The sequence below is a fragment of the Staurois parvus genome, unplaced genomic scaffold, assembly GCF_062004578.1.
Source record: "Staurois parvus isolate SC_StPar_1 unplaced genomic scaffold, SC_StPar_1.0 ptg000086l, whole genome shotgun sequence".
In the NCBI taxonomy this organism is placed as follows: domain Eukaryota; kingdom Metazoa; phylum Chordata; class Amphibia; order Anura; family Ranidae; genus Staurois; species Staurois parvus.
The window spans coordinates 2,142,594-2,286,772 of NW_028317882.1; the positions used below are offsets into that span (position 1 = coordinate 2,142,594).

The 144,179-nt window shown below is 41.1% G+C and overlaps 1 protein-coding gene across 1 annotated transcript; it reads right to left on the reverse strand.

Annotated features, from left to right (window-relative positions):
* Positions 1–31,578: 31,578 nt before the first annotated feature.
* Positions 31,579–95,867, reverse strand: PRAG1 (PEAK1 related, kinase-activating pseudokinase 1). The gene is made up of 6 exons (XM_089669981.1): positions 95,730–95,867; positions 61,062–61,472; positions 58,240–59,759; positions 47,782–47,957; positions 38,446–39,185; positions 31,579–37,147 (listed from the first exon to the last, which is right to left on the reverse strand). Exons 2-6 carry the CDS (start codon positions 61,398–61,400, stop codon positions 36,122–36,124), a joined length of 3,801 nt encoding a protein of 1,266 aa, XP_089526107.1. The 5' UTR covers positions 61,401–61,472; positions 95,730–95,867; the 3' UTR covers positions 31,579–36,121.
* Positions 95,868–144,179: the final 48,312 nt, after the last annotated feature.

Sequence of the window (144,179 nt, forward strand, 5' to 3'; positions counted from 1 at the left end):
CCGGACCTCCTTGAATTTTAATTCAATACTCCTGGTCTATAGGAATGTTTGACCATTCTTCCAGAAGTGCATTTGTGAGTTCAGGCAGTGATATCGGACTAGAAGGCCTGGCTCACAGTCTCCACCCCAAACTTGCTCATCCATGTCTTTATGGATCTTGCTTTGTACACTGATGCGCAGTCATGTTGGAACAGGAAGAGACCATCTCCAAACTGTTCCCACAAAGTTGGGAACATGAAATTGTCCAAAATGTCTTGGTATGCTGACACCTTAAGAGTTCCCTTCACTGGAAATAAGGTGCCAAGCCCAACCCCTGAAAAACAATCCCACACCAAACTTTACACTTGCCACAATGCAGTCAGGCAAGTACCATTCTCCTGGCAACAGCCAAACCCAGACACATCCATCAGATTGCCAGACAGAGAAGCGTGATTCCTCAATCCAGAGAACACATCTCCACTGCTCTAGAGTCCAGTGGCGGCATGCTTTACACCACTGAATCCGACGCTTTGCATTGTACTTGGTGATGTAAAGCTTGGATGCAGCTGTTTGCCCATGAAAACCCATTCCGCAAAGCTCTCTACGCACTGTTGTTGTGTTAATCTGAAGGACACACAAAGTTTGGAGGTCTTTAGCTATTGACTCTGCAGACAGTTGGCAACTTTTGTTCACTGTGAGTTGCTGTTGTTCCCAGTTGCTTCCACTTTGTTGTAAATATGTTGTTGTGGAATATTTAGTAGCAAGGAAATTTCACAGATGGACTTATTGCACAGGTGGCAACCTATCACGGTACCACGCTTGAATTCACTGAGCTCCTGAGTGCGACCCATTCTTTCACAAATGTTTGTAGAAGTAGTCTGCATGCCTATGTGCTTGACTTTTATACGCCTGTGGCCACAGAGGTGATTGGAACACCTGAATCCAATGATAAGTATTGGGTGTCCCAATACTTTTGGCAATATAATGTATATTGCACAGAGGGACTATGAATGAATTTGATATGACAAGTTGATGGGACTGTCATTCCTGGACTATTAATGTGACTTTATAATGCTCCAATTTTTTATTTATAGTACTTACCAATGCCATCTTCACTTTGTCGCTGTGTGGAGGTGGCCAATTTGGTAGAAGAAAGGGTTTGGTTCAACATTTTAGAGCCTCCAGCAAGCAAAACAGTATGCAGAACAGTAGTGATATCACTAAATTGCTCCACATCTTATGAAACTAGCATGCAGAGGCAACAGTACCTTAGATCTCACGCTGCAGATATACAGCTATGAGTCTATAGGCAAACAAAACCTAGGCACACTCACATGTATTTTTTTATTTATTATAGGTACTTATATAGCACCGTCAATTCACACAGCTCTTTACATACATATTGTACATTCACATCAGTCCCTAACCCTGAAGGGGTGTACAATCTTAGGTCCCTAACTTACATTCCTACACATACTAGGGCCAATTTAGACAGGATCCAATTGACCTACCAGCATGTCTTTGGAGTGTGGGAGGAAACTTGCACAGGGAGAACATGCAGGTTTCAGGCAGGTGGTGCTGTGGTTGGGATTTGAGTCAACGACCTTGGTACTGCCAGGCAGAAGTGCTAACCATGTAGCCACTGTGCTACCCTTAGGAGATAGGAGAAAGCGCACTGCTCATTTTCAGCGGAATGACAGTCAAAAAAGTAAATTTTCAGGGCATTGCTTGCTTATTGCACATTAACCACTTCTAGGTGTTCCCTTTCAAATAACAAATCTTTGCTTTTTTAGTTCACATCCCCTTTAAATTAGTCTTGTTCTAATAAAACTGCACAGTTCACTGCAATCTGTGTACACGTCTCACACTTGGTCCCAGTTCTTTACAGAGTCAGCAGTGGCGCCAGTACATTTTTGCTTCACTGAGTTTAACAAAGTTTGGTTGTGTATGTAAATATTCGTTAAGGTGGTTTATTTATAATGGGATGGTTTTTAGGCACAGTACTGACTCATACTAGTCAGTTTATTCTCAGTTATGTTTGTAGACTTACCACTGTCATAAGGACCAATCTTTGACAACAAAACAAAACAAAGCAAAACATATAAAGATAGAGAGATAGAAAGAGACATAAAAAACAGAGAGAGAGCAGAGGATGAGGTGATAAACATAGAATGTTTGCTAATATTGTGAGATGGGTATAAGTCATAATTGTCAAGTGTCCCAGGTCCTGTGGGACAGTCCCGGGACTTTGCAAACTGTTTTGTGGGCTCACAAGACCTAGGAGGCTGAGTACTCTTCTGCATAGCTATGATCTTCCTGCTTCTGATAGCTGTCACTCATAAGATGTCCTTTGGACAGCTCTACCCCAGTACACACCATCTCCATCGAATGCAAGTGAGAGTAATGCAGGCCATAGATGGGTCGAAAACCGGCCGTTTTTTTAACAAAAAAAAATGAAAAATTGGTAGTTCAATAGGCCGATGTTACCACCAACGATAAAAAAAAATCAGCCGATTTTCATCCGGTCTGAGACCGGCATTTAATTACTTCTGTCCCTGCAGAGAGCTCCGCTATTATATTTGACATTAAAAAGTATAGCGGTTGCAACATTGTATCTAGTTGCATCCATTTCGGATACAGATGGTTTTTTTTGGATACAAATAGATACACTGTTGCAACTGCAATACTTTTTCATGTCAAATATAATAGCGGACTGGAATTCTTCTTCTTCTCTCATGCACAGATTTTTTTTTATCGATAAAAAGATCAGCCGATTTGCCCATCATTGCCGCGAAAATCGGCCGATCGGCAAAATCGGCCAATTTTTTTCAAACTTTACCGACTAAAAAAATTTGCCAAAATCCAGAAAAAACGGCCGACCAATTAACCCATTAGCGGTGCGAAAATCGCCTGATTTATTTTTCGGCCGAAAAATCAGCCGATTTTCGACCCATCTAAGGCCTGCATAAGTCCTCTTTCACACTGGTGGCAGTGTTCGCTGCCCACTGCCGAAAAGCAATCTGCGGAGGATTACATTTCAAAGGTGGCTGTGAAGAGGTCTGTAGGCTTCCAGGAGATCACACTGCAGCCTCCTAAATGCCTGTTATTTTGCCTTTTTTTAAGCTGAACAGGGACTTTGCATGGAAATACTGCACCACAACATTAAGCCAAGCATGTGGCTTGCAGGTACAGTCCAGTCCAATACACTAGAATTTATTTATTACAGGTACTTATATAGCACCGTCAATTTACGCAGCACTTTACATATATATTGTAAATTCACATCAGTCCCTAACCCTCAAGGGGTGTACAATCTAAGGTCCCTAACTCACATTCATACACATACTAGGGCCAATTTAGACAGGATCCAGTTAACCTACCAGCATGTCTTTGGACAAGAATGAGCACGTTTGAGAGGTGGTGCCGAGCTAAATTGCTGCAGCATATGTAGGAAACCCTCCAGCCACTGTGTTTGTTGAGTGGTAAAAACATTGATCAACTGCAATATTTTTACTGCCCCCTGCGTGAAAGGGGACTAAGTATGTTTCTTGTGCAGCCACACCAAGGTGTAAAGAAAGATGCTGTTGGCTGGTGAGTAATTGTTACAGACAGTCCTGCGTATCGCATGACCCCTGTCTTCTACACCTGAGAAGAATGGGAAAAATGAGATCTGTTGTAATTTCACAGAGATCCTTTGTAATATGTGGTAACAAGCAGCAGATTTCAGACTTTTTCCTGTTTTTTTTTTTTTTGCATCTGGGGTCTACTGACCTTTCACTTGCCTGCAGTATATTATTCTGTTTGTCACAGGAACTGACTGAGGAACTCTCTGGACAATGTCCTACATGTAAAAATAAGTTGTTTAAGCTACTGTGGAACTATTAGGGCTCAGTCAAAAGAAGCGTTTTATTAACCATTTGCCGCCTGGCCAATGGCCTTTTGGCGGCCGCAAAAATGCACTAGCTTTCCGGGTGGATGCCTTTTGTCGTCCTCCCGCACATGCGCAGTTTTTGCGCTTGCAGAGCCACGCAGCGGCGCGATCTGTCACCGGCCGTGTACCTCGGACACGGCCGATGACAGATCTGAGTACCGGCCCCCGTTGCCGGTACCATGTGACCTGCTGTGACCAATCACAGCAGGTCACATGACAGTTGTATACAATGGATGGCTTCATTCATGCCATCCATTGTATACTAGTGTCTAGCTGTGAATGGTCACAGCGATCACATGCACATGTCATGTGATTAGCTGTGGCCAAATCACAGCTAAGCAAAAAAAAAAAAAAAAACCCTGAATGAATCGATGTCATTCAGGTAAATGCTTGTTTATAGCAAAGTAATTCTTTGCTATAAGCAAATTGTGTAAAAAAAAAAAAAAATACTGATCACTTCCCCAAAGTAGTACAATGTTACTATGGTAACATTGTACTACTTTGGTCATAGTAAAATATGAAAAAAAAATCATAAAAAAATATATATATATTTTTTTTCATACTGTCACCAGTCAGTGTCTCTGATCACCGCCATGCCAGTTATATGATGACGGTGTACTGCACTGGTGACAGTATGTAAAAAAAAAAAATAGTGAAAATCATTTTTTTTATTTCTTCATTTCCGAAAAATTATGACAAAAAAATTACAACTTCAAAAAATTCGACATGCCTGTTATGAAATACGTTGGACTGTCTACTTTGCAAAAAGGGGTCATTTGGGGATATCTGTACTGTTCTGACATTCTTGGACCTCAAGAAATTAGATTGGCTGCCAGTACTTCAGGACTGATCAATTTTCAGATATATCCCATAGTTTGTGAACTCTATAACTTTTCTACAAACTAAATAATACATCCTATATACCAAAGACATGTAGCAGAATACATTTTGGCCTAAATTTATGAAGAACAATTATTTATTTGCAAAATTTTATAACAGAAACACAGAAAAACTTGTTATTTTTTCAAAATTTTTGGTCTTTTTTTGTTAATTTAGCAAGAAATAAAAACCCCAGCGGTGACTAAATACCACCAAAAGAAAGCTCTGGTTGTGTGAAGAAAATGATAAAATTTTAGTTTGGGTACAATGTTGTATGACCGCGCAATTGTCATTCAAAGTGTGAGAGCGCTGAAACCTGAAAATTGACCTGGGCAGGAAGGGGGTAAAAGTGCCTGGTATTGAATTGGTTAAGCTACTGTGGAACTATTAGGGCTCAGTCAAAAGAAGCGTTATATTAACATACCTGTCATTTTGCAAGTTCATTACCGCGTGCATTGTGCTGAGGAATTCATTTTGAATGAACTGACAGTGCACCGCACTGCTGCCCAAACGCCCTATGCGCGTTTTTGAGGTGTTTGATAAGCTTTGCCAAGCATTAAAACCGCACCACAAATGCCTATAATGAAGTTTAATGGTATTAATGCTCCACAAACGCCTCAGAAACACCTCGCAAAGTTCTGCCAGGCGTTTGAGGAGTGTCATCATAGGCTTGAATGGGAGGCTTCAACTCCTCCTGACTGGACATGAGGTGTCAATTTTGCTGTGACACGACGCTAATGCTTCAGTGTGAACAGCACTGTATGCTGCCATGTGTAGAATTTTCATAGGCCTTTAAGGAGCGTTAAAAACGCTTCCCAAACGCCTAACGCCTGCTAACAAAGCTAGTGTGAACTTAGCCTCAGACACACAGAGCCCTCATCCTTCCTCACTGGCTCTGATTAACAGCAGCCAATGGCTCCCGCTGCTGTATCTGTGCCAATGAGATTGAGAGAGCCTTGACTCTTGCACATCCTGAAAGTGATGAGCTTCAGTAATCTGTTATTACTGGCATAAGATAAGAAAACTGCAAGGTGTTTTGGCATAGAGTTCTTAGATATATACAAACTTGCACAATCCAAACCATCCTGGTGGAAGTGCATATGATTCTCAGCATTAAGTATGAACTATTACAGTAGTGGTTTTCAGAAAATCAGTGCCAGGGAATGTGGATCAACAGCATTAGGAAAGTTTATTTGGTCTTCACTTTGTTGGTGTTGCTCCAGAAAGAAAAAAACAACAATTCAAGCAAATTCAACAGTCAATGTACAAACTGAGAAGAAGGGATCTCAAGAGGGTTCTAGGATTCAAAGCAAACAGTTTATGTAACGCCAGTGGAAGCACTCTCTAGGGGTTTGGCCAGTGTCCACAAAGGTGCTTAGGATACAATAGGATCCGAAAGCTGAAAAATTAATCGCTTCTAGAAAAGAGATTTAAATCATTCAGGCATGAATGCTGCCCCATGAAGCAATGTCAGTTGAATCACTTTGTCTGTCCCTATATTGAACTGAAAAACTTTTCTTCAGATCAGCATTAGCCCTAAGATGGCCTTACACCTTGCAATATGTACAATCTCCTTTATATTTACCAACTCAAACTTTTAGTTGAGCTGCACTGCCTTGTCAAGGTCCCTTTGTGAAGTGTGGTCCTAACTCCAATCTATATAAGCCTCCATCTTGGAGCATATATCGCAATGATTAAATTTCAGGGCAAGTATGCCTGGAGGCAGCCCATTTCTCCTTGAAGCTGTATTAAACCCCAAACCAAAAATGTAATGCGAGGGGTCTTCAAAAGGTTTCCACACTTTTATCCATATATTTATGAAGTTTAATGGCATCCCAGTCTTAGTCCATAGGGTTCAATATTGAATGGGCCCACCCTTTGCATCTATAACAGCTTCAACTCTTCTGGGAAGGCTGTTCACAAGGTTTAGGAGTGTGTCTATGGGAATGTTTGACCATTCTTCTAGAAGCACATTTGTGAGGTCAGGTTCTGATGTGGAACGAGAAGTTCTGGCTCGCAGTCTCCGCTCTAATTCATCCCAAAGCTGTTCTGTTGGGTTGAGGTCAGGACTCTGCATGCCAGTCAAATTCCTCCACCCCAAACTCACTCATCCATGTCTTTATGGACCTTTCTTTGTGCACTGGTGCACAGTCATGTTAAAAAACAGGAAGGGACCATCCCCAAACTGTCCCCACAAAGTTGGGAGCATGAAATTGTCCGAAATGTCTTGGTATGCTGACAGTTTAAGAGTTCCCTTCACTGGAACTAAGTTGCCAAGCCCATCCCCTGAAAAACAACCCCACACCATAATCCCCCCTCCACCAAACTTTACACTTGGCACAATGCAGTCAGGCAAGTATCGTTCTGCTGGCAACTGCCAAACCCAGACACGTCCATCAGATTGCCAGACAGAGAAGCGTGATTCATCACTCCAGAGAAAACTTCTCCACTGTTCTAGAGTCCAGTGGTGGAGTGTTTTACACCACTACATCTGACGCTCTGCATTGCATTTGGTAATGAAAGGATTGGATGCAGCTGCTCGGCCATGGAAACCCATTCTATGAAGCTCTCTAGGCATTGTTGTTGTGCTAATCTGAAGGCCACACACAAGGTGACACACACAGGTTAAAATGGCAAATAAAGGTTAATTTCCCACATCTGTGACTTTTTAAATTGCTATTAGTGTGTGTGTATATAGATTGTCAGTGAGTTTGTTAGCGCCCATGTAGATGCACTGAGCAGGCTAGAGACTGAGCCATGAGGAGCAGAAAAGAACTGCTAAAAGACCTGTGTAACGAGGTATTAGAACTTTATAAAGATGGAAAAGGATATAAAAAGATATCCAAAGCCTGTATATACAGAATCTCTAACAATATTAAATGCACATTTCTGCTTTTTTGCAATTTGAGTGTATTTCTTTTTTATGGGTATATTCTCTTTTTAACATGATAACACTTGGAAGGCCTCTTTTTATTGTAATAGCTAGATTTAATTAAAATAATAGCTAGGTCTTTGCTTGGGCACTTTGTGTTATGCATTCACAGTGTAATGCCAATGTCTCCTGTAATCTCGGGCCTGTAAATCACTCACTTGCCCTCAAGAGCAAAAAAAAATAAACTTCTGTTCCAGGCATACTGCCCAGGTATATTTCACTATTGTCACAATTTAAAAAAAAAAGTGTTGTGAAAAAAAATTGCAGTCAGCAACTAAAATATGCCCTGTGAAAAAGCATACGCAGTCTGTTATCACTGTAGTGCGTGTGGACAGGGACAGGCTATAAATAAGCCACATGACATGAGCAGCTATAAGATGTAACAAAGAATGGAAAAAATTTAAAAACCCTTCCTTCCTCCACCCCCAAACAATCCAAAATACACAGCATTTTTTACCTACATGACATTCAGTAAAGACTTGCATCTAATTACCAGACCTACCAGTGACTACAAGCCCTACACAAATTCCTCCCTGTGCACTTTATCAGCAGCACTTCCTATGCTGATATGGCTGCTGTGACCTCATGCACACTGGGCATTTTTACAGCTGCTATTTTTGGCTTTTGAAGTTTTTTTCTACAGCTAGTAACCCCCTCCCAGCATGTTATCCTATGTGTCCATGCACACATAGACTGTAATCAAGGTTTTTGGGCTGGGACATTTTTTGGCTGGAAAAAAAACCCAGGACTAGTGGGTTTCTAGAGGAGCTTTTTAGCTGTAAAAATGCTCTAACACTGAAAAACATGGTAAAACGCAGCAAACCGGTGTTTTTGGACTTTTTTTGACCCCCCAAAAATTTTTTTTGCTAAAGAAAAAACGCAAAAAAACGCAAATGCAGAAAATGTGTGAAAACATGGCTACACGCTAATACAAAAACGCTAAAAAAAGCTGAAAAACATTTTTAACGTGAATCTACACAGCTAACGTTACCAGCATTATCAAAATGTCTAGTGTGCATGAGGATGTACTCTTGTATAGTGAGGGAAGCTGGCTTAGCCAAAAGCCCAATTACACTGTTCAACAAATTTTTATTTTTTGCCAGTTTTGGAAACAAAAGGATCCATTTCTTAATGAATTTCACATTCTGAGTTCAAATATAACAATGAAATTTGTCAATTGGCTCTAGTTTTTCTGTAAACGGAAAGTTTTCTACTATAGGCGTAATGACTACATAATGCACAATAATTATATAGATAGATGTCTTTCCACAAATATAAAGCAAGTGATATTGACTACATAACAAAGCCTAAATGGCATAATATATTGCATAGGATTACCAAGAAAAATTATAGCCATAAGCTAAGTTGAATCATTTTAATACTTAGGATTCTCACTAGTTTTGTCTTCAGTTTGTGTCGGTTTTGCTTCTCTTGGCTTTTCTCTTGTATTCGAGGAAAGGGCTATCTCTTACAACTGCACGTGACTACACGCTTCAGGTTCTTCCTCACTTGACTCAACCACGAAGGATTCTGGTGCTTTAGGAATTGGTAGCCCCTCTCCATGAGGAACTGGACGTATTGCCGATGGAATATTTGGATAGTGCACAGATAACTTTTTCTTCTTATTTAGCCCTTTTACAATTGGAGGCACCATACAAAAGTAACAATTACTAACATGATCTGTTGGCTCTCTCCAAATCATTGGCACAGCGAAAGGCATAGATGCCTTTTTTCCATTCAACCATTGCTCCAGTGCCGTCCCACAAGAATTGCAGCATATATGTGGTGCCCAGCTCTTGTCCTGGTCTCCTATCTTGCAGCCAAAATACAAGTTGTAGGCTTTCTTAATCATTCCTGTTATCCTCCTTTTTTGTGAGATAAAAGTTATTTCACCGCAGATATAGCAGAAATTATCTGCTTTATTCACACAAGTTCGAGGCATTACTGAGTAGCCTATATAAGCATAAAACGAAATGTAAAGATGCTGTCGAACTACAATCAGCTACAGATACTGCAGCTTTTATGCAGTGAAGTGATGCAATTAAAGGCTAATATTGCATCATCTCAGTATACATGCAATTTTCTATTGGTCACCAGTATCAATTGCGCAATATGCAGCTGAAGTTGCATCATAATTTTGAATGGCTTACGTCATTAGATGGGTGAATATATCATGGAAACTAGAGCCAATCAACATTTTTTAGGGTCATTTTCGTTTTCAGCACCCCAAAATTATGTAAGATTAGCTAATTTTATGCCCAAAACTTTTTACCTGTTGAACAGTGTTATTGGTCCTTCTAAGTCCTCATGCACATTGGCTGTTATTACAGCTGCTGTTTTTGGCTTTCGGCAATTTTTTCTACAGCCAGTAAACTCCCCAACATGTTATCCTATGTGTTCATGCACACATAAGCTTTAATCAGCATTTTTTGGCAGGGGCGTTTTTTGGCTGGAAAAAGAACAGAACTAGTGGGTTTCTAGAGGAGTTTTTTAGCTGTAAAAATGCTCTAACACTGAAAAAATGGTAAAATGCAGCAAACCGGCGTTTTGGGGCTTTTTTTGAGCAAAAACTTTTTTTTGTGTGTAAATAAAAAGCTAAAAAACGCTAAAAAATGCAAACATGGAAAAACGCGGCTAAACGCTAATGAAAAAATGCTAAAACCGCTGGAAAAACTTGCATTTTTAATGTTATGTACACAGCTAATGCTACCAGCATTATTAAATGCCCAGTGTGCGTGGAGCCTTAGGCTCCATGTACACGGGACGTTTGGAAAACACTTCTGAACGGTGGAAACTGACTGCTGGAAAACCTAGGTTAAAAAACGTCTGTTTAGCTGAGTTTACATACTGCGTTTATGCAAGTTTATGTGCGTTTGCATTTAGAAGCATTTTTTAAAGATAACCTCAGGAGACCTTTCAAAATGCCCAGAATGCACTGAAAAACAGCAAAAATTAACTATTTCAGACATTTTGAGAGAAATAGAGAGAGCAGAAGCAGAGAGAGCAGTATTTGTTGAGATTACCTGTCTTTTTTTTGTGGTGTTTGGATGTGTTCCAGCTCATTTCTGTGCAGAAATTATTGCATCAGTGTCTAAAATATTTACTTTCATGTGAAACCTCAAAATATGGTGTACCAGGTCCATTTGAGAACCGGGAAAATGCTTTTCATGCATTTTTCATGATGAAAAAAAGGTCTGGACAGCATCTGTAAATGGAAGAGTTAAAAAAAATTTCCAAATGCATACACTTATAAACGCGGTTAGCCGTGTTTACACACGTTTACAAACATTTGGTGCATTAAAAAAAACGACTGTAAACTCAATTGCCTGTAAACGACTGTAAACGACTATGTGTACATGGACACATAGGAAAACATTAGGGAGAGTTCAGGGGCTGCTGAAAAAAACGCTGAACATCTCCTAAACGTACGTTTATCAGCTGCAGTGTACATGGAGCCTAAGGCTTTATGTACATGAGCAGCTGCTAAACTCGAGCTTAGGAGCTTTTGGCATTTTTTTGCCACAGCTCCTAAACTCAACTCCCTAAAATCCTATGTGTCCATGTACACGTAGGCCTTTAGCAGAGTTTAGGAGCTGCCACATTTAGGTGAGGTTAAACCTCCCTCTCCTCCTGAACATGGAAGAATCGAGTTCAGGATAGGAACGTTTTTACTGTGAGAAAACGCAAAACGTGGTAAAAACGCAGCAAAATGCTGCAACCTCAGTCCCGCGTTTTTACCACAATATGCGTTTCCCGGTGGTGACGGTCAAAGTAGGCTCACATACATGAAGCCTAAGCCAGCTGACCTAGATGTAAAGGCCAGGCAGTCCATTATGGTTACAAAGAGTTTGCTTGGGACAATGAACCTCGAACAACAGGACCTCATTGCTTTAAGAGTTACCGCAGCAGTTTAAGATTTACTTAGGTAAATACTCTCCACCTGCATGCTTGCTTCATGTTGATGACTTATATAGAAGTAATCAGATCAGTATAAGAATCAAGCAACTAGCAGTTTTAAAAAAAGACATGTCCTATAAATGGCAGCAGGGGCGGACTGACAACTCCTAGGGCCCCCGGGCAATAGGGGATCATGGGGCCCCTGTGTCCTTGCCCAAACTCAAAAAAGCCTATGAAAAAGGTACCAGGGGCATCTCATGGGGCCCCCTACTGACCCCAGGCCCTCGGGCAGTGCCCGAGTTTCCAAATGGCCAGTCCGCCCCTGAATGGCAGGTTCAATAATCTTCCAATTCCTGTAAAAGCTTTGTTTTTTAGATGTTTTGTAGATGTATTTTGTCCATCTGAGTACATTGAAAATGCTTTGCATGCAGTTTTCATGATGAAAAAAGGCTCTGGACAAAAACATTTTCAGACACAAACGCTTACAAACACGATTTGTCACGTTTAGCCGCGTTTACAAGCCTTTTGCATTTGAAACGTTGATAAAATCGACTGCTGAATGCAAGTTTGGTGCATTCAAAAAAAACGACTGTAAACTCAAATGCCTGTAAACAACTGTAAACGATGATGTGTACATGGACACATAGGAAAACATTAGGGAGAGTTCAGGGGCTGCTGAAAAAAACGCTGAACAGCTCCTGAACGTCAGTTTATCAGCTGCAGTCTACATGAGCCCTTAGATTTTTCAGCTCAGCATGGGGAAGGAACACTACAATCTTAAATCAAGAAAACTGCTGCATCTTAGCTAAGGTTGCCACCTCATCCCTTTAAAACTGAAGACATTTTATTATTATACAGTATTTATAAAGCGCCAATGGTTCGCTCAGCGCTGTACATTACAAGTATTAATTACACTGGTTCTGAGGCTAATTCAGTGAAGGTAAGGCACTACATGGGTTGAATTCCGAACAAATTTTCTTCAGAAAATCGGACATTTCGTGCATTTTGTAATGCAATGGTGCCACCATTGATTTGAAAATCAACCAACCAAGCCTTCAATTTCTCCTCATGTTGCTACAGTAGAGAATTTTTGTGGCCAAGAATTTTCTTTTTTGTCCAGGTCACAGATTTATATTTCGAAATTCATTAGTTTTTAAAGAGGTGATTGTAGCCGTATTAGTGCATTTGCGACAGAAACAATTGAGTACTGTCCGTGATACTTTTTTTATTTGCACTAACATACAATTTTGAGGACAAGCTTTCGGGGTATGTCCCCTTCTTCAAAGTCCAAACAGTATAGAGTACTGTTTGGACTTTGAAGGAGGGGACATACCCCGAAAGCTTGTCCTCAAAATTGTATGTTAGTGCAAATAAAAAAAGTATCACGGACAGTACTCAATTGTTTTAGTTTTTAATAAAATTTCCAACATGCCCGATCACTCAGATTCGATGGTCACACGAAAATCGGCCGTTTCTGTGACCCACTAATGGTGCGAAAGTAGAACAAAAATTCTTAGAAAAGATTTTCGAAAGATACTTCTTTCGGAATTCGTCTCGTGTATGGCTGGCTTAAATGAGTTTAATTACCACCTTAATCAGCCCCAGAACCTGTGTAGTTAATGTGTTTGGTTTTAAAGGGATGAGGTGGCAACCCTCATCTTAGCTCGAGTCGACTGACCTTGTCTATAAATGGCTGTTTCAAGGAATGATATGACAAGCCATCTGAACGTAGTTGTGATAAACGTTATAGCAAACAAAGCCTATCCCACTTTTACTAAATATAATTTAAGCCTGTTGGACAACCCGCTTTCTATATGCGTAATTTATACTGTGACTCATACTGTATATCAGTTAATCAGACCTAATCTGAAAAGCTCATAAATCATGGTGCAATAAATGTTTCTGCTTTATTCACTGTTTTATGCATTTCAGTTATCACTTTATATCATTGAATTTATTTTATTGAGCTTTGCAGCAAAATCAAGAAGTTTAACCACTTGCCAACCGCACTAAAGCCAAATAACGGCTACAGCACGTTTGTCCAGTTCTGGGACGGCGCCCCCAGTGGCACGCACCTGGCGATCTCCATGATCGCTGTGTCCTACGGACACAGCTGATCATGTGATGTGGTAAACGGCCAATCACAGCAGACTTTTACCATGTGATCAGCTGTATCCAATGACATAGCAGATCTCCGGGTAAATACAGTTGCCGGTTATTGGCTGCACTTTCCTCATGCAAAGCACTGCCGATAACCAGCAATTGTCAGAGAACAGATCAGCACTCAGTGTCCCGATGATCAGTGCCCAGCAGTGCCACCCACCAGTGCCCAGCAGTGCCTCCCACCAGTGGACTCAACACTCCTCTCAGCAAATTCCTTGGGATGTCTACTTTCCAAAAAAGGGGTCATTTGTGGGGGGAGAGGGGTTGTACTGCCTTGGCATTTTAGCACCTCAAAAAATGTGATAGGCAGTCAGGAAATAAAAGTTGCGTAACTTCCAATATATGATTTGTAGATGCTATAACTTTCACACTAACCATTTATTATACATGTATTGAGATTTTTTTTTTTACCAGAAACATGAAGCTGAATACATTTTGGTCTAAATTTTATGACTAAATTTGAGTTTATTGGATATTTTTTATAACAAAAAGTAGTAAAAAAAGTTTTTTTTTTCAAAACGTTGTCTTTTTTTTGTTAATATCACAAAATATAAAGAACCCAGTGATGATCAAATACCACCAAATGAAAGCTCTATATGTGTAAAAAAAAAAACCATATACATTTTGTTTGGGTACAGCGTTGCATGAGCACGCAATTACCAGTTAGCAATAGCACAAAATGGCCTGATCAGGAAGGGGGGAAAACTTTCCCTGGCTGAAGTGGTTGGAAAAAGAAAAAGTGGTGATCTCTTCCATGCTGTTCCCATTGATCTCCACCTACCCCTGCCCTAGATCAACTGTCTTGTGCAATCCTCCTGGCTATCCAAGTTGACTGCTAGCCTTAGCATCTAAATACCAAGGCCAGATATAAGATCCACACAAATGATGATGAGGTTAGGGGTTGGAGAGACTGTAAGAGAATTTTTGCCCATTTTTTCTCTTTATACCAATTATTAACAATTAGGAAATAACTGCCCTATTTTGCTAACAAATCAGTTCTGGGTGTAAAGTGAGTTACAGTGGATCTAAAAAGTCTACACACCCCTGTTAAAATGTCAGGTTTCTGTGATGTAAAACAATTAGACAAAGATAAATAATTTCAGAACTTTTTCCACCTTTAATGTAACCTATAAACTGTACAACTCAGATGAACGATAAACTGAAATCTTTTAGGTGGAGGGAAGTAAAAATAAAAAACTAAAATAATACGGTTGCATAAGTGTGCACACCCTTTAACTAATACTTTGTTGAAGCACCTTCTGATTTTATTCCAGCACTCAGTCTTTTTGGGTATGCAAGATGGTGGCAGAGATCCCCCTGCGCTAATATGGAACCTAATTTCTATATGCTGCTAACACCCTATCCTCTACCTATAAGTGGACAAATATAAGTGATAAAATATAATAATGGTGTAGCGCTGATAACTAAATGTGCAAACTCCACATTAATAAGATAAAAAACATAAATCACATAAATGAATGAATATAAATATATAAGTGATAGATCTTTCAAGATCTAGAAAAACAGTGTCTCAAACTGTGATATTATCAGCACACAATGTGCATATGATGAAGCTGGTCCTATGCCTGGACCCTCATACAGTGACAATACCCAGTCCCACTTGGGACCAAACCCCAAAAGACTAGGTGCTATATACAGTGGACCCCAAAATAAGGGATATGATCACAAATAAGGTGAATAATATATAAAGTGTATCCCAAAATTGGGATATAAACCAAATAAAGTGACTAGTGAATAATATTAAACACAATGTATAAACATAACCTTCATAAACGCATAAAACGATAAAAGTGTCCAACAAATTGCCAAGAATAGCAAAGATGGCAATGACTGCCAAAATGTGCCTATATCTTCAAACCACGTGCAATAGTGCTGGTACAGATGGTGAGCATATATCCTTAGATGGCAGGCATGCCCCCTCACCTCCTTGTTGCGACCCAAAAGGGTCAACATGCCTCTTGGATCACTCTGGATCCTACAGGTACTAACTCTCCAGGTCGCTCTGATTCCACTGAACCTCACTGGTAACATCCTTCCAATATAAATCACTCTATCATTCAGGGATAAATGCAGTGCAGGCCAATAAATGAGTATCACATTACAGCCATGAAAGGACAAAAAAACAAGTCTCCCATAGTGCAACACTATTTAATATGTTAAAAGCATGTTAAATCGCCAAATATTGCACTCACATTAACGCAGATCAAACACGGCTTGTCACACCACTCAGTGTGGGTGTAATGTGTAAACCTGGTGTAGCATGATGGCGCTCTGCTGGAAGTGCGTCACCACGTCGCATCTACGCGTTGTGTCACGTACACATGACTTCCTCAGGATGGCATCATGGTGACAAGAGCTCATTCTTATAGGAGAGCCGAATGCCAATCAGTCCACTGAGGGAGGATTTACCGCGGCCATTTTACTGTAGCTCCATATTATGTATAAAGGCCAGAATCACAGCCATTTTTATGGAGACCCAGTGTCATTACAAACAAACTCTCCGTTCATATATGGCTAGAACAGCTGAACTTTATTTGGGGTTAATCAGAGGTACTTTAAATGATAGCAGGTGTGTACTGACTCCTTAACATGATTTTGAATGTGATTGCTTAGTTCTGAACACAGCTACATCCCCAGTTATAAGAGGGTGTGCACACTTATGTAACCACATTATTTTAGTTTTTTATGTTTACTTCCCCCCCTAAAAGATTTCAGTTTGTTTTTCAACTGAGTTGTACAGTTTATAGGTCACATTAAAGGAGGAAAAAAGTCCTGAAATTATTTATCTTTGTCTCATTTTTTTACATCACAGAAACCTGACATTTTAACAGGGGTGTGTAGATTTTTTTTTATATCCACTGTTACTGTAAGTACACAGAACACTATACCACCATCAACAAATGAGCACTGGAACCTTCTATCATATAAGGAGTAACTGACTGTTAGCTATGTGGTGCCTCTGGCAGCCCTACTGCCCTAGGCCACAGCCTATGGTGGCCTTGCAGCCAAATTTTTCCCTGGTTCTAAACAGTTAAAATTAAATTCAAAATGTTGGAAAAGCTTTTATGTTAAAGCAAAACTAATATGCATAAAATTTTGGGTCCCCCAAGAGTTTTTGTCACAATGTGCAGGTATTCTCAGCATATTTGCAGATTATGGCATGCTAACCAGTGACACCATAACTGTGCTACACCTTGTCATTTCCATCTTCTCCAGGTTTGCAGTCTCCTGCTCACCATGAATAATGCCAAGACTGTACACTGTACTGTCCAAGTGCAGCTCAGTATACAATTAGAGCAAAAAAATGCTAACAGCCCGGGGAGAAGCATTTTTGGAGATGACATCTGGAGACTCTTCGGCCATAAAACTCCACCTTGTCTGCATTTTTTTAGACCTTACTTTAGGCTAAGTTCATACCGATGCAGTCTGCATTTGATCTGTTTCTGCAGTGCTTTTTGAGGTGCGTTTTTGCCACGTTTCTGATGCATTTTGCATTCTTTTCTTGTTACTAGGTAGATTAAAACACGTCAAAAACGCAACAAAAACACACTACATGCTTTTCTCCAGTGTCTCTATTTAAGTCTATAGAACTAAAAACGTAACTTTTTGCATTTAAAAAAGTCTCTGAACCTTTCCAAAAAATACACCGGGTCAAAATGCGGAGATGTCAACTTGTCCCATAGGAAATCATGTTAAATGGACTATCGTGCGTTTCTGCAAAACACCGCGGAAAACGCATAGGTGTGTATTTGCATGAATGTCTTATTTACATCAGCCTCTCGTCAATTCAGCCTTTATTGATTACATGCCAAATGCAAATAAATATGTATGTCATACTAGATTTCAGGAAATGAAAGTGTACAGTTTGTTCTCTCAGCTCCATAATTAGTGGGGGTTCTGTAGTCTAGCAAGGAGTGGCTTAGGCTGGGATGATAAAACTACTTGTAATTTCCATGAAGCAGAGGCAGCCTTGTCAGATCACTATAGAAAGTTAGAAGATCCCTAGATTCTGGCAGATCAATAAGTATTTTTCCATACTAGCAGTGATTTAAAGGAAAAACTATGGGGAAATGTATTGCAAAGATGTGTTGATTATTTTTTTGCTCAGACATACATTTTAAAGTAAATTAGAAAAATTGCTGGCTTCTCCTAAAGCTTTAATAACTCGAGCCACTGACCCAAATAAAGTATGTACATGAAGAGCTCAGACTTCAATGGCTGCATGCTTGTTCCAGGTCTGAGGACTGAGAAAGCAATAAAGCCATGGAGGGCCAGGCAGCTACCATTTTCAGTGTGCATCAGCAATGGCAGCCGACATATTTCTTTGTGTAAAGGTTTCCTTTAAGGTGCTCAGATATCAAGTATGAAAATTTGCCATACACGGTTCAAATTTCAGCTAATATATGCTGAATCAGCCCAAATTTGAACCCTTGGATGCCCTTAGCTGATCATCAACAGTTAGTTTTTCAAACCACTTTTGTTGTTGGAGCTGGGTGGAAAATTGTCAGATCTACAGCGCCTGTAGTCAATCAGATGCAGACACCGTTCAAGTATTCTGACAGCTGTGGGTGCTGGATGTCAACATACAATAGCAGTCAGGGGAGATTCCTTCATTCACATTGTTTATAGTACATGGTCAGTTTAGGCTCCATTCACATCAAATCCAATTTTGAAATCGTGCGACTTACAGTGAAGTCGCATGATTTCAAAATCAGATGAGATGCCGATTTCCTTGCGATTTGCAAGACATCTGGCACAGATGTCTATGCAAATCACAACAAAAGTACTGCATGTACTACTGTTGAAATTGGGGCTCGGGATCGAGCACACATGGGTGCTCCCATTGGAAGTGGCACCCTATGGGGGCAATCGATGAAGAGGAGAAGCCAGGAGCTCTGGCAGGGGACCCGATAAGAGGAGAATTGGGGCTGCTCTATGCAAAACCATTACACAGAACAGTTACAGTATGTACTGTATAACATGTTTTTTATTTTAATAAAAATAAACAAAGCTTTACAATCACTTTAAGACTGGGAAGGTATTCCTGATATTTAATTGCTTTGAACTTCATTGTAATGGTGGCCATACATGCTTCCATAAATGATCGACTTCTTTTCCAATCAATTTATCGTAATAGGAATAATCAATCAATAGTTGACAACACAATCAAACAATATGCCACACATTGGAAAGTGGAATTTGATGGATATTTAGAAAATAGGATTGTAGGTTATTGATCGAATCACTTCTGTTTCCACCAGGCAACCTCATAACCTAATTGATCAAATTTAGGACCAAAGCATCTCTAGCTGCTGACTGATACCAAGCAATCAATAATTTTCAGCCCTGGCCAATTAACTTAGTTGATAGAATCTGATTTAAGCTTAGATAAAATTGATTGGAAGTGAAGTTATGGCTTTTTTGTTTTTTGATCTGATCAGATAATAAAATTGAAGCGAGTCTGGTTATCATTATGCTAAGCAAAGAAGATGCTAAAGGAGGAACCTTAGCTCCAAGTCTGTTCAACCCAGTCCACCACCAAAAAAGCCTTGAAAAAGTATTAATACCTCTTGAAATTTTCCACACTTTGTCACGTTTCAACCAAAAGTGTAAATGTATTTTATTGGGATTTTATGTGATAGACCAACACAAAGTAGCACATAATTGTGAAGTGGAGGGAAAATGATAAATGGTTTTCAAAATGTTTTACAAATAAATATCTGAAAGGTGTGGTGTGCATTTGTATTCAGTCCCTTTTAAACCCCTAACTAAAATCTAGTGGAACCAAATGCCTTCAGATGTCACCTAATTAGTAAATAGAGTCTACCTGTGTGTAATTTAATCTCAGTATAAATATAGCTGTTCTGTGAAGCCCTCAGAGGTTTGTTAGAGAATATTAGTGAACAAACAGCATCATGAAGGCCAAGAAACACACCAGACAGGTCAGGGATACAGTGTTGAGACGTATAAAGCAGGGTTAGGTTATAAAAAAAATCCCAAGCTTTGAACTTCTTACGGAGCACTGTTCAATCCATCATCCCAAAATAGAAAGAGTATGGCACAACTACAAACCTACCAATACATGGCCATCCACCTAAACTGACAGGCTGGGCATGGAGAACATTCATCAGAGAAGCAGCCAAAAGGCCCATGGTAACTCTGGAGGAGCTGCAGAGATCCACAGCTCAGGTGGGAGAATCTGTCCACAGGACAACTATTAGGCATGCACTCCACAAATCTAGCCTTTATGGAAGAGTGGCAAGAAGAAAGCCATTGTTGAAAGAAAGCCATTAGAAGTCCGTTTGCAGTTTTGGGATAAGCCATGTGGGGGACACAGCAAACATGTGGAAGAAGGTGCTCTGGTTAGATGAGACAAAAATTGAACTTTTTGGCCTAAAAGCAAAATGCTATGTGTGGCGGAAAACTAACACTGCACATCACCCTGAACACACCATCCACACCGTGAAACATGGTGGTTGACTGATGAATTACACTCTTTCTGTCCATGAATAGTAACTGGGAATCATGTGTAGCATGAAAAACCACAGATAACATTTAATTGTGAATCATATTCATGAACAGAACTAGGCACTACAATGACCCTCGGTCATGCTATTATGTTTTACATTTTGCAGCACACCTTATATACAGAGTGAGTTTATAGCTCCGCAGGGGAAAATAGTCTGCAGAGTTTTGTATACATTTCACTAATAGCCTGCAAAGCCTGCTCTACTTTGATGGCAAACATTTATTGAGAGTATATTACTAGACGTTATATAAAAACAGTCTGCAAAAGTTTCTTTAAAAAAAGTGGTGTCTTCTGGTTCTTCAAATACATGTTTCAAATATTCTGTGGATATTTGAAGCACATATTCTTTGGCTTCCGTTTATACAAGCTATCCCCCATAAATCTATCGTGACTGCTGCATACTTACAGAGCTGTTCACAAGTCTGCCACAAGCTACATCACAAATCTTCTCTAAAATATCATCACATCCTCTCTTCTACTCACAAGACCTGCTACTCTCTAACTCCTTTGTCACCTCTTCTCATGCTCCCCTCCAGAACTTCTCCAGAGCCTCTCCCTTCCTCTGGAACTCCTTATCCGAATCTATCTCCTACTCTGTCTGCATTGCAATCCTTGAAAATTGATCTCTTCAGGAAAATCTATCCCACCTCTACCTAAAAACTGAACTTTTACTTACTCTACAAATGTATCCCTCACAGAAACAACCAAAGGGATGCTGCACATGGAATACACAGCCTAGGTATGGAAAGATGAGATGCGGCTTCAACGCAGCTAATCCCAGGCCACACCCTTTGACGTGTTTTCTAGCTCATCAGAGGGGCTTAGCTTGAGTGGAGAAACGCTGAAGTCGCATCTCATCTTTCCGTACCTGGACTGTGTGTTCATTGTGCTACACCCCATCAGTTGTTTCTGTGCAGCTCCTCTGGAGCTGAGATGATCTCTTTGGATGCTGGCACCTGCCAACCATGTGAGACACTGGGAGATTTTGTAGTGGCTCTTTGAGCGGCGCTCTAAGTATTATCACTTATCCCTCACAGTTATTACCTTTTGTATTACTTGTTCCTTTCTTTTTAGATTGTAAGCTCTCATAGGAAGAACCCTCCTAACCCTTCTGCCTTGAACTGTATTGTAACAGTACTGACTCCCTTTATTTTGTAAAGTACGCTATACAAATATAATAAGAATAGTAATGTATTCTTCATAAATGGTTAGAATAGGTGATGCAGTCCACCTTACTGGCCCAAGTGCTGCCCATCCTAGCCTATGTGCTTTTGTACAGCAGATTATAAGGGAACGAATCAAATAACATTCAGGTATTTAAACTAGTTCTGATGAAGTCCGCGATGATTGGCGGCCAAAACGCGTCAAACGTAGTGACATAATCACGCTCTGTGTCCTTCCATACTGCGTTGTCCATGATGGGAAAGAAGCAAACCATGCGTCTCCATCTTGGATAAACATTTGGCAAGACAGAAAACCACTAATACACACAAATCCCGGGAGTTTTTTGCAAATATAAGTGGCTTAGTTCACTTCCTCCGGTGGCAAGTGGCGGTCATACCTTGCTAATATCAGTGATACGGGGTTGTTATACCTCATGCCGCAATTGGGAATTCAAGCGCTCTTATAGAGAGACATTTTTGGGCCTTTTATAGGTGAATACTGAGTATTATCTCATTAGTATTTTTATGTAAAATAGGACATATGTCCTATTCATCCCTGTAAAGAAACTTGCTCTCATTCAAAGAGAAATTTTTGGAGCCCATTTTTAAGCTAATCACATGAAGGCTTTAGTGCGATTATGCAAAATTAAGACTTTCCTATCACATTCAACCAACTTTTTGACTTAAAGAAGATTATACTCCTAGATTGTAAGCTCCAAGGAGCAGGGCCCTCGAACCCCTCATGTATTGTTTTGTTACTGTATTGTCTCATGTACTGTCCCCCACAGGGGTGGACTGACAACTAATGGGGCCCCCCCGGGAAATAGGGGATCATGGGGCCCCTGTGTCCTTGCCCAAACTCAAAAAAGCCTATGAAAAAGGTACCAGGGGCATCTCATGGGGCCCCCTACTGACCCCCCGGGCAATAGGGGATCATGGGGCCCCTGTGTCCTTGTCTAAAGTCAAAAAAGCCTATGAAAAAGGTACCAGGGGCATCTCATGGGGCCCTCTACTGACCCCAGGCCCTCGGGCAGTGCCCGAGTTTCCAAATGGTCAGTCCGCCCCTGGTCCCCCACTATAATGTACAGCGCTGAGCATACTTTTTGGCGCTATATAAATACTGTATATTAATAATAATAATAATAATACCTCTCTTCAACCTCAGAATATATATTGATGCTAATTTCTTCAGTGGAAACGTTATGGTTTCTATTATGGTAACGATATATTCCAGCTATCCATCTTCATGATGTTTTTTAAATAATTTCATTAACATACATTTGTTCATTTTAGAAGCCAAACCACTGTAATTTTTTGAATATTGGGCGATCAGCAATGGCCATACATTGGGAATCTACAATTATTCACCCATATGATGTTGATGATCTACTTAGAAGTTAATAGTCAAGTACTTTATATAATGTCTTTTTGAAAGCCACTTGGTTGTTATTTAGGAATTATCTTGAAGCAGCAGGCTCATGACAGAACCTTAGTCATTTCAGGGACTTCATGCACTCATTGTCCATTTATTAATTTATTCTCCAGGAGTTTTTGCTACACAAGCTTTCACTACCTTATTAGAGGAATTGAAAAGGATATAGATTCAAATATGGAAGATTTACGTACACCTGGATTTTCTACATGGACTTTCCATTAATGAATACAGAAGTAGTCTTTGCCTACTATATCTGGCTTATTAGTCATTCACGCAGCTAAGTGGAAAACGCAGAACTTTTTTTGTTTTTATATTTTTTTTAATTTTATTTTTATGATTGAAAACTGTTCACCATGATACAATGTCTACCTTTTCATGATCCTTGTGATCTTAATAAATACAATTTGCACTCACTAATTCAGTGACCATTACTCCGCGTAGGATTTGTAGTATACCACTTTATGGCAGGTCTGCTCTTGTCAGATGCTAATTTCTATTCATAGGTATTTAAACTAACTGTTTTAAAAATGAACAATAATAATAAATATATAACCACATTCATTGGTTGTTTTTTTTATATCTGCCTGGAATTCAGCTTTGTATGTCTAGCTAAAGTCAACATGGAAACCAATTTAATCCCAAGCCGTGTACAATCACTTTTGGCCTAAAAGCAAAACTCTATGTGTGGCGGAAAATTAACACTGCACAGCACCCTGAACACACCATCCCCACCATGAAACATGGTGGTGGCAGCATCATGTTGTGGGGATGCTTTTCTTCAGCAGGGACAGGGAAGCTGGTCAGAGTTGATGGGAAGATGTATGGAGCAAAATACAGGGCAATCTTAGAAGAAAACTTGTTAGAGTCTGCAAAAGGCTTGAGACTGGGGCGGAGGTTCACCTTCCAGCAGGACAACGACCCTAAACATAAAGCGAGAACTACAATGGAATGGTTTAGATCAAAGCATATTCATGTGTTAGAATGGCCTAGTCAAAGTTCAGACCTAAATCCAATTGAGAATCTGTGGGAAGACTTGAAAATTGCAAGACACTCTCCATCCAATCTGACAGAGCTTGAGCTATTTTGCAAAGAAGAATGGGCAAAACTTTCACTCTCTAGATGTGCAAAGCTGGTAGAGACATACCCAAAATGACTTGCAGCTGTAATTGCAGCAAAAGGTGGTTCTACAAAGTATTGACTCGGGGGCTGAATACAAATGCACGCCACACTTTTCATATATTTATTTGTAAAAAATATTGAAAACCATTTCTCATTTTCCTTCCACTTCACAATTATGTGCCACTTTGTGTTGGTCTGTCACATAAAATCCCAATAAAACACATTTATGTTTTTGGTTGTAACATGACAAAATGTAGAAGATTTCATGGGGTATGAATACTTTATCAAGGCACTGTATATGCATTATCAAGCCTGCCAGAGGCATAGGACACACATCCCAGTCTCCAACAATGTCTGTTTCTGGGCAGACACCAACTTTCAGAAAGTCTGTTTATGCATACTGGGTGTTCTTCAGGAAAGCATGTTATTTTGTTTAAAAGCACTTTACTTGGCATTATTGGCACTTTGTAATAGATGCACTTTTTTTTAACATCCAGGATTATTGTTTATTGAAACAATGGTATAGTACAATAACAGCAACACACAAGCAGTACAAAGCAGTACAGTGAGACAACAATATCTGAAGACATGAATACAAGTTAAGTCAGTGCAATCTATCAAGCGTAGAGGAGCTGGGCACACAGCAATGTCAGTGGCAATGCAAAGAGTTAACAAGCAAGACATCAACAGCGAAGCATGCTCATTGTTCTGTCCAGGGTTGCCAAACCCTATGGAACTTCCCAGGACAGCCTCTGTTAATGTATGTCAATTTGTATATAGATAATAATGCATTAATGGACAAAGCGTAACATGAGGCCACTGAGGTGAGGCGGGGGAGGTCCAATTATGAAGTATCTCCTTCTTGGCATAGTATAATAGGTAGGAAAGGAGCAATTTGGTGTGGCGAGGCCTCTATTCATCATCTTGTATATCCAACAATGCAAGATCAGGGGAGAGTGAAAGGGACAGCCGTAGCCGGGCGTTAACACAGGTAAACACCTCCGTCCAAAACTGCTCCACTTTAGGACAGACCCAAAACATATAAAAGTGCCCTCACAGGAATGACAATGGGGACAGTCAACGGACCTCTGAGGATAGATTCTGTGCAGTCTCTGAGGCTGTGCAAATATTTTGTCTGCAGCAATTTGTCTCTAGAGGAAATAACCAATTTAGAACTATCTTCAAAACATTCCTTCCATGCTTCCCCATCCAAGGTTAGAATGTCCTCCTGCCATTTCACCCATAACCTATCCATCTTGGGGGAGTCCATACTGAGAAGAGCCGAATAAAGAGAAGACAAAGGTTTAGCAATAAATGCACTTTAATAATGAGCTTGTAATATTTTCTCCTCCCCGATCCCCCACTCATAACTTTACCATTAAGATCAACAGACAACCATTAGGCCTTCCCCTCATGCCAGGGTGCTAGGTGTAATTCTAGACTCTGACCTCTCCTTTGGGCCCCACATTCAATTACTGGTAAATCCTGCCGCCTCAACCTTCGGAACATTTCCAAAATCCTCCCCTTTCTGACCAATGACACCACAAAACAACTTATCCACACCTTGGTTTTATCCCGCCTTGACTACTGCAACTCCCTCCTCACTGGTCTACCGTTACACAGGCTATCCCCCTTCAGTCTATTATGAATGCTGCTGCTAGACTCATACACCTTACCAACCGATCAGCGACTGTTGCCCCTCTCTGCCAACCCCTTCTTTGGCTTTCACTAACCCAACTTATAAAATTCTAAATACTAACCACAGCTTACAAAGCCATCCACAACACTGCTCCTAGCTACATCATCAACCTCATCCGCAGATGTCATACAAAATTGTCTGCTCCTTCCAAGACATCTTGCTCTCTAGCTCCCTCGTCACCTCCTCCCACACTCGCCTCCAGGACTTCTCCAGAGCCTCTCCCATCCTCTGGAACTCCCTACCACAGTATGTCAAGTCAGCCCCCACCCTGTCTGCCTTTAGACGATCTTTGAAAACTCACTTATTCAGGGAAGCCTATCCCACCTCCACCTAAGAACTGTACTTGAGTTACCTCCATCAGAAAATCGCCTACAGCTATCACCTTTTGTACCACCTCTCCCTTCCTTTAAATCAGGGGTCTCCAAACTTTCTAAACAAAGGGCCGGTTTACTGTCCTTCAGACTTTAGGAGGGCCGGAGTGGACAGTGGGAGTAAAAAATGTCCCAGTGTCAGTAGAAGTAAAAAAAATGACAGTGCTTGTAGTCAGTGGAAGGAGGAATAGTGTTCAGTCATTGGTATTAGTTGAAGGAATATTGACCCATCATTGGTATTAGTGGGAGGAATAGTGTCCCATCATTGGTGTTAGTAGGATGAAGAGTGCCCCATCATTGGTGACAGTGGGAGGAATAGTACTCCATAATTGGTGTCAGGGGGAGGAATAGTGCCCCATCGTTGGTATTAGTGGGAGGAATAGTGCTCCATAATTGGTGTCAGTGGAAGGAATCGTATCCAATCATTGGTGTCAGTGGGATCAATAGTGCTCCATCACTGGTGTCTGTTGGATGAAGAGTGTCCCATCATTGGTATCAGAGGAAGGAATAGTGCCCCATTATTGGTGGTATTGGGAGGAATAGTGTCCCATCATTGGTGTCAGTGGGATGAATAGTGCCCCATCATTAGTGTTAGTGGGATGAAGAGTGCCCCATCATTGGTGACAGTTGGAGGAATAGTACTCCATAATTGGTGTCAGTGGAAGGAATCGTGTCCAATCATTGGTGTCAGTGGGATCAATAGTGCTCCATCATTGGTGTCAGTTGGATGAAGAGTGTCCCATCATTGGTATCAGAGGAAGGAATAGTGCCCCATCATTGGTATTACTGGGAGGAATAGTGTCCCATCATTGGTGTCAGTCAGATGAATAGTGCACCATCATTGGTGTCAGTCAGATGAATAGTGCACCATCATTGGTGTTAGTGGGATGAAAAGTGCACCATCATTGGTGACAGTGGGAGGAATAGTGCTCCATAATTGGTGTCAGGGGGAGGAATAGTGCCCCATCATTGGTGTTAGTGGGAGGAATAGTGCTCCATAATTGGTGTCAGTGGGAGGAATAGTGCCCCAACATTGGTGTCAGTGGAAGGAATAGTGTTCCATCATCAAGATTAGTTGGATGAAGAGTATCCCAACATTGGTATCATAAGAAGGAATAGTGCCCCATCCTTGGTATTAGTTGGAGGAATAGTACCCAATTGTTTATATCAGTGGGAAGAATTGTGCCCCATAGTTGGTGCCAGTGGAAGGAATGGCGCTTCCTTGTTGGTATCAGTGGGAGGAATAGTTCCTCGAGGGCCGGATAGAGGCAAGCAAAGGGCCACATTCAGCCCACGGGCCGCAGTTTGTAGACCACTGCTTTAGCTTGTAAGCTCCACGAACAGGGCCCTCCTATTCCTTCTGTACTGAAATGTATTGTACTGTCTCCCTTATATTGTAAAGCGCTGCGCAAACTGTTGGCGCTATATAAATCCTGTATAATAATAATGCATATAAGGTTTTGTGCACTTTTTCTGCATAATTGGAGTTGATTTGCGCTTTGGTGCATATATACATTTTAACACTGTACCTATCTATTAGATTTATTTATTTATTTCAGGTACTTAAATAGTGCCATCCATTTACGCATCCGTTTACATATATATGGTACATTCACATCAGTCCCTAACCCTCAAGGGTTGTACAATCTTAGGTGCCTAACTTACATTCATACAAACACATACTAGGGCCAATTTAGACAGGATCCAATTAACCTACCAGCATGTCTTTGGAGTGCGGAAAGAAACCGGAGTACCCGGAGGAAACCCACACAGGCACAGGGAGAACATGCAAACTCCAGGCAGGAGATACCGTGGCTGAGATTTGAACCAACTACCCTAGTACTGCCAGGTGGAAGTGCTAACCATTTAGCCAGATGCACATATTGGATATGTAGGGAGACATTTATGGGTTTTTTTTTTTTTTTGAATCTTTATGTAGCATGTATTATTTTACATAATTATTTTAATTTCATTTTTCATATTTTATAACTGTTCATCATTAGTGGTTGTTACAGGATATAAGTAAATGGAGCCCCTTTCTTCTATTTCTGCTAATCAATGCCATCTCATCACACCAGACTGATGTCCACCTCTGAAGACTGTAAAATACCTTGTGTACATGGTGTTTGTTCTGAGCCATGACTCATTCAGGAATTTGTGGAGGAGGCTTTAGGAAAAGGAAGACACAGAAAGGTTAACAGTTGTGCTATGTGTCCCATGGAAACCCATAGGTAACATGCAGCATAAGACATGGGAGAGAGAAAAAAAAAACAGTTTTCAGAGAATGTCACTGAGGTTCTGACTCGTCTTTCTGCACTTTCAATGAATTTGCACATGTACAATGAACTGGAAGGAAATGTATTCAGCTGTGACTGGAAGGCTATAACACCCACAGGAACCTCCTTTCCAGAACTTTCTATCTCAGCATCCTGCCGTGTTATTCACAGGCCGTAATTCCCACAGGATGGGGACAAATAATTTGTCACAAGCCAAAATTCTTCCACAATAGCGGATTATAACTGACAAGAAAGCTCTGGAAGAGTCTGTAATGGAATAAATAAAGCTCAGGAGTGCCTGACAACAGGGACTTTTACGTCAGTGCTTGTGTCACAGTCTGGGGATGACTGAGTGATTAACTACATTATCCCCCCCCCATATGTAATATGGTGAGCCTGTTCTGGCATATGTGCTCTTACTGCAGTGGTATGTAAATAACTAAATGGTTTGCATATGTTGGCCATACCAACTTGGCAAATTTGGAGTTTACCAACGTTCAACCACCACAAACTGTTAACCATTCCCAAGGGCAGCCATAGACATGAAAATGCTGCAAGATGAGACCACTAAGATAAAATTTTGAAAGCAGAACTGCATCCAAAATGGGCAAGCTCCACTTTAAGTCCTTCTCCCCCCTGCCCATAGTTGGAACATCATTGGGATGGGAGTGGGTACCTAGTTTTGACCAACTCCCACTTCCACCTAGGTGATCCCCATGCCTTCCCACAGCCTTCTGGGACACATCACAGGTCCCAGAAAACTGAGGGACCGTTTACAAAGTATAGCATGGCTCATGCGTGTGCAGCTGGCTGTGAAGCATGTGTGTTGATTGAAGGAGGAGCAAATCATTATGTCCAAACGTGTATGATTATTTCTTGATCCAGTCATTATCTCAGCCAGATCTGATAACGGCATCATATCTATGGTTCGCCTGTAGTCTGCAGCTTTTAGATCAGGGGTGTCAAACGGGTGGTCCTCAAGCTGTTGCCAAACTACAAGTCCCATGAGGCATTGCAAGATTGACAGTTACAAGCGTGACTCCCAAGGATAGGGGCATGATGGGACTTCGCAACAGCTGGAGGGCTGCCAGTTTGACACCCCTGTTTTAGATAATACATTATTTTAAATGGGTGCATTTAAAAGCAGTCATTTGGCAGCCTGACATATTTGTACATTTTCTTAAAGTTCATGTAAACCTTAAGAATTACCTTAAAGCGTAAATTTCACATCCGGATGAGAGAATCAGTGAAATCATCTAATGCGGGGAAAAAAAAAAAGTTTTTTCTGTACACCTCCTTGTCCCCCTGAAGGTACTAGTGAGGTAGTCCCGGCTACACAGATGTCTCCTAGGAAGGCAACATTGCTAGTGCCTTCAGGGAGATCTTGTACCCAATACATGCACTGTATTAAATTAAAACTTAATTAAAAAAAAAAAAAATTAAATAAGGTCCCCAGAGATCTCAGTGGAACACTTTTTTTTTTTTAAACCGTCGAGTGTAATGTTGTATAGGGCATTCTCAAGAAGAGGTGTATGATGTCATGCTGTCCATCTTGTGTGACAACAGAGCTCTTCCATTGATACAGTACAGTGAGTGTTGTCAACCAAAGACAGGAAATGTGGCAGGATCACAAAGTAAAATTCAGACACCCCTTGGAAGAACTGTTATGCTGGAATTTATGACCTTTTCTTATTTTTAGAGTAACCATTTCCTGCATTGTGATTTAGGGGTCAGTTCACTAAAGGTTTCCACATGCGATATGAGGGTCAGGTGACTCATTTTCAGATATATAGCATGAGATAATAAAAAAGTCAATTCATCGAAGTACAATATTGAATATGAGGTAAATACCACACGTTTGTTAAAATAGTAAAGTTAATACCGCAAAAAACCATGAGATAAATCAGTAGTCAATTCATTAACCTCTTCCCTACCGTGCTATAGCCGAAAGACGGCTACAGCGTGATTGCCTAGTTCTGGGAGGACATCCATGGATGTCCAACTACTTTGTAGACACTATAACTTTCACACAAACTAAGGTATATATACACTGGAATTTACACTATACTGGTAACGGCAGTGATCAGCAACTTATAGTGGGATTGTTATAGTGTGGTAGGAAATCTGGTGCTTGGCTGGGAGGCACACTGACTGACATCAAAAGTGACACTAATACAGTGATCAGTGCTAATGCTGTACACTCTCACTGTACTAGTGACACTGGCTGGGAAGGGAATAACATCTAGGGGCAATCAAAGTGTTAACTGTGTGCCTAACAATGTATAATATGTATTGTTTTTTTCTTCTACCTGCTCAATGGACAGGAAGTGAAGGTAAATTTCCCCAATGGGACACAGATGGCAAAAAAAAAAAAAAAAAAAAAAAAAAAACCTGACAAAAGATTATAAACTCTCTCTTACTCACCTTATTGCAGGCCATAGACGGTTCGTTTATCGGCCGAAAAAACGAAACATCGGTCGTTCTGTTGCCACCAATGATTACGAAAATCGGCTTCTTTTTTTTTCGTACATTTTCCAGCATGACCGATAAAAGAAATGAGGAACTGTGTAAACTGGCCGATGACATTGCCCCACTAACAGTGTGAATATCGGCCGATTATTCTCTCGGACGAAAATTCAGCCGATAAACGAACCATCTATGGCCTGCATTAGGCTGGGTTCACATTTGTGTGGTGCGGTACATCGCATGTGATTTGCACAGGAACCGCACCGCATTCCTGTGCAAATCACATGCAAATTGTGTGCGGTGCCATACATTTTGAATAGCTCAAATCGCACTGCATCTGCACCGAAAAGGTGCAGGACCCTTTTTTGGTCCACACTAGAATCAGATCGCATGGGTATTTACACCCATGCGATCTGATTCTGCACAATCACACTGCATTTTGTGGACCGATTTTATGGGGTTGTTAACATACACACCCGCAGCGATTCACATGAACGGGGTGCAATTAGGATGCGGTGAGGAATTCGCACAGAAACTGCTGCGAATTCCGCACCACATCAGTGTGAACCCAGGCTTAGTTCTACTTTAAATTAAAATGAGTTTGCCATTGTTCTTTGTCCAGCTACTCATCTTCATTTTCACAAAATGTCCTGGCCCAGTATAAACAAGTGAATGATGAAAATTGTAAACCCAAATCAAGCAGCACAAAACTCAAAGCTCCGGATTTCAAAAACATGTTTATTTTCAGTTCTATTTTTGAACAATTGGCACATGAAAAAGTACAAAACACAAACCGTGCCAGAAAATGTCATTTTTAAACATCCTTCTCAAGTATGAAAAAAAGGTGTGTAAGTATAAGTGATTTGTAAACAATAGTTTTAATTGCCTTTGAAGCTATCAACCCATTGCACTGCAACTTGATTAGGCTCCCATGACAAAAACTTGACATAATTGTATTTACAAAGCGTGTTGTACAAATATAATACACGAAATCTGCATAAGTACATAAGTGAGTTAGATCACTACTTTTAGCAACAGACATATTGGGTAAAAGTAAAATGAAGCAGCTACCCTGGCTACTTTAGGTCTTTGAATATATACATATTTACTATCGCTAGTATGGAACCACCTTGATAACAGCAACTAAAGGGAATCTGTTGGGATGCTGGTTTGTCGCAGCTGAGACTTTCAGCCAGTTCTGCTGCCAACCAAAGCCTGGAAAGCAGATGTTGTACCAAATCAGCAGCAGAGCAGATCTCACAACCACCGTGACATGCATGCTCTGGAACTAGCACTGCTTAAACAATACTGGCAGTCTCCAGGACTGAATGGGAAAAGTTGTCCTGACAGGTTGCCTCTAAATCTAATTTCACACGGACATTTGTGCAGCTGGTGGCAAATGTGTCAAGTGTTCATAGAGATAGGAAATATAGCTGCTGAAACGTGCTCAACACCAGTATAAGGAGTAGGGGTGAAAGTTGAAATGGCAACCCACTTCAAATGCAAGTCTACAAACATTTAAGGAATATGGGGAAAAAGATATCCACAGCAATCTGGGTATTATACTAAGGTGAGCACCATTCACATTTTGCCATTCTTCTGCATTGTAGTGATGCACCTTGTCTCACACATTATTGTGTGTGGTGTTAAAGTAAAATTCAAAAGTTACCAAAGTGTGCTGCGTGGCCATTCCAAAACACTGATATGCATTAAGCCGAATCGGCTGGTTCAATAGAAACCGGCCGACATTTGGCCAGTGTGTATGGCAGCCGGTCCAGCCTCTGTCAAAGGGGCAAGACCAGAAAAAGGTATGCTGATTGGCATCCGATTAGCACTCTCAGCCAATGGCTGAGCGCCCTGACCAGTGTATTCTGATAGGCCCCCCCAAAATACAATAGCTCAGCGGAGTGATCAATGTACAAACATATGAATGTTCATACAGGATCTTCTCCCAAGCTCCTCCGTTTTTTTTGTTCAGCCCACTGTGTGGAACGAAAAAAAAAACGGATAGTGTGAACTCGGCTAGAGTATTCACTACCGTAAAGCACAATTTGACGAAACACAAAATGTAAATGGGCCTTAAAGCAATTCACATTTGAGGATAGACAGATAAGGACCGAGTTAATTTAGTTGTTTATAATTTAAAGAGTAATTGTGGGCAACAAATGAAACAATTGGCGACCTGCTATTGCTATGCACCAAATGCTGCTTCTGTGCTAAGGTAATAAAGTCCATTTAATGTACACTAGAAATGAAATATAGGGATGGTATTGCTGACTTTTAAGTTTTTAAGTCTTTATAAACACTTTTAGGTCACCAGTATAAGAAGTATTTTTTTTTATACTTATCTTTCCATTGCTTAATGTATTGCAAAGTCACCTCATCTTCACTCCCCAGCCGCTGCAAGTATTCGACCACTGGAGGAGTCAAATATTGGCTTCACCTGAGAGCCACCACCGATTGTGACTTCAGCCAGTGGAAGGAACAACAGTGGCTGCAGGAGGGGCAAGTATTCTGCACAGCCAGAAATGCAAAATACTTGCAACGGCGGGAGTGCAAACATAGGTCGGCTTTTAAATGCATGAGTTGTTGGAAATGAAAACTATTTTTACATGTGACCTCTTGGCTAAAAGTGACAGGGTCATTTTAACCTGCAGGGATTATCTTAACCCGATCTGATCATGTAAAAATGGAATTTCAACCAAATTTCACTTTATTGGATAGAGTGGAAAGAACAAAAAGAAGGTGAGGCAGTGTTACAGGACTGGATCTTCCAATATGGAATAACAAATGTCAAAGGTGGTAATTCCCCAACAATCAAAAACCTGACAGATTCTAAAGCTTACCATAGACAGATCGAATTTCAGCTGATTTAGCGGGGACCAGCTGAATATTAATCAGAGTTTGGCCATTGCGGTTTGTCAGAAATTGATCCTTGAATGGACATGTTGGAAAATGTTTGCCGATCAGCAACTATAGCTGCTGATTATTGTATTCTGACAGCACCAGGTGCAGCTGTTAGAATACATTGTCCCAGCTGAAAGAATTCCTCCATCCAACTCGTTTGTGTTGGTGAAGGAATCTGTCACCTATGGCCAGCTTCCCTGCTCTTCAAGGAAAAAAAAAAGGTTGGTTGAAGTTCCATTTTAAAGGGTAGAGATGAACTAGGAAGAAATCATCAACCTGCAACAAATATGCAGGTATGAAGTTCTGATATTACTGTACTGTTCAATTGTTTTTGGGTCCGACATGCAAGTTATGAAGATATAATTCATGGAGTTTGAATGCCTAAATACAAATTGGCAATAACTGCTCTGGCGACACAGAGCATCTATTCCCATGATCCCTCTCTATGTGAGGGCCATTAGTAGGCAGGACTGAATGCCTGATCTGCATTTACACATGGATAAGCAATTGTCATTCCCATAACAGATTATTATAGTGGGGAATTGCAGGTAGTTGGGTGGTTAAGTGCAATAGACAATTCCTGGATAAAAATGGAACACCAAGTAAGGAAGGTTCAGATCTCTATATGCATTTCAAAGGTTTTAAGATGGATTCCACACCAAATTATTATAAACATACCTGTGCAATGATAACACAGATGTCAAAGCACAGTCACAGCACAGTAAAACTATGTACAATATATGCTCCATTAATTACCCATACTTCACATTTTCGAGTTTTTGTCCAATTATCTGAATACAAATTATGAGTCATTCACAGGGATCAACCTGAACATTTTAGAGGTATCTCCCTCTTTTTTCAACATGACCACCCAGTGAATAAAGAAATACAAGGTGACAAATGCTCAAATGAAATCTACAATGTTAGCTTTAAAAAAAAGGTACAGGTTATATCCTCAATTTTAATATGGACATTTTGGCGGAGAAGTCTTTCAAAGACCGTCAAAGCCTATACAGTAGATTAACAACTTCTTGCACTGAAATAAGGATAAAGCTCATAGTACAAACTGCTAAAATATTTGGCTGGTAATTAAATACGTCAGTGCTTATTAATCCAGTGTCTTTTGTGTCTTTATTCAAAAATAATGTTGCATAGGCAAGGTGTTGTTCAGAAAGCAGAGAAAACAGTACTAAATGTATAAGAGGGTTCCCTTAGACTCCAATGGATATTGGATAAATATATACGTGCATACTTTTTCCACATCTAACAAATGGCTATTCTAAATTACTAATTCAAGAATTGGGCACACATCAGTTTTAGAAAGTAAAGACATGAAAAATGTAAAACATGGTTAAAATTTAAACTTTGGAGTATCATTTGCATAAATTTAAAAAGTTTGGACGTTAAATCATAGACCAATATGTTAAACTTCTAAGGTTTTTTTTTTTTTTTTTTAATATTTTTGAAACTTGGAACTGAAAGCATAGCTAGGCTAAAAACAATAGAAATACCATAAGCAGCAGACACTGACCTGTAGACTCTAAAACGATCTTTCAAAGTCCCTATTTGCATAAACATATGACTTCTCAGTCTTGGAGGCACTGGTCATTCTATTGTGGGGTGGAGGTGGGGTGTGTGCCTAATTGCTATTACCACGGCAAATGTAGGTGCCCTAGGTGGTGCTACAGTAGGCATTTCTGCTACCAAGAGGTATGCGATGACAGCTTATGTGGCTAGCCACCTGCCACAGATGTTTATTTCAAGACTGTTAATGTGTGTGAACTGTAAAGGATAACTGCACCTAAGCACAAGCTAATTTACACTAAACAGTAGGTAGAAATGTTTCCACACTTTCAAAGAACAAAGCAGTTATTTAAAACAGTGTTATGACTAGGTGTAAGTACAGCCTATTGCCTACATCCTTCCAAATGTATGAATAAGGGGAGTGGTGACAGACAAACTTATTGAAATTAGGTCAGGTTTATGTAGAACCCCCACCAAACCTCCCAGTTATCCTAAGTTCTAATAACTTCCCGGAAATTCACTATATCATCTAGAAATGTCACCAATAAACTTTAGGTAAGCAGACTTGTTTTATTAACCTGTTATTTTTTCCCATTTTACTCCAGCAGACACAACAGTCATTCATCACAAACAAAATACTGTATGGAACATTCCCAGCATGTTTCTCATGATAAACAGTAAGAGACCCTACAGCTTTGTAATCTATGGCATCATACCCAATATAAAGTAGAGAAACAGATTCTGCTCCAAGGCCCAAAATGAATTGTTCTACAACAACTGCCAGCCTTGCTGTAAGCAAATTGCAGAGCAATTCCAGTATCTGGTTTCCATTATGTAACAAGTTTAATGAGTTTCAGTGTTTTGTAAAGATAGCATGGATCAGCAGATGCCAAGTACTGGCAACAGAGCCAATCCTCCAGTGAAATGTTATGCTCCGGTTCCAAAGCCCGCTCTGCAAATTTCATCATCAGGAGAGCCCTCTTCATATCAATCCAGTTCTGAAGGGCACAGTGTAAAGCCTCCTCATGGCTAAATGGCTGATCAGTCAAGTCTTTCCTTGGTCCCCACAACAGACATTGAAGGACACGTTTGGCTTCTGAAATGCGTATACGTTTGATTGGGTCGGCTTCTAGCAACAAATGTGCAAGATGCTGAAGCCCACGAGAATAAACGGATAGGTTTTTAAGAGGTGGCAAGTCCTTCTGGCTATATTCATGCTCATGAAGACTAGTGCGGACCTCAAATGGGTTGGACTGGTGTAGAAGTTCATAAATAAGAATCCCTGTCTGGAACTCATCAAACTTTTTGTACTGGGAGGCAGCCATGATTTCAGGTGCCAGCCTGGTTTTATCCTTTTTGATTTTCGAGTCTTCAGACCCAGGTCTCTGCTTAGCTTTGGAAAAGTTGCTGACAATAAGTCTTGGAATATACTTGCCATCTTTATTCTTATCAGGTGTGGTTTGACAGTGGACAAGCAGCAGGTTATCTAAGCAGAGGTCACGGTGAATAATGGCATGTTCCTTTAAGTGCTCCAAACCATTGCAGAGTTGTAGTAACAAAAGGCAAACCTGACGTTCATAAATTTCTGGCTGAGCATTATGACTGGACACAGATTCCCGAACAAAGTCTGCAGCTGTGCAATAAGGCACTTCTCGAGTAATGACCACCACACAGTCTTCCTCAGTTGAGGTGGCGACAGCCTGAGAGGTCTCACAGCCCTTGGGTGCATCTGGTGGACGTAATAAACTTGAAGGAACGGTGGCAAGAAAATGTCCACAGTCTTGCTGTATATTGTAGTTTACAGGTAGCGATAGGTTGCTGTTTAAAGGAGTATTTGTGTCTTCTGCTCTACACATCTGCAAGTTAAAACACAGGAGAAATACTGAATAAAATATTTTGGCAGAAGGATTAGCAGATGGGATGTACAAATGTATACATAATTCAGAAGCCAGTGAAAAAGTCTTTCAATATACCTGGTCTTATCTAATTTACCCATGCAAGAATAATGAGAACGGATACAATTTACCAGTGCAAATTCAGCTGCCAGTTTTAAACCATATTTCAACAGTCCTGGCTAGAGAATGCAGTTGATTGGGCACTATGGGTCACTGCACAACTTCTACCCTCTTTACACTATTTTAATAACTAATGCCAATAATCTCATGATTCAAATGCAGCTAAAGCAAGTACATGTGTAAAGGGCAATTTTCATTTAAAAATAATGCATTTTACAGACTCAGTTGAGCTATTTGTGAATAATCCCCTAGGCTGTGGCCAGATAATGTTTCCTTGTGCTTTAGAGCAGAATTATCACTATCGTGGCAAAAGTAATGCTAGTAAACCCTAGAATTTATCAAAAAAGCTGCAAATGTTTTGCATGCTACAGATCATTTCTTATAGCATTTTACAGTTTTTCCTTAACCACATGTAAACCTTTTGTTATACAGAATGCAAAGTATAATCATTCTCTGTTAGAATCCTAAGATCTTGGATAGGTTCATGCCTTTTTAGTGCAATGTCAAAAGGATGGGGCAATTTATTATTAGTACAAGATATGGATTAAACTGATGTTTGTAATAAAAAAGATTGATTAAAAATCAAGGACTTCCCTATAGTGAAGGATCAGACATATTTAGCTACTTCTGCATGTTGGACCCATTTGTATAACTTGGGCCAAGGGGAGAGGCCAAGCTGATCACCAGAAAACCTAATCCATTTTAAATTCCCTATAGAGCTCTGCTGGGAAGTTCCCCTGCCAGTGTTTTCCTCTTGCTACTCATATTGTGTGCACCTCTCAGAATATGTGCGGGGGTTTTAAAGCTCAGGTAGGGTGACAGGCAAAGATAGACAGGAAGAAATCCTCCAGGAGAACTTTATAGCAATATGCAGATTCACTTAACACATTCTAGGACTAAGGCCCCATTCACACCTGCAGCTCCAAAATGCTCAACCCCAAAAATCCCATGGTTTTCAAATGTGCCTCTTCACACCTGAACATAGTGTTGCTTGAAAATGTACATGTTTTTGGCCACAACAGACTTCAAAAGCCTGTAAAAATGACCAAAAACATTCAGCATAAGTGTGAATAAAGCCTGATGCTGAAAATGGTACAGGAAAAGTGAAGGTCTGCTATTTCTAAACATGTCACATTTACCTTGACTGCATAGTTATTTGATGGGTCCTTGGCACATGTCGCACAATAATAAATAGCATCTCTAGCACTGCAGCATGGTTTGTTGCTTGCCAACTTGAAGAGTGACCAACTGGTCTCGTTGAAGTGCAGTTCCTTCTTTTGGTCTCGCATGAAGTAATCCTCACATTTGTTCATTAAACGCCTTGTAGACTGGGCATAAAGGCCACTAAGCTTAGCGTACATGCCTTCTTTGCTGTCTATATTGCTAAGCAGATGATGGAGCTGCAGACTTGATGCAGATGATGTATGGCTGGAGACGCTCAGTTGAGAGGTAGAGAGGGCTGGGGATCCTCGGCTCTGAAGACAGTTCCGATTTCGAACCTCATTTCTGTGTCCACTCCCTCTGCAGCATTGTTCTAAGGATTCGGAGGAAGAAAACATAACATGCCTGTCAACAGGACTTAATGGATAGCTATGTGATGCAGACTCTTCACCACAAACATTGTTTTCAGATTGGCTCTGATTGAGCCTTGGACTTTTGGGGCCAGCTCCATTTTTTGATGGAAAAGCCCGCCCCCAGGCAGAGTTATCGGGAGCTGAAATAGCCCTGTTCATGGACTTCTTTATGGGCAATGGTGGTGGCTGGACAGATCCATGTTGAGCTTCCATGCCAGAGTCCACAGAGAAAGAAACTTGGGCAAAATGTTTTTTCTCACTGCTTGAGGAAACGGATGGTGAATTAACAATTTCACAAGACTGGCCTACGAAAAAAAAAAAAAAAAAATGCAAAGATTAGATTTACCATGACTTCATTGTAACGTCCAAATGCAGAACTCATAAAACAAGTATCTGAATAATTGTTTTCCAAAAGACCCACAAACAGTTGTTACACATTATTTTACTAATTAGTTCCTGCCTTCATTTTTGTTTATTTAAATTTGTGACCAAGTAATATACTTGAAGAATCAGTCAACTCATATGCAAACCCTAACAATATACTTTTTATTTGGTTACCTTTTTGTCTGTTAAATATACCACTGGACGTCTGTTGTTGTACCAGTTTAATAAGTAAAAAAAAAAAAAATACTTGTTGATCTTGCCAGAGACCTTGTGAACTGATAACTTCCTATGCCAACGTATCAGTTACATTGTTCTCGGAGGACCACACGCCCCTCCATGATATGGAGAATAGGAAAAACGCAAAATTCCATGTTCTGACACAGCAGGATGAGTGAGCATTGTCATATGAGGACTGGAAATGTGTCACCAGGTGGAAAAAAAAAGCTTTAAAGATTAAAACTAATTCAGCTGCCATATCCAAGGACCAGTAAGCTGAGCTATATTAGTCTTTTGTTTTTGTGCTTCTATATGCTTTCATTTTTTACCCCTACATCACATACTTGCGACTTCTACTAAAGTGAGAGGTGTTTCAAAATAACCCCAATTTTCTTATCTTGGGGGTTGCTCTCCTTGAGGCATTCTCCACCATGTTAAATCAGTAAAACATACATTAGTAATAGCTGTGCTATGTAGAACTATGGCGCAGAGACTAACAAAATCAAAGTTATTAGCTCAAATGACTTCTGGCAGAATCAATGGCCATTTTTGTACTTATTCAATAGATGAAAATATAGTTGGAAGAGGTTTCTTATAATAGACCAAACTGGAGTAAATAGGATCATTGACAGGGTTTACATATATTCTAACAAATGTATAAACTAAACTGTATGTCTTTCTAATCAGCATTACTATAATGTAACCATCTGAATTTCACTATAGCAGCACAGTTTTAGTAATCTTATCAGTGGATGATAACCGGTAGACCTGCTAGCAAACACTTCTTTGTGCCAGTACAGCAATCCATTTGTTTGCGTTGCTCAGGTAAGGAGAGCAAAACACATTCCATGGCTGCTTTGTGACAAGAGGTTCATTGGAATCAGATTTTGAACACAGACAGGGAGTGGCAGCTTGTTGAACACTGATCTTGCAGCTTATTTTATTTTAAGCACATATTCCGAGCAGAGGGCAGATGTTGCAATAGAATTAACAGAGGCTTAGAGGATCTTCGACTCTAAATGCAACCCCCCTTGCATAACCTTACAAAGTAAGATTTTCACCTTGTTCGTTATCAGGAGACCAGAGAAAAGTAGCTTACAAATCCGACTGACAGGTGCCAAAGCCCAAGCCGGCTAACACAAAATACAGTATCCTATGGGAAGATGGCACCTGGTACTCACCTGAGTAAAAGATGACAGAGACCCATTCAAATGGCCAACACTCCAGGATAGTTTCCCCTTCATCAAAATGATGCTTGCAATATGTATCAACCCCATTAAAATATTACTGCTAAATGCATTTTAAAGTACACAGAGGGTTGCAATGTTGCACAATTCTGCATAGTAACACTCCTTTCACGCAAGCCCTGTCATATTTGCATTGTGACTTGCACCAGTCATTCATGTACACTCAAGGCAGCAAAGACTAGATGGACTTTGGTCATTTCGCAACAGATAGGCAGGTATGTTAGACAATGTTTATATACGCCCTAAAAAGTGTTAGATTACCTATCCTGATTTCATTTTTAAAAGGCAACAAGTCGGCAATAGGACACACTTTTGCAAGGTCATTTGCTCAAGTTATAAAGCACAATTGCATTATAAGAAAAAGTGTTCTAGTTGTAATGTTTATATTACCGGTAGATCTGTTTTTATTTTAATTTTTATACATTTAGAATTTTTTAAAAAGGCAGCACATTGAACACTAAGACAATCCTACTCATAACTGGGTATAACTGGGATGCTAGTTGCAACACAGAACTGAGCTTGGAAATTGCTTCTGTACCCAGCCCCAAGCAGACTTGCAAGCTAATAAGGAACCACTAATTGGTTGCATGGGTGACAGGGGCTTATTAGAGTACCAAATGAAGGACACAAATATACATGACATATATACAGTATTCTTGATTTGTAAAGTGCTAACAACATTTCCATCAGATTTGATCCATTTTACATCTCTAAAAACATATTTACAACAGTGGTGTGCATAACCCCCATCACAGGGTGTGTCTGCCCCCAACCCAAGGGGTAAATCTGAAACTGTTAACAACCCAGAATCACATGAGCCCAAAGTGTTTCCAAACTTGCTGTTCCTCAGGAGATTTTTCTTGGACCTTTAAGAACAACATACCACAAAAAGCTATCATGTGATTTTGGGTTGTCAACAGATTCAAAAATCTGCATTGGGGAAAACACAACCCATGATGAGGGTTCTGCACACCACTGGTATAAATATGTTTTTAGAGATGTAATATGGATAAAATCAGAAGGCTTGATGGACATGTTTTTAGCACTTTACGAATAAAGAATATATATTTTATGTATATTTGTGCGGTTAATTTGGTACTCTATTAAGCCCCTGCCACCCACACAACCAATTGATGGTTCCTTTTTTGCTTGTGGGATACTAGGTGTAGTATGGTTTTTATGAATGGAGGCTGAAAGAGCAGGCATAGTTGGGCACTATGGAGGATTATGGTGGCGTATTGTGTGTATTCTTTATTGTTTTTGATTTTTGTCAACTTAGTCTTTTATTAACAGATTGGGCTTCTGGCGTCCTGGCTTTACAATGTATAGCTTACTCTGTTATAGGAAGTGGTGAAAAAAAAAAAAAAAAAAAAAAATGGACCGTTGCAAATTTTTGAATCTAAGGTAATTAAAAGCCCAATTTCAGCCAAACCTTTTGCTAAACTTGGACAGAATGGGGTTTATTTACTAAAGCTGGAGAGTCCAAAATCAGACTCTCTTCAGCATAGAAACCAATCAGCTTCTAACCACAGCTTGTTCAATGAAGCTTTGGCAATGAAACCTGGAAGCTGATTGGTTTCTATGCAGAAGGGAGTCTGATTTTGGACTCTCCAGCTTTAGTAAATAAACCCCAATGGGTCACGATTTTGGATTAGGACATTTAACCTAATTTAGTCACAGGACAAAATATCTCTGGAAGCTAAACAGTGCCCTATTCCAAAAATTGGATGATATCCCTAATATAAGAAAATGACTGATCTCCTATATGAGACTAGTGGCCAGGATCTACGTACCTTGGCAAAAAAAGTTATGTTATTCCTTTTTTGACGAGTACGACACTAAACCCAACACCGTTGAGCCCCCCAATTGTAATATGGAGGTTATCAATGACTATCTGAATTAGTACATAACATTTCTGGTCACTAGGTCATGGATATTATCTGAAATTGTTTGCATTACTACTTGCAGCTTTGTATGTCATCCTTCTAATGTTGGGAGGTCCCATGTTCTATTTTGTTTTTGTAATTTAGATTTCTGAAAAAACTAAAACATTTGAAATCTAAATTTGAACAAAATGGATCCATTTTAGAACCCCTGTCTTTCTGTCTACACCCCTCATTGGGGAGATTTTCCTTCATTGCTGATAAAAGATAAATATTGGTGATAAATCTAAAAAAAACAACACAACAACAACAACACTTTTACTACTAAAATGTGGAAAGGTAAGCGTTTTTATTGCTGTCTATGTTAATATGTCTTCTCAATTCCTGTCCTCATGCCACAGGAACAAAATGTAGGAGGCATTCTCCTTAAAGGGGACCTAGGAATGAATAAAATCTGATGGAAGTCTTTCTCCATGCTATCCAAAAAAGGTTTCGGCTGGAGATCAGCTTTACTACTTGCATGTAACATATATTAAAATGCTAAAGTAAAATATTTTATCTCAACTACAAGTGTGAACTATGACAATATAATGCACATCCATTAAGAGCAGAAAACATGCATGACCTGATAAGACCTAAATGTTGGGCAACATCTAAAAAGACCAATACAGATGATGTCATGAACTTCTTATTTCAATGCTTGTTTAAAAAACTTTTGTGGAGATTACTTTTCAGGAAAGTTGCATGCTCAGACACTGCAAAACATGGGTCATGTACAATTGTGTTATAAAACTCAGAGTCAAAATTTACTAAGATTCCAGCTGGTTTTGTAAATGACTGACAATGGTAAGTAGTATTCCAGTGTTACCAATAAGCATCTTATATACAGGTGAAACTCGAAAAATGAGAATATCGTGCAAAAGTTGATTTATTTCAGTAATGCAACTTAAAAGGTGAAACTAATATATGAGATAGACTCAGTACATGCAAAGCAAGATAGTTCAAGCCGTGATTTGTCATAACTGTGATGATTATGGCTTACAGATCCACAATCTCAGAAAATTAGAATATTGTGAAAAGGTGCAATATTCTAGGCTCAAAGCGTCCCACTCTAATCAGCTAATTAAGCTATAACACCTGCAAAGGGTTCCTGAGCCTTTAAATGGTCTCTCAGTCTGGTTCAGTAGGAATCACAATCATGGGAAAGACTGCTGACCTGACAGTTGTGCAGAAAATCATCATTGACATCCTCCATAAGGAGGGAAAGCTTCAAAACGTAATTTCAAAAGAAGTTGGATGTTCCCAAAGTGCTGTATCAAAGCACATTAATAGAAAGTTATGTGGAAGGGAAAAGTGTGGAAGAAAAAGGTGCACAAGCAGCAGGGATGGCCGCAGCCTGGAGATGATTGTCAGGAAAAGGCCATTCAAAAGTGTTGGGGACTTTCACAAGGAGTGGACTGAGGCTGGAGTCAGTGCATCAACAGCCACCACACACAGACGGATCCTGGACATTGGCTTCAAATGTCGTATTCCTCTTGTCAAGCCGCTCCTGAACAACAAACAATGTCAGAAGCGTCTTACCTGGGCTAAAGAAAAACAGACCTGGTCTGTTGCTCAGTGGTCCAAAGTCCTCTTTTCTGATGAGAGCAACTTTTGCATCTCATTTGGAAACCAAGGACCCAGAGTATGGAGGAAGAATGGAGAGGCACACACTGCAAGATGCTTGAAGTCCAGTGGGAAGTTTCCACAGTCTGTGTTGATTTGGGGAGCCATGTCATCTGCTGGTGTTGGTCCACTGTGCTTCATTAAGTCCAGGGTCAACGCAGCAGTCTACCAGGAGATTTTGGAACGCTTCACGCTTCCTTCCGCAGACGAGCTTTATGGGGATGCGGAATTCATTTTCCAGCAGGACTTGGCACCTGCCCACACTGCCAAAAGCACCAAAACCTGGTTCAATGACCATGGGATTACTGTGCTTGATTGGCCAGCACACTCACCTGACCCCCATAGAGAATCTATGGGGCATTGCCAAGAGAAAGATGAGAGACATGAGACCGAACAATGCAGAAGAGCTGAAGGCCGCTATTGAAGCATCCTGGTCTTCCATAACACCTCAGCAGTGCCACAGGCTGATAGCTTCCATGCCACGCTGCATTGAGGCAATAATTGCTGCAAAAGGGGCCCAAACCAAGTACGGAGTACATATGCATGCTTATACTTTTCAGAGGTCCGATATTGTTCTATGTACAATCCTTGTTTTATTGATTGCATGTAATATTCTAATTTTCAGAGATTGTGGATTTGGGGTTTTCATGAGCTGTAAGCCATAATCATCACAATTATGACAAATCACGGCTTGAACTATCTTGCTTTGCATGTAATGAGTCTCTCTCATATATTAGTTTCACCTTTTAAGTTGCATTACTGAAATAAAATGAACTTTTGCACGATATTCTAATTTTTCGAGTTTCACCTGTATTCCAATTCTAACCACTTGCCCTCCAGAGGATTTACCCCACTTACTGACCAGGCCATTTTTTGCGATACGGCGCTGCGTAATTTTAACTGACAATTGTGCGGTCATGCAACGCTGCACCCAAATGAAATTTATGTCCTTTTTTACCACAAATAGAGCTTTCTTTCTGTAGTATTTGATCACCTCTATGTTTTTTTATTTTTTTGCACTATAAACAAAAATGACTGACAATTTTGAAAAAAAACCCCCCAAAAACCATATTTTTGACTTTTTGCTATTAAACATGTCCAGAAAAAAAAATAAAAATGTAGGCCAAAAATGTATTCTGCTACATGTCTCTGCTACAAAACAAATCCCAATACATATAAATGAATTGGTTTACGTGAAAGTTATAGGGTCTACAAATGCCGGTATATACAGTATACTGGAATTTTATTATTTCTTTTTATACCAGTAATGGCGGCAATCCGCTACTTATTGTGGGACTGCGGCAGGCATTCTGACACTGGGTGGGAATTGACTAATTGCTAATGACATCTCAATGACACTAATATAATGATCAGTGCTAAGAAAAAGCACTGACACTGTACTAATGACACTGGACAGGAAGGGGTTAACATCTGGTGCAATCAAAGGGTTAACTGTGTGCTGTGTTTTACAACATGTGCTGTGTGTGTGTTTTACTTGGGAAACATGCTGCTGACATGAGAGAGACCTGTGTTGTTTACACACAGGTCTCTCCCCTGTCACTATTACTCAGCGATCCCCGGGTGACGGCGGAGAATCTCCAGCCGGGACCAGGTAATTGACATCCAAAGCCGCCAATGGCCTACCCAGAAATGCAAATCACGTATATATACGCGAGTTTGCACAGCCCTGCAGCAGTATTTCTGCTATAGGGCAGCAGGTAACTGGTTAAAGAAACCTGTACTGAGGGGAATATGTATGTTGCCATTGCTTCTGAAAATATTAGTTGCTTGGCTGTGTTTGTTTTAATACCTTCTGATCATTAACCCGCAACAAGCATGCAGACAGTGAAGTTAAAACACTTGAACTGCAGTGACTTAAAGTACTGAAATCTTTGGACCGGTATGGAATCCAGGGAACTAGCATTTTCAGAAATTAAGTCAGCAACAGCAATCTACACAAGTCTCTCGGTACAGTTGTTAGATTTTGAACACATGAATGCAAAAATGTATCAGAAAGCTTGCCACGCCTACAACTGGTGCAAGTGTTGCGGGTTTGTCAAAATAAAAAAAAAAAAAAAAGGATGGGATTCCCTACCAGATAGTCTACACTATTTTGAATAGATCCCTCTGGAAAATAAAATGTCATATGTACTAAGCAGACAACAGATTTACATGGTGTGCACCTTGATCCTCCTACAATTGAAAGCTACGATGAGCAGTAACTGAGCATGGTGTCACTAAAGAAGTAGAAAAAAAAATGTATATGGTGCAGTAACTCACTGTGATCAATTTGGATTCATCTTTCAGCAAATTACTGCAGTTGCTACAGTTACTGCCCTTGGTATGCTGCCCACTCAAGGCAAAGTGACAGATTTTCAGATTTTCTTGAAATCCCATCTCCCCTCTCCTACCCACGATACTTTGCTTTGCTACACCGCCACTGCTGGGGCCTGAGCAGTCCAATAACCAGGCCGCAACACTGTCACATGGTAGAGGGGAGTAGGTCATTGACCTTTAGTAAGCTAGGAACTTATGATTACATAGGATGTATACTGATGGCTTCAATGGATGACTGAAGCAGTGTTCATTTTTCAAACTGAAATACATATGGCAGTGACAGATGTACAACTTAATCTAGTGGTGCACCGCAATGCAAATTCTGGTGCCGAAACAGAAAATTCAGGATGCACTTGGCCTAAAACTAAAATGGACAGGGATGGGAATGACTCCTCTGCTCTGGATGCCAGGATAGGGATGACTGGTCTCGGGGCTCAGTGTGTGTGAAGCACAGGGACAACACAGCACACATACCCCAGATGGGGTTCTGGCTCCGCTCCGCTCCCCCTCCCTCACTCACTCACCAGTCAGTGTCCTTGCTGATCATCACACTCAGCCCTGGCACAGCGCAGCCTCCTACATCCTCAGTTCCCCTTTCCCTACTCACACCACAGGCAATCCCTAGGCCCGGCCAAAGCCAGAGGCTACCACCAGTGAGCACTATGACACTATGGAAACTGCACAGCATCCCCAGCCTGACCACAATGGAAAAAAATGAAGAGGACTAGACAGCCCTGACTGACAGCGACCAGCGTCCAATCGCCAGTTTGAATGGCCCAGCCAATCAGACAGCGTGGTTCAGACTGCCTAGAAAGTCCAAGCAGCGGACTACTGCCTGCCAACCATGCGCAATGAGGGCAGGCCCAAACGCTAAGTTTGGAGGAGAGGCAGGGCTAGCCTGGTAGCATTAGCTTTTCTATTTTTGGTGGCCATTATCGGCACCTTTTTTTCTATCGGCAAAATGCAGATAACCCTATTTTCGGCCAAAACATTTCAGCAACTAATATATCAGTGCATCCCTAGTTTATTCCTACACATTTATTTTTAAAAAGGGGGCTCAAAAGCGTACACCTAAATTATTGAAAGGGATGGAAAAATGTGATGTCATAATTATGTCTGTATTTTAAACCTGTCAAGCATTATATTGATTGCTAACACCACAAGCTTACCTCCTTCACTGCATGTCCTGGAATCCAAGCTGTCCAAAGAACCCGTACTGAAGCTGGCATTGATGTTCACATTTGAGTTGCTCACATTCGTGCCCTTAAAAGATTCCCCCAAGCTCTCCACTGAACCAAGACTCATATTTTCCAGTTCGGAGTTACTCTTTTTCAATTTCATTTGCCTTGAGAAATAATATAATGTATATAAAATTAATTAGGTCAAAAGGTGGTAACAATGGTTAAATCAAGGTAATAATGAAGCAAAGGCTTAACGTGAACTTGTGCTTTCCTAGGCAACCTTAATGCCCCCCTCCACAGCAGCACATACTCCTCTACCTTTCACTCCCTGTGGCTCTATACACCCACCAGGAGCATGGAAGGGAAGACCTGTCGTTACTCCATGCCGAGACAATCACCAAGCAGCAACACAGGGGTGGATGAGGAGTGACTGTTGTGTGTTCCTTCATACCTAAAAGCATGGGTATGTCCTTTGCTACAGGAAGCGGACCAAGGTAGTGAGGGAGTAAAGGGAAGGCATAAATGTCAGCTGGAGAAGGGGACATTAAAATGCTCCTGTTGCTTTACCTTGCACGGGAAAATCACAGGTTTGCCATAATAATAGATTGTATAAATCCAAGGTTAATCACTGCTCCAATTAATATTTGCGGCATACAACACCATGCACAAAATAAACACATACTTTCACTGTAATGGGTCGAATTTATAGCAAACAGCAACAGTATTTTATACATCCCTTTCCAATGCTCTCTGCTGTTCTGATCCTCTGCCAAGCCCTGAGAAACTCCTATGCATGCTTCCGAGATATCGAAGCTAACCCAGGAGGAGGCAAATTCTCTCCCACCCTTGCATCATTGTATTCAGAACTGGCCACTTAGTGTGTAACTTTCCCCTATAGCTAAAAGTACAGAGGTTTTTTTTTTTACCATGTGTCAATGGAGCACTGAAAGGTAACTACAGGATACCTACTCTGCCTGCTATAAATAAAACATGGTCCTTTGCTGGATCTGAAAAATACAGGTTTACGCTCAGGAGAAAAGGGACTTAAAGTGTTACTAAACCCACAACAGTAAAATCAGTCTGTATATGCAGTAAAGCATGCTTGTTATACTCACTGTGGAACCTAAGGGGTTAATCCTCTGCATTGTGTATAAAGGATGTTTGATCCTGTCTTCTTTCTCTGATCCTCCCCTTCTTCTACTGTCCCCCATCCATCTGCTGATAGAACAGTGCCTTGGGGGCAAGATGCACATGCCCAGTTTTGTGTGTATTGCTAAAGGAGGTTTTTTTTTTTTAATTTGGGAGAGTGCATGCTGTCAGCATAGGGCCAATCAGTACTGGACAATGAAAACTCCTCCTACAAGCTGTAACCAGTGCTCTGCTGGACACTGCTAAAATTCACAAGTCTGCTCTGACTACTGATGAGAAAAGGTATTTAGCAGTTTTTTTTACTAAAATAATTGCATTTCATGCTCTGTGTACTGTAGGAGACCGGATAGTCAATGCAGGATCCTGGGGTTAGTAACACTTTAACTTGGATTACTATAGTTGCTTCACTGGAACACAGGATTCCCTTGTAATCTAATTTTCTAGGAAAAAGGACTTCAGCTAGAAGAAAGTCACGTATGACTACAACACAAATTCCTAAACTGAAGAGAACAGGATGTGTAAATGGGCAGAACCTGCTCTCTATCCTAGAACTGCAAAGTCAAAGAAGAAAAACTGGTTTTTCTTTTCTCAAAAATGCACTTTTCAAGTGAAGCTGAAAGAAAGAGTATCCATGCTGCCATGTTGAAGACAATATAATGCATATCTGCAATAAATAGGTTTACACCAAAATGATACGGATTACTTTATATACAGTTGTGCTCAAACGTTTTCATACCCTGGTAGAAATGGTGAAATTTTGTCATTGATATTGAAACTATGACTGATCATGCCAAAAAATATTTAAGGAAAGTGATTATATGAAGCCATTTATTATCACATAATTTGGCTACTTTTTAAATCATAGAGATAACGGAAGTCACCCAAATGGCCCTGATCAAAAGTTTACATATCCTGGAATGTTTAGCTTTAGTACAGACGCACAACCCACATGGGGTAAATGGCAATTAAAAGGTTAAAATCCCACATCTGAGGCTTTTGAAATTGCAGTTAGTATCTATGTAAAAACAGGGAGTTTTTTTAGCTCTCGCATGGATGCATGGCGCCATGGGGAGCAGAAAACTGTATAAAGACCTGAGTAACAAGGTAATGGAACTTTTTTAAAGATGGAAAAGGATACAAAAAGATATTCAAAGCCTCGAATATGCCAGTCAGTACTGTTCAATCACTTTTTAAGAAGTAGAAAGTTCAGGGATATCTTGATACCAAGCCAAGGTCAGGTAGATCAAGAAAGATTGCAGCCACAACTGCCAGAAGAGTTGTTCGTGATACAAAGAAAAACTCACCGGTAACCTCAGGAGAAATACAGATAGCTCTGGAAAAAGATGGCTTGGTATTAAGGAATCCCCAAACTTTCCACCTCTTAATAAGTGATTGAACAGTACTGACTGGCATATTCAAAGGTTTGAATATCTTTTTAGATCCTCTTCCATCTTCATAAAGTTTCATTACCTTGTTAGGCAGGTCTCTTGACAGTTCTTTTCTGCTCTCCATTACTCAGTATCTAGCCTGCTCAGTGCATCCACGTGATCTAAAACTCATTGACTATTTATACACAGACACTAAGTTTCTTCAGGGATGCCTTGGCAAAATACTTAAAAATTGCCTAAAAAAAAATTGTATACAAGCTAGTGGGTGGATCAAGCCCACCTTTTAGTTACACAAAGCCACAGGTTTTCATTGTACACTATTTCAACCTTCCAACCGAAGGTGTCATCGGTTGGCAAGGAGGTCAACGGGTGCCTGCACAGCATCTTCATTTGTCTTTCTCTTGCCCCTCTCCATCAGCATTGGGGTCACATTAGATGAGTGAAAAAAAGAAACATTGCAATGCTAGTCAATACCAATCTGTAAATATGCATTTGCTTTGGAAGAATAAATCACCTTGGGTGTCCAACATGTGTGGATGCTGCTGCGCTGTGTAAAACTACTACCTTAACTTTTACATTTTAGAATGGGATGCCTCTAGATGGTGTATAATTTTAAATGGCGACTGAAAAAAAAGGTAGAGAAACACTGGCCTAAGCCTGATAACCAGGAGGTAACTGAAGAAATGTATTAAAAAGTAAAAATGTTATACTTTCCTATCTATTAACTAATGCTAGGGGCGTAAGGATTAAAAATAGTCAAAGTTGATTAAGAGAGAGTGACGTTCTGCTTTGGGAAGAAGGACTCTGAATGCAGACATTGTCATGAAGGGTGTGTGTTCTCTCTATCATTAACCCTCCTCATATTTCCATGTTCTTCAATAATATGCACAGAAATGATCAATGCACGGGTCAGAAGTGAAGTATTTTTTTCCGCAGACTGTGCCTCATGGTCTACATACTGATGAAGCCTTTGGGAGCTATTGTTGAACAAAGGCCATGCTACTTGAAGGCTGAGGGCTACAAAATGGAATGTGACTAGGCCTCCTTCCAGGACCTTGCCATGGAGGCTGTGGGAAAAGGTGGAAGAGACAGTCCACACAGAAGGTAGTAGGTCATTGTATGACTCTGGATTCAAGGACACAAGACATTCTTTGCATAGCTCACATCCCCCTCTTACGCAGCTCTGCTACTGAGAATTATAAAACAAATGCCATGTAAGGCTTTGAAGTTGCCTGACACAAAAAGCACAGCCTGGACCCTGTAACTGGAAGACGTTTTGTCTCCGAGAAGCGCGGCTCATTCGGTGCCAGGAAAAGTGTGTAGAAAGGGAATGCCATCTCCATAGCAGCTACTGAAGTCTAAAAATGACTCATATGATGGATCACTTTACACACAGCAAAAAGTACAAAAAGCAAGCCAACACATCTTAACAAACTCATTAGCTGATGCACTAAAAAATAAACAGCTAGCTTAGATGCCACTAAACAAAGATGTCAATGTAGTTTTAGTAGCATGGGAATGCAATAAGAATGCTTGGGAACAGGATATTTTTACAAGAACGTAAGAGAGCAAAAATGTGACAGAATGGAGAAGGGTGCGTTACTACCCACCCGCTACCTTCTTTGTGCTGAAATTGCCATGGACATATTACAAAAGACATGTATATCTTATTTCCTGTGCAGGTATGACATTTCTAACCCAAATCTACCCTATAAATCTAATAAATATAAAACTGTCCATCACATTTTATTGGTTTGAGTTTACGCAATAGATAAAAAATTTTATTTTAGCACTTCCCTAAAAAATTTGAAAGATGTGAATTTTAATTATACTTAAAAAAAGATATTTAAGGTACGTCCATTGTGACTCCTGGAAGAGATGTGAGAAATTTAGATAGTGTTCACAGTCTTCTGTTGATTTAACCAAAACAGACAACCTTTTGTGCATTGGGAGTCAATGATCCCATTCATCTTATGACACAGGTCAGTGACAGGAGCTATCAAGCCACACACTTGTATAGGGTGTGTAGATATACAGCCACCCTGCTGCACAATGCCTCCAAGGAATGTTGTGATGACTGTTGGGAAGAGGGTGATGAGAACTCCAATCAGACACCAAGTTGCACACATCATTAAGGTGAAAGGACCTTTTACATAATTACACCACATTAGAGACTTAGACTTATAAGCTCCTAGTGGAAAGGAAAAGTGGAAGTGAGATTATAAATACCATCTCTGTTATATAACTTAAGTACAGGCTAGCTTGGTATAGCCTAGGTCATCAGGAGTAAAGCCTGTGCTTGAGATGTAGAAATACCGGCTACATACCTATGGCTTTATTTATAGAATGACTGAGATTAAATGGTCTTTTCTTTTTAATCACCAACTAAATAGTTTAGATCCAGATGTACTGGTTTTGCCGGTATGACATACCATAAGATATAACCTTGCTGCTCAAGTTGGTAACTATATTTATTTATTTATTTCCTAGATTGTAAGCTCGAAAGAGCAGGGCCCTCAATCCCCTCATGTTTTGCATTGTATTGTTATTGTTCTGTCACATGTTCTGTCCCCCTTTGGAATGTACAGCGCTGAGCGAACTATTGGTGCTTTATAAATACTGTATAATAATAATAATTTCAGGTAATTTACGTCAATTTATGCAGCGCTTTACATACTGTATATATTGTACATTCAAATCAGTCCCTAACCCTCAAAGGGCGTACAATCCCTAATTCACATTCATACATACACATATATATATTAGGGCCAATTTAGACAGGAGCCAATTAACCTACCAGCATGTCTTTGGAGTGTGAGAGGAAACCGAAGTATCCGGAGGAGACCCACGCAAGCACAGGGAGAACATGCAAACTCCATGCAGGAGGCGCCATGATCGGGAATCAAACCCATGACCCATTTACTGCAAGGCAGATGTGCTAACCACTAAGCTACTGTGCCGCCCAAGATATATGTACAGTATATCTTGGTTTCAAATGTATACTAGCAAAAGCTGTGCCTGTTTGTTGGACACATGTTGCATTTAAGCAGCCATTTCATCAAAAATGCGCTCCCAATGCATGAAAAAAAAAAAAAAAAGTAGATCTGTAACTTTTAATTTTTATTTTATTGTAGCACACTGCAATGCAAGCCAAGCACTACATGGATGGGCTGTTGGCACCAAATTGAACGGTACCACAATGCACTGCACAGAGTGCCTATTGTTACCGTTGTGGTAAAGCACACCTCACCGCAACACATAAGTTAACTATACTTTTCAAATCACAAAATCCTAGGGATCCCCCCCATGTTAATGAATCCACCTGCACTTTCCTTAGATCCTTGGATGCGATCCAGAAGTCTATACCATATTAGGTGGTGCGGACATCCCTGCAAGCTTGCACATAGACAGCTTTTGTATTTGGGTCTATGAAGAACCCAGCACCAGACCACTGCACTGACTCAAAGGCTCCATGCACACTAGCTTTTTTATAAGCTCCAAAAACGCCAGATGAAAAATGAAAATAGCGTTTTTGTGGCGGCTTGTAGCAGTATATAAATAAATGGAAATACCATAAACCGTGCTCTCAAAACTAAATATGACCTTAAATATTATATAAATAAATATAAACAAAATAAAAAAATAAATTTATAAATATATAAAAAACTGCCACCAAAATAATTAATATGTGCAAAAAATGTGAGACATCAAAAATAAGTCCATAATAAAGTGTAGCCCATATATAATTTTCTTACAAAAAATATATTCGCCACAACCGTGAATTCCTTTGTGCTCAACACCCCATCAAAGTACTAGTGTTTAAGGAGTGTTAGCATTTTATTAGCGTTTTTACAGTACATGAAGAAAAAAAAAAAAAGAAAGCGTTTTTTTAATAGCGTTTAAAAGTGTTCAGCGTTTTCTGAGCAGAAAACCAAAAACTCTATAAAATATTTTTTTTTCTGCTCCTAAATGTTGAAGCTTGAAAAACACTTTGACCATAAAATAGTGTGCATGGACACATAGGATAACACTATTAGCTTCTAGGAGCAGAAAAAATATATACTCATAATAGCTTCTAGGAGCTTAAAAAATGCTAGTGTGCATGGAGCCTGAAAATCCCTGCCTCCAAGAACCTTTGTCACTGCACCATAACACCCCAGACACTGCAATTTTCTGCCAGCTTAAAACCCCTGTCACTGCATACTCCACCACTGTCCTCCTTCTTGATCCCCTTCTTTTCACCTTTGCAGGAACATCCAAAGAGGAGGAAAAGCTGAGCCTGGAGTTTCTGGGCTCTCTGCCCATTTCCTGCTTCCTCTAATCAGTCCACATCCTTCCAAGGGCAGCCTGTGAAGGTCAGACTATCCTATGGCCTCTATGCAAATTGGAGTCATTGAAAAAAAAAATACATGGGGCATTCAGCTTATGGCAACACTGGACCCAGAAGATCACTGCTATCCCTCTAGTAGCTGCTACTATTACAGTGATTTGCAGATTCCACAGAGAACGCTCAGGTATGCATACTTGCATATCTACAAGATGGACCTGTGCAAAAAACATCATGCCTAAACATCAGCTTTAAACATTTCAAGAGAGTTTACTCAAGCTAAATGCACCAGTGAAAATTCTATTCCTGTAGGTTTTACCACACAAAACTGACTGACTATCTCCTAGTAAAACACAGTGGCTAAATGGTTGGCACGTCCACCTGGAAGTTCTAGGGTCATTGGTTTGAATCCCAACCACGGCAACACCTGCGTGGAGTTTGCATGTTCTCCCTGTGCGGGTTTCCCCCAGTACTCCGGTTTCCTCCCACACTCCAAAGACATGCTGGTAGGTAATTAGATCCTGTCTAAATTGGCCCTAGTATGAATTGTGAGACCTTCGATTGTACGCCCCTTGAGGGTTAGGGACTGCGCAAATTGACAGCACTATAGAAGTACCTTTAATAATAAAATAAATAAATAAATCGGCCAATAACAATAGTGTGCACTCAGCATCCCAACAAAGGGTAAACACTGTGGGGGATCAGTCTGTCAAGTTGCCCACAGAATCAGGCGCCTATCTAGTAAAAATCAGGCCTCCGTTTTAATAGGTCCTCTATGCCTACATTCCTGGTCAAACTGCTGCAGTAGTATTACAAACATCTGAGACACATTTTTTTTTAGCACTTGTTACTGATGTCCAAACAGGCTCACAATTAAGACTAGGTGCACACTTGTGCTGTTACATAATCAAAGGTCTTCTGTGTCACATTTTTGGTGCGTTTTTCTGGTTTTTGTTTGGCCAAAGAATAGCAATATGAAAGAAAATTGATTTTAAACACAAAAAACTGATCAACTTCTGTTCCACCACCCTGTTGGTATATTCTAACTCAATTAGCTCTGCAGACTATAGACTGCAGCACTGATCTGTGTATTCTGACAGCAGGTTTCCAATGCCACAGTGTTAGGATTCCCTTCTTAATATTAAAAACTGTGTGGAGGGTGGAATCAAGTCAGTGATTTTCATTCAACCTGCTTTAGACCTGATCAGGGACATGCTTTACTACTTATTAACCTCCCTAGCGGTATTCCCGAGTGTGGCTTGGGGTTAATTTACAGTACCAAAAGTGGTAAATCCAAGCCACACTCGGGATTAAACTGTAGTGCTTCTCCTGCGATCCTCCGATCCGTGTCCTGTGATCCCATCCCGATGCCGGCATCCGTCTTACAAGTTCCATTCTCTGAGAGCGCCGGTACGCAGAGGGGCGGAACCGGCGGAAGATTAAAAAAAGTAAAAACATGACATACACACAATACATTGTAATCTGTTAGGATTACATTACTGTATCAAACCATTTCACCGAAATTTTGTCTCTAGTGCCTTTGTCCTGTATCCTGCCTGCACTGTTACTGTTCCTTCTGCCTGGAAACCTGAGACTGTCCATGCCATCCAAAAAGCGTCCCTTTAGGTCAAAAGTGGTTTTAGACCAGCTAGAAAACAGAGATAATGAATAGAATCACTTGCAGAATTGAGCGATGGTGATTCGTGGGGAAATTCGTCATCAGACACAAAGTGACGACACCAACGATACTGCGACTGAGCTCGGTGATGTGTAAACTTGGTGCTCTATTTCAAATTTCAGTGTTTTTGGGTTGATTACATTATTGAACTAAATTTATTATATTATTTTTGATAATTATTTATTATATTATAATTTATGATTTTGTGTTTCAAACTTTATCATACCCGGGATGTTTACTAGACTCTTTTTTGGACAGATTTAAGTGAGTTATTCCTAAGTAAAATTGTCGTGCGGAACTAAAGGCAAAACTTTTTTGGGGGTTTTTTTTTTCGTTTTGGATAGTGTGCAGAGAGATTAGAACACCTGTCATGTAATATTGCGGTCTGTGCCCCCATTAAGGAAATTCACTTTCTCTGTTTGCCCTGTTTACCATTATCATCAAAAGAGAAAGTAAAAGATAATCCTACATTTTGGGTTGACATCAGCAAACTAACTCTCCCTTACTCTATCCAAAAATGAAAAATTTTGCCTTACACTTTAATCTATGTGCAATATTTGCAAAGAGGATATACTGTATATCCGTGTTTCTCAACTTTCTTTCAGTCAACTTTAATCTTGAGGCATCCTATTCTAAAATGTAAAAAAAAAATAACCAAAATAGTTTTACATATAATGGCAGCATCTAGACACATAGGACACCAAACATGAAAGGCGATTCATTTTTACAAAGCAAAATATCTTTGTAATTTGGAACTGACTGGTATTCCAGTGCCTCTACTCTCCCTAAGTTTCTCACCTTCATTCAGCTAACGTGACCCCAATGCTAATGGATAGGGACAGGGAAAGGGGCAAAACAAGGATGCTTTCAGGCTCCCAACGTCCTCCTTATCAGCATATGGGGGGTATTTACTAAAACTGCATGGTGCAGCTCTGCATAGAAACCGTTCAGCTTCCAGGTTTTATTGTAAAGGCTTGATTGAACAAGGTGAAGTTAAAAGCCGATTGACTACCATGCACAGCTGCACCAGATTCTGAGTGTACCAGTTTTAGTACAACTCCCCCCCCCCCCCCATGGTGTCATTGATTGTACGGACTTCATCAGTTGGCTTACACTTGGCCCAAGGCTGTATTGCTGCACAATAAAAACTTGTAGCGTTATCTGCTGGCAGGCTTGATCTCTCCACCTGCTTGTTGACAATTTCTGGACAATTTTTGGGCATTTCACCAAGGCATCCCTAAAAAAGGTCAAAAGGCACCCCAGAGTGTAATGGCACCCTGGCTGAAAAAGGCTGCTGTAGATTACCCAGTGTGAATATATCGTCTAGATATGGCAACATTTAAACAATGTACATAGGATCAGCTAGTACTTCATTTTCTCATTCATAACTTTAACATGTGGTAACACCAAAATAACTAGATGGATGGAGTTGGTTTCTGTGAAGTACAAAAAAGTATACAAATACGTTTCTTCAGGCATAAAAATTTTCTAGATGCCGGTTTCAGCTTTCATTAGACCAGTATGCTCTGGTAATGAGGACAGAAAAAACAACCTATAACCTGGGGCTACAAGCAGTGAACACATTAATATAGTCCACATTCCTGTAGTTCTAAGGCTAACAAGTAGCTATTTACTGCTGCACTCAACTTTCTTTGGCCCCATGACTATCAATGTATCCTTACCAGCGACATAGGTATAAATTACAATGAGCAATACACAGAGATGTGCTAAAAAGACCTTGCATTCCTGAAATCTATCCAGAAAATTTTCATATTTAAAAGTAAACGTTTCATTTGAAAAGACTAATGGAAACCTAAATCATACAGCTACAATAAATTTAAACTAAGATTTTCTTATATATTAAAAAAGAAAAAAAAGAGACCCAACAAGTTAGTATCACTTACCTCGGCTGTTTTTTGGGTGGAGGGGGTGGGGGCTGATTGGAGCCTTCAGCTTCACCATTTACTTTTGAAAGTTCTACAGGACAGGAAGCAGATTTACTCATGCCTTTTTGACCCTTCAGGTCATGCAAGGTCTCACGTTCATCATTATTAACAGCACTGGCTGCAACAAGCTGTGCACTGCTTAAAGCACTTGTCCTTGACTGTAGCATACCAGTTGATGTCTCCTCCTCCTCTTCCTCATCAATCCTGCACTGTTGGCTCCATGTTGTCGGGAGGTACCTTTGCCTGCGTTCTCCACTCACTAAGCACCTGTCATTCATCTCCAAAGATTCCTTTTTATGAGAAACAGAAGATAAGATCCCAGGCATGTGTGTTGGGGAGGACCCTCTGGGAAAATTAAGTTCATCAGGTTTGTTGGATTTGGATGGTACAGTGAAGCTGGTGCTGACCTGGTATTTCTGAGATAAGGAAGAGTGGTATTTTCTGGTCTCGTCAGATTTTGCCTGGCTTCTTTCACCCCAAACAAATGTAGGTGACAGACTCAGGTTCTCGACAGATGATGGACTACTGCATGCCCATTCAACTCCAACCGCAGAGTCTGGACTGCTCAAATAGATTGTTCGGTTGTCTTCTTCTGTGTGGGCAGCCATGACCGTTATCCTGGCAGCCACATGTGTCACCGACTCTTGAAGCACTCGGTCATTGCTTACTAAGCGCTGATCCTTGTTGGCATGCTCCTCTTGTTTGTAACCAGTTTTCTCTGTCTGTCCTACAATTTTTGTTACAGCTTTATCTGAAACAGCTTTTCTTTTAGTGCTCTCAGCATATATTGGTTCATTGTCTTTGTCATCTGCAGGTACTGTAGGTGAGTGAAACTCAGAAGTCTGGGAATCAGCAAATGTTGGTGATGTAAGGGGACTGATGCATGACAGTGTCTCTGGCTGCTTGTCTGACTCAGATTGCAATGATACTTTCATTCTGCTAAAATACGTGCTCTTACTAGATCCCAGATCTGAGGTATGGTAGTTTCTGCCATCGTTCCCAGGCCTTGTTTGGTTGCACAATCCTGCAGCAACTCTGACAGAAGTTTCACAAGCTGCATTGCCTCTGGAAATAATTCCATTTGTTGATGGCCTGTCCATTCCACAACTGTAACCACTGGCAGTTTTTGAAGAAAGCATAGCCGATTCTTCTTGAAAGCACTTCAGTTTTCCAATATTTCCATTACTGCTTTCTCTCGAAATCTGGGCGAGTTCCTGTTGAGAAGGTGGTGCCTTTTCCTTCAGAAATACAGCTTTATCAACTTGACCACCAAAGTGGCTCACGTATGTCAAATTGTGCACAGCATTTATTTCTATCTTTTTATCAGGACTTGTCAGTCCATTGAAAACATATTTTGATGGATCACTGGGAGAACCATAATTGTGGTTAAAAGGCTTGCCAAAGTTATCCAAAATAACTTTTGAGATATCCCCCGATTTCAAAATTGAATTGCCTGTTGAAGACACTTTCCAACTCACCTAGGGTAAAAAAAAAAAAAAAAAAAAAGCACACATCAATACATATTTTTGATATATGATACTGAATAATATGTCAAAATTTGTGAATTTATGTAACAGGTATTAATATTTAAAATTTCACAGATTTAATATTTTTATTTCATGAGCCTAATGTTTTTGCCTTTATCTACCCTCTTCCGTAACATGTGCATTAAACATGATTATCAATTTAGTAAAATTTGCCATTCACTATTAACCATCTAGTCTATTTGTCCTATTCTGTCAAAATCCCCAAAATAAATTTCAGATTTTAGGATAATGAGCAGAACCATGCAAATTATTCCTTTTTGACTCCGTGACCAACTGTACATTAAAGAACCGGTAATTACTGTACAGAGCCTAATATTATAAAGACATTTATTCATAATTGCATACAGCAGTTTACGTCTTTTTGGCCTTCATCAGTGCAGTGTATAAAAACAATGGCTTCTATAGAGTAGGGCTTGGGACCCAATGAAACTTTATAGCAACACAGGTTATACTGAGAAGGGATAAAATAAACCAATAAGCCTGAAGTGTGTTTTGGGATATGTGATTGAATGAAGCATGAATACCTTCTGCTTTAAGAAGGCTTTACTGTGCTACGTACTGGTTCAGTGAAGACTTTTGATTCCTTTTATTTCTTCACACTATACAGGCAGTTTCCGAGTTACGAACATTCGAGTTATGAATGACGTGTACTTATGAACGGAGGGAGAAACAAGAAGTGAGAGGAAATATATCCCTGGGAAGGGAAATTCACTCCTGTAAGAATTGCCATGGGGAAAAGGTATCGCCACTGAAGGTTTATCACCAATCTTCGTTTCCAGGACAACCCAAAATTTTCAAAAATCCAATTGTCACAGGGACAGAAAGTGAGGTAAAATCTTCTAAACGGGCACAGACAGCAACATAAACATCACAGTGATGTTAACCCTTCCCTATGCTAACCAAATAACTTATTTTTATTTTTTTTTTTTTTTTTTAGGAGATACACTTAAAAAAAAAAATGTACCTGTTCCACCTTACATACAAATTCAACTTAAGAACAAACCTATTGACCCTATTGCGTTCGTAACCCGGAGACTGCTGGCAACCTTCATGGTAACACTTTCTCAATATAGTCAATGTAGCTCATATACATTCATATGGATTCAAGCACACAGCAAGGATCATTAACATTATTCACCAATTCTAGTGGACACCACTATGTGCAGTTACAAGATAAAGAAACATGAGAAGTAAAATGCCAAGGGCACCCTCCTCCATCACATGAATGTATACCTGAGTTAGAGTCTCTGTGCTGTTCATTTGGGCCCACTCCTCTGCAGTATCTGAAGTAATCATAGTAGGTTTTACTGCTATGGTGGGTTTTGAATAAAGAGCAGCAGTTATAATGTCATCATCTTGGTTGTTGTTCTCCGACTTGGTCCTAATTCCATTAAGACTTGGCAAGGCTGGCAAATTGCTGGTCTTTCCATCTGAGGATGCCTGAGGCTTTCGATGGTCACTTTTTGGATGAAAGCAGTTCTTGCATGATCCAGGTTTCCAGATGTGTTCCACAAACTCGTTGCACACAGACATTTTCAGGCCCTGATCGATCAGTGCGACGGATCCGCGCATACTAAGGCCAGGATTACTTGTCTCATCTTGTGCACAGCAATGATCAGGAAATATAAAGGCTTTGTCACGAGCCTAAAAGAAAACAAAATCAGTTTTTATTCACATCTACATAACTTTTGCCATAGGTGTTAATTGTGCAACTAATGTGCTAACTGACATCTGAACTCCAGAAACACATCTAAATACACAGATGAAATACATAGAAGGGAGCCGTTTTACCTGACAAAGGATTTGTATTTCTATTGATACAATTCTGAGATTTACACAGCATAACCCTGCCTGGCAGGCAACTGGAAAGCAGCCCACTGGTGAGCTCATCTTTCTTACTATGCTCCCTCCTCCTATACGTATGTCCCTTGTTAGCACATGAGTATTGCAACACAGCTGAGTGAAAGAAAAACCTACAAAAGGCTGATACCATTATCAAATTAATATAGAACTCTACTTCTGTTTTAAAAAAACATTTATTAATGTACGCATGTATATAGAGATGCCCTAATGTGCATACTTTAGATCTGCCTGGAGCTCAGCTTCAAACAAGGTACTAAGTAAAAAGTGCAATACCCTCTGCAAGCAAAAGGAATCTACTCTACTGGAGGCAGACCAGTAGAGAACTCGTAAACACTCTTAGCCCTGGTTCACATTGGTTCCACTTGTCATGCGATTTGAAACGCTCAAATCGCATGACAAGTCACACCCTATTTTTGGCAATGAGACTGTTCAAATAGACTCCAACTGCAGTGCCGCACCGATTTGAGAAAAAGGTTTCTGCGCTATTTTTAGGGATTTCAGGTGCAACTTGCATAGACATCTGCGCATGAAGTCATCCAAATCACACATGAAGTCACACGATTTCAAAGTTGGATCTAGTGTGAACCAGGGCTAAGTTGTTAAAGCACATTTATTTTTATTTTATTTATTTATTTCAGGCACTTATAGAGCGCTGTGAATTTACGCAGCGCTTTACACATATATATTGTACATTCACGTCAGTCCCTAACCCTCAAGGGGTGTACAATCTAAGGTCCCTAACTTACATTCATACACATATTAGGGCCAATTTAGACAGGATCCAATTAAACTACCAGCATGTCTTTGGAGTGTGGGAGGAAACTGGAGCATCGGGAGGAAACTGGAGCATCTGGAGGAAACCCACGCAGGCACAGGGAGAACATGCAAACTCCAGGCAGGTGGTGCCATGGCTGGGATTCGAACCAACGACCCTAGTACTGTCAGGTGGAAGTGCTGACCATTTAACCACTGTGCTGCCCAATGTTTGTAGCGATGGTACTCTAATGGTAAGAGTCAAGAGTTCTAACTAACCCTGCCTTGGCCATTACCACAGTATTTGGCTGTAAATTAAAAACTTTTTTTTAAGTTCCAATCACTAATAAAATGAATCATTTCCAATTTGGGAGTGAGAGCTTTATTACATTCTTTAGCCTAGCAGAAACAATGCCATAATGACTGTGGCCAACAGATGGGATAAAACCAGTAATGTGACCACTAAAAGAATGGAAGTGCAAAAAAAAAAAAAACTTAGACACATGTATCTATATATTAAAATGCTAATAAAATAGGAAATATAATCAATACTATTAACAGAAAGTAGCAAAGTCTCACAATTTAATGTATTATTACTACACTTTATACAATTTTTTTTTTTTTTTTACGACTTTTGACTAAAAACTTTCCATATTTCTACATGTAGACATTACAGGACATTAGCTTTACAGGCTTCAACACTGTGGTCTACTGGAGACCTTCAGTCTTTATGTGGCTTGGAGAGAAAACATCTTTTCTTCATCAAAACCACTAAAATGCTCAAACTCACACTTTTGCCTCCTAATAACCCACTGGTGTGACCTTCAAGGGAAATAAAAAGTTCAGGTCTGGAAATCTTTTAATGCCATGAAATGATTAGAGTGATTCATTGAGTACTTAGCTGAAAGGTAGAGGAAGCCCGACCCTGTATCTTATGAATCACCGTTACTTTATGATGCGTCATGCAACAGATATGTAATTCAGCTTTAGGCAAGTTTAAATCAAACATGAACCCACCCCAAGATCACGTCTATTCTGCACAAAACAAGGATTCTGATACTGAATAAGATATCAGCCCCTGTTAAGCCAGCAACACCCTTGTGCTCAGTGTCACAGTGCTTTGTCAAAACAATTAGGTCCTGGTCTCCTTTTTTTATATTACTTTTGTCAGTTTAATGACAATTAGAAGCAACACCTTGAACATTACCATATCAAGAAGTGAGCAGCTGCTTAGCCTTGATGATTCAATACTTCAAACAAGTAAATCCTACACAAATTAGTCTTTTTTACAACTCATTTTAAGCTAACTGCTACACTACTGAACATAATATTTTATCACTATGCACCAACAACTGCTATTTTATTTGTAATAATTGTTTTTGCTTTTTTTTTTTGCAACTCAGTACTGCTGATCTCCTTCAGCTTTTTATTATACCCCTTCTTGTCTACATGCATGCACTCGACTGTTGGCTGCAAAGCATCTGTCAAGATGGATTTCCTGAATATGGCTTTTTTTTTTTTAAACAGTATTTCAAGAGAGGAATATATGCTATGTTTCAAACCATCAAGGCTAGATACTTGTTAAACCCCCATTTCAGAAGTGTGACAGCATTCAGGAGGAAGAAACCCAGTCTTCTCAGTGAGCCTTAATAATTGCAATACCACTCCAAAATAAAATAAATAGAATTAACCCCTTATAGCATATGTTCCACCTTCACCCTTGAAGATGTAACTGTTACTAAATTATAAATATGCCACTTAAACAAATGTCACCCCACTATATGAAAAATATATAAATAATAAAATCCCCCAAAAAATTATTGAAGTCCAAAAAGATGAATTAAAGTCCAGAAAAAAATATAAACCTCACAAGTTTCTTTCAAAAACGTCAAAAAGGTGATTATCACAATTGTCCAAATATCAGAGCCTCCCAAAGGCTTTCACGACCAGTGTCACCTCAAAAAGAAAGAAATCATACATAGTGCATTAACTTTATTAAATAAATTCTTCATAAAACAATGTGGGAATTCACTGCACTGTGTAACAAACACATGACCCCTCTTAAGTGAAAAGTAAATGGGTGTGTAAAACGTGTTAGTGAACCACTCACGGTGCCAAAAACAAGTGTCAAACCAGTGTACACTTCTAATTAAAGTAAGGAGTGAATACCCTTACCGAAAACATATTAATCTCGCCTTAATGCCATCAAGATATACTGCAATATTAAGATAGCCCTCCTGGAGAGATCTTTAGGATGCCACACTCCCTTGATGTCACCTGGGTTAAATCAGCATAAACATGCCATATTCCTCCTCAAAGCATGTTTCACCGAAATGCCAATATATGAAGAGTAAATAGTGTAAAATTGCCAAAACACCATAAAATATACTTTATTATTAAGCTCACATTATGACAGCCTTTAAAATCGCCATAAAAATCCACAATCCAAACCTCTCTGCCGTCCAGAGGACATCCACACGTTTGGTGTGATTCTTGCCACTTTCCAAAATGGCTGCTATTCCACTTCCGGTTCCCGTGTGCGTCTGACGTCACTTTCCTTGACGCATTTCGTCAGCATAAGGGATCATCTCTAGGGATACGCTGTTATCCTATTGGTTACGATCATCCAAATCACTTGGTTCCCAGGAACGAATATTGGTGTCATTCTTGCCATCACGCATTGGGCTACTTCCAAACCAGGCGCTTAAGACTAACCTAGAGATAGGTGATCCACGGCCAACGGTGAGTGCACATCCATGTGGGGCACCGATTGAGCACAGAGGAACACCTGTAATTTTTTGCACGAAGTTCACCAATTAGTATTCAACACTTGGGCACTTTATTTTTCCGTATTGGGACTGAATGTTACAATTACTCACTTTGTATATGTGAAGCCTTATTACTCATGTATTGTCAAATTTAATGAACTTAATTTATGCTCAGTCCACATGGTATTTTGTTTGTTTTTGTGTTATTGGTTCACAAATTAGGACTGCAGCGTATATTAATCAAAGTTGCATGAATATCTATTCCTAGGCCCACCAGCATTAAATGTTATTTATAGCAATAGTAAGTCTGAATGAGGGATTATGGCAAATGTGTAGCTGCTCTAAACTGAATGTCAAAAAGGGTAATCATTCCGGGCCCGCACACACACTCAATGTTCGATGCCCTCAAAAGATGAAACTTGTATTTAAAACTGAAATCTAGGTTTTACAAAAGGTGGTAGAGAACTTCTTACAAACTTTTTCTTTGGCTTTTTTGTGTCCTACAATCCCGACTGTGGATGTACCACTTGCTACTTTTCAAAAGAGTAAAAGCTAGCGAATGCTTAACGGTCCACTCTAATCAAGGCTGTTTTCCTTTAAGAGTGTGGTATATTATAATGGTGCACGATTACCATGGACTACTACCACCATCTTCTGGGAAATCAACAACATAAAAGCAGACTAGTGAAAATAACTAGGGCTAGAGAGTTCCCAGTGCATGGATAGCAAAATCTCTACAAATGACAGCGGGCAACTAACAGGAGGATTGTGCTGCTACCATTATATGCCAATAACATGCCTGCTAGATCTTAGACCTTGTTCACATACCGGCATTGCAGTGTGCTTTATCGTACGTCCGATGGCATGTATACCGGTATACAGTTCAGATATCAGTGGCTACATGTAGTATGCTCTGATCAAGTGCTCCCAGTTTTGAGCAGAATTTACATAATGTGCAATGGTAGGCGTTCTCCGATAACACCTTATCATTGCACTTTGAAAACCATGAGTCCTTTTGACCTGGGCTTTTCAGTTCAGATGTTGACTTGCTAATGAGTTCTACACCCAACCCCCAAACTTACAAAAACCAGCAGCACTTTTTACCCCACCTACCTAGAACAGCAGAAACATGCTGATAGGATTATCATTCACTAGGGTCATGTGTCACAAACTATTACACCTTCAGACAACTGCTGATGAATTGCATGATCCATCCTTATGTGACAACTTTAAAACAAATAAATCAACAAATAAATCACGTAAAGATAACCCATATCAGCTGCCTTTACCTAGTGTTGTGGAGCACTCTAAAATCCACCCGGCATTTGTTTTAAAGGATAAGTTCACCTTTTGGACAAAAATAATAAAAACACATTTTTTTTTACCTGCAAAAAATGTGAGTTTTATTATTTTTGTTCAAAGGAGCCTGGAAAGAATTGCACCAGCAATCAATAGAATAGATTTGCTATGGGAACATGTTACATGTTCCACCCTAAAAACAGGTGGAACATGGACCATTTTCCAAAGGTGAACTTACCCTTTAACCCCCTTCTGTTTGAATCCAAGCTGCAGGTCATAGAAAATAAAAAGGAACACAAGAGTTACAGAATGAAACCAAAAGCAAAAATGTACATATGGCTAAAGGAATGTAGTACTACATCCTATAACTTGCAGGCAGGCAATACAGGATGATTGTCATCAAAAAATATATGGACTTGCTTCAATCAGTTACTCCCAAAGTAAGCTACTCATTCCAATTATATCTAAATAATTGTGGACATTACAGGACGCTAAAAGGTACTGAAAGCATCTCAATACAAAACGTTTTCTTTACGCTTTAACCACCTAAGGCCTCGTGCACACTGGACATTTGTTAACACTGTTAGGGGCGTCAGGCATATTTTTTTCCTGCCTCTAAATGCCCCTGCATGTCAACCTACAGTTGCAAGAAAAAGTATGTGAACCCCTTGGGATTATGTGGAGTTTTGCATGAATTGGGCATAAAATGTGCTCTGAACGTCATCTAAGTCACAACAATAGAAGAACACAGTCTGCTGAACATAATACTACACAAAGATTAGATGTTGCCATGGTTTAATTGCACATAACATGTAAACATTCACAGTGCAGGGAGGAAAAAGTATGTGAACCTTTGGACTTAATAACTGGTTGACCCTCTTTTGGAAGCAATAACCTCAACCAAACGTTTCCTGTAGTTGCAGATCAGACCTGCACAACGATCTGGAGTAATTTTGGACCACTCCCCTTCACAAAACAGTTTCAGTGTAGCAATATTCTTGGGATGTCTGGTGTGAATCGCTCTCTTAAGGTCATGCCACAGCATTTCAATCGGGCTGAGGTCAGGACTCTGACTGGGCCACTCCAGAAGGCGTATTCTGTGCTGTTGCAGCCATTGTTTTGTTGAATTACTTGTATGCTTTGGGTCATTTTCCTGTTGCATCACCCATCCTCTGCAGAGCTTCAGCTGGTGGACAGATGGTCGTACGTTTTCCTGCAAAATGTCTTGATAAACTCTTGAATTCATTTTCCCATCAATGACAACAATCCGTCCAGGCCCTGAGGCAGCAAAGCAGCCCCAAACCATGATGCTCCCTCCGCCATGTTTTACAGTGGGGATGAGGTTTTGATGTTGGTGTGCTGTGCCTTTTTTTCTCCACACATAGTGTTGTGTGTTCTGCCCAAACAACTCAATCTTGGTTTCATCTGTCCACAGTATATTTTGCCAGTAGTGCTGTGGAACATCCAGGTGCTCTTTTGCAAACTTCAAACGTGCTGCAATATTCTTTTTGGACAGCAATGGCTTCCTCCGTGGTGTCCTCCCATGTACTCCATTCTTGTTTAATGTTTTCCTTATTGTAGATGTGTCAACAAAAATGTTAGCATGTGCCAGAGATTTCTGTAGGTCTTTAGCTGACACTCTGGGATTCTTCTTTACCTCATGCAGCATTCTGTGCTGTGCTCTTGCAGTCATTTTTACAGGACGACCACGACTAGGGAGAGTAGCACCAGTGCTAAACTTTGTCCATTTGTAGACAGTCTGTCTTACCGTTGACACATGAACATCAAGGCTTTTGGAGATACTTTTGTAACCCTTTCCAGCTTCATGCAAGTCAACAATTCTTGATCATAGGTCTTCTGAGAGCTCTTTTCTGCGAGGCATGGTTCACATCAGACAGTGCTTCTTAAAACCAGTAAACCCAAAACAGGTGTGTGTTTTTTAAGGGCAGGACAGCTGTCAGCAACACATCCAATATCATCACACTGATTGCAGTCAAGGTTGGCTCACTCCTGGCTCCAATTAGCTCTGGGAGAAGACATTAAGCTAGGGCCTCACATACTTTTTCCTCCCTGCACTGTGAATGTTTACATGTTATGTGCAATTAAACCATGCCAACATCTAATGTTTGTGTAGTATTATATTCAGCAGACTGTGTTCTTCTATTGTTGTGACGTAGATGACGTTCAGAGCACATTTTATGCCCAATTCATGCAAAACTCCACGTAATCCCAAGGGGTTCACATACTTTTTCTTGCAACTGTATGTGTCCATACACACCCACGCACACAGGTATTTGGAGGCAGACAAAAGAAAACAAAACAAACACTGCCAGAGCATCCAAATTTTCAGCCAAAATGCTGCTGCCAGCAGGAAAGGAGTCTAGGAGAGCCAAATGTCCAGTGTGCATGCAGCCAAAAAAACCCCAAAAAACAAAAACAAAAAAAAACCCCACACACCACGCCTTAGAGCCCACTCTCTAAGGCTATATATCACAATACATACACACAGTAAAAACAAAGTTGCAAATATCTCATCTTTCAGGGCTCATTCACACTAGCGGTTGGGGGGTGTGTGGTTGAGCCACGCTTCTATTGCCCCTAAACATGCGTATGCATGCTGTGGCTATAAGAGAGAAAAAAAAAAAAGGGAGGGGGGGATGGGGGGGGGGGAAGCGCCCACTAAGTGCAGTATTAAAAGCAGACTTTAATCTCAAATGGTTAACAACACTCACAGGATGGGATTAAACCGGATCATTCAGAGGCTCTGCCGCTTGCCCTTCTTTTGAAGGATCTGCAAGTGTTCTCTCGGCTGCTGATAGATGGAGTCAGGCTGGGACGCTGAATGACAACCTGGAAGTCTCCTGTGTCAGCTTGGAGTGCACACATGGATACTGCACTTAGTAGCCGCTTTCCTTTTTTTTCCCTCATCCTTTTCCTTACAGTGCTGACTTAGTCTGGGAACTTCTGCTATGCCCGTAGTGCCCCATGGACTTTTTACTGATGAACTTTCAGAGTCTTTGGTGTAGAACTTTACATGAACCCTTTCTGTGTACCACTATTTATTCTCTATGCCGTGGCTGTGATACTTTGCTCTACTGCCCTGGCATTAATTATACTCCCTGCTGCTTTTGTTGGGAGACCCATTCAAGTGAATGGGGCCTCCCTCCAAGCACATGCAATGCACACGATTGTGGCTCACTAGTGCGGGGATCAATGGCTTAAAGCGGGCAGTGAGGAGCCATTACAAGGCCATCTGAAGCTAGTGTGAACAAGCCTGATCACACAACATGTGTGATCATTTGATGTAACAAGTACATTTATCTATAATGTTGGTAAAGTATAGCAACAGTGGTGAGAGACTCAATGAGCGACTCAACGCATTTCATTTAAGTGCCAGATTCTAATTTGTAACATGAGGTGCATTGCTTTAACCAGGTAGATTTATTGTGATATATAAAATCCAGGGGAAACTGGGCTCTATGGTATGTGTTTTTTTTTTTTTAAAGCTGAACTCCAGGAAAACATACATTTCTCCCTTGCAGTGGGACTATGCCTGCACTGCAAGGGTTGACACTTCATTTTGGTATGCAGAACTTGATAAAGCAATTATATTTACCCAATCCTCTGCACTGCTGCACCAGTCCTCAAAAGCTCTTCACCTCCATGGTCTGGTGGTCTAAGGTCCTCTGACATCAACACTGATGCAGGAGCCATATGCCTGCATTGGACATGAGGATGATGAAGGAGAGTCCACTGCTGGGAACAGTGCCGTCTACTGGGGAAGCTGAGGACCAGATAAGTAAAAGTGCTTTTCCCTCCCCTAGACAGAAACTATCACTTAATGCACCGGTGTTAAACTGGTGGCCCTCCAGCTGTTGCCAAAATACAAGTCCCATGAGACATTGCAAGATTAGCAGTTACAAGCATGATTCCCAAAGGCAGATGGGACTTGTAGTTTTGCAACAGCTGGAGGGCCGCCAGTTTGACACCCCTGATATGACGCTTACAGCGCAAGGACACCTCCACAACAATGGGTTGTTTTTAGGTTTTCTTTGAGTTGGGCTTTAGTTGGCTTTGTACAAATAAAGCGTAAAAAAACAAAAACAAAACTTTTTGAACCAAATATTATGTATGGAGATCTTTGGGGTACTTTTAGAAAGTTCTAGAATGTCCATACCAATGCTTTTTTATGTGCACAACCTTGTTTACATGCACACACTATAAAAAATAAGGTGGTCTGGTCCTTAACAAACTGAAAAGCTTTGTCAGTGACAGTAGGTACATTGAAAAAAATTCACTGAACAGCAGTTACTATTCAGCTTTTCATTGTGAAGCCAAAGAAGAGGACAATTCATGAGTTTTACTCAATCCCATGTCGCCTAAACCAGGCTGCCATGTAATTCATGTACTGTGCTTTTCTTTTCATGAACAGCTTGCTGTAAAAAGCATTGCTGAGAGTCCAATAAACTTAATAGCTGTTGTTCTACTATGAGCGGAGACGTCTGCTAAGCAACACATGACCGCTGAAACTACCTGGTTAAGGGAGTTATTTGCTGTGTAATGCTTGGTGTGCCACATGTAGCTCATTCTTTACTGCACAAGAACACCCACGGTTTACTAAGGCTACTTTCACGCATTGGTGTTTGTGCCGTGGTTTTACACTGCTTGCAGTGCACCTTTTTAAATATGTGACTCAAAAACTGCACCAAAAACGTGTGTTTTTTTAATGCATTTTTGCCATGTTTTTCATTGATTTCAATGGGGATGTGCGTTTTGGGTGGTGTTTTTTTAACGCATCAAAAATGGAGCAAGCAGGATTTTGAAAAACACTCCGGATCAGTGTGAAGAGTTCCATAGGAATACATGGTTAAACGATCCAATTTCTCCATCCACACAAACAAGGTGGATGGGGGAATCTGCTCCACTGGGCCTTGTATTCTGACAACAGGACTCTCCCACTGTCAGAGTCCCATTCAACAGAAAGTTGATCTAAAAATTGACTTCTGTCAAACAGGGATGGCACACATGGACTGAAATTTGGCCAGTCTCTGCTGAACCAATCTAATTTATTTAATCTATGGCCAGCATAACAAATGTATCTACAGGATTGTAATTTGACAGCTGGTAATGGCAACTGTCAGAATACCCAAACAATGCTTGCATCTGATTTCTCTAACAATTTTCCACCCGACTCCTTGAATTTATTTTCACTTTCAATAGGTTTTTATTGAAGGATACATAGCATAATACAAATATATAAAAGTAAGCAACATATGGAAGAATTGCAGAGCGCATCTCTAAATCAGTGGAGACGAAAAAAATAGAAAATCAATGAGTATGGCAAGTTGCTGCATACTGGATTTAGGCAAGCAAGAGATTGATCGATTTTCTTCCCCATGGTGGAAGGAAAGAAAATTGCTTTATTCCCCCATCAACATAGTCAGTGTGGAAGGAAATGAAATGAAATCCGCTCAATGTATGGCCAGCTTAACACTTATAATTTGGGACTTTGCTGCCTCAGAAGATGATGCAGAAATGGACACAGCAGGCCCTCCTATAATTAACCGTTAATCACTAATAAAATCAATAGTCTGCCAATGCAACGTCAAGAGCAACACTGGCTGTGTTCTAAACAATGCAGATGTTTCAAAGACATAAATTTTACTTTTAAGGTATGGAAAAACTACATGTTGGGCGAACAGTGGAGAAATTGGCAGGGCAGGTTGTATAAATGTGGCAAATCAATGCAGGACATAATGCTATCATTACTTGTACACGGCCAGAAACAGTATCCATAGACATAGGATAACATCACCTGATCTAGCTGGGGGGGTGGTACAGAGTGACTTTATAGAATGGAAGGGGCACCTTTTACATGATCTCAGCTGAAAGGTTTGGGCCAGGGTGTGACATTCATACAAAGCGGACCTTGAATGAATGGCAATTTTCACCTTTGGCTAAGTTCAGGTGGCAAATGCTCTAGCCTCTGGTCGTGTGACAAGCATCGAAGGAAAAAAAATATATGATGCAGTTTGTTTTGTAGTATTAGAACTGGGAAACAAGGACAGAAAATTGTCACCTTATAACAGGAAGTGCCTGAACAATGACTTTTATGGCAGGATCATCAAGTATAATTTAATGACAGCTGCAGATTCAGAGAAAATATATATTAATGTGGTAACGTTTATATGAGATTTTAGCTTGTGAGATTATATATGGAGAGTTTGTGTCCTGCAAGACAGTAGTAGGTTTTAAATTCTGAGAATGTTGTGTTTTGTGACAGGTGTATCCTGGTTTCCATTTTCCCATTCCTTATTGTTGGTAATTGAAATGAGTCATGGTGTAGGCAGCATGATTTTTTAGGGTAGTGACTCAGTATAAGTGAACAAGCAATAATATGGCCTGGCAAGTAACATAGGGACCTATTGTAAATGCCATTTGAATGCATGCATGAGTTTACATTTAAATAACCCCTAAGCCTCCAGTTAAAAATGTGAGGTTACTATGTTAAACCTAGTAAACACAAACAGAAAATTGTATGAAAAATACTGCTTTCAAAGTGATTGTATGCTAATCTGATCATTAGTACACAGATTTCGTCTGTAACTGACTGAAGGGACAAGCATGAAAATTTTTCTTGTATGATACCAGATCGTATGACTTTCGTTTAAGCAGTACAGTTTTCGCCCAAAAAATACAATACAAATACATTACATCATTTCTAATTTTTTTCTGTCGTACAAGAATTTTCATAACTTTAGTAACCTTTTCGCTTTCGATGACACTAGCATGCACAAAATTAAAAAAACAGACAACCATTTGTCCAATATTCTCTTCATGTATATGGAGCTTTAGGACTGAAAAAAAAAAAAAAAAAACCCTAAATGTAGATTGCAGTAGATAAGATATCACAATGCAATCTGCTTCACATATTGTATGATGTGACAAATGGGCTCATTTCAAACCGAAACGGAAATTTGGGGCTACTGTGGCATGTCAGATCTGGAAATAGTTACAGGTGCAAGTCATTCAGATGGAATTTAGTTCAGTTATTTTAGTTTCTCAATATAGATTGGTTGTAACTTGTACAATACAGATATATATATATATATATATATATATATATATATACACACACACATACACACACACACATACATACATACACACACACTATATTGCCAAAAGTATAGGGACAAACTCTCCTGCGCTCTAAGACCCAAAGGAGGTGGATAGATGGAACCAGAACTTGAAAAAATTGGACCACCTTTGCATATGGATTTGTGCAGCTCCAAAACAAGGCTGGGGAAGCCCGACCAATACTGTGAAGCAAACACAAAAAAAGAAGAAGCGCACCAACCTTGCACGTTACCTCAGTAAACCAATTTGATTGAATACAAAAAAATATACTCACAAACATAGAAGTATTTCAAGCATGTCAGTTCTCAAAGAAACTATGAAACGGAAAGACCTGCGTGAGTCCCATCATAGGGTTGGACACTCAGGGATCAGCTGACGCGTTTCGCAGGATGTTCCTTCTTCATCAGAGCTTGACTAGACAATGAGTGTTTTCTTCCATATATACTCTCTATAATTAGAACCGGACCCTCCCTACTGGGATGGGCCATCTGCGCTATCAGCTTAGCTGGTGTTGTCATTTTATTCTGTTGACACCTTGGCCCCTCCTCCCATCCGAAGATGACCCATCCCAGTAGGGAGGGTCCGGTTCAAATTATAGAGAGTATATTTTTTTGTATTCAATAAAATTGGTTTACTGAGGTAATGTGCAAGGTTGGTGCGCTTCTTCCTTTTTTGCCTCAAAAGTATAGGGACACCCGCCTTTACACGCACTTGAACTTTAATGGCATCCCAGTCTTAGTCCGTAGGATTCAATATTGAGTTGGCCCACCCTTTGCAGCTATAACAGCTTCACCTCTGGGAAGGCTGTCCACAAGGTTTAGGAGTGTCTATGGGAATGTTTGACCATTCTTCCAGAAGAGCATTTGTGAGGCCAGGCACTGATGTTGGACAAGAAGGCCTGGCTCGCAGTCTCCGCTCCAATTCATCCCAAAGGTGTTCTATTGGGTTGAGGTCGGGACTCTGTGCAGGCCAATCAAGCTCCTCCACCCCAAACTCACTCATCCATGTCTTTATGGACCTTGCTTTGTATGCAGTCCTGTTGGAACAGGCAGGGGCAATCCCCAAACTGCTCTCAAGTCCAGTGGCGGCATGCTTTACACCACTGCATTCGACGCTTTGCACTTGGTGATGTAAGGCTTGGATGTAGCTGCTCGGCCATGGAAACCCATTCCATGAAGCTCTCAGTGCAGTGCTGTTGTTCTAATATGAAGGCAACACGAGTCTTTAGCTATTGACTCTGCAGACAGTTGGTGACTTCTGCGCACTGTGCTCTTCAGCATGCGCTGACCCCGCTCTGTCATTTTACATGTCCTACCACTTCATGGCTGAGTTGCTGTTGTTCCCAGTTCCTTCCATTTTGTTACAATACCACTAACAGTTGACCGTGGAATATTTAGTAGTAAGGAAATTTCACAGATGGACTTATTGCACAGGTGGCAACCTATCACGGTACCATGCTTGAATTCACTGAGCTCCTGAGAGCATCCCATTCTTTCACAAATGTTTGTAGAAGTAGTCTGCATGCCTAGGTGCTTGATTTTATATACTTGTGGTCATGGAGGTCATTGGAACACCTGAATCCAATGATTTAGAGAGGTGTCCCAATACTTTTGGCAATATAGTGTGTGTGTGTGTGTGTGTGTGTGTGTGTGTGTGTGTGTGTATGTATATATACACACACACATACATACACACACACACACACACACACACACACACATAAATACATACACACACTCGCTTCTTTATTTGGTAACAAATTGCCAATAACTCAATGCATTTAGGCATCTAGACATGAAGACGACTTGGTGAAGCATCAGAATGAGGAGGAAAGGGGATTTAAGTGACTCTGAACATGGCATGGTTGTTGGTACCAGGCAGGGTGGTCTTGAGTATTTCAAAACTGCTGATCTACTGGGATATTCACTCACAACCACATCTAGGGTTTACAGAGAATGGTCTGTTAAGAGAAAATATCCTGTCAGCGGCAGTTGTGTGGACAAAAATGCCTTGTCAATGTCAGTGGTCAGAGAAGAATGGGCAGACTGGTTCGAGAGGATAGAAAGGCAACAGTAACTCAAATAACCACTCATTACAACCAAGGTATGCAGAATACCATCTCTGAACGCACAACATGTCAAACCTTGAAGCAGATGGGTTACAGCAGTAGAAGACCACACTAGGAGCCACTCCTGTCAGCTAACAGGAAACAGAGGCTACAATTCACATAGGCTCACCAAAATGGGACATCACAAGATCGGAAACACATTGCCTGGTCTTGATTTCAGCTGCGACATTCAGATGGTAGGGTCAGAATTTGTCGTAAACAACATGAAAGCATGGATTCATCCTGCCTTGTATGAACGGTTCAGGCTGGTGGTGGTGTAATGGTGTGGGGGATATTTTCTTGGCACACTTTGGGTCCCTTACTACCAATTGAGCATTGTTTAAACATCACTGCCTACCTGAGTATTGTTGCTGATCACGTCCATCCCTTTGTGATTACTGTGTACTAATCTTCTGAAGGCTACTCCCAGCAGGATAATGCCCCATGTCAAAAAGCTCAAATCATCTCAAACCGGTTTCTTGAACATGACAATGAGTTCACTGTACTCCAATGGCCACCACAGTCCCCAGATCTCAATCCAAGAGCACCTTTGGGATGTGGTGGAATGGGAGATTAGCATCATGGATGTGCAGCCAACAATTCTGCAGCAACTGCATGATGCTATCATATCAATATGGACCAAAATCTCTGAGGAATGTTTACAATACCTTGTTGAATCTATGTCACAAAGAATTAAGGCAGTTCTGAAGGTAAAAGGGGGTCCATCCCGGAACAAGCAAGGTGTACATAATAAAGTGGCCAGATCTTGATTTCTCTGTTGACCTTCCTTTCAATCACTGCTGTCAAGTGTGACAAGTTGCTCCTCCATGGCTTAAATGTGGTCTATCTATATTGAATGATCCATGTTTTTTCTTTTTCCACTGACCCCTTTTTAAGGAATGTACTGGAAACCTCCTTGTGAGCATACGAAGATAACGCTACCAGAATTCTACAAGTCCCACAGATTTGAAGAGGCCACCACACAATAGCTGGCTCAGTTCACAAAGTGTAAGGGTTCATGTACACTGCAGCTGCTAAACTGATGTTCAGGAGCTTTTGAGTGTTTTTTTCAGCAGCCCCTGAACTCTCCTTTATGTTTTCCTATGTGTCCATGTACAAATAGTAGTTCACAGGCAGTTGAGTTTACAGTGTTTTTCTTGAACGCACAAAAATGGGGTTCAGGAATAGATGTTACCGGCGTTTCAGACACCAAACGCTTGTAAACGCAGTCAACCGCGTTTACAAGCGTTTGCGTTTAGACGCGTTTTTTGACAGGTTCATATAAAGATGCTGTCCAGAGCCTTTCTTCTTATTCAAAAATGCATGCAAAGCATTTTCCACGTATTCAAATGGACCTGGCACACTAGTGCAGTCAGTTCCAGGTTTCGTGTGAAGAAAAAAAAAAAAATGGTAGAACGTGCTGCATTATGCTCATGATGGGATCCATAGTGAATACAACCAGAAAAGACAGGTAATCTCAACATATACTGCTCTCTCTGCTTCTGCTCTCTCTATTTCTCTCAAAATGTCTGAAATGGTTATTTACTATTTTTAAGTGCATTCTGGGCATTTGGGAGGGTCTCCTGAGGTTATCTTTTAAGAACGCTTCTAAACACAAACGTGACTAAACGCGGTATGAAAACGTGGCTAAACTGCCATTTTTTTAACCTACGTTTTCCAGCAGTCAGTTTCCAGTGGTCAGAAGAGTTTTCCACGTATAAAGCGGCTAAGCATGGTATGCAAAAGCTGCTAAACTGCCGTTTTTTTAAACTACGTTTTCCAGCAGTTAGTTTCCAGCGGACAGAAGAGTTTTCCAAACGCCCCGTGTTCATGAGCCCTTACACACTAAGGATCCATATTATTTTCTGTTACGACTGTATTTTGTAAATCTCATTTGACTCACTGGATAACAATAACTGTCATTTTCGTGAAAATAATCATCCTTCTTTTAGCTTAGTGAAGGCAGCTAAATGCATCATATTATCCAAAATAACCTTGGCTAAGAGAATGTGATTTACTAGCAGGACAAATATGCGAACAGATCGCTCATAATTTAGAGCAACCTGTAAACATAGGCCGTTTATTTCAGAAACTGGCTCGCTGGGAAAACAAGCCAGGAATTCCTGTGAAGCTCTATGTGCAGAGCCTGATCGGCTCACATTCCTGCATCCCTTCATGCACAGATACCACTGCCTTTGTTCTAAACTGCTGGGGAGATTCCCATTCTGGTGGGATCTTACATTCCACACCAGAAATAGGTCAAGGCACAATTTTGAAGCACAGCACAAGCAGGCTGGCTGATAATTAACATGTTCGTTGATTTAAATTAGTGGAAACCGGACTTAGGGCTTGTTCACACCATAGTCCTTGTATTACATGCACATGATAGGATGCCTTTTTAAGTTGCGTCGTCTTGCATACTATAATGATGCGCTGAAGAACGTCCCACCGTTGCAGTACAATAGGAAATAGGACTTGTCCTTGCCCAGGGACAGCCCTTAGTCCAGTACTGCTGGTGTGAAGAAGCCTTGAAACTCTTCAGAGCAGAAAAATGGTTCTTCTCTGACTGCAGCTTAATCAGTAGACAAAGATATGAGACAGACACTGGGCAAAGGACAGTTAAGTCATTTGAGAGAAAGATTTTCTACATCCTATGATAGATACCCATGGGCAGTTGTTACCCCACATTGGATAACTGGCTTTATTATAACATAGTACAACTGTATCAAATTAAAGACAAAACTTTTGTTTCCATTTTGGATAGAGTGCCTTTGTTCACACTTGTGTGGACCGTGTGGCCCTCGTTTGCACAGGCAAGGCAACTCATTATTTTGAATGGGATGCTGTGCCTGCGTCTTCTGCAAAAAAACAAAAAACTTTTTAAAACATTTCGCATGCACCTTTTTAAAAATGTGGCTGTAGGGAAATCGCATGGTTCTTTTTAACCATGACATTTCCCTGTGGTTCCTGCACCCAAAAATGCACTGTGGTGAGATGCATGGAGGTGTCATCCAGAATGTCTCATAAGAACAGCGCGGGTATGGGAAAAAGTGCAATTCCTGCACCTGTAACCAGCCTGCACAGTGTGAACTAGGGCTTAGGCTGCATTTACAAGACCACAGACGTGGGGATAGTTTACCACATTCAAAGGCTGCTAAATGTGGCCTCTGGATGGCCACATGGATGGGGATAGTTTACCACATTCAAAGGCTGCTAAACGTGGCCTCTGGATGGCAGCATGGATGGGGATAGTTTGCAGTGTTCAAAGGCTGCTAAACGTGGCCTCTGGATGGCTGCATGGATGGGGATAGTTTGCCGTGTTTAAAGGCTGCTAAACGTGGCCTCTGGATGGCTGCATGGATGGGGATAGTTTACCACATTCAAAGGCTGCTAAACGTGGCCTCTGGATGGCTGCATGGATGGGGATAGTTTGCCACATTCAAAGGCTGCTAAACGTGGCCTCTGGATGGCAGCATGGATGGGGATAGTTTGTGGCATTCATAGGCTGCTAAATGTGGCCTCTGGATGGCTGCATGGATGGGGATAGTTTACCACATTCAAAGGCTGCTAAACGTGGCCTCTGGATGGCAGCATGGATGGGGATAGTTTGCCGTGTTCAAAGGCTGCTAAACATGGCCTCTGGATGGCTGCATGGATGGGGATAGTTTACCACATTCAAAGGCTGCTAAACGTGGCCTCTGGATGGCTGCATGGATGGGGATAGTTTACCACATTCAAAGGCTGCTAAACGTGGCCTCTGGATGGCAGCATGGATGGGGATAGTTTGCCGCATTCATAGGCTGCTAAACATGGCCTCTGGATGGCCGCATGGATGGGGATAGTTTGCCGCATTCATAGGCTGCTAAACATGGCCTCTGGATGGCCGCATGGATGGGGATAGTTTGCCACATTCAAATCTGCTAAACATGGCCTCTGGATGGCCGCATGGATGGGGATAGTTTGCCACATTCAAATCTGCTAAACATGGCCTCTGGATGGCCGCATGGCTGGGGATAGTTTGCCACATTCAAATCTGCTAAACATGGCCTCTGGATGGCCGCATGGCTGGGGATAGTTTGCCACATTCAAATCTGCTAAACATGGCCTCTGGATGGTCACATGGATGGGGATAGTTTGCCACATTCAAATCTTCAAATAGCAGCCGGTTTGCGTGTGGTCAAAACTCGGCAGAAATGCTGACCGTTGATCCACACTGGCCACATCCAGGATTGGTCAGAAGCTCTATTTGCATGAAACTGTTCAGGTGAGAAGTTACATGCAAACAGCAGTGGAGCTGGCCATTGATCTGTACAGAGTACAAATCGGATGGCTACTGCTGTTCACACACAGTGTAATTCTCGCTGGCATCCACCCATGTGCAGCCGAGTGAATGTTGCCTTATACCCTCTTTTTTGCCATCTGTGTCCCATTGGGGAGATTCCCCATCACTTCCTGTCCCATAGCCAAAGCAGGATGTAACAGCAAATCCCTGCAAAAAGTGAGGGACTAGTGTCCCTATTGGAAGATTTCCCATCTATTCCTGTTCTAGTGACAACCCAAAATGTTGGATTTCCCTTCGGTGGGTGAATGAGGGCGAATTTCCCTCATGTGGGCAAAGGCACCGATATAAAACTGACAGGCGGACAACTTTATCCAAACTTAAAAATTACGTTTTGTCTTCAGCTATCCTGAGCTCCATTGATCTCTATGCAATCGAGTGTACACGTTTAAAGGTTACTAGTAGAGACCAAAACATTCTTAGGCAACCAAACACCTAGCACTTGATTTGGCATATAGAGCATACCTAAATATCCCTCGAATCACCCATTGCACCTAAAGTTGTACTAAATGCATTCTCTGCATTCAGATAAAACCTTTTGTGCCACAGGATCCCCCTCCCCCAAGATACTTACCTGAGCCCGATCAGGATCAAGCACTGTGCACAAGAGCAGTGCCTCTCGCCACTCTCTTCCCCCTCAAAAGGACACAGAGGCAGAAGCAGGAGCCAAAGTCTGTGAGGAGAGAGTGGGGCTGAGCCGCACTGTGTGCGGCAATCGACACACACAGCCTAGCTCGGGATTCAGGAATGCCAGCAGGGGACCTGAGAAGAGAAGGATCAAGGCTGCTCTGTGCAAAACCACTGCACAGAGTAGTTAAGTATAACATATCTATTATTACAAAAATCCTTTACAATCACTAACTACCACCTATTTCAAGGGTAGGCAACCTCAACACTCATCATTTTGGAACTACAAGTCCCACAAAGCATTGCAAGACTGACTTCCTCAATTGGATACAGGTAGTACAAATACCCAAAACAGAAGGAAACGTCTCACATATAACTCACCAATTCTTAAAGTAAATCTGGAGCCAAAATGATTCTGTTTTCTAAAAACCACAGAAATCTTAAAACCCCCTGCAGGTTATTACTGCTGTCTGGTCCTGCTGGAAAGTTTCACCTTCTCTATTTGACCTGAAGACCACTGTCTTCAGGTCAAATAGAGAGTTATAGGCATTCCAAAATTAGATTGTTGTCCCCAGATCAGGAATAGAAAGGAAATCTTCCAATGGGGACACCTGTTCAGGTGACAGCTGTCTAGGGCTCATCATACACCTAACAAGCTGACTGTAAAATCTTTGCACAATCAGCTTTAGATTTTCCAAAACTTTGGATTATGAGGACCGACCTAACGTATCCGATCAACCTGTGTTCAATCAGGCAGGCTCTCCCAACAAAACTATAGTGCAAGAGCAAAAGGAGAATGTGCAATCAGAATGTAATGTGTGTGTGTGGTGAGCTTGAGGCTTCTTTCACACTGATCCCTAGCAAACAGGGGCGGACTGACCATCTGGAAACTCAGGCATTGCCCGAGGGCCGGGGGTCAGTAGGGGGCCCCATGAGATGCCCCTGGTACCTTTTTCAAAGGCTTTTTTGAGTTTGGGAAGGACACAGGGGCCCCATGATCCGCTATTGCCCAGGGGCCCCATGAGTTGTCAGTCCGCCTCTGCTAGCAAAAATGCACATGCGTCTTTACCATGTATTTTTTTTTTTTTAATAGGACAAGGGACTCAAAAATGCAATGAAGGTGTGCTTTTGATGCATTTTTCATTCATTTCAATGGGGAGGTGTGTTTTTTTTCTTATCGCACCAAAAATGCAGCAAGTAAGATTTGAAAAAAAACAAAAAAAACCCGCAGTGGATCAGTGTAGAAAATTCCACATGGTCACAGGCTTCTCTTCCCGCAAAAACAGTGTGAAAGCAGCTTCATGCTGGCCTTAGGGCTAGTTCACACCAGATGCAGTTCAGTGCACTTTTTTTCTGCATTAAAAATGCATGCACAGTGTATTCCAATGGCCCTAGTTCACACCAGTGCAGTCAGTTCCAGTCAGTTTCCAGTGCAGAAAAAAAAAAAAAAAGAAAAAAAAAAAAAAAAGTAGAACATGCTGTGTTTTTTTTCTGCACAGAACCATACTGGAGCATGGCAAGCTGAATCAAAACTGTACCAGAATGGAGTGTGGTGTAAACTGTAAGCAAAAACGTATCCGAAATGCATCCTGAGTGCGTTTTTGTTGTGTGAACTGGCCCTTACGCAGTTAGAAAGGAGTTTGATACACCCGATCGGTTCAACGTTCGAAATGTTAGTGGGCGAATTCCAATTATTGAAATGCAGTTTTATGGCATAAATAACAAACCATCATGTCAGATTTTGTTGAGCCAAAAATGATTGATTGATTTTCTAAACATTAGTAGTTGAATCAATCAAAAACCAGTTCGAACAAATCTACAGTGCATGCGTGTGTTAAAATGTAACCCCGGAAGTACCAGCAACAAAAAGAAAGTTCTCTCTTTTCAATACAGTTGGTGAGTGGGAGGGTTCGTAAGGGTCAAAAAATCTTTACATCATTACCACCAATAGGTGAAAAATGTACCATTTATTTTGTTAATCAATAACGGTGACAATTGGGGGAAATATTTCAGTAAAACGATGGCATTATCGCATGCACGGTCGACAGATCTTTATAAATCCAATCTTTTTTTTTTTTCTGTGTATGGCCAGCATAAGGGGAATTTCCACTTGAGTCTCTGGGACAGAATGTAAAGGAAAGGGTTACCCAACTGGACTTAAAAACCCCCCCAAAAACTGCATTTTAACGTGCAGGTTAGTATCAGCACCCCCTATGGCAGGGATCAGTGTGATACATGTTTCAGCACATTACATTGCCTGACTGTTCTTCTTTCCAAAAAATGTCTCAAATGTTGTGTGGCGCATCCAGTTGCAAGAAAAAGTATGTGAACCCCTTAGGATTACGTGGAGTTTTGCATGAATTGGGCATAAAATGTACTCTGAACGTCATCTAAGTCACAACAAAGAACACAGTCTGCTGAACATAATACTACACAAACATCAGATGTTGCCATGGTTTAATTGCACATAACATGTAAACATTCACAGTGCAGGGAGGAAAAAGTATGTGAACCTTTGGACTTAACTGGTTGACCCTCTTTTGGCAGCAATAACCTCAACCAAACGTTTCCTGTAGTTGCAGATCAGACCTGCACAATGATCTGGAGTAATTTTGGACCACTCCTCTTCACAAAACTGTTTCAGTGTAGCAATATTTTTGGGATGTCTGGTGTGAATCGCTCTCTTAAGGTCATGCCACAGCATTTCAATTGGGATGAAGTCAGGACACATGAACATCAAGGCTTTTGGAGATACTTTTGTAACCCTTTCCAGCTTCATGCAAGTCAACAATTCTTGATCATAGGTCTTCTGAGAGCTCTTTTCTGCGAGGCATGGTTCACATCAGACAGTGCTTCTTGAAACCAGTAAACACAAAACAGGTGTGTGTTTTTTAAGGGCAGGACAGCTGTCAGCAACACATCCAATATCATCACACTGATTGGAGTCAAGGTTGGCTCACTCCTGGCTCCAATTAGCTCTGGGAGAAGTCATTAAGCTAGGGCCTCACATACTTTTTCCTCCCTGCACTGTGAATGTTTACATGTTATGTGCAATTAAACCATGGCAACATCTAATGTTTGTGTAGTATTATGTTCAGCAGACTGTGTTCTTCTATTGTTGTGACTTAGATGACGCTCAGAGCACATTTTATGCCCAATTCATGCAAACGTCCACGTAATCCCAAGGGGTTCACATACTTTTTCTTGCAACTGTAGCTACAATTTTCTACAGCTCACCATACCACACATCACACCAGAATTTGGTGTGAATGTGGAACATAGACATTTTTTTTTCTTTGTGCTCTAGTGGTGACCTGCATTTTTCCAAATGGTAACCTGTAGTGGTGCACCGAAATGAAAATTCTGGTGCCGAACCGAGAATTCAAAATGCACTTGGCCGAAAACCGAAACGTGCAGTTTTTAAAAATGAATATATATTTTTTGGAGAAAAACACACTAAAAAAACCAAAAAGCAAAAACACATTATATAGCCCAATTTGTTTGTAAAATATAAAAGAGGATGTTACAGCGAGTAAACAGATACCAAACATGTCACGCTTTAAAATTGCGCACGCTCATGGAATGGAGTGAAACTGCGGTAATTACAAATCTCCATGGGTGATGCTTTAAAAATTTCTACAGGTTTAAAGATACGGAGGAGGTCTAGTGCGAGAACTTTTGCTCTTGCTCCGTCGTTCATGGCGATACCACGCGTGTGTGATATGAAAACCGTTTACATATGTGGGCATGGCCTATGTATGCGTTCACCACTACGTGTGAAGATAGGGGCACTTTTTATTTCAGGTACTTATATAGCGCCGTCAATTTACACAGCGCTTTACATACATATATTGTACATTAACATCAGTCCCTAACCCTCAAGGGGCATACAATCTAAGGTCCCTAACTCACATACATACATATACATACTAGGGACAATTTAGACAGGAGCCAATTAACCTACCAGCATGTCTTTGGAGTGTGGGAGGAAACCTGAGTACCTGGAGGAAACCCACGCAGTCACAGGGAAAACATGCAAACTCCAGGCAGGTGGTGCCGGGGTTGGGATTCGAACCAGCGACCCTAGTACTGCCAGGCTGACGTGCTAACCATTTAGCCACTGTGCTGACCCACTTTTTTTTAATCACATTTTTAATCACTTTTATTCTTATCAAAAGGAAAGCATGCATCCCTTGTGATAGAAATAATTAGTGACAGGTCCTCTTTATGGAGAGATATGGGGTCAATGTAAAAAAAAAAGCAATCAAAAAAAGCATTGATCTAGTGCTTTAAAAAAAATGTCCGGAACCGGAAGTGACATCGCTCAAGGACATAGAGATGAGTGAAAGAAAGATTGCCTCCACTCATTTCTATGCCCAGCAAAGGGATCATTTGATGGTTTCTCAGGTAAGGCAGAGAACTACCAAGCAGCAGCCGGTGATGGTTTTTTCGGCACCTGTATCAAGGCTTTTTTTCACATCGGCCAACAGCCGAAAGGAGTGATTTCGGCCGAACCGTTTCGGCCACCGAAATTTCGGGGCATCCCTGGTAACCTGCATTTACCCAGTGTGGAAACACGCAGGTCATGGCTGGTAGTGTAAATGAGTCCTCAGTCCATTTAGATCTTTATGTGTGCTGAGAGGTGCGTTTTTGTAGCATTAGGCAGTGCGTTTTCATACTCCAATGTGTGTTTCCTTTGTGCCTTTTCATTCATTTTGATGCATGCCAACGTGAGTTTTTGAATTTGGAATGGATCGGGTTACCAGCCATCAACCAAGGCTTGTGAATGCCTAATGCCATACATCAATATACACACTACAATATGTTTTGAAGCTGTGCCATTGAATTCTATATGCCTCTCAACACTCTAAAACGTAGAATAAAAGAGTATTGTAGCACAGCGATGGGAACAGTTCCTATTTTTATTACGCCAAGTTCACATCTAGCCCTTTCCTGAGTGCCAGGTTTGTGCAGACACAGCAGGACATTCATTTGCTGTACCTCCGGGAAACGCAGAAAAAAGGTCCCTGTACCTTATCAAAATCGCAGCCGCACTGAAACTGCATGGTGCTTTTGCATTTTCAGATGTGTGGATGCCATTAAAAATTAAGGGCACCTAAAGAGCAGCGTATTTTGCCTGTGGGCAGGGTGGATTTGATTTAAATCCTGATTTAAATCACTAGTGAAAAAGCTCAATTTAAATCATAATTTTTAAAGAGCAACTGTCACCTCTGTCCCGCAGCGGCTCCTCCTCTGACCCTCTGTTGATTCACCGACAGTCCCATTCAGTTTAATGGGATGGCTGGTGATGCGGCAGTGATGCAACAAGGTGAGAGACGTGGCGGCAGCAGGTGAGTGGATATCCGCTAACAGGCGCTGCCATGATGGATCTAAAATGACAGGTGCTCTTTAACCACTTCCAGACCGGACACTTTTACCCCCTTCCTGACCAGGGCAATTTTCAGCTTTTAGCGCTATCACACTTTGAATGACAATTGCGCGGTCATGCAACACTGTACCCAAATGAATTTTTTACCATTTTTTTGAGATAGATAAAGCTTTATTTTGGTGGTATTTATTCACCACTGGGATTTGTATTTTTTTTGCTATGTAAATGAAATGTCCAAAAAATTTTAAAAAAAAAAGTGTTTTTTTTATAAAATTTTGCAAATAAATAATATTTCATCATAAATCTTAGCCAAAATTTATTCCGTTATCTTTTTAGTAAAAAAAAAAAAAAAATCCAAATTAGTTTATAAGCAAAAATTATAATTTTTAAACATTTTTTTACATTTTTATTTTATTATATTATTATTTTTTATTTTTATTTTTTTTACATACTGTCACCCTAGCAGTACAGTGTCACCATGGTGACACTGTACTACTTGTGAGGGGTGATGAAGATTTTTTTTTTTTTTTTTTTTTACACTGATTGCTTTTACACCCATATAGGATGTAAAAGCAATCATTTCTCTTTCTCTCTGTGAGCATTCTTGCACTCATTGAGAAGAACTGAGTGAGCTGTGATTGGTCACAGCTTGTCACATGGTACAAGGCTTTTGTGAATAGCCTTGTACCATGTGACCTCTGATCATTCACAGATTTCACACATAGTAAGCAATGATGTCACAAGTGACATCTTGCTTACTACTTTGCATGTGATCACTGATTGGCCAATCAGTGATCACATGATCGGGACCTCGTACAGAGGTCCCGTCTGACGATCGGTGTTTCACTGTGTCCCAGGGAGCGCGCACAAGCAGGGTGCGGGGAGGCCGTTTATAGACGGCCACCCGACCCTGCAGTGCCACCGTCTGGCCGTTTATATACAACGGCCGGTCTGGAAGTGGTTAAATGTAAGGAATCCAACTCATTCTTGCTGGTAGTTATTTGCAAACCAAATGAAGGTTTTCCTTTTAGAATAAGCTGTCAAATTAGTAAAAACAGCAATATCAGAACCAATTTTAGGTTAATAGGTTAATCACATATAGTTGAAACTTAAATTCTTTTATTTCAGGTTTTTTCTCAGTTACTGTGAAATTGTGTGAATGTATCAATGCATTGCATGTTATCTCAGCTTGCAGAGCTTGGATTCATTGAATGAGTTTACCAAAAATGTAAATATTGCAGAATATACAGCCTCATGCTACATAACAGTTCCATTTCATGCTGAATAAACTCAATTATTTATGTATCTTAACCACTTCCAGTCCGGAAACTTTTACCCCCTTCCTGACCCGGGCAATTTTCAGCTTTCAGCGCTATCACACTTTGAATGACAATTGCGTGGTCATGCAACACTGTACCCATATGAATTTTTTACCATTTTTTTGAGACAGATAAAACTTTATTTTGGTGGTATTTATTCACCGCTGGAAATTTTGAAAAAAAGTGTTTTTCTTATAAAATTTTGCAAATAAGTAATATTTCATCATAAATCTTGGCCAAAATTTATTCCGTTACCTTTAGTAAAAAAAAAATAAATAAATAATAAGCCTAATTAGTTTATAAGCCAAAATTATAATTTTTAAACATTTTTATATTTATTTATTTTTTACATACTGTCACCCCAGCAGTACAGTGTCACCATGTACTACTTTTGGGGGGTGAATAAGATTTTTTTTTTTTATACACTGATTGCTTTTACACCCATATAGGATGTAAAAGCAATCATTTCTCTCTCTTTCTGCATTCTTGCAGCCATTGAGAACTACTGAGCGAGCTGTGATTGGTCACAGCTTGTCACATGGTAGAAGGCTGTTGTGAATAGCCTTGTACCATGTGATCTCTGTGATCATTCACAGATTTCACACGTAGTAAGCAATCATGTCAGAAGTGACATCTTGCTTTCTACTTTGCATGTGATCACTGACTGGCCAATCAGTGATCACATGATCGGGACCTCGTACAGAGGTACCATCTGACAGTGTTTCACTGTGTCCGGAGGACAGAGCGGGCACCGGATCACGCCCGGGCAGCGTGCACAAGCAGGGTGCGGGGAGGCCGTTTATAAACGGCCACCTGACCCTGCAGTACCACTGCCCGGCCGTTTATATACACAATGGCCGGTCGGGAAGTGGTTAAGTAGAAAAACTATCTGTAGATAGAGTTTTTACTCCAAAAGCATTTTATGAAAATAAATTTGGTAAAAATAAAAAAATCCGATTTTAAATTAAAAAAATTAAATATTTTTTTTTTTTTCTTTAAAATTGATTTTTATCCACCCTAAGCCCCGGTTCACATATATGCGGCCATGCGGGCCGTGTTTTGCACAGGTTATAGAGTCCATTCATTTGAATGGACTCCCGTGCCAGTGACACGCAGGGAAGAAGTCCCTGCACTTCTTCTGAAAACGCAGCCTGTACGGTAACCCCGGTTCTCAGTACGGATGCGTTTTCCAGTGTGGGTGGCGTGTCATCAGAACTAGATCCGCATTTCTCTGTGCGGGTGGTGTGGCTGCACGGATTTTTGTGCGGAACCACCTGCACAGATGTGAACCAAGCCTGAGAGTATATCATCAAGCCAATTAAACTCCTGGGATATTGATCTAGTCAGTTAAGTAGCAGAGGGGTTGTTAACCACTTCAATACTGGGCACTTATAACCTTTCCTGCCCAGGCCAATTTTCAGCTTTCAGCGCTGACGCACTTTGAATGACAATTGCAACACTGTACCTATATGAAATTTTTAGCCTTTTTTTCACACAAATAGAGCTCTTCGTTTTTGTTAAAAAAAAAATGTTGCAAATAAATAACATTTCTTCATTAATTTAGGTCAAAATGTATTCTGCTACATTTCTTTGGTGAAAATAATAATTGAATTTGTATTTTTTTTCAAATGTTTATTATTTTTTTACTATTTTATTTTTCAGCACACTGTGACCAAAGCAATACAATGCTACCATAGTAACACTGAGCTACTCTAGGCAAGTAATCAGTATTTTTTTTTAAACACATTATGATTGCTAATACCAATGTATTTGCATTGATATTTGCAATCATTGTTACTGAAGGAATCTGATTAATTCAGTCTTTTGTGATTAGCTGTGATTGGGCAAAGCTGATCACATGATACAGATGGGCTGTGATTAGCCCTGTATCAGGTGACTGCCTTGACCAGTCACAGCTAACTCTCTTAGATTGTAAGCTCCAGGGAGCAGGGCCCTCCTAACTCTCTTGTAGTGAACTATACTGTCTCCCTTTATATTGTGAAGCACTGAGCAAACTGTTGGCGCTATATAAATCCTGTATAATAATAATAAACAACATAATTGTATACAATGGATGGCATGACATGAAGCCATCCATTGTATAAAATTGACACATGATGCTGTGATTGGTCAGAGTGGTCACATGACACTGGCAATGGGCCAGTGTAGTGATATGTCATCGGCTGTGTCCCGTGGACACAGCCGGTGACAGATCGCGCTGCTGCTCGGCCCCACAGCTACGTGAGCAGCTCGTTTGGACAGGACGTCATATGACGCCCAGTCACAACGGCAAGTGTCCCGTGCGGCCGTCAATCTGCTATAGGCCGGGCAGCAAGGTGTTAATATTGAGAAAAATAAAAAAAAAATCCGAACTAAAAAAAATAAAAAAAAGGGAAAAAAAAAAAAAAAAAAATCAGATTTTTGGGATTTAAAAAAAAAAAATCATCAATTTTTATCCACCCTTCCTGAGGGGTGCAGGATGGCGTGTGATGTATTCGCATAAGTGTGAACCTAGGATTATGGGGAAGTCAGACACAAGCGCTTTACTGCATTGCAATGCGTTGTGCCTAATTTGGCCTCTAATGTACAGGCTTCTTCTCCTACTTAGAGGAAAACACATAAAATAGTGCAGACCATCTGCAGCCTGCCCTGGCCTGTGTTAATAGCATACACTAATTTGCTGATTGTGTTGTCTATCCCCCTGGCCTTTGTTATGCAACAGGTGACATGGTCAGGCTATGGACACAGGGGGGGGGGGGGGAAATCCCCTGCAGCTCTGGAATGTCACTACCTTTATTGCATCAATAACATTGTAGAAATGTTGACTCTGTCACCAGATTGTATTTACAAATAATAGGTAAACCTTTACATCCAAATAAAATGTGCTTTACAGAAAATGGTATCCGTGTATATTCAGTACAGCAGGATGGATCCAGAAGTTTATTTAGAGACCAGTCAATGCACACTGATAAAAGACCAGCCCAAGTTCAGAGGTCTCAGATAAAACCCCAACCTCGCCTACGCCAAAGGCTAACATCAGACTTAGGTCTGAAGATACAGACAAGATTTCCAAAGCTGGCCATATACAGCTCAGATTTCAGATGATTTCTGCTGAAACCCATTGGCAACACCTGGCTCAACAAACTGACTGAAAAGTTGTACAAACCAGGGGGAAAATTGTCAGCTGAACAGTGACTGCATCTAAGCAGATGCAGTCACCATTGGGGTATTCAGGGGGCATCCCATCGGAGATGCAGTCACCGTTGGGGTATTCAGGAGGCATCCCATGGGAGGCAGTCGCCGCCGGGGCACTCAGGGGGAATCCCACCGGAGAGGCAGTCGCCGCCGGGGCACTCAGGGGGAATCCCACCGGAGAGGCAGTCGCCGCCGGGGCACTCAGGGGGAATCCCACCGGAGAGGCAGTCGCCGCCGGGGCACTCAGGGGGAATCCCACCGGAGAGGCAGTCGCCGCCGGGGCACTCAGGGGGAATCCCACCGGAGAGGCAGTCGCCGCTGGGGTATTCAGGGGGAATCCCACCAGATGCAGTCACCATCGGGGTACTCAGGGGGAATCTCACCGGATGCAGTCACCGTTGGGGTATTCAGGGGGAATCCCACCGGATGCAGTTACCATTGGAGTACTTAGGGGGCATCCCATCGGATTATATATTTATTACAGGTACTTATATAGCACCATTAATTTACTATATATATATATATATATATATTGCACATTCACATCAGTCCCTAACCCTCAAGGAGTGTACAATCTAAAGTCCCTAACTCACATTCATACATACACATACTAGGGCCAATTTAGACAGGAGCCAATTAACCTACCAGCATGTCTTTGGAGTGTGGGAGGAAACCCGAGTACCCGGAGGAAACTCACGCAGGCACAAGGAGAACATGCAAACTCCAGACAGGTGATGCTGTGGTTGGGTTTCTAAGTGATGACCCTAGTACTGCCAGGTGGAAGTGCTAACCATTTAGCCACTGTGCTGGCCACTGTCTTCATTTAGGTATTCAGAGGGCATCTCATTGGATGCAGTCACCGCTGGGGTATTCAGAGTGCATCCAATCGGATGCAGTTGCTCTTCAGGAAATCAAACAGCATCCAATCAGAATCAGTCAATTTTGAGATATAAAGACAGCTGCAGGTGTCAGCTGTCAGAATACAATAGAAAAGATTCCTCCATCCAAACACTTTAGTGAGGACAGGGGTATGCATTGATCTCTAGCTAGCTTTAGAAACATAATTCAAACTAGAAAAGCTACAATTTATGGGGAAATTGTGTGAAGTGTTCTTGCCTCCACCAGTAGTCTACAACTCACACTCTAGCTTTTGTCACTCTGCTGTCTCCTCACACACCTGGGTTCCTATGGCAACTCACTCTACAGCAAGGGCAGAGAAGAGCGGTTAAAAACAAACTGCTCCAACTTGCTCACTTCACTGGCGGTTGCCATCTTCAAACGGTTGTAGTTTAAAAATTATAAATGCTATACCAAAGAGCTTTATATTGTGAGAATCACAAGACGCAGACCTACATTTTGATGCATAGTATGTCTCTGAAATATTAAAAATGAAGGCACAGTTGCAGTTTAGAAATTGTCCTTCAAATTTAAGGTGGCTAGAGTGGAGTTTCAATGAATGTCAATGGGTGGTGTGAGTTGCAAACAAATGGTCATATTGTGAAAACTATCAGGACTATGGCTTAGCCGTGGACATTTTTAGTGGCAGCAGGGATAGCTGAATGTTTTGATATAAGATTTGTGTAGGTGGGCTTGAAAATGAGGGAGTGATGGCAGTTTAGAAATCATGTCCTGATTTTTCAGCTCACACTCTAGCTTTTGTCAGCTCCCACTTTAGTTTTGAACATTCCACCATTCATTCCTATGGGACCAATTTCACCACAAAAACGCTGATATTCGTGAACCATTCGGCGAAATGTTCCACAAAGTAATAGTACACCAATGGGGAACAATCCGCACGTTTTGGTATATTACTGTCTATGTAGTGTAAAAACTGTGGGAGGAGTTAGGGTGGTAAATTTGGCTATAATAAGAAGAATATATATGTGAGATAACAGTAAGTGGTCTTGCCATGCAAGAACACTTAATAAAACCTCCTTCTTATGTCATCCATACAACAATAAAATGATCAGTCACAGATCTGATGGTTTTAAAGCATCTTTCAATACAACAAAATTAAATTTGGTTGAATCCACCTGTTACTTGTATGTTCAGCTTAACCCCCCGTTCACACCGGGTGCAACTTGCCATACCACTTACAAATCGCATTGCAAGTTGCACCCTATTGTCCGCAATTAAAGGGGTCATATTGGGTGATCCCGACTTGGTTGGAGCCGCACCAATTTCTAATGTAGTGCATGCACTACTTCAGGTGCGACATGCATAGACATCTAGGCAGAGGTCTTGCAAGTCACACCTCAAATCGGAATGACATCGACTTTGAAAACGTGTGACTTCACTGGATGTCGCACGATTTCAAAGTTGGATCGGTGTGACGGGGAGGGTAAATAAAAACAGTCAGGAACACTCTGTAAAGCTGCAATTTGCCATTGGGTGAACAATCTCTTTATTGATTGTATTTAACACACGTCTAATGATTGAACCATACTTAGCTCATCAGTTTCATATTGGTTAACTATCACATGTGGACCTTTTGAATGACTGTTGCAGCCAATGAAAAGATTGATCCCATGTCTGAGGAAACCCAATCAGCATCCGCATCTAGCCATGATTACACACATAGGCTGACGGGCCTTACTGTAATAATAACTGAGAGTAGATGGTAGACAGGTGCCGCCAGATCGGCACAGGTCAAACACAGATCTATACTCACACTAAAAAAAAAAAATATATAATAAATATATCTATCTATCATTGGACCATTTGGTCTTTTTTGCTTCCTTCACTCTTATATTTCTATGCCACTCATCTGACATCATCCTATCTGTAATAATAGCTGGGCATAGATGTAGACAGGTGACACCAGAACTGGCGATGTGTCTTTAGTGGCATAGTCGCCCATCTGACATCATGCTATCTGTAATAATGGCTGGACATAGATGTAGACAGGTGACACCACATCTCGCGATGTGTCTTTAGTGGCACAGTCGCCCATCTGACATCAGCCTCTCTGTAATATGGCTGGACATAGCTGTAGACAGGTGACACCAGATCTAACGATGTGTCTTTAGTGGCATAGTCGCCCATCTGACATCATCCTATCTGTAATAATGGCTGGACATAGCTGTAGACAGGTGACACCAGATCTAACGATGTGTCTTTAGTGGCATAGTCGCCCATCTGACATCAGCCTCTCTGTAATATGGCTGGACATAGCTGTAGACAGGTGACACCAGATCTCGCGATGTGTCTTCAGTGGCACAGTCGCCCATCTGACATCATCCTATCTGTAATAATGGCTGGACATAGCTGTAGACAGGTGACACCAGATCTAACGATGTGTCTTTAGTGGCATAGTCGCCCATCTGACATCATCCTATCTGTAATAATGGCTGGACATAGCTGTAGACAGGTGACACCAGATCTGGAGATGTGTCTTTAGTGGCACAGTCGTCCATCTGACATCAGCCTCTCTGTAATATGGCTGGACATAGCTGTAGACAGGTGACACCAGATCTGGAGATGTGTCTTTAGTGGCATAGTCGTCCATCTGACATCATCCTATCTGTAATATGGCTGGACATAGATGTAGACAGGTGACACCAGATCTGGAGATGTGTCTTTAGTGGCATAGTCGCCCATCTGACATCAGCCTCTCTGTAATATGGCTGGACATAGATGTAGACAGGTGACACCAGATCTGGCGATGTGTCTTTAGTGGCATAGTCGCCCATCTGACATCAGCCTCTCTGTAATATGGCTGGACATAGATGTAGACAGGCGACACCAGATCTGGCGATGTGTCTTTAGTGGCATAGTCGCCCATCTGACATCATCCTATCTGTAATATGGCTGGACATAGCTGTAGACAGGTGACACCAGATCTGGCGATGTGTCTTTAGTGGCATAGTCGCCCATCTGACATCAGCCTCTCTGTAATATGGCTGGACATAGCTGTAGACAGGTGACACCAGATCTGGAGATGTGTCTTTAGTGGCACAGTCGCCCATCTGACATCATCCTATCTGTAATAATGGCTGGACATAGATGTAGGCAGGTGACAGCAGATCTGGCGATGTGTCTTTAGTGGCACAGTCGCCCATCTGACATCATCCTATCTGTAATAACAGCTGGACATAGCTGTAGACAGGTGACACCAGATCTGGCGATGTGTCTTTAGTGGCACAGTCACCCATCTGACATCATCCTATCTGTAATAATGGCTGGACATAGATGTAGGCAGGTGACAGCAGATCTGGCGATGTGTCTTTAGTGGCACAGTCACTCATCTGACATCATCCTATCTGTAATATGGCTGGACATAGCCAGGTACCCCAAGATTTGGCAATCCTGCCGCTGGTGATCTGTCTCGAGCGGCCGAGCTGCCCATCAGACAGTCAAGTGTATATAAACCCAAAATGTGTGTTTAGGATAAAGTATGGAAGGGTTAACCCTCTGCAAGGTTTTCACTGCTGCTGGGAACATTCTCCTGAGTATATCCTGGTGGCTATGGAACACAATGTGATAGCAAATCCAGGGGGTCACCAAAACAGGAAGTCATAAAAATCCTCCTTCCGTGGTCACCTTTACCAGTGGTATTTCTCCCTTTCTGTGTGTCTGTGAGAAATGAAGCAAAGAGGAATCCAGCCAAGGGGACACAGCAAAGGAAAAACCAACCTGACAGGGGTCTTGACCATTTTGTAGCCTAAAAAGATTTTTTTCTAATTATGTAGCTTAAAAACCAAAAATCTGGTAGTGAGTTGGCAGCCCCAATTCTCCATGTGTGGATGGATCCAGGCTGTGTACAGGGAACAATTCCCCTTTATTTGTGGTCTTAGAATGGAGCAGACTCCACAACACAGAGCTCAGCCCTCAACCCTTCTCACACTCCACAATCCCCGGACAAAAGTCTTCAATGACAAAAGAAATGGCTGTTTGCAGCTGAAATGCTACACCGAAAACTTTCCTCCATTCCCAGGGACAGCCTGTAACCCCTTCCCTGCCAACCTGGGGAAGGAAGGGGACAGGGGGAGAAGTGTGCCCAGGCATGTCCCTGGGACTAAGGGCAACCTACATAACAAATGCTGCCTAAACATTGTATGGGGATCCAGGTGTCAGCATGTGTACAGAGATGGTGGAGTTACCTGTCTGCCTTGTTGTATCCTCAGTCTGCAGTGTAATCATCCAGGTGTCCAGCAGAGGAATCTGGCTCCCTCACACTGATAACAGGTAGTCCTAGCAGTCCGTACTACACAGGAGGCAATCAGCGAGCAGCGCTACACTGCCTGACAGCACTACTGTGTCATACTACTCCACTCAGGGGGGTCGGGCTAAAGGCGGGGCGAAGACGCCAGGGGAAGGGCCAAACACAACTGAACTATGAAGCGGCGGACTAAGGGAGGAGCCGACGGGGAAGGCACAACCTCTACAGAAGAGAGGGCGGGGGCTAAGTCGCCGGGGGAGGAGCTGAGTCCTACTGCTTTCTTCTACTGAATGGAGGAGGGGGCTGGATAAGGGCGGGAATTGAGAGGATGGGGGAAGGGTCAGTCAGTACCGTGTACTGTACTGAGGTAAGAAAGGGGCGGGTCCGAGCACGAGGCTTGTTTCCTGTGTCTTCCCACATTCCTTACCTATAGGGCATGTTCTGGGACTTGTACTACCTCAGGGCTCAGCTTGGTGTAATGAACATCACTGAAATTACTGTCCACACACAAACATATTGCCGGCTCACGGCTTCATTTATCAGGAACACTTTGATGGAAACTCATTGATTGCAACTTCAGTGAAATCTGAAGTTGTAGTTCTTTTTCGATGAAACCTGTAGTTATAGTTCTTCTTTGATGAAACCTGTAGTTGTAGTTCTTCAATGAAACCTGTAGTTGTAGTTCTTCTTCGATGAAACCTGTAGTCGTAGTTCTTCAATGAAATCTGTAGTCGTAGTTCTTCTTCTATGAAACCTGTAGTTGTAGTTCTTCGATGAAACCTGAAGTTGTAGTTCTTCAATGAAACCTGTAGTTGTAGTTCTTTAATGAAACCTGTAGTTGTAGTTCTTCGATGAAACCTGTAGTTGTAGTTCTTCGATGAAACCCGTAGTTGTAGTTCTTCTTCAATTAAACCCGTAGTTGTAGTTCTTCTTCAATGAAACCTGTAGTTGTAGTTCTTCGATGAAACCTGAAGTTGTATTTCTTCTTCAATGAAACCTGTAGTTGTAGTTCTTCAATGAAACCTGTAGTTGTAGTTCTTCGATGAAACCTGTAGTTGTAGTTCTTCGATGAAACCCGTAGTTGTAGTTCTTCTTCAATTAAACCCGTAGTTGTAGTTCTTCTTCAATGAAACCCGTAGTTGTAGTTCTTCAATGAAACCTGTAGTTGTAGTTCTTCGATGAAACCTGTAGTTGTAGTTCTTCTTCAATGAAACCTGTAGTCGTAGTTCTTCTTCAATGAAACCTGAAGTCGTAGTTCTTCTTCGATGAAACCTGTACTTGTAGTTCTTCAATGAAACTGTAGTCGTAGTTCTTCTTCGATGAAACCTGAAGTCGTAGTTCTTCTTCGATGAAACCTGTAGTCGTAGTTCTTCTTCTATGAAACCTGTAGTTGTAGTTCTTCGATGAAACCTGTAGTTGTAGTTCTTCTTCGATGAAACCTGAAGTTGTAGTTCTTCAATGAAACCTGTAGTTGTAGTTCTTCAATGAAACCTGTAGTTGTAGTTCTTTGATGAAACCTGTAGTTGTAGTTCTTCGATGAAACCTGTAGTTGTAGTTCTTCTTCAATGAAACCTGTAGTTGTAGTTCTTCTTCAATGAAACCTGTAGTTGTAGTTCTTCAATGAAACCTGTAGTTGTAGTTCTTCGATGAAACCTGTAGTTGTAGTTCTTCTTCAATGAAACCTGTAGTTGTAGTTCTTCGATGAAACCTGAAGTTGTAGTTCTTCGATGAAACCTGTAGTTGTAGTTCTTCGATGAAACCTGAAGTTGTAGTTCTTTGATGAAACCTGTAGTTGTAGTTCTTTGATGAAACCTGTAGTTGTAGTTCTTCGATGAAACCTGTAGTTGTAGTTCTTCTTCACTGAAACCTGTAGTTGTAGTTCTTGGATGAAACCTGAAGTTGTAGTTCTTCAATGAAACCTGAAGTTGTAGTTCTTTGATGAAACCTGTAGTTGTAGTTCTTCGATGAAACCTGTAGTTTTAGTTCTTCTTCAGTTAAACCTGTAGTTGTAGTTCTTTTTCAATGAAACCTGTAGTTGTAGTTCTTCTTCAATGAAACCTGTAGTTGTAGTTCTTCGATGAAACCTGTAGTTGTAGTTCTTCTTTAATGAAACCTGTAGTTGTAGTTCTTCGATGAAACCTGAAGTTGTAGTTCTTTGATGAAACCTGTAGTTGTAGTTCTTCTTTAATGAAACCTGAAGTTGTAGTTCTTTGATGAAACCTGTAGTTGTAGTTCTTCTTCGATGAAACCTGTAGTTGTAGTTCTTCTTCGATGAAACCTGAAGTTGTAGTTCTTCGATTAAACCTGAAGTTGTAGTTCTTCTTCGATTAAACCTGAAGTTGTAGTTCTTCTTCAATTAAACCTGAAGTTGTAGTTCTTCAATTAAACCTGTAGTTGTAGTTCTTCAATGAAACTGTAGTCGTAGTTCTTCTTCGATGAAACCTGAAGTCGTAGTTCTTCTTCGATGAAACCTGTAGTCATAGTTCTTCTTCGATGAAACCTGTTGTTGTAGTTCTTCTTCTATGAAACCTGTAGTTGTAGTTCTTCGGTGAAACCTGTAGTTTTAGTTCTTCTTCAATGAAACCTGAAGTTGTAGTTCTTCAATGAAACCTGTAGTTGTAGTTCTTTGATGAAACCTGTAGTTGTAGTTCTTCTTCAATGAAACCTGTAGTTGTAGTTCTTCAATGAAACCTGTAGTTGTAGTTCTTGGATGAAACCTGTAGTTGTAGTTCTTTGATGAAACCTGTAGTTGTAGTTCTTTGATGAAACCTGTAGTTGTAGTTCTTCTTCGATGAAACCTGAAGTTGTAGTTCTTCAATGAAACCTGTAGTTGTAGTTCTTCTTCATTGAAACCTGTAGTTGTATTTCTTCTTCAATGAAACCTGAAGTTGTAGTTCTTCAATGAAACCTGTAGTTGTAGTTCTTCTTCGATGAAACCTGAAGTTGTAGTTCTTCTTCGATGAAACCTGTAGTTGTAGTACTTCTTTGATGAAACCTGAAGTTGTAGTTCTTCTTCAATGAAACCTGTAGTTGTAGTTCTTCTTCAATGAAACCTGAAGTTGTAGTTCTTCTTCGATGAAACCTGTACTTGTAGTTCTTCTTCAATGAAACCTGAAGTTGTAGTTCTTCTTCAATGAAACCTGTTGTGAGGGGAGTGCAGGTGCTGGCTAAACCATTCTAACTCACTGTGGATGACTTCTGGACTTGTTCTCTATTATTATTATACAGTGAGGAACAGAAGTATTTGAACACCCTGCAATTTTGCAAGTTTTCCCACTTAGAAATCATGGAAGGGTCTGAAATTCACATTGTAGGCGCATTCCCACTCTGAGAGACAGAATTAAAAAAAAATTCAGGAAATCACATTGTATGATTTTTAAAGAATTTATTTGTCTTGCACTGCTGAACATAAGTATTTGAACACCTAAGAAACAGCAAGAATTCTGGCTCTCAAAGACCTGTTACTGTGCCTTTAAAATGTCCACCTCTACTCCACTCATTAATCTAACTTTGTAGCACTTGTCTGAGCTCTTTAAAGACACCTGTCCACCCCACAGTCAGTCAGACGCCAACTACTACTATGGGCAAAACCAAAGAGCTGTCAAAAGACACCAGAAACAAAATTGTGGACCTCCACAAGGCTGGAAAGGGCTACGGGGCAATTGCCAAGCAGCTTGGTGAACATAGATAAACTGTTGGAGCAATTATTAGAAAATGGAAGAGGCTAAAGACGACTGTCAGTCTCCCTCGGACTGGGGCTCCATGCAAGATCTCACCTCGTGGGGTATCACTGATGATAAGAAAGGTGAGGAATCAGCCCAGAACTACAAGGGAGGAGCTGGTCAATGACATGAAGAGAGCTGGGACCACAGTTTCAAAGGTCACTGTCGGTAGAACACTATGCCATCATGGTTTCAAATCATGCATTGCACGGAAGGTTCCCCTGCTCAAGTCATCACATGACCAGGCCCGTCTGAAGTTTGCCAATGACCATCTGGATGATCCAGAGAAGGCATGGGAGAAAGTCATGTGGTCAGATGAGACCAAAGTAGAACGTTTTGGTCTAAACGTCACTCGTCGTGTTTGGAGGAAAAAGAAAGATGAGTTGCATCCCAAGAACACCATCCCTACTGTGAAGCATGGGGGTGGTAACATCATGCTTTGGGGGTGCTTTTCTGCAAAGGGGACAGGACGACTGCACTGTATTAAGGAGAGGATGAATGGGGCCATTTATTGTGAGATTTTGAGCAACAACTTCCTTCCCTCTGTCAGAGCATTGAAGATGGGTCATGGCTGGGTCTTCCAACATGACAACGACCCAAAGCACACAGCCAGGATAACCAAGGAGTGGCTCCGTAAGAAGCATATCAAGGTTCTGGAGTGGCCTAGCCAGTCTCCAGACCTAAATCCAATAGAACATCTTTGGACGGAGCTGAAACCTGACAGATCTAGAGGAGATGTGTGCGGATGAGTGGGCCAAAATCCCTGTTGCAGTGTGTACAATCCTGGTCAAGAACTACAGGAAACGTTTGACCTCTGTAATTGCAAACAAAGGCTTCTGTAACAAATATTAACACTGATTTTCTCAGGTGTTCAAATACTTATGTTCAGCAGTGCAAGACAAATAAATTCTTTAAAAATCTTACAATGTGATTTCCTGAATTTTTTTAAAAAATTCTGTCTCTCAGAGTGGGAATGCACCTACAATGTGAATTTCAGACCCCTCCATGAATTCTAAGTGGGAGAACTTGCAAAATTGCAGGGTGTTCAAATACTTCTGTTCCTCACTGTACATGTATGGTGCATGACATTCTCACTGAAATTAAGTTCTCAAAACTGGAGCAGCTGTGTATAGTAACCAATCAGATTCTAGCTTTCATTTCAGCTCTGATGCTAGGTTCACACCAATGCGTGTTGTGATTGATGAGTTTTTTCAGCTCATTTTGCTTTTTTTTGGCTAATAGGAAACTATGACAGTTCTGTTCATGGAGTGCGACTTTGACGCAACTTTACACTCTGGCACTCAAGCTGCATCAAAATAGTGCAGGAACCTCTATGTGTTCAAAGTTGTATGTTAGAGTTAGGGTTAAGGGTTAGGGTTAGTGGCAATCATTAGGATTTGTGGTAATTGTTACATTATGTTCTGATCCCAACAATTACCTCTCAACCCTAACAATTACTGCTAAACTTCACTCTACTTACCACTAAATCTAATCTTAACTCTAACTCCAACCTTAACCCTAACCCTTAACTCTATCTGCAACCTTAACTCTAATCCCAACCTTAACTCTAGCCCCAACCTTAACTCTAATCCCAACCTTAACTCTAACCCCAACCTTAACTCTAATCCCAACCTTAACTCTAACCCCAACCTTAACTCTAATCCCAACCTTAACTCTAATCCCAACCTTAACTCTAACCCCAACCTTAACTCTAATCCCAACCTTAACTCTAACCCCAACCTTAACTCTAATCCCAACCTTATCTCTAACCCCAACTTTACCTCTAATCCCAACCTTTTCTCTAACCCCAACTTTACCTCTAATCCCAACCTTATCTTTAACCCCAACTTTACCTCTAATCCCAACCTTAATTCTAATCTCAACTTTAACTCTATCCATAGCCTTAACTCTAACCCCAACCTTAACTCTAATCCCAGCCTTAACTCTAGCCCCAACTTTAACTCTATTTATAACCTTAACTCTAACCCAACCTTAACTCTAACCCCAACTTTAACTCTATCCATAACCTTAACTCTATCCCCAACCTTAACTCTAATCCCCACCTTAACTCTAATCCCAACTTTAACTCTATCCATAACCTTAACTCTAATCCCAACCTTAACTCTAATCCCAACCTTAACTCTAACCCCAACTTTAACTCTAACCCCAACTTTAACTCTAACCCCAACCTTAACTCTAATCCCAACCTTAACTCTAATCCCAACCTTAACTCTAACCCCAACCTTAACTCTAACAACAACCTTAACTCTAACCTTAACTCTAACTCTAACTGTAACCCTAACCTTAAATCTAACCCAAACTCTTAACATTAACTCAAACCCTAACTCTGACCTTAACTTTCACCCCAACCTCAACTTGATCTGTAACCTTAACTCTAACCCTAATTATAACACTCTAACCCCAACTGTAACACTCTAACCCTAATTGTAACACTCTAACCCTAATTATAACACTCTAACTGTAACACTCTAACCCTAGCTCTAACTGTAACCCTAACCTTAAATCTAACCCTAACTCTAACATTAACTTTAACCCCAACTGTAACTCTCTAACCCACACTGTAACACTCTAACCCCAACTGTAACACTCTAACCCTAACTGTAACACTCTAACCCCAACTGTAACACTAACCCTAACTGTAACACTCTAACCCTAACTGTAACACTCTAACCCCAACTGTAACACTCTAACCCACACTGTAACACTCTAACCCACACTGTAATACTCTAACCCCAACTGTAACACTCTAACCCCAACTGTAATACTAACCCTAACTGTAACACTCTAACCCTAACTGTAACACTCTATCCCCAACTGTAACACTCTAACCCTAACTGTAACACTCTAACCCCAACTGTAACACTCTAACCCTAACTGTAACACTCTAACCCCAACTGTAACACTCTAACCCACACTGTAACACTCTAACCCACACTGTAACACTCTAACCCCAACTGTAACACTCTAACCCTAACTGTAACACTCTAACCCCAACTGTAACACTAACCCTAACTGTAACACTCTAACCCTAACTGTAACACTCTAACCCCACCTGTAACACTCTAACCCTAATTATAACACTCTAACTCTAACTGTAACACTCTAACCCTAACTGTAACACTCTAACCCTAACTGTATCATTCTAACCCTAATTATAACACTCTAACCCTAACCGTAACACTCTAACCCTAATTATAACACTCTAACTCTAACTTTAACACTCTAACCCTAACTGTCAGAGATGCAGGTGTGACCAGAAGTGTGTGGACTGACACAGGGAAACGCAAGCTTCAGATATGGTATAAATAAGACGCTTTATTAAAGACTAACAATACAAACATAAACGCAGTGCACCAAACCCCAAGCTAACACAAATACATACAACAAGGTGAAACAAACCCAAACCTAAACTGATACAGATACCCAGGTACATACACATGTAGAGCACAACGTAGTTAGGCAGGCCGGGTCGATAACTATCGGGCAGGTAGGTACAGGAGGAGCAGGCGGAGAGAATGGTCAGGGTCACAAGCCAGGTATCAAAACAGGAGAAGTCAGCAGAGGTCAGGATCAGGCAGGGTCAGCAACAAGTCAGGCAGGAACAGGAACAGGAATGCAGGTTACAAGATACAGGGGCCCATGGAAAAACACACACCAAGGCACAGACTACAGTTCTGGCCATCCCTTAAATACACCTGCAATCAGCCCCAGGTGATGGCTAATTGCCGAAGTGAACCTCTGGTTGTTGAGAGCACCCGCTGGCCAGCCCTGGTACTGCAGCCCACAAGGCAGGTGAGTCCCACCACTATTGGCAAGTCCATTCCTGACACTAACTGTAACACTCTAACCCTAATTATAACACTCTAACCCTAACTGTAACACTCTAACTCACACTGTAACACTCTAACCCCAACTGTAACACTCTAACCCTAACTGTAACACCCTAACCCCAACTGTAACACTAACCCTAACTGTAACACTCTAACCCTAACTGTAACACTCTAACCCTAACTGTAACACTCTAACCCTAACTGTAATACTCTGACCCACACTGTAACACTCTGACCCCAAATGTAACATTCTAACCCCAACTGTAACACTCTAACCCTAATTATAACACTCTAACTCTAACTGTAACACTCTAACCCTAACTGTACTACTCTTACCTTAACTGTAACACTCTAACGCTAACTGTAACACTCTAACTGTAACACTCTAACCCTAACTGTAACACTCTAACTCTAACTGTAACACTCTAACCCTAACTGTAACACTCTAACTCTAACTGTAACACTCTAACCCTAACTGTAACACTCTAACTCTAACTGTAACACTCTAACCCTAACTGTAACACTCTAACTCTAACTGTAATACTCTAACCCTAACTGTAACACTCTAACCCTAATTATAACACTCTAACTGTAACTGTAACACTCTAACCCTAACTGTAACACTCTAACCCCAACTGTAACACTCTAACCCACACTGTAACACTCTAACCCCAACTCTAACACTCTAACCCTAACTGTAACACTCTAACCCCAACTGTAACACTCTAACCCTAACTGTAACACTCTGACCCCAACTGTAACACTCTAACCCCAACTGTAACACTCTAATCCTAATTATAACACTCTAACTCTAACTGTAACACTCTAACCCTAACCGTAACACTCTAACCCTAACTGTAACACTCTAACCCTAACTGTAACACTCTAAATCTAACTGTAACACTCTAACCCTAACTGTAACACTCTAACCCTAGCTGTAACACTCTAACCCTAACTGTAACACTCTAACCCTAACTGTAACACTCTAACTCTAACTGTAACACTCTAACCCTAACTGTAACACTCTAACCCACACTGTAACACTCTGACCCCAACTGTAACACTCTAACCCTAACTGTAACACTCTAACCCTAATTATAACACTCTAACTCTAACTGTAACACTCTAACCCTAACTGTACTACTCTTACCTTAACTGTAACACTCTAACGCTAACTGTAACACTCTAACTGTAACACTCTAACCCTAACTGTAACACTCTAACCCCAACTGTAACACTCTAACCCCAACTGTAACACTAACCCTAACTGTAACACTCTAACCCTAACTGTAACACTCTAACCCTAACTGTAATACTCTGACCCACACTGTAACACTCTGACCCTAACTGTAACACTCTAACCCTAACTGTAATACTCTAACCCACACTGTAACACTCTGACCCCAAATGTAACATTCTAACCCCAACTGTAACACTCTAACCCTAATTATAACACTCTAACTCTAACTGTAACACTCTAACCCTAACTGTAACACTCTAACCCTAACTGTAATACTCTGACCCACACTGTAACACTCTGACCCCAAATGTAACATTCTAACCCCAACTGTAACACTCTAACCCTAATTATAACACTCTAACTCTAACTGTAACACTCTAACCCTAACTGTACTACTCTTACCTTAACTGTAACACTCTAATGCTAACTGTAACACTCTAACTGTAACACTCTAACCCTAACTGTAACACTCTAACTCTAACTGTAACACTCTAACCCTAACTGTAACACTCTAACCCTAACTGTAACACTCTAACCCTAGCTGTAACACTCTAACCCCAACTGTAACACTCTAACCCTAACTGTAACACTCTAACCCTAACTGTAACACTCTAACTGTAACACTCTAACTGTAACACTCTAACTCTAACTGTAACCCTCTAACCCTAACTGTAACACTCTAACTCTAACTGTAATACTCTAACCCTAACTGTAACACTCTAACCCTAACTGTAACACTCTAACTCTAACTGTAACACTCTAACTCTAACTGTAACCCTCTAACCCTAACTGTAACACTCTAACTCTAACTGTAACACTCTAACCCTAACTGTAACACTCTAACCCTAACTGTAACACTCTAACCCTAACTGTAACACTCTAACTGTAACACTCTAACCCTAACTGTAACACTCTAACCCCAACTGTAACACTCTAACCCTAACTGTAACACTCTAACCCTAACTGTAACACTCTAACTGTAACACTCTAACCCTAACTGTAACACTCTAACCCTAACTGTAACACTCTAACTCTAACTGTAACACTCTAACCCTAACTGTAACACTCTAACTCTAACTGTAACACTCTAACCCTAACTGTAACACTCTAACCCTAACTGTAACACTCTAACCCTAGCTGTAACACTCTAACCCCAACTGTAACACTCTAACCCTAACTGTAACACTCTAACCCTTACTGTAACACTCTAACTGTAACACTCTAACTGTAACACTCTAACTCTAACTGTAACACTCTAACCCTAACTGTAACACTCTAACCCACACCGTAACACTCTAACCCTAACTGTAACACTCTAACCCACACCGTAACACTCTAACCCTAACTGTAACACTCTAACCCCAACTGTAACACTCTAACCCTAACTGTAACACTCTAACCCCAACTGTAACACTCTAACCCTAACTGTAACACTCTAACCCTAACTGTAACACTCTAACTGTAACACTCTAACTGTAACACTCTAACTCTAACTGTAACACTCTAACCCTAACTGTAACACTCTAACCCACACTGTAACACTCTAACTCTAACTGTAACACTCTAACCCTAACTGTAACACTCTAACCCTAACTGTAACACTCTAACCCTAGCTGTAACACTCTAACCCCAACTGTAACACTCTAACCCTAACTGTAACACTCTAACCCTAACTGTAACACTCTAACTGTAACACTCTAACTCTAACTGTAACACTCTAACCCTAACTGTAACACTCTAACCCACACCGTAACACTCTAACCCTAACTGTAACACTCTAACCCTAACTGTAACACTCTAACCCTAGCTGTAACACTCTAACCCCAACTGTAACACTCTAACCCTAACTGTAACACTCTAACCCTAACTGTAACACTCTAACCCCAACTGTAACACTCTAACCCTAACTGTAACACTCTAACCCTAACTGTAACACTCTAACTGTAACACTCTAACTGTAACACTCTAACTCTAACTTTAACACTCTAACCCTAACTGTAACACTCTAACCCACACTGTAACACTCTAACCCTAACTGTAACACTCTAACCCTAACTGTAACACTCTAACCCTAGCTGTAACACTCTAACCCCAACTGTAACACTCTAACCCTAACTGTAACACTCTAACCCCAACTGTAACACTCTAACCCTAACTGTAACACTCTAACCCTAACTGTAACACTCTAACTGTAACACTCTAACTGTAACACTCTAACTCTAACTGTAACACTCTAACCCTAACTGTAACACTCTAACCCACACTGTAACACTCTAACCCTAACTGTAACACTCTAACTCTAACTGTAACACTCTAACCCTAACTGTAACACTCTAACCCTAACTGTAACACTCTAACCCTAGCTGTAACACTCTAACCCTAACTGTAACACTCTAACCCTAACTGTAACACTCTAACTGTAACACTCTAACCCTAACTGTAACACTCTAACCCTAACTGTAACACTCTAACTCTAACTGTAACACTCTAACCCTAACTGTAACACTCTAACCCTAACTGTAACACTCTAACTCTAACTGTAACACTCTAACTCTAACTGTAACACTCTAACCCTAACTGTAACACTCTAACTCTAACTGTAACACTCTAACCCTAACTGTAACACTCTAACCCTAACTGTAACACTCTAACCCCAACTGTAACACTCTAACCCTAACTGTAACACTCTAACCCTAACTGTAACACTCTAACTGTAACACTCTAACTGTAACACTCTAACTCTAACTGTAACACTCTAACCCTAACTGTAACACTCTAACCCACACCGTAACACTCTAACCCTAACTGTAACACTCTAACCCTAGCTGTAACACTCTAACCCCAACTGTAACACTCTAACCCTAACTGTAACACTCTAACCCTAACTGTAACACTCTAACCCTAACTGTAACACTCTAACTGTAACACTCTAACTGTAACACTCTAACTCTAACTGTAACACTCTAACCCTAACTGTAACACTCTAACCCTAGCTGTAACACTCTAACCCTAACTGTAACACTCTAACCCTAACTGTAACACTCTAACCCTAGCTGTAACACTCTAACCCCAACTGTAACACTCTAACCCTAACTGTAACACTCTAACCCTAACTGTAACACTCTAACCCCAACTGTAACACTCTAACCCTAACTGTAACACTCTAACCCTAACTGTAACACTCTAACTGTAACACTCTAACTGTAACACTCTAACTCTAACTGTAACACTCTAACCCTAACTGTAACACTCTAACCCACACTGTAACACTCTAACCCTAACTGTAACACTCTAACTCTAACTGTAACACTCTAACCCTAACTGTAACACTCTAACCCTAACTGTAACACTCTAACCCTAGCTGTAACACGCTAACCCCAACTGTAACACTCTAACCCCAACTGTAACACTCTAACCCTAACTGTAACACTCTAACCCCAACTGTAACACTCTAACCCTAACTGTAACACTCTAACCCTAACTGTAACACTCTAACTGTAACACTCTAACTGTAACACTCTAACTCTAACTGTAACACTCTAACCCTAACTGTAACACTCTAACCCACACTGTAACACTCTAACCCTAACTGTAACACTCTAACTCTAACTGTAACACTCTAACCCTAACTGTAACACTCTAACCCTAACTGTAACACTCTAACCCTAGCTGTAACACTCTAACCCTAACTGTAACACTCTAACCCTAACTGTAACACTCTAACTGTAACACTCTAACCCTAACTGTAACACTCTAACCCTAACTGTAACACTCTAACTCTAACTGTAACACTCTAACCCTAACTGTAACACTCTAACCCTAACTGTAACACTCTAACTCTAACTGTAACACTCTAACTCTAACTGTAACACTCTAACCCTAACTGTAACACTCTAACTCTAACTGTAACACTCTAACCCTAACTGTAACACTCTAACCCTAACTGTAACACTCTAACCCCAACTGTAACACTCTAACCCTAACTGTAACACTCTAACCCTAACTGTAACACTCTAACTGTAACACTCTAACTGTAACACTCTAACTCTAACTGTAACACTCTAACCCTAACTGTAACACTCTAACCCACACCGTAACACTCTAACCCTAACTGTAACACTCTAACCCTAGCTGTAACACTCTAACCCCAACTGTAACACTCTAACCCTAACTGTAACACTCTAACCCTAACTGTAACACTCTAACCCTAACTGTAACACTCTAACTGTAACACTCTAACTGTAACACTCTAACTCTAACTGTAACACTCTAACCCTAACTGTAACACTCTAACCCTAGCTGTAACACTCTAACCCTAACTGTAACACTCTAACCCTAACTGTAACACTCTAACCCTAGCTGTAACACTCTAACCCCAACTGTAACACTCTAACCCTAACTGTAACACTCTAACCCTAACTGTAACACTCTAACCCCAACTGTAACACTCTAACCCTAACTGTAACACTCTAACCCTAACTGTAACACTCTAACTGTAACACTCTAACTGTAACACTCTAACTCTAACTGTAACACTCTAACCCTAACTGTAACACTCTAACCCACACTGTAACACTCTAACCCTAACTGTAACACTCTAACTCTAACTGTAACACTCTAACCCTAACTGTAACACTCTAACCCTAACTGTAACACTCTAACCCTAGCTGTAACACGCTAACCCCAACTGTAACACTCTAACCCCAACTGTAACACTCTAACCCTAACTGTAACACTCTAACCCTAACTGTAACACTCTAACTGTAACACTCTAACTCTAACTGTAACACTCTAACCCTAACTGTAACACTCTAACCCTAACTGTAACACTCTAACTCTAACTGTAACACTCTAACCCTAACTGTAACACTCTAACTCTAACTGTAACACTCTAACCCTAACTGTAACACTCTAACCCTAACTGTAACACTCTAACCCTAACTGTAACACTCTAACCCTAGCTGTAACACTCTAACCCCAACTGTAACACTCTAACCCTAACTGTAACACTCTAACCCTAACTGTAACACTCTAACTGTAACACTCTAACTGTAACACTCTAACTCTAACTGTAACACTCTAACCCTAACTGTAACACTCTAACCCACACCGTAACACTCTAACCCTAACTGTAACACTCTAACCCTAACTGTAACACTCTAACCCTAACTGTAACACTCTAACTGTAACACTCTATCTGTAACACTCTAACTCTAACTGTAACACTCTAACCCTAACTGTAACACTCTAACCCACACTGTAACACTCTAACCCTAACTGTAACACTCTAACCCTAGCTGTAACACTCTAACCCTAACTGTAACACTCTAACCCTAGCTGTAACACTCTAACCCTAACTGTAACACTCTAACCCTAACTGTAACACTCTAACCCTAACTGTAACACTCTAACCCCAACTGTAACACTCTAACCCTAACTGTAACACTCTAACCCTAACTGTAACACTCTAACTGTAACACTCTAACTGTAACACTCTAACTCTAACTGTAACACTCTAACCCACACTGTAACACTCTAACCCTAACTGTAACACTCTAACTCTAACTGTAACACTCTAACCCTAACTGTAACACTCTAACCCTAACTGTAACACTCTAACCCTAGCTGTAACACTCTAACCCCAACTGTAACACTCTAACCCCAACTGTAACACTCTAACCCTAACTGTAACACTCTAACTGTAACACTCTAACTCTAACTGTAACACTCTAACCCTAACTGTAACACTCTAACCCCAACTGTAACACTCTAACCCTAACTGTAACACTCTAACCCTAACTGTAACACTCTAACTGTAACACTCTAACTGTAACACTCTAACTCTAACTGTAACACTCTAACCCTAACTGTAACACTCTAACCCTAACTGTAACACTCTAACCCTAACTGTAACACTCTAACCCTAACTGTAACACTCTAACTGTAACACTCTAACCCTAACTGTAACACTCTAACCCTAACTGTAACACTCTAACTCTAACTGTAACACTCTAACCCTAACTGTAACACTCTAACCCTAACTGTAACACTCTAACTCTAACTGTAACACTCTAACTCTAACTGTAACACTCTAACCCTAACTGTAACACTCTAACTCTAACTGTAACACTCTAACCCTAACTGTAACACTCTAACCCTAACTGTAACACTCTAACCCCAACTGTAACACTCTAACCCTAACTGTAACACTCTAACCCTAACTGTAACACTCTAACTGTAACACTCTAACTGTAACACTCTAACTCTAACTGTAACACTCTAACCCTAACTGTAACACTCTAACCCACACCGTAACACTCTAACCCTAACTGTAACACTCTAACCCTAGCTGTAACACTCTAACCCCAACTGTAACACTCTAACCCTAACTGTAACACTCTAACCCTAACTGTAACACTCTAACTGTAACACTCTAACTGTAACACTCTAACTCTAACTGTAACACTCTAACCCTAACTGTAACACTCTAACCCTAGCTGTAACACTCTAACCCTAACTGTAACACTCTAACCCTAACTGTAACACTCTAACCCTAGCTGTAACACTCTAACCCCAACTGTAACACTCTAACCCTAACTGTAACACTCTAACCCTAACTGTAACACTCTAACCCCAACTGTAACACTCTAACCCTAACTGTAACACTCTAACCCTAACTGTAACACTCTAACTGTAACACTCTAACTGTAACACTCTAACTCTAACTGTAACACTCTAACCCTAACTGTAACACTCTAACCCACACTGTAACACTCTAACCCTAACTGTAACACTCTAACTCTAACTGTAACACTCTAACCCTAACTGTAACACTCTAACCCTAACTGTAACACTCTAACCCTAGCTGTAACACGCTAACCCCAACTGTAACACTCTAACCCCAACTGTAACACTCTAACCCTAACTGTAACACTCTAACCCTAACTGTAACACTCTAACTGTAACACTCTAACTCTAACTGTAACACTCTAACCCTAACTGTAACACTCTAACCCTAACTGTAACACTCTAACCCTAACTGTAACACTCTAACTCTAACTGTAACACTCTAACCCTAACTGTAACACTCTAACTCTAACTGTAACACTCTAACCCTAACTGTAACACTCTAACCCTAACTGTAACACTCTAACCCTAACTGTAACACTCTAACCCTAGCTGTAACACTCTAACCCCAACTGTAACACTCTAACCCTAACTGTAACACTCTAACCCTAACTGTAACACTCTAACTGTAACACTCTAACTGTAACACTCTAACTCTAACTGTAACACTCTAACCCTAACTGTAACACTCTAACCCACACCGTAACACTCTAACCCTAACTGTAACACTCTAACCCTAACTGTAACACTCTAACCCTAACTGTAACACTCTAACTGTAACACTCTATCTGTAACACTCTAACTCTAACTGTAACACTCTAACCCTAACTGTAACACTCTAACCCACACTGTAACACTCTAACCCTAACTGTAACACTCTAACCCTAGCTGTAACACTCTAACCCTAACTGTAACACTCTAACCCTAGCTGTAACACTCTAACCCTAACTGTAACACTCTAACCCTAGCTGTAACACTCTAACCCTAACTGTAACACTCTAACCCTAGCTGTAACACTCTAACCCTAACTGTAACACTCTAACCCTAGCTGTAACACTCTAACCCTAACTGTAACACTCTAACCCTAACTGTAACACTCTAACCCTAACTGTAACACTCTAACCCCAACTGTAACACTCTAACCCTAACTGTAACACTCTAACCCTAACTGTAACACTCTAACTGTAACACTCTAACTGTAACACTCTAACTCTAACTGTAACACTCTAACCCACACTGTAACACTCTAACCCTAACTGTAACACTCTAACTCTAACTGTAACACTCTAACCCTAACTGTAACACTCTAACCCTAACTGTAACACTCTAACCCTAGCTGTAACACTCTAACCCCAACTGTAACACTCTAACCCCAACTGTAACACTCTAACCCTAACTGTAACACTCTAACTGTAACACTCTAACTCTAACTGTAACACTCTAACCCTAACTGTAACACTCTAACCCCAACTGTAACACTCTAACCCTAACTGTAACACTCTAACCCTAACTGTAACACTCTAACTGTAACACTCTAACTGTAACACTCTAACTCTAACTGTAACACTCTAACCCTAACTGTAACACTCTAACCCTAACTGTAACACTCTAACCCTAGCTCTAACTGTAACCCTAATCTTAAATCTAACCCTAACTCTGACCTTAACTCTAACCCAAATCCTAACCCTTAATCTTAAATCTAACCCTAACTCTATCCCTAACCCTAATATGTGACTTTGGACACATAAAAGGTCCCTACACTACTTTAATGCAACTTGAGTGCCAGAGAGTGTAAAGCCGGAAACCATTGAAGTCTATTACACGCAAAATGCAAGCTGCTGCAGGAAAAGTCTCTGACCTTTTCCAAAAAACACACCGATGTGAACTAGATCCATAGGAAACCATGTTAAATGGATTGTAGTACGATTCTGCAAAACGCAGTAAAAAAACCCATCAGTGTGAACCTAGCTTTAGACTCCTTTCAAATGAACGTTCCAATTGGGTGCGCTTGTCTGTTCTTCAGGCGGACCTGATTAGATCCTCCATTCTGCTCTCTGATGCTGTGGATTTAAATGGACATGTGTCGTTTACACCCGCCTACATCAAATTCACTAAAAACAAAGAGATGGGGAGCTGTTCCCCTCTGTCTGGGAGGATCAGATAGGTTGGCAGTTGGGAGTAAACGGTCAGACGACTGTTTACAAAAGTGAGCGGGCTCTGTCTGTGTCCGCTCTGCATAAACTGAGTGGACATGTACCTGTCATCCACCTGCTCAGTAAGGGATAAGCAGACAGATCTCCTGCTGAGCAAGTGGATCGCAGGTGGAGTCTGCCCCATGTGAAAGAGGCCTTACCTGAACAAGATGAAGATAGAAGCTGATTGGTTTCCATACACAGTTGTTCCAGTTCTGATAAATGTCCCTCAGCATGTGTTCTTTTTTCTGTATGTATAGGCAGTGCGCAATCACACTTCTCTTGTCCTGTGTTCTGAATGTAATCCTCAGTATCTATTCTTATTCTGTCTACATGGACTCTGCATAGGAACACTTCTCTTGCTTTGTTTGCTGGATATAATTCTCAGTATGTGCTCTTTGGCCTTTTCACATGGGCAATCCAATCAGGTCCCTTTGTCAATTTTTCAGGTGGACCTGATCACTCTTATGACTCCTATGGACTCATGTCCATTTACACCCACCTACCTCCAACCTGATCTGTTCCCCCAGATGGAAGGGGATTGTCTCCCTCTGTCTAGGCAGAGTGGATCAGAGAGCAGTTGGGTGTAAACAGATAGCAGAGACCATTTACTCTCAGCCGCCTATTGGGCAGAGCAGGCTGTGTCTGCTCTGTATAAACTGAGCGGACATGAACCTGTCATCCACCTATGCTGCTCTGATCAGAATGGGATTAGTGGACAGATATCCTGCTGATCAATTGGAGTCCACCCCACATGAAAGGGGCCTAATTCTGTATTCATGAACATTGACTAGAAGAGCAAATTTTGTTCTTCGTGCTGTGTATAATTTCTGGTATATGAGGTCTGTCAGGAAAGTATTCAGCCACATAATATGAAAAATAGAGACATTTATTGAAGGAGATACAAGACACATTGTAAACAGGACAATGACACTCAGACCCATTCAAAGTAGGCACCTTGGAACCTTACACAAAATGTCAGGCACAGTAGGTTTTGGAATCCCCAAATCACCTTCTAGTTCTCGCACTGACAGTCAATGATCTTTGTTGATTGCAGCCCGTACACATTCAACATTCTGCTTGTTGCAGGCCTTCCAGCGTGTACCACTTTCAACAGATTCTTAACCATCTTTGAAGTGTCTGTGCCACACTTTTATTTGCACTACACTCATTGCATTGCCCCGAAACCTTTCTGAATCATCTGAATATTTTCTGCAGAGAAATGCTTAAGCTTAATTCAAAATCAGATGCTGATTTGTTGCTCAGCTTGCTCAGTCAATCTGCTAGAGGCACCTGCCTTGTCACCATTATTCTTTTGGTGTCAGGAAAACTTGTCAGAAGTGACTCATACTGATAGCAGAGGAACGAAGCAGCAGACAGAAATGACACTCAGTGCTCTGAATTGAGACAAAGGCACACTATAGAGGGATATACTTTGTTCATATTTCATGTTTGAGGTTTACGCCCACTTTAAACCAGGCTCGTTAGCCAGACCCAATTTTTGCTGCAGCATGTGGCACTTTTCCATGTAAGGAAATACACCATATGCACATGTAAGGGTAAATGGCAATGCACAAGCCATTGGTGTATACATAAGTACAACCAAGTACAGCCGTCCACTTGTATGGGCGGCTGTACATGGCACCTGCCACTCCCCATGCGCAGGAAAACACAGGAGAATTTACACTAGAGGATTTTGCAGCCTCTAACCTGCGTACATGAGACCTTTCTCTGTAACTGATCTGGAAAATTATACAGATCACAAAGAATGAAGTCAGAGAATTTTCAGAGGGAGAGATTCCTCGGGTTACCTTCGTACCTGTCATGATGCACATGCTATCATGGTACATATGCTGTCGTTTCTGACTGTTTAGGAATGCTAGTTCCCTGGCTGTAATGCAGCCTTCTGACTTCCATACTTTATGAGTCACTGACCTGAAGCAAGGATAGAAATTAGAATAGCTCTTATGTGCACACTTCTTCCAGGTCAGTGGCTCAAAGACTAAAACCAATAGATCAGAATGACAGCAAGGCAACCAACAATTTTAGAGAGAGGTGTTAGCAGTGGCAGGCTACATACTTTTTTTTTTTTAAAGGTTTACCATTAGGGCATATTCATACTCTTGTGCATGCTGCATTAAATTGTCAGTTCATTTTCAATGGGACCTCAATGCTCATTCATGGAACAAAAAAGCCTATTTTTTTGTGAGCAGCACACTGCAGGGCGATGTGCATGTTCTTTACTGCATGCATTGCGGTGTGCAGAGGGGCAGGTGAGGTTTTTATGAGTTCAAGTGCCACTGAAAATGAATAGCAGTGGCTTGCAGCTTATGTCGTCGTGCATTGTTGTACCGCATGTTAACAATTATTTATTTATTTATTTCAGGTACTTATATAGCACATCAATTTACGCAGCACTTTACTATATATTGTGCATTCACATCAGTCCCAAACCCTCAAGGGGCATACAACCTAAGGTCCCTAACTTACATTCATACTTACACATACAGTACTAGGGCCAATTTAGACAGGAGCCAATTAACCTACAAGCATGTCTTTGGAGCATGGGAGGAAATCAGAGTACCCGGAGGAAACCCACGCAGGCACAGGGAGAACATGCAAACTCCAGGGTGGTGGTGCCATGGTTGGGATTCGAACCAACGACCCTAGTACTTCCAGGCTAAACATGTAAGGTAATGACCATCAAAGTGAATTCAAAAACATAAATGCAATCTTAGAGCTGATCCCTTGTATTGAAAAAAAAAAGCCTGCAGTGCCCCCCCCCCCCCCCAAGGGTTAAATGCTCCGGCAGGCTTCTAACAATCATTTATCTTTGACCTTCCTTGTTGTGAGTGGGCCCTTGCCATCCTAACATATAATGAAACACTATTGGTTCTGCATTGTGTGTGATGACATCAACATGCTACCACCAGCCGAAGTGCTGTAGGAAAGTATCTTTGGGGGACTGGTTACACAACATGGAGGAAGCAAACTTATTCCTCTACCTTTAGTATGAACTAACATTTAACCGTTGAAGTGAGGGAAGGTCCACTGCAAGGGTATTTTTGTTGATACAGGAACAAAAGAGCCCCATTTAAAATTAAATCTCCATACCTACCCGTCCAATGATCCTGCATTGGGGCCGGCCTTCAGGCCAGCAGGGTCACTCCTGCGCATGTGCAGGAGGCTGTCATCCTGGAGTGAACGTTCGGCTTCTGTTGGACCGGCTGCCATAAATGCTGGCAGAATGTTGGCTGGTTTCTGTTGAACCATCAGATACTGTCCGATATTGCGTACAGCGCTTAAGGAAATCAGTCTAATATACATTTTAAATAAGTGAAGTGAACACAAAGCTTACCTGATCAGTGCATATCTGATCCTACTCTCTGATTACAGGCCTGGGTACTCTTTGATTGAGCTTTATTGCTTTAAACACAGCGGATTAAGGCCTGGTTGACACCTATGCGTTTTTTGGTGCTTTTTGCAGAAATGCATTACAGTCCATTTAACATGGTTTCCTATGGGACACATTCACATCTATGCTTATTTTCAGCCGCTGCATTTTTGGAAAGGGTCAGGGACTGTTTTAAATGCAAAATGTTAAATTTTTGGTTCAATAGACTTCAATGGAGATGGGATGTAGTGCATTTTTTACACGTTTGTGGCAAGCTTAATCAGCCCAACAACAAATTGTCCAAAAAAAAGCATACAAATCACAAAACGCATCAAAAAAATGCATGAAAAACACGTGCAAAAATGCACTACAAAAAGCACTGCAGATATTGATCAAAATCAAACTGCATAGGTGTGAACCAGGCCTAAAGTGAGCTCAATGACCTGGCAATACTTCCTGGCAGGAGCAAGTGATTCTCAAAAGTGGCTAAACAGCTTTACACACCTTTGTTTTCCATACATTTTAACTGTATATTTAGTTGCTTGCCTATAGTTATACTTTAAAGAGAAACAGTTGCAATTGAGCTTACCAATTAATTTACATATTTAGGCCTCAATCACACAATCACATAGGGCATAAAAAGCGCTGCATACAGATGCATGTACCATCTAGTTCTGCATGTATAAATATGCAGCATAATTAAAATGAATTGGGTCATTTAGGCCTCATGCACCCAGGGTATTTTTGCAGCCACTTTTAGGGGCGTCAGGTGTTTTTTTTCACCCTCTGTGTTATGCTATGTGTCCATGCACATATACACTTTTAGTAGCAGTAGTGTTTACCTGCATGAAAAAAACCCAGGGCCAGTGCATTCAGGAGCAGCAGCGTTTTAGCAGAAAAAATGCTTGATGCGGCTAGTCGTGTTTAGCGCTTGAGCATTAATTCATTTCAATGGCTAGAATAAATTATCATTCTGGCCAATTAAATGAATGAACGCCTAAACGCTTGATGCTTGTAAATGCGCCTAAATGGCTGTGAAAGCGTTAAATACTTTTACAAGCATCAGGCGTTTTTTTCTGCAAAAACGCTGCTGCCAAAGGACAGCTTCTAGGAGAGTTTTTTTAACGTCCTGTGTACATGAGGCTTTAGACAGGTGCGTTGGGGGCTGTTATGTAATGCTGCATTTAGCAGAGTAAAACAGCATAGAGATGCATCTGTGGATGTACAAATCCTGTATTTACTGCATGCACATGTGTAAACTTGCTTAAAATGTGCCCAAGTGTGTGCAAACACGTGTAAGTGCGTCTAAACACTTTTAAATGCAATGCAGGCATTAACATGCATGTGCTGGTGCACCACACTGGCGTGAATGGGCCCTAAGACTTCAAGTGACCTTTACCTATTGGCTCAAATTAAAATGTCAGACACAGGTAAAGTAAAAAAGCAAAATAGGTGAGGAAATGAACATAGTCATCTTCACGGAGGTCACCCTGGGTAAGCTTCAGTGTTGAATGGTGTCAGAGCTGACTTAGGTGGATGACTTCACTGATGTGACTTTGGCAATACTATGCTATTGCTCTAAAGTTGTAACATAAATTAATGTATTTTGTGGAGCCTTGTACTAAAAGTATACCCAGGCCACAACTTAAAGTGGAACTTTACCCATAACAACCTAAAAATATTGTTCTCTAGCAAGGAACATACATTTCAAATTGTAAATTGTCTCCAGCATTGCTCCTGTTTCTTCTTGCCGGAGGCCGCCATTTTGCTGAAACTCAAAGCCCCTGAGAACCAGTAAATCTGTAGGCTGTCAGCAGATCAGCCTCTACATTTTAAGTAAAGTGCTGAAAAAATTAGAGGAACTGAGCATGTGCAGAGCTGGGTTTACTACTGGATTTTACAAAGTATAGATACTTCTTTTTAATGTTTTACATAGCTATTCTTGGAAAAGCCAGCCTAAAGGGATCCAGCAGGACCTAACTTTCTCACTAAAGTTCCACGTTAAGGTCAACTCTAGTGTATATACATCAATGATGCTACTAATCTGTTAACCATTGTTTTACAATATTTGGAAGACATGTCTAAACATGACCACCTTGCAAGTTGGTGAAGGAGATGAACTTCATAGGACTCCATTTCCTATAGCTAATAGTTGGTGAATGCTCCTTTGAAAATATTATGACTGCAAAAGATTTTTTAATTCAGTGTTCAGATACAGGTGTGTCTTGCATGGGTCTAAAACTGAACCAACAGGAGTAAAAAAGAAAAACTGGTTTATAGTGTAATCCCTCTTTAACGGAAGAGAGAGAGACTATTGTCCACTGACACCCACCGGTCCATAGAAGTCTATGGATGGACCGATCAGCTCCTCCTGAAAAACGGATAGGTGGACCCCATCATTGGGAGGAAAGATCTAGATATTGTTAAACATCCTCCAGCCACGAAACCAGGAGGGCTCTGCCTGATTTGCTGCAGGTTGTTGTGAGACATTCAAAGTGTTCAGGGAAATCAGAACAAGCAATTTTGATACAGGGGAGGAGCCTTTATGACTTGGAGTTCAGCTTTAATCACATTTATTTCTTATATACAGTAAGTCAGGAAAGTTTACCCTTTTTTCATTTTACACAATGGATGAAATGTTACTATGGGGCTATGGGGCACATATTAGCTATGGAAATGCATTTATAAAGCCCTGAGTACTGTTGCATATAATAAGAGTACATTGAAAATGTCATACACCTATACAGTAATAATACATTATTTCACTAGGCAGACTTCCTTAATAACGGTAGACCTCTGTGGTGTCATATAATGTAAACAGGAACTAATTTATACAATAAGCCATGTCATTTCTACCCAGAAAGGGAAGCGGTGTCAGCATTTCCCCTGAGAATAATTGTAATATCTGGGTATTTACTAATGCTTCCTTTTTCTCTTTGGTCTTTTCCCATTTCCTGATTTTAAGGTCACAGAAGCCTAACGTCCTGCGTTCCAGCCTAGAGTGGAGCCTTTGTACTTTGTGTTATCTTGTTTTGTACAATTAAAGGAACTTGCAATCAGCATGATGATTTATGCAACTTTGCTACTGAAAAATACCATTTTTAACAAAGAAATCCACCTTCGGAGGTCAGGCGAGGCTGAGGTATATAAAAGAGAGACTACGTAAAAAAAAAAAAAAAACTTCTCAAGGCAGCAGAACACACAGCAGGGAAAAAGGTGCATATTGAGCCCCAAAGCAGAGGTTGTAGCCGATCCCCTGGAACCCTGTGCTCCTATCTTGGGCTTTCTTATTTAATCTGCATTCTTCATTAATTACGTGATTGCTACCGACACCTTTCCTTTTTCACTGTTATATATACCAAGGTTAGGTAACAAGTCTTTTTTCCCTACACTAGAAGGCCAAACTCATTTAGCAAAAGTGTCACTGGGATTAGTAAATGCAGTAGTGTATTTAGGTTTTGTGCCGCCCTAGGCACAAAAATCGGATGCCCCCCCTCCCTGGCAGAGATAGCCTGACACCGACCAACACCGGCCCCCCCGTGGAAAGAGAGAGCCTGACAGTGACCAACAACACCCCTGCCTCATGCCACCCCCTCACCTGAGAGATATTTTCCACTAACACCCCCCCCCCCGGCGAAAGAGAGAAAGACACTCACCTTCACAGCTCTGGACATCCCCGGGAATGACAGTCAGGCTCTGCATACACCATCAAGCAGCCCGCAGCCTCTGTCGGATCCCACCTGGTCCCCATGCTGCATATGTCCCTTCTTCCAGGGGACAGTGCTGCCCCCCTAAAAAATGTCGCCCTAGGCAAATGACTTTTTTGCCTTGTGGTAAATAGGCCCCTGAGTAAATGAGAGTAGGGTAGAGAAAAAACTGTACCATTAGTCATTCAAATTCAAGCAGCCTGAGGATGTTGGGGGTGGAATCAGCAGCATAAGTCCGACAGTGGTATAGGATTAGGGCATGGGTGTCAAACCCAATTTCATGGCGGACCGCATCAGCATTAAGGTTGCCCTCAAAGGGCTGGTTGTACCTGTAAGACTAGATGTCCCAAACACCCCACCGTCCCCTACATCACAGTATACCCACCTTACCTGCTGCTGCCAGGAAGAAGTTGGAGGAGAAGCTGGGAAGCAGGAGGTGCAGGGTCTGCAGGAGGACCAGAGGGCTGGAGTCTGCTGAATGCCTAGAGAAGCACAGTATCTGTAGAAGGAGTTCTGTCCTCCTCTCTGCTGCCAACTGCTGGGACCAGGGGTGGAGGGTTGCAGAGACGAGTCTCTCACAGGTGCATGGAGAAGTGCAGGATTTGGCAGAGGAGTTCTGTCCTCCTCCCTTCTGCCAGCTGCTGAGACAAGATGGAGATTAGGGGGGTGCCACAGCTGCAGGGGAGGTCTAAGAGCCACATGAAAAGGCCTGGAGGGCGGCATTCAGCCCAAGGGCCTTGTGTTTGACACCTGTGGATTAGGGGATCATACAGGGTGTAAATAGTGTTGCATGTACAACATGATGACATTCTCCATAAAATCATCTTACATGCTGTTTTACCCTTCCAAGAGTCTACAAAAATGCAAAGATTGCTCTAATGTCTAAACCACAAAAACAACAGGCCATAGTCAGCAGGTCATAGGGGTGAGTTTTTTTTTTTAAAATGAAACTTCTCTATCAGACAGCCACACTTCTAGCATGCAACTGTGTTTAACTATCAACATTTCCTTCTGTCACTACTTCCTATTTTGTAACTTCATTGAAGGACCCCATAGGCAGCCTCTGCTACGCCCTTTTGTCTAAAAGTATTTTGTTACATTTTGGTGTTATCTCTTGTGCTGCTCAAATTCCATGAAATTTTATATTCATCAACTTTTTTTTTTCTTTAAGTTTCACTGTTTCTATCTTAATAAAGCCTCCAAGTTACGTGTAATCACATCCTGATAAAATATGTTCCACAAAAGCACATACTTTCTGAATAATATGTTATTCAGTAGATCTGATACATCCCAACAATAAAAATTTTCTGATCATTAAAGATAGGTAACAACACTACATCGTTAATTGGTAAGGAAAAAAACCCAACATGAAAATTACGACATGGTGGGCCCAGGGTGAGCCTCACAAGAGGTATGTAACGTTGCTTGAAAATTAAATAACAGCCTTTTAAACTACAGGGCATAGGTCTAATTCATTCCATAAGATTGCTGCCTGTGTTAGTCATCCCTTTAGGAAGACCTTAGAGACCTTAGAGACTAATATTCCCAGTTAAGTTTGGTTAGTGAGATTTTTTTCTGGCTAGGAGGGAAAGTATGATGGGGGTGTTCATTTGTTGGCTGCAAGTTGATAGTTTGAGTAGTTAGTGCCTAACTGCACTAAGATGAGGAACATTGTTCTTTAGCTTGGTATTTGGGGAGATACGTCATCACCACTGAGACTGAAATCAAGAAATTCCCTTTTGGGGGAACCAACTGCTGGTTAGAGATTGATAGTTTGAGTAACTTGTGCTTAAAGTAGAAGGATATTTTGGCTATACTTCTATGGATCACAGTTAGTTCTGCACTCCTGTGACCCAGGCTGATGTCACATAGCTGGTCCTGGCTCTGAAAAGATCCTGACCATATGGTTGGGATCCACCTAGAACCCTGGACTGGCACCTGGCTCAGCCTCTCAGTGATCCACCAAGAGCCTGAACCAGCCCCTCCCACCCACTCCACAGCCCAGCACTCCAGTGAGTGCTGGAGGGGCAGAGCAGAGAGCTGACAGTCAAAGCTCAAAGCTCAGAGCGGAGGAGGAGAACTGGGTGATCATGGTGTTTAATCGCTCAGTTCTCTGTGCAGAGGTGTTGGGGGACAGATCAGATTGATGCTGCATCCACCTAGGTGAGTATAATTTTTTTTTTATTAGCCCATACTTCATACGAAGATGAGGAGCACTGTTCTTTAGTTTGGTATTTGGGGAGATACATCATTACCACTGAAACCTGAATCAAGGAATTCCCTTTTGGGGGCAGATAGTCCTCACCACTGAGGCCCAAATTTAGAAGTTCCATTTTGGGAACTAGTTGTTACCCTTAAGGAGAAGAGTTTTATGGGGCACCTCTGCTGTGCAAAAGCTATCCAGGTACAGTGCCTTGAAAAAGTATTAATTCCCCTTGAAATTTTCCCCATTTTGTCATGTTACAACCAAAAACATAAATGTATTTTATTGGGATTTTATATGATAGACCAACACAAAGTGGCACATAATTTTGAAGTGGAAGGAAAGTGATAAATGGTTTTCAACATTTTTTACAAATAAATATCTGAAAACTATGGTGTGCATTTGTATTCAGCCCCCTTTACTCTGATACCCCTAACTAAAATCTAGTGGAATGAATTACCTTCAGAAGGCACCTAATTAGTAGAGTCCACCTGTGTGTAATTTAATCTCAGTATAAATACAGCTGTTCTGTGAAGCCCTCAGAGGTTTGTTAGAGAACATTAGTGAACAAACAGTATCATGAAGGCCAAATAACACACCAGACAGGTCAGGGATAAAGTTGTGGAGAAGCTTAAAGAAGGATTAGGTTATAAAAATATATCCCAAGCTTTGAACATCTCATGGAGCACTGTTCAATCCATCATCTGAAAATGGAAAGAGTATGGCATAATTGCAAACCTACCAAGACATGGCCATCCACCTAAACTGACAGGCCGGGCAAGGGGAGAATTAATCAAAGGAGCAGGCAATAGGCCAATGGTAACTCTGGAGGAGCTGCAGACATTCACAGCTCAGGTGGGAGAATTTGTCCACAGGACAACTATTAGTTGTGCACTCCACAAATCTGGCCTTTATGGAAGATTGGCAAGAAGAAAGCCATTGTTGAAAGAAAGCCATAAGAAGTCCCATTTGAAGTTTGCAAGAAGCCATGTGGGGGACACAGCAAACATGTGGAACAAGGTACTCTGGTCAGATGAGACCAAAATTGAACTTTTTGGCCTCGAAGCAAAACGTTATGTGTGGCGGAAAACTAACACTGCACATCACCCTGAACACACCATCCACACCGTGAAACATGGTGGTGGCAGCATCATGTTGTGGGGATGCTTTTCTTCAGCAGGGACAGGGAAGCTGGTCATAGTTGATGGGAAGATGGATGCAGCCAAAATACAGGGCAATCTTAGAAGAAAACTTGTTAGAGTCTGCAAAAGACTGGAGAATGGGGCGGAGGTTCACCTTCCAGCAGGACAACGACCCTAAACATACAGCCAGAGCTACAATGGAATGGTTTAGATCAAAGCATATTCATGTGTTAGAATGGCCCAGTCAAAGTCCAGACCTAAATCCAATTGAGAATCTGTGGCAAGACTTTGCAAAATCACTCAAGCTGTCAGATTGGATAGAGAGTGTCTGTGAACAGCAAAGAAAAATGTTCACAAATTCCACTCTCTAGATGTGCAAAGCTGGTAGAGACATCCCCAAAAAGATTGCAGCGAAAGGTGGTTCTACAAAGCATTGACTCAGGGAGACTGAATACAAATGCACGCCACAGTTTTCAGATAGTTATTTGTAAAAAATGTTGAAAACCATTTATCATTTTCCTTCTACTTCACAATTATGTTCCACTTTGTGTTGGCCAATCACATAAAATCCCAATACAATACATTTACAATTTTGGTTGTAACATGACAAAATGTGGAAAATTTCAAGGGGTATGAATACTTTTTCAAGGCATTGTACTTTGGATAAAGAGGGAGATGAGTTTACACTTTGACAAGATGAAAGCAGGAGTTGCTGTAACTGAGAACACTTCTGCTGAACTAAAGTTACATCTTTTTTCTATGCAATCCGATCATGTAGACATCCAATTATGTGTATGCACCATTCAAGGTCCTGTGTATGTGGATGAAGAGGTACAGAGTGACAGATGGGGCTGCAAAGTGATCGCTTGAGTGAGGAATACCTGAAGGATTCAGCTTACTTATACATTACCCCACTTGAGGTCCTTTGTTTGTCAGTAAATTATGATATGTTATTTTTGAGATTAGCATTCTCTGCATTTTTTATTTTTAAAGGAACAGTGCACCATTTTTTCTACACATCACATGAATTGGAAACAGATGCCCAGTCTGATTTTCTGAAACTCACACTAATAGGGAGCAGATGTCCCTAAAGTAAGGACCCAGAATCAAGTTCTGGAAAAAAAAAACTAATATTTTACTCAGATGAAACTGTAAGGGCTCATGTACACAGGGCATTTGAAAAACGTTTTGAATGTTGGAAACTGACTGCTAGAAAGCGTAGGTTAAAAATGTCAGTTTAGCCGCGTTTACCTACCGCGTATATGCGTGTTTAGCTGCGTTTATGTGAGTTTGCATTTAGAAGCGTTTTAACCACTTCCCGTCTGGCCCATGTACATAAATGGCTGGACAGGAGCAGTGCAGGAGCGGGTGGCCGTTTATAAATGGCTTCTGTATTCACTACCTGTGCACACTCCCTGAGAGCGCGGCACCGCGATCCAGTGCACCGATCGCTGTACAGAAATTATTACTTTTACAGCCTTTATGGGTGTAAAAGCAATCAGTGTAAAAAAAGGAAAAAAAATCTTCATCACCCCCCAACAAGTAGTACAGTGTCTCTATGGTGACACTGTACTGCTAGGGTGACGGTATCTTTAAAACAAAGCAAAACAAAACAAACAAATAATAATATAAAAAAATAAAAATATAAAAACATTTTTGAAAAATTATAATTTTTGGTTGGAAACTAATTTGGGTTTTTTGTTTTTACTAAAAAGATAGCTGAATACATTTTGGCCAAGATTTATTAAGAAAGATTATTTATTTGCAAAATTTTAGTAGAAAAACACTCTTTTTTCATAATGTTTGGACTTTTTCATTTATATAGCAAAAAAAAAAGAAAAATCCAAGTGGTGAATAAATACCACCAAAATAAAGTTTTATCTAACTCAAAAATATGCTAAAAAATTCATATGGGTACAGTGTTGCATGACTGCACAATTGTCATTCAAAGTGTGATAGCACTGAAAGCTGAAATTGACCTGGACAGGAAGGGGGTAAAAGTGTCTGAACTTGAAGTGGTTAAAAGATAACCTCAGGAGACCCTCCCAAATGCCCAGAATGCACTGAAAATTAGTAAATAACAGGGGCGGACTAACCATTTGGAAACTTGGGCACTGCCTGAGGGCCCCATGAGTTGTCAGTCCGCCCCTGGTAAATAATTAACTATTTCAGACATTTTGTGAGAAATAGAGAGAGCAGAAGCAGAGAGAGCAGGGGCGGACTGACAACTCATGGGGCCCCCGGGCAATAGGGGATCGTGGGGAACCTGTGTCCTTGCCCAAACTCAAAAAAGCCTATGAGAAAGGTACCAGGGGCATCTCATGGGGCCCCCTACTGACCCTGGGCCCTCGGGCAGTGCCCGAGTTTTCAAATGGTCAGTCCGCCCCTGAGAGAGAGCACTACTTTCTGATGGGTGTTGCAATTGTAACAAAAGTGGCTGGTGAAACATGCTTGGCACTGTGGGAAGAGCTACATAGTGCTGTAATACCTGCAATGCCTCCGGATGCATTCTGGAGTGCACATAACACTCTTTTTTGCTGTGTTTTGATGTGTTCCAGTATAGTTCTGTACAGAAATAATGCAGCACGTTCTTCCATTTTTTCCTGCACGTGAAACCTGGAACTGGCTGCACTGGTGTATTAGGTCCATGTGAATACATGGAAAATGCTTTGCATGCATTTTTGATGAAGAAAAAAGGCTCTGGACAGCATCTGGATATGGACCAGCCCAAAAACGCATCTAAACGCAAACACACATAAACGCGTTTACAAGTGTTTACACGCGGTTACAAGGGTTTGACATTTGAAACGCAGGTAAACGCTACTGAACGCAATTTTTGAGCTTTCAAAAAAATGCCTGTAACCTCAACAGCCTGTAAACTACTGTAAATGACTATGTGTACATGGACACATTAGGGAGAGTTCAGGGGCTGCTGAAAAAAACCACACAACTTCTCCCAAACTTCAGTTTAGCAGCTGCAGTGTACATGAGCACTAAGGCCTCATGCACACAGGGCATTTTTGTAGACACTTTTAGGGGCATCAGGCGTTTTTTTTCACTCCTTTCAAATGTTATCGTATGTGTCCATGCACACATAGACTTTTAGAAGCTTTTAGTAGCAGTAGCTTTTACCAGCAGGAAAAAAAGTCCAGGGCCAGTGCGTCCAGGAGCATTTTGGCAGAAAAAATACTTGATGCGTGTAAACATGTCTAAATGTCAGGGCGAGAGTTTGTGGAAGATGGTTTATGAAGGGCGGTGATCGGTGGTGCGCTGTGTCCCTCGGACACAGCGGATCACTGTTCCACGGAAAGAGCCGAAGATGTTGGCTCGGTCATGTGATTAGCTGTGTCCAATCACAGCTGATCACATGTAAACAGGGAAATGCTGGTTATCGGCATTTCTCTCCCCACGAGCTGTCACGCTGACAGCTCATGAGGAGAGGAGAGCTGGTAATCGGCATTCCTCAGAGGGGACATGTACACAGATCATCAGGGCACCGATGATCAGTGTGCCCTGATGATCTGTGTAGCCCCAGCAGCGCCACCTGTCAGTGTCCATCAGTGCCAGCTGTCAGTGCTCATCCATGCCACCTGCCAGTGCCCATCAGTGCCACATTTCAGTGCCTACCAGTGCCACATCAATGCCAGATATTAGTGCCCATCTGAGCTGCCTTTCAGTGTCACCCATCAGTGCCAGTCAGTGCCACCTATCAGTGCTGCCAGTCAGTGCTGCCTATCAGTGCCAGTCAGTGCCGCCTATCGGTGTGCATCAGTGCCACCTATCAGTGCCATATATGAGTGCTGCCTTTCAGTGCCCATAAGTGATGCCTGTCAATGCCTATCAGTGCCACCTACCAGTGCCTCCTCATCAGTGCCCAGCAGTGTCCATCAGTGCAGCCTATCAGTGCCCATCAGTGCAGCCTCATTAGCGCACATCAGTGAAGGAGAAAAATCACTTATATACAAAATTTTATAACAAAAACTAAGAAAAAACATTTTTTTTTCAAAATTTTCAGTGGTTTTTGGTTTGTTTAAGAAAAAATAAAAAACCCAGAGGTGATTAAATACCACCAAAATAAAGCTCTATCTGTCACAAAAAAAGGATAAAAAAGGCATATGGGTACAGTGTTGCATGACCGCACAATTGTCATTCGAAGTGCAACAGCGCTGAAAGCTGGAAATTGGCCTGGGCAGGAAGGGGGTATAAGTGCCCTGTAGGCTAGTGGTTAAATATCATCAGTGAAATCCACTTAGAAAGTGAACATGCTCTACTCCTTAAGTTAATCAGTGTCTGTGTGCTGACAGCATGCTTTGGCTTTCTTTAGATGGAAAACAATCCAGATAAAGGAACAAAGGATGCTAGATGACTAATCAGACCAAATTACTTTTTTCAGTATAGCAGAGGTTTGAGAGTTCACGTTTTACACAGTGTCTTTATGTATTGATCTTAGATACAAAAGGCTTGCATACGGCAACTGTACTTAGAATTGCAGCTGTGTGAGGCTCGCAACATATCATTGGTATAAAGTTGGGGTCTCCAAACTTTCTAAACAAAGGGCCAGTTTACTGTTCTTCAGCCTTTAGAGGGGCCAGACTGTGGCCAGTGAAAGTATAAAATGCATGGGCATCAGTAACAATGCCCCATCTTTGGTGTCCTTGAGAAGAATAGCTCCCCATTGTTGGTGTCAGTGGGAGGAATGGAGTACAATTGTTGGTGTCAGCAGAAGAAATAGTGCCCCATCATTGGTGTCAGTGGAAGGAATAGTGCCCCATCATTGGTGTCAGTGGAAGGAATAGTGCCCCATAATTGGTGTCAATGGGAGGAATAGTGCCCCATCAGTGCTGTCAGTTGGATGAATAGTGCCCCATCAGTGGTGTCAGTGGGAGGAATCGTGTCCTATTATTGGTGTCAGGGGGAGTAATAGTGCCCCATCATTGGTGTCAGTGGGAGGAACAGTGCACCATCATTGGTGCTATTCGGAGGAATAGTGCCCCATCATTGGTGGTCAGTGGGAGGAATAGTACCCCCTGGTGTCATTGGGAGGAATAGTGCCCCATCAGTGGTGTCAGTAGGAGGAATTGTACCCTATCATTGGTGTCAGGGGGGCTAATAGTGCCCCATCATTGGTGTCAGTGGGAGGAACAGTGCCCCATCATTGGTGTCAGGAGGAGGAACAGTGCCCCATCATTGTTGTCAGTGGAAGGAATAGTGCCCCATCATTGGTGTCAGTGGGAGGAATGGAGTACTATTGTTGCTGTCAGCAGAAGAAATAGTGCCCCATCATTGGTGTCAGAGGGAGGAACAGTGCCCCATCATTGGTGTCAGTGGGAGGAATAGTGCCCCATCAGTGGTGTCAGTAGGATGAATAGTGCCCCATCAGTGGTGTCAGTGGGAGGAATAGTGTCCTATTATTGGTGTCAGGGGGAGTAATTGTGCCCCATCATTGGTGTGAGTGGGAGGAACAGTGCACCATCATTGGTGCTATTCGGAGGAATAGTGCCCCATCATTGGTGGTCAGTGGGAGGAATAGTACCCCCTGGTGTCATTGGGAGGAATAGTGCCCCATCATTGGTGTCAGTGGGAGGAACAGTACCCCATCATTGGTGTCAGGAGGAGGAACAGTGCCCCATCATTGTTGTCAGTGGAAGGAATAGTGCCCCATCATTGGTGTCAGTGGGAGGAATAGTGCCCCATCATTTGTTTCAGGGGGAGGTATAGTGCCCCATCATTGATGTCAGGGGGAGGAACAGTGCTCCATCATTGGTGTCAGTGGGAGGAATAGTGCCCCATCATTGGTGTCAGTGGGAGGAACAGTGCCATATCATTGGTGTCAGTGGGAAGAATAGTGCCCCATCAGTGGTATCAGTGGGAGGAATAGTGCCCTATCATTGGTGTCAAGGGGAGGAATAGTGCCCCATCATTTGTGTCAGTGGGAGGAACAGTGCCCCATTATTGGTGTCAGTGGGAGGAATAGTGCCCCATTAGTGGTGTCAGTGGGAAGAATAGTACCCCGTGGTGTCAGTGGCAGGAATTTTTGAAAACGTGCACGAGCATGAAACGCATTAGGGAGGAGCCCAGCTAGTGACGTCACGCTGCACAGGCCATAAGGAAGGCCGGCGGCCATCTTTGTCATTGTTATATTTGCCAGATGTGAGTGCATTGATTTACATGTATATTTCTTGCCATACTCTGAATAAAATACTTCTCTATTAGAGATCTTTTCTCGGGCTCGTTTGTTACGAGCCCCTGAAGATGGATTCCTGTTTTTCCAATACCTATGACTGGTCCCCAAATACTGGATGGGATTTATCCTAGAGCCTGGAGAGAAATAGTCTGCTGATCACCTGATGTGCTGACGTGTGCCAGATGATCCCCTGAGTTACCTTTCAGATCTAGATGACCAGGAGTGGTGTAATTTACTCAAATAAGCAAATTATTGCGCTTTCTGGTTAGTGCAATATACATTCATTTTCCAGCCACTGGAGTAACGGAATTTACTCTATGATATTTATTGGACTTTGAATCTATCTATATTTGTGTCACTTTTGCACTTTATGCATCAAATTAAGGCGTTATTTTCACCATCAGATACAGCGCTCCACAGCGCATGTTTTCACGTTTATTATATTATATATATATGTTGACATATTTATTTATTTGCTCATCATCTGTCTAGCGCTGCATTTTACGATTACTGTCTTATCGTTGGTGGTAGCAGGAATTATGCCCCATTGTTAATGCCAGTAGGAGAAATAGGGGTCAGAAAATGGCAAGCAAAGAGCCGCATCCAGCCAACGCGCCACAGTTTGGAGACCGCTGGTATACTTTATTTTGCTGAAATCTTATTTAGAAAAACACCCACTAGCATGTCTGGCTGTGGCCATCTTGAGTAGGGGCTGATGGTTCATGTAGCATTGACTTCCTGGAATCCATCTTCCCTTAGCTCAGGCACGCAGGTAGAAGGATGCGGTTAGTTTTTGGAGGGGGGGTAAAGAAACATGAATAAAAAAGGTTGAAACAAGTAAATATGATATATTTTTCCTTTCTATTTACTAATACTAACAGCAAAAGGATAAAAAATAGCCAATGTTGAGTGAAAGAGTGAAGTTCCACTTTAAGAACTATTTCTAACATTCACAAATAAACTGGCCCAAATTAATTGTTTCCATTACTGAGTTATTCTGCTGCTGTCCGTTCTATATCATTCTGTAGTAGCATTAGCTACATACAGTATGTGGCAGCATCACAGACTACTCCTCATCTGCTGCCGGAAAAAAATTGTGTCTATTGAGTACTTCTGCAATTCGGAGGAGGCCTTGCATTTTTATGCTGGAATACAAGACTTCCTCTGATTGGTGGAGAGGAGAGCAAATAGCAGCACAAATTTTACCTCAGCCATTCAGAGAAAGCCTTTTATTCATTCATAAAAACACAAGGCTTCTGAATGGCTCAGAAGCACTCAGCCTGACTCAATTGTGTTCCAGCAGCAGATGGAAAGTAGCCTGTGATGCTGCTGGAACACAGCACTGCATATTTATTTCAGGTACTTATATAATGCCATCAGTTTACGCAGCACTTTACATATATATTGTACATTCACATCAGTCCCTAACCCTCAAGGGGCATACAACCTAAGGTCCCTAACTTACATTCATACATACACATACTAGGGACAATTTAGACAGGATCCAATTAACATACCAGCATGTTTTTGGAGTGTGGGAGGAAACCAGAATACTCGGAGGAAACCCACGCAGGAACAGAGAGAACATGCAAACTCCAGGCAGGTGGTGCCGGGGTTGGGATTCGAACCAACGACCCTAGTACTGCCAGGCAGAAGTGCTAACCATTTAGCCACTGTGCTGCCCATATTGTAGTAGCTAATGCTACTACAGTATGATGTAGAGCTCACAGCAGCAGAATACCTAGTTAGCCATCTTGGCCCAGCAAACTATTTAAAGTTAAAAGAAAACCTGGACTTTAAAGAGGAACTAAACCCATCAATGTATCTGTTTATCAAAACAGTTACACTCAAGGCATGCTGTGATATCTGTCACAGTTGCTTGTGCTTTAAACGGAACTGTCAAGCCATCAAATAAGTTGTGTCATAACTGATCACATGTGCAACACCATGGCAACTGCAGATCAAACAGAGGCTAAGATGGCAGCTTTCCTCATTTGAAAAAGTTAGAAGGACTACCAGTAACAATTTCCCTTTTTTGAAAGACATTTCAAAATACATTAATAAAAGCCCACAGCAGTGTTTTACAGTTTGTCCACCCCCCCTCCTTTCCCCCAACTGTCACTTTTACTGGACAGCTTACATACTTTACATAACAACTTGGTAAAAAATATTATTCTTTAGTAAGGAACATACAATAATTATGCTACCAAAATGAGTGTGTGTGCTGTAAATTGCCTCCAGCATTGTTCCTGTCTCTTCTTGCTGGAGGCTGCCATTTTGTTGAAGCCCAGACCCTGAACAGCAGTTGAAGCAGAACTAAAGCCTCCTATCCTTTTCAGCCAAGGAAGCTGCCATCTGTTTGATCTGCAACTGCCATGATGCTGCACATGTAATCAGCTATAACACCATTCATCTGATTGTCTGACAGTTTGGTTGAGAACACAAGCAAATGTGACAGTTAGCATTCCTGTTTAACAGTTTTGAAACTGTTAAATAGATGAGTTTAGTTCTGCTTAAACCATTTGCTGACTTCTTTCGGCACCTGTATCGGTGTTTTCATTTCGGCCAATGGCCAAAAGGGGCATAGAGATGAGGTAAGGCTGAGAACTACCGAGTGGCGGTTGGTGGCGGTAGCGACAGGCAGTGGCGACGGCGGGCAGCGGTGAGGGGCGGGGTTCTTTTGGCACCTGTATCGGTGCTTGTTTAATTTCGACCAAAGCCCGAAAGGGGCATAGAGATGAGGTAAGGCTGAGAACTACCGAGTGGTGGCCAGTGGTGGTGGCGGGCGGGCAGCAGTGAGGGGCGGGGTTCTTTCGGCACCTGTATCGGTGCTTTTTTCATTTTGGCCAACGGCCAAAAGGGGTGTTTTCGGCAGAAACGTTTTGGCCACCGAAATTTTGGTGCATCCCTAATAGCTATACCTGCAAAAGAGACCAGCCTGAAGTGATCTAGCAAGACCCAATTTTCTGACTAAAGTTTCACTTTAAACTGTTACAGAATTGGGAAAATAATGGATCAAATGGCAGGACCAACAGGTTAAACAAACTGTTACAGGGCAGATTCAGCAAAACAAAACTTTTGTGATTGTGCTAATATCAGTCTGCATAATACAGTTGCAAGAAAAAGTATGTGAACCCCTTGGGATTACGTGGAGTTTTGCATGAATTGGGCATAAAATGTGCTCTGAACGTCATCTAAGTCACAACAATAGAAGAACACAGTCTGCTGAACATAATACTACACAAACATTAGATGTTGCCATGGTTTAATTGCACATAACATGTAAACATTCACAGTGCAGGGAGGAAAAAGTATGTGAACCTTTGGACCAGAGGCGGACTGACCATTTGGAAACTCGGGCACCGCCCGAGGGCCCGGGGTCAGTAGGGGGCCCCATGAGATGCCCCTGGTACCTTTTTCATAGGCTTTTTTGAGTTTGGGCAAGGACACAGGGGCCCCATGATCCCCTATTGCCCGGGGGCCCCATGAGTTGTCAGTCCACCCCTGCTTTGGACTTAACTGGTTGACCCTCCTTTAGCAGCAATAACCTCAACCAAACGTTTCATGTAGTTGCAGATCAGACCTGCACAACGATCTGAAGTAATTTTGGACCACTCCTCTTCACAAAACTGTTTCAGGGTAGCATTATTCTTGGGACGCCTGGTGTGAATCGCTCTCTTAAGGTCATGCCACAGCATTTCAATCGGGTTGAGGTCAGGACTCTGACTGGGCCACTCCAGAAGGCGTATTCTGTGCTGTTTGCTTCATTGTTTTGTTGAATTACTTGTATGCTTTGGGTCATTGTCCTGTTGCATCACCCATCCTCTGCGGAGCTTCAGTTGGCAGACAGATGGTTGTACGTTTTCCTGCAAAATGTCTTGATAAACTCTGGAATTCATTTTCCCATCAATGACAACAATCCGTCCAGGCCCTGAGGCAGTAAAGCAGCCCCAAACCATGATGCTCCCTCCGCCATGTTTTACAGTGGGGATGAGGTTTTGATGTTGGTGTGCTGTGCCTTTTTTTCTCCACACATAGTGTTGTGTGTTCTTCCCAAACAACTCAATCTTGGTTTCATCTGTCCACAGTATATTTTGCCAGTAGTGCTGTGGAACATCCAGGTGCTCTTTTGCAAATTTCAAACGTGCTGCAATATTCTTTTTGGACAGCAATGGCTTCCTCCGTGGTGTCCTCCCATATACTCCATTCTTGTTTAATGTTTTCCTTATTGTAGATGTGTCAACAAAAATGTTAGCATGTGCCAGAGATTTCTGTAGGTCTTTAGCTGACACTCTGGGATTCTTCTTTACCTCATGTAACATTCTGCGCTGTGCTCTTGCAGTCATTTTTACAGGACGACCACGACTAGGGAGAGTAGCAACAGTGCTAAACTTTCTCCATTTGTAGACAGTCTGTCTTACCGTGGACACATGAACATCAAGGCTTTTGGAGATACTTTTGTAACCCTTTCCAGCTTCATGCAAGTCAACAATTCTTGATCATAGGTCTTCTGAGAGCTCTTTTCTACGAGGCATGGTTCACATCAGACAGTGCTTCTTGAAACCAGTAAACCCAAAACAGGTGTGTGTTTTTTAAGGGCAGTACAGCTGTCAGCAACACATCCAATATCACACTGATTGGACTCAAGGTTGGCTCACTCCTGGCTCCAATTAGCTCTGGGAGAAGTCATTAAGCTAGGGCCTCACATACCTTTTCCTCCCTGCACTATGAATGTTTACATGTTATGTGCAATTAAACCATGGCAACATCTAATGTTTGTGTAGTATTATGTTCAGCAGACTGTGTTCTTCTATAGTTGTGACTTAGATGACGTTCAGAGCACATTTTATGCCCAATTCATGTAAAACTCCACGTAATCCCAAGGGGTTCACATACTTTTTCTTGCAACTGTATACTGTAGGTCTATTTTATTTCACTTTAAATTTGATGCCTACATTTTAGATGAATTGCGTTAACCACATGATTCCCAGTTCCACAGTCATAATAATGTATGTATAATTAGGCAGTGTGCACATTTTAAAAACATCCCAGGCTTTGAAGCTGTTGTTTAGGTTGCAGTCACTCAAGTAAATCTCTTTTCTTACTCATGCATTAGTGACACTAAAGACATTTCAGTTGAACAGAACACCCAGGGCAGATGCAACAGGCAGAACATTCCAACCAGCACCTGCTGCCTGATTTACAAGTTTTATGTAGGATAAACAGTCAAACAGTATTCCAACTGCGCTACCTGACTCCAGGCTTTTCCTGTTTCTAAACAAAGATCCCTATTCACTGCTCCTTGGGCTAAATATGCATTGTATCAAAGCTGTGACTTGTAAGCATGAATTATTGTTGTATGGGATGTGAAAAAATGTACATACCATATAGTATGTGGAATGCAGAGAATTTTACAACAAAGAGAACCACACGTTGATACGGCCTCTTCAGGGCAGGCTGTGAATTCTAATGTTTCTACTCTGGTAATGGAAACCCATGCTGAGAGAAAAATGCAGGCTGCCGTTGCTGGCCATCATTTGATAATGTTAGTTGCCTGGCTTACATTGGCTTTGGCCACTGATCTGGAACAAGCATTCAGATTAGCAAAGTCAGAGCGAAGTCAGAAATCTTAATTTGCATGCTTGCCTGAGGGAGTGAGTTAGAAAGCATTGAATTCACTGGATCAGCAGGACAGCCAGAGAACTGGTATTTTGAAAAGGCAAGGTTATCAATGACGACCTTCATACATTCTCAGTACATGTTCTTTTTAATATACACTCACTTTATTAGGTACGCCTGTTCAATTGCTTGGTAACTCAAATTGCTGCTAAGCCAATCACATGGCAGCAACTCAATGCATTTAGGCATCTAGATGTGGTGAAGATGACTTGCTGAAGTTCAAACTGAGCATCAGAGTGGGGAAGAAAGGAGATTTAAGTGACTTTGAACGTGGCATGGTTGTTGGTGTCAGACAGACTGGTCTGAGTATTTCAAAAACTGCTGATGTATTGGGATTTTCATGCACAACCATCTCTAGGGAAATTAAGACTCATCAAACCAGGCAACAGTTTTCCAATCCTCTATTGTCCAATTTTGGTGAGCCTGTGTGAATTGTAGCCTCTCTTTCCTGTTCTTAGCTGACAGGAGTGGCACCAGGTGTGGTTTCTGCTGCCGTTGTAAGAGTGGTTATTTGAGTTACTGTTGCCTTTCTATCATTTCGGACCAGTCTGCCCAATGAGCTCTGACATCAACAAGGTATTTTCGTCCACAAAACCTCCACTCACTGGATATTTTCTCTTTTTCGGACCATTCTCTGTAAACCCTATAGATGTTTATCCATGAAAATCCCAGTAGATCAGTTTTTGAAATACTCAGACCAGCCCATCTGGCACCAACAACCATGTTACTTAAATCCTATTTCTTCCCCATTCAGATGGTCGGTTTGAACTTCAGCAAGTCGTCTTCACCACATCTAGAAGCATAAATGCATTGAGTTGCTGCCATGTGATTGGCTGATTAGCAATTTGTGCTACCAAGCAATTGAACAAGTGTACCTGATATAGTGCAAAGAACAAAGGTATACCGCTCAGGCAAACAATCCAGATCAATCCACAACAGGTGCAGGCTCTAGCTCGCCACCACACGATGCAATAGGAAGAAGGGTCAGCCGCACACCAGAGGATAGATGAATATAGTGTGTATTTATTGATCCATAGGACACACAAACACCAGGACATAAATACAGGACCTGTTAATGTGTTTCACATGATCTCATGCTTAATCATAACAAAGAAATCAACAAAAGTGCTGTCTTATGCAGGCCATGGACGGCTCAAAATCTGGGCATTTTTTCATACAATAAAAGAAAAATCGGTTGTTTGTTAAACCGACGTTTCCACCAATGATTACGAAAATCAGCCGACCAAGTTATAAAGTTCACCCCATATAATGGGCAAAACTTCTGTTCCTTCCAGGTAACGGCTCATGCGCATATTTTTTTTCGTAAAAACGATCGTACGATTTGACCATCATTGCCGCGAATATCGGTCGTTTTCCATGAATTTTCCAACATAACCGATAATCCAAAAGTCGAACCGTCTATGGCCAGCATTATATAGGTATTAGTTAATAAAGAACAACTGTCCTAATCAGCACTCCTGAATCCCGAGGGTACACCTACTAATACATTGTAACAAGACATAAAACCATTGTATCAAAAGTAGTGATCTCAGAGAACAACAAGAAAGGAAGAAAAGAAAAAAGGAAAGTGACGTGGAATGAAAGGAGAAACAAAGAAAGAAAAAGAAAAATGGCTAAAAATAATTGTGAAATAATAATTGTGAAAATATTATAAATGAAAAATAGAATAACAAACACAGATAAAAGTGACTAAATATCCCAAGAAGATATGGGCTAAGAAGCCACATTTATAAATAATCAAAATTTGAATACAAATATATGCAAAAAAGCGCATTTAAAAAAAAACAAGAAACGCATGTCTACTTGGGATATACCTTATATAGTAGCCGGTGAGTGTATGTCAGAACTAAATCTCATTATTACAAGAAAAAATCCATCTAGCAATAAAACAGAACATGGATCTGCACAATAATTACTACATGTTCAAGTACCAGACAAAATGCTGCCAATTCTACCATCACTTGTCAAACTAGAGCAGTAGAAGGGTTAACTTCTCAACACCAAAAACAACAAAGGTGTTTATTACTGAATGCAGATATTTTTCAATCTGTGACTGAGCCTTTACATATCACATATCTGAAAGTCAACTAAAATTGCTGTGGGTCCTAGTAAGACACAAATTTGGCAATATAACAAATGAACAGCCATGGGATTTTACGGATACTGTCAACTTAAAAAAATCTAAATGTTTATTAATAGCAATAGTTTCACTGTACCTGTAAAGTTATGTGGTAATTCTTTTGGTACATAATACATATAGAAGTTGATAAAGATGAGATTGAGATGAATGAAAAGGATGAAGATTGGTAGACACAATCTATGTGTAAAGGATGAAGACTGGTAGGTACAGTCACGGTGTAAAGGATGATGATTCGTAAATACAGTCACGGTGTAAAGGATGAAGATTGATAATTACAGTGTGAAGGATGAAGATTAGTAGATACAGTCAATATGTAAAGAATGAAGATTAGTAGATACAGTCAGTGTGTAAAGAATGAAGATTAGTAGATACAGTCAGTGTGTAAAGGATGAAGATTGGTAGATACTGTCTATGTGTAGAGGGTGAAGATTAGTAGACACAGTCAATGTGTAAAGGATGAAGATGGGTAGATACAGTCAATGTGTATAGGACAAAGATTGGTAGATACATTTAAGGTGTAAAGGATGAAGGTGGGTAGATGCAGCCAATGTGTAAAGGACAAAGATTGGTAGATACATTTAAGGTGTAAAGGATAAAGATTGGTAGATACAGTCAATGTGTATAGGATGAAGATTAGTAGATACAGTCAATGTGTAAAGGTTGAAGATTGGTAGATACAGTCAATGTGTAAAGGATGAAGATCGGTAGATAGAGTCAAGGTGTAAGGGTTGATTAGTAGATACAGTCGATGTGTGCCACTGAAGCAGAAAGAAGGATCTTTCTCTATATGATTGTACACATACCATTCAAATCTTTAAAAAAATATGGCCCCAGACTTTCAAGATACTGGGACAGTTATACTCTCTGCATCCCCAGTAATTGCAAACTGGCAGACATGTAATATAATCATAAAACAAATTCTCTAAATATCCCCAAAGAAAAGTAAACCTTTCACCCTTGAAAGTACAAATATATAGAAAACCTTTTCTTCAAACTACTTAGTCCCCTTCCTTAAATACAAAATAACCTAAATCAATTCAAAATAGTCCACCACAAGTCCACACTATTATTAGGTCTTCAAGCACGTCCATGGAACGTCTATGGAAGTAGTACATTGTCTGTATATTCTACATTTCCAGTACTTTTGAACTGAAAGCCCCGTTATAAATCCACAGCACATGGCAGGAAGGAGTATAACTCAGCAGGGTAAACGAAGTGGAGGTATGAGGTGTTTTTTACATTTTGTCACCAGGCCAGAACAGGATTATCATATAACTGGTGTGGTGGTGATCAGGTACTCTGACTGGTGACAGTAAAAAAAAAATAATTTTTATTTTTTTTCAATGATGTTCTTTTTTTTATTACATTTTTGTTTTTTACTGTTTTTTTCAACACGCTGTGACCAGAGCAATCCAATATTTCAGTGTTATCCTAGTAATATTGCACTACTCTATACTCTAGGCAAGTGATCAGGATTTTTTTTTACACATTATGATTGCTAATACCAGTGTATTTAATCGATATTAGCAACCATTGCTACTGAATGAAACTGATTCATACAGTCTTTTGTTGTGATTAGCTCTGATTGGGCAAATATCACATTATACAGATGGGCTGTGATTGGCCCTGTCTGTACCATGTGACCAATCATAACTAACAACACAATTGTATTCAATGGATGGCATGAAAGGAAACCATCCATTGTATACAATTGTCATGTGATCTGCTGTGATTGGTCCCGGGGACACAGCTGGTGACAGATCGTGCCGTTGAGTGGCCCCGCGGCCGCGTGATCGGCACCTTATATGACATGCACTCAAAAGGAAGAGCATCCCACCCGGCCGTCAATCTGTTATAGGCTGGGCAGGAAGTTGTTAAAGAAACTACATTTTGGATCTAGTGGAAATATCATGAGGATGATTTATTAAAGAGATTGATAATCTTCACTCAAAGAAAATTACATGAATATTCACAACAATTATCCAATCTGTGAAAAGCATATTCCAGTTCACTTTGAAATTCCCAATTTTGCAAAGATCAAATGGATGATATAGAAAGAAACCCTAACTTTTTACTGATGACACAAGAGTAGGGAGAACCCTAAACCATGGTGACAGCATTGTAGCTTATATATTAAATGCAATACAACTGAAAAAACATAGCTGGCGAAGCACTTTCGATTACTAACTAATAATGTTTTTTTTTTACTGATTACTCTGTATAGAACTTTTATTTTACAAATAAACTTTTAACACAAGGAGCATTCATGACAGTGATTTTGTATTTAATCATATATATTTTTAAACAAAGGGCACAACAGAAGCTCTTTTCCTTCGGACTATCTCTGACTTAATTGAGCAATTTGAACAGAGCAGTGAGAGAAAGGTAGGAGGACGAGTCACCCTTCTACTTCAGTTTTGTGCAAACATTTCAAATACCACTACTGAGCTCTGTAGCCAGGTGGCATTTTTCAACAGAACATCTAATAATAGATAAATAAATATGCTTGGGCTCTTTCACACAGAGCCGGTCCATTCCATTCAGCAAGGAATCCACTTAGTTGGAGCTGAACAGGATAGATATCAGAGTTTTGACATCTGTGCCCGTTCAGTGTGTCTGCATTTTGACAGTGGGCACAAGTGGACAAATGATGACTCTATGGGACATTGGATGTGAATGGTCTTCTGTCCTTTTACATCAAACTATTATTGATCTGCCACGTTTAGGTCTGAAAAAACTTAAAAGAAAGCATGTCTTTTTCCATTTTTTGAGGGCTGGGGGTACAAACAGATGCAAGTCTGTCTCCTGATAAAGTCACATGACATGACGTAACGCGTAGGGTGCGCCAATGACATCAGGCCGTAAACCGGAAGTGCACGTGCCACCATTTTGGATAAGGGATTTCTGCACATTTTTTACAGCAAACACTGTACAGTGAGTTTTAACCCTGTAGTGTCCCAGGAGGACACATTTGTATGTGAGTTTTACTAGATTGTTTTAAATAAAGGCTGTTTTGAACGTCAATACTACACTATATTGAGATTTTTTTTCAGATGGATGTGGAGTGATCTGGTGGTAAAGATCTGAAAAGAAACGTGAAATGCAGCACTATAAAATATGATGAAAACAAGGCACTAATGCATAAATGAATAAAGTGACAATAGTGGCAGATTCAAAGTGAGGCGCTTAAATTTAGCTCTAACGTGAATAATATTCCATAAGTGTCTTGCAATTTGGCAGTGAGAAAGTGATATTAGTAAATAAATATAAAGTGACAATAGTGAACAGTCCAATATAAAATATGATCATTCATGATAAAGCAGCAAAAACAGCAAAAACTGTCCAAATAATCTCCATGATGGGAAATGCTGTATGAATACACTCACCAGAACATATTAGATGTGCATAATAATATATCCAGCTCTTCCACAGGTAGGGAAAACTTCCATCGGTAGGATCATGGTATGGAGACAGGAAAAAAACCCACTGGCTTCTCACAAGGAAGACTTCAAACACCACCACTGGCCTCTAGCTGCATTACAGGGATGGCTCAGGGTACCTCTCCACCACGGACAGAGCCAGCAGAAACAGTACAGGTGAAACTCGAAAAATTAGAATATCGTGCAAAAGTTCATTTATTTCAGTAATGCAACTTAAAAGGTGAAACTAATATACTGTATGAGATAGACTCATTACATGCAAAGCAAGATAATTCAAGCCGTGATTTGTCATAATTGAGATGATTATGGCTTACAGCTCATGAAAACCCCAAATCCACAATCTCAGAAAATTAGAATATTACATGTAATCAATAAAACAAGGATTGTACATAGAACAATATCGGACCTCTGAAAAGTATAAGCATGCATATGTACTCAGTACTTGGTTTGGGCCCCTTTTGCAGCAATTATTGCCTCAATGCGGCGTGGCATGGAAGCTATCAGCCTGTGGCACTGCTGAGGTGTTATGGAAGACCAGGAAGCTTCAATAGCGGCCTTCAGCTCTTCTGCATTGTTCGGTCTCATGTCTCTCATCTTTCTCTTGGCAATGCCCCATAGATTCTCTATGGGGTTCAGGTCAGGCAAGTTTGCTGGCCAATCAAGCACAGTAATCCCACAGTCGTTGAACCAGGTTTTGATGCTTTTGGCAGTGTGGGCAGGTGCCAAGTCCTGCTGGAAAATGAAGTCAGCATCCCCATAAAGCTCATCTGCAGAAGGAAGCATGAAGTGCTCCAAAATCTCCTGGTAGATGGTTACGTTGACCCTGGACTTAATGAAGCACAGTGGACCAACACCAGCAGATGACATGGCTCCCCAAATCAACACAGACTGTGGAAACTTCACACTGGACTTCAAGCATCTTGCAGTGTGTGCCTCTCCATTCTTCCTCCATACTCTGGGTCCTTGGTTTCCAAATGAGATGCAAAAGTTGCTCTCATCAGAAAAGAGGACTTTGGACCACTGAGCAACACACCAGGTCTGTTTTTCTTTAGCCCAGGTAAGACGCTTCTGACGTTGTTTGTTGTTCAGGAGCGGCTTGACAAGAGGAATACGACATTTGAAGCCCATGTCCAGGATCCGTCTGTGTGTGGTGGCTCTTGATGCACTGACTCCAGCCTCAGTCCACTCCTTGTGAAAGTCCCCAACACTTTTAAATGGCCTTTTCCTGAAAATCCTCTCCAGGCTGCGGTCATCCCTGCTGCTTGTGCACCTTTTTCTTCCACACTTTTCCCTTCCACATAACTTTCTATTAATGTGCTTTGATACAGCACTTTGGGAACATCCAACTTTTTTTGCAATTACCTTTTGAGGCTTTCCCTCCTTATGGAGGGTGTCAATGATGGTTTTCTGCACAACTGTCAGGTCAGCAGTCTTTCCCATGATTGTGATTCCTACTGAACCAGACTGAGAGACCATTTAAAAGCTCAGGAACCTTTGCAGGTGTTATGACTAGAGATGAGCGAATCGAACATGACGAAGTGGAATTTGTTTCGAAGATTAGGAAAAATTAGATTCGCGCCGAATCCGAAAATTAGCAAACTTCGGATGCACTAATCGAATTTTCCCAAAAATGGCGGCGACATGTGTGGCGACGGAGCAGGGATCTCTGGGAAGGCGCGCAGACAAGGCGCGCTGACCCATAATGCATTCATTCATGACATGTGATCGCATTAGCCAATCAGCAGCCAGCCAGCCAGTACTGTGTAATGGTGGAGCTATAAATCGCGTCCATCTTAGAATTCTCCATTAGCCTCCGGTCATTCAAGAGAGACAGACCTGTCTGTATTAGGGACAGAGTTAGGGCCACAGAGACTTTAGGGCCACAGAATCGTTACTCAGGGACACAGAATCGTTACTCAGGGACACAGAATCGTTACTCAGGGACACAGAATTGTTACTCAGGGACACAGAATTGTTACTCAGGGACACAGAATCGTTACTCAGGGACAGACACAGAATTGTTACTCAGGGACACAGAATCGTTACTCAGGGACACAGAATCGTTACTCAGGGACACAGAATCGTTACTCAGGGACACAGAATTGTTACTGAGGGACACAGAATCGTTACTCAGGGACACAGAATCGTTACTCAGGGACACAGAATCGTTACTCAGGGACACAGAATCGTTACTCAGGGACACAGAATTGTTACTCAGGGACACAGAATTGTTACTGAGGGACACAGAATCGTTACTGAGGGACACAGAATCGTTACTCAGGGACACAGAATTGTTACTCAGGGACACAGAATCGTTACTCAGGGACAGACACAGAATTGTTACTCAGGGGCACAGAATTGTTACTCAGGGACACAGAATCGTTACTCAGGGACACAGAATCGTTACTCAGGGACACAGAATCGTTACTCAGGGACACAGAATCGTTACTCAGGGACACAGAATTGTTACTCAGGGACACAGAATCGTTACTCAGGGACACAGAATTGTTACTGAGGGACACAGAATCGTTACTCAGGGACACAGAATTGTTACTCAGGGACACAGAATTGTTTCTCAGGGACACAGAATCGTTACTGAGGGACACAGAATCGTTACTGAGGGACACAGAATCGTTACTCAGGGACACAGAATTGTTACTCAGGGACACAGAATCGTTACTCAGGGACACAGAATAGTTACTGAGGGACACAGAATTGTTACTCAGGGACACAGAATTGTTACTCAGGGACACAGAATTGTTACTCAGGGACACAGAATCGTTACTCAGGGACACAGAATCGTTACTCAGGGACACAGAATTGTTACTCAGGGACACAGAATTGTTACT

Coding starts and splice junctions, on each gene's coding strand:
- PRAG1 (XM_089669981.1), bottom strand. CDS start 61,400: ATGCGCGGATCCGTCGCACTGATCGATCAGGGCCTGAAAATGTCTGTG. Junction 39,186..47,781: donor CAGGACATGCAGTGAAGGAG/GTAAGCTTGTGG, acceptor TTTTTTTCGTAG/GCCAGTCTTGTGAAATTGTT. Junction 37,148..38,445: donor CAAATAACTATGCAGTCAAG/GTAAATGTGACA, acceptor TTTAACTTGCAG/ATGTGTAGAGCAGAAGACAC.